General features: G+C 46.4%; 8 protein-coding genes and 5 non-coding genes across 16 annotated transcripts; 5 read left to right on the top strand and 8 right to left on the bottom strand.

Annotated features, from left to right (window-relative positions):
• Nucleotides 1-16,599: 16,599 nt before the first annotated feature.
• Nucleotides 16,600-23,962, top strand: LOC142184333 (uncharacterized protein C8orf48 homolog). 2 transcript variants are annotated; one of them, XM_075259124.1, is made up of 5 exons: nt 16,600-16,696; nt 16,903-17,306; nt 20,100-20,320; nt 22,621-22,773; nt 23,858-23,962. In XM_075259124.1, exons 1-5 carry the CDS (start codon nt 16,689-16,691, stop codon nt 23,960-23,962), a joined length of 891 nt encoding a protein of 296 aa, XP_075115225.1. In that variant the 5' UTR covers nt 16,600-16,688. The 2 variants fall into 2 exon arrangements, with proteins under 2 accessions (XP_075115225.1, XP_075115226.1); XM_075259125.1 differs by lacking the exon at nt 16,600-16,696 and adding an exon at nt 16,734-16,799.
• Nucleotides 23,963-81,735: 57,773 nt separating this feature from the next.
• On the top strand, nt 81,736-91,101 carry LOC142184312 (uncharacterized protein C8orf48 homolog). 2 transcript variants are annotated; one of them, XM_075259093.1, is made up of 6 exons: nt 81,736-81,832; nt 82,039-82,442; nt 84,587-84,807; nt 87,404-87,556; nt 88,435-88,556; nt 91,085-91,101. In XM_075259093.1, exons 1-5 carry the CDS (start codon nt 81,825-81,827, stop codon nt 88,537-88,539), a joined length of 891 nt encoding a protein of 296 aa, XP_075115194.1. In that variant the 5' UTR covers nt 81,736-81,824; the 3' UTR covers nt 88,540-88,556; nt 91,085-91,101. The 2 variants fall into 2 exon arrangements, with proteins under 2 accessions (XP_075115194.1, XP_075115195.1); XM_075259094.1 differs by lacking the exon at nt 81,736-81,832 and adding an exon at nt 81,870-81,935.
• An 8,574-nt stretch (nt 91,102-99,675) lies between these two features.
• On the bottom strand, nt 99,676-108,507 carry SURF2 (surfeit 2). Its single transcript, XM_075259412.1, has 6 exons — nt 108,283-108,507; nt 107,280-107,434; nt 106,569-106,672; nt 104,745-104,924; nt 101,231-101,349; nt 99,676-99,806 (listed from the first exon to the last, which is right to left on the bottom strand). The coding sequence occupies exons 1-6, from the start codon at nt 108,400-108,402 to the stop codon at nt 99,735-99,737; spliced, it is 750 nt and encodes a 249-aa protein (XP_075115513.1). The 5' UTR covers nt 108,403-108,507; the 3' UTR covers nt 99,676-99,734.
• Nucleotides 108,508-116,523, top strand: SURF1 (SURF1 cytochrome c oxidase assembly factor). The gene is made up of 9 exons (XM_075259410.1): nt 108,508-108,614; nt 111,453-111,534; nt 112,045-112,151; nt 114,007-114,089; nt 114,167-114,355; nt 114,912-114,984; nt 115,231-115,393; nt 116,094-116,175; nt 116,399-116,523. The coding sequence occupies exons 1-9, from the start codon at nt 108,561-108,563 to the stop codon at nt 116,460-116,462; spliced, it is 897 nt and encodes a 298-aa protein (XP_075115511.1). The 5' UTR covers nt 108,508-108,560; the 3' UTR covers nt 116,463-116,523.
• A 510-nt stretch (nt 116,524-117,033) lies between these two features.
• On the bottom strand, nt 117,034-121,625 carry LOC142184516 (sulfotransferase 1C4-like). The gene is made up of 7 exons (XM_075259411.1): nt 121,464-121,625; nt 121,026-121,148; nt 119,443-119,540; nt 119,242-119,368; nt 118,850-118,944; nt 118,372-118,552; nt 117,034-117,298 (listed from the first exon to the last, which is right to left on the bottom strand). The coding sequence occupies exons 1-7, from the start codon at nt 121,588-121,590 to the stop codon at nt 117,186-117,188; spliced, it is 864 nt and encodes a 287-aa protein (XP_075115512.1). The 5' UTR covers nt 121,591-121,625; the 3' UTR covers nt 117,034-117,185.
• A 1,552-nt stretch (nt 121,626-123,177) lies between these two features.
• On the bottom strand, nt 123,178-129,706 carry RPL7A (ribosomal protein L7a). Its single transcript, XM_075259822.1, has 7 exons — nt 129,571-129,706; nt 129,342-129,491; nt 125,846-125,986; nt 125,587-125,666; nt 125,070-125,200; nt 124,814-124,883; nt 123,178-123,334 (listed from the first exon to the last, which is right to left on the bottom strand). Exons 1-7 carry the CDS (start codon nt 129,704-129,706, stop codon nt 123,230-123,232), a joined length of 813 nt encoding a protein of 270 aa, XP_075115923.1. The 3' UTR covers nt 123,178-123,229.
• Nucleotides 124,949-125,023, bottom strand: LOC142185772 (small nucleolar RNA SNORD36). The gene has a single exon (XR_012711948.1). It is a non-coding gene; the product is annotated as a small nucleolar RNA SNORD36 (small nucleolar RNA).
• LOC142185771 (small nucleolar RNA SNORD36) lies at nt 125,386-125,458 on the bottom strand. The gene has a single exon (XR_012711947.1). It is a non-coding gene; the product is annotated as a small nucleolar RNA SNORD36 (small nucleolar RNA).
• LOC142185770 (small nucleolar RNA SNORD36) lies at nt 125,728-125,803 on the bottom strand. Its single transcript, XR_012711946.1, has one exon. It is a non-coding gene; the product is annotated as a small nucleolar RNA SNORD36 (small nucleolar RNA).
• LOC142185775 (small nucleolar RNA SNORD24) lies at nt 126,053-126,125 on the bottom strand. The gene has a single exon (XR_012711950.1). It is a non-coding gene; the product is annotated as a small nucleolar RNA SNORD24 (small nucleolar RNA).
• Nucleotides 129,707-129,812: 106 nt separating the features above from the next.
• LOC142185773 (small nucleolar RNA SNORD24) lies at nt 129,813-129,883 on the bottom strand. The gene has a single exon (XR_012711949.1). It is a non-coding gene; the product is annotated as a small nucleolar RNA SNORD24 (small nucleolar RNA).
• Nucleotides 129,884-130,903: 1,020 nt separating this feature from the next.
• On the top strand, nt 130,904-135,641 carry MED22 (mediator complex subunit 22). 2 transcript variants are annotated; one of them, XM_075258942.1, is made up of 5 exons: nt 130,904-130,939; nt 131,035-131,163; nt 131,245-131,325; nt 133,724-133,932; nt 135,090-135,641. In XM_075258942.1, the coding sequence occupies exons 2-5, from the start codon at nt 131,041-131,043 to the stop codon at nt 135,271-135,273; spliced, it is 597 nt and encodes a 198-aa protein (XP_075115043.1). In that variant the 5' UTR covers nt 130,904-130,939; nt 131,035-131,040; the 3' UTR covers nt 135,274-135,641. The 2 variants fall into 2 exon arrangements, with proteins under 2 accessions (XP_075115043.1, XP_075115044.1); XM_075258943.1 differs by having other exon boundaries at nt 133,724-135,226.
• Nucleotides 135,642-139,172: 3,531 nt separating this feature from the next.
• SURF6 (surfeit 6) lies at nt 139,173-141,443 on the top strand. Its single transcript, XM_075260261.1, has 5 exons — nt 139,173-139,300; nt 139,747-139,852; nt 139,932-140,063; nt 140,303-140,382; nt 140,469-141,443. Exons 2-5 carry the CDS (start codon nt 139,759-139,761, stop codon nt 141,147-141,149), a joined length of 987 nt encoding a protein of 328 aa, XP_075116362.1. The 5' UTR covers nt 139,173-139,300; nt 139,747-139,758; the 3' UTR covers nt 141,150-141,443.
• Nucleotides 141,444-144,179: the final 2,736 nt, after the last annotated feature.

The raw sequence follows: 144,179 nt of genomic DNA, 5'->3' as shown, positions 1-144,179 counted from the left end.
CAAAGCAAAAGGTGGCTACTTTGAAGAACCGAGAATATAAAACAGATTATCAGTTGTTTCACACTTTTTTGTTAAGTATATAATTCCACATGTGTTACTTCATAGTTTTGATGCCTTCAGTGTGAATCTACAATTTTTATAGTCATGAAAATACAGCAAACTCTTTGAATGAGAAGGTGCGTCCAAACTTTTGGTCTGTACTGTATATAGCTGCAACACTAAAGTAAGTTTACAAGTCAACAGTCATATTGGGCACTCGGGGACCCCCACTCTTCTGATCAGTCAAGGCCCCAGCGATCGGATCCTCATCTTAATGACTAAACCCATTTAAACTTTAAGGGAAACAAAAAGGTCTATTACAATTTTTGGTTTTGGAATATTGATCTGGAGATTTTTTTCTAAATGCCATATTGGAATTAGGAAGAATTCCTCCTAAAATAACATTTGTCACACATTTTTATATATTTTTTACTCTTTGTAATACACAAAAACTAACTGCACGTTCTAGATCATGACTGAGGCTTTCACATTGGCCACTAGATGGCAGTAGAACCAAGACCAAATCCAGTTTTTTTTTTTTTTTTTTTTTTTTTTAAGCTTTGGGGTATATTCACATCACATGTAGTTTTTCTGTTTCTCTTTTGGCTTTAATTACTTGGCAAGATGTTAAACTCATTTTTGAAACTTCGATATACAGAAAATCCGTATGCAAGTCAGTAAGTGTGTTAAATGTGTGTGCAAATGATTTCTCTGTGGGTCGCGACCCCGGCGGGGGTCAAACAACCAAAACCAAAACAACCGGTCGGTGGGAGGTATGTCCCGGTTTCAACTTATCGGCGCCCGGAACACAAGCGGGAGCCGCGTCACTCTCGGGTCAAAACCCGCCTGCCACAACCATCGCGGTCGCAGCTTTCCCCTCTGTAGCTGGCTCAAATGAATGAGCCGACATCGGATGGTGCTGCTGCTCAGCGCGCCGTGGCTTCTGCCGGAAGAAAAGTCATGTCGCTTCTTTTTTTTTGGTAGCAGAAAAATCTGGTAGCAGAAAAAAAAAAAATGCAATCTACATAGACCACTATTGTAAAGGGGCGGATTTTGAAGCGAAATCTGCTGTCAAAATCCACCCCTTTGTTCACGTGTGAACTAGCCCTAACTTGTCTGGTTTGAAATAGATACAGTCACAGTCACTGGAGACAGCGCCACCTGCTGGATCCATGACCTATAGGGCATCACCTGATTTTTACCCGCTCCATTTTAGCATCCACCATTCGTCCAGAGTTTGCAGGGTGAGGTCTATATGGAGACAGAGGCACCATAGATTGGCACTAGGAAACTCTTCTCTTATCTCTTCCTCATTGTGGGTGGTGTGGAATTAGAGGAAGACTTGATGATAGTTTGGAAGGTTTTATTTTGGGGAGGGGGGGGGGAGATTTTATCTTTCATTAGGAGTGGGGAACAGTGGGGGCAATGCTGCTATCGGTGATGCTGTATGCTGGTGTTTGGTGCTTCTTACAGAGCAAATACACTGTTCAACCCAGCATGCATGTTTATGGGGAAGGTCATGTGAGGTAGCCATCTTATAAGTATTTTATATTGTATATTTTTGTTTTCTGGATTTTGTATTATCTATTGGTGAGGATTAGGGTTGAGTGATCTGGATCACGAAAGATCAGATCCTGATCAGCGATCACGCAAATTTCACGATCGGGATCGGCTGGAAAATGATCGGAAATCGGATTTTAAAATCGATCCTGAAATCTCAAGATCGGCTCAACCTTAGTGAGGATAGTTATGTAGGCAGAGGACATTGAAGTGTCAGGGACTGACTTTGTGAAATCTGTTCTGTATGACTTTAGGTAAATAAGGCCGGGTTCACATCTGTGTCCCGGCCTTCATTGTGAAGGTTTCTGTTTCCTGCCAGAACCTGGACAGGAGATGGAAACCTGCAGGAATTTTTCAAATCCATTCATTTGAACCCTACCCCAGTAGTTCCACCACTGATTTATAGGATGTATACAGTGTCCATAAGTGCTATCTTATGCACCTTGTGCACATTGTTATGGCTTAGAAACTCTAGAACATTTTTTTATTATTATTATTATTGTAATACTTCTTGGATGGTCTCCAGAGCACAGGCACAGTACTTCTCCGCTTCTATCTCAATCTCTTTGTCTTTTGCAAGTTTCTTTGCTTCTTTCAGCAGGAGATCCACAATATCTATAAGCATGCAGTATTTATATAGTGGGGCACGATTTTAGGACAATTTGCAGTAATGGGACCATCTGCCATGTTCCAGATTCTGGTAGTTTTATGGGTATTAACAATGTTGTCAGACACAGGCACATGCTGCTTGTCAGGCACCTTCCCACCAATTTCCTTGCAGCTCACTAGACTATACAGTATTTATTTGGTATGGGTCGGTAGAGCTCTAGGGATTCCACTATGATGCTGGGAGTCTGGGCCTGCAGAAAGGGTTTGGGCCATAAATACAGAAGGATTTTCCAGACTGTATTTAGCCATACGCAGGAGGTCTAGATGCCCCTTCACATTTCTCGCATTCTTACATTTATAGTCTGATACTTCTGAATTTATGGGCACTTCTCTGAAAATGTTCCCCTTGACCGGTTGTTTAGCGTCATCTCTGGATGATCTAGGCCAGGGGTCCTCAAACTTTTTAAACAGTGGGCCGGATGCAGAGCAGGTCGCACAGATATCGGGAGCGGTGCCCTCCAATAGGTAAAGTGAAGTGCGCCCCATGGCCTGGCCCGAGCTCCCCAGGAGCTTCATTACAAATGCGCGCCTGCCGGCGTTGTCGGCGGGGCCAGACAGAAGTGCTTGGTGGGCCGCATGTGGCCCTCGGGCCGCAGTTTGAGGACCCCTGATCTAGGCCATTGACCCAGCATAGAGAACCTGCAATGAGACTTCTTTCTATGAGATCTGTTATTACATTGCGCTGGATGTAGATGGTGAAGAGTAAAGGAAGTGTTTTACTGCAGTTATCCTTATGGATTGTATATTCAATGTCCAGCTGATCTCAGACCGCACTGTTATAGCTTCTGGATATGTAGAGGACACCTCTTGTTGTATGACCGAAAATGAATTGAACAATTGAGCAACTTCTTGGGCGCTTGCCAGCCTATAGCTTTACACTTTGCTCCTACCAAGTCCAATTCATTGTAAGATAATTCTAGCACCGTAAAATGTTACTATTTATTAGTCTATGGAGTGCGGTTTCATTTCTTAAATGGGTATTTGGCAGTGACTACAGCGAAGATCCAGTTTGCGGTCACTTTATTGCCTTCGTAAGGGAATTGCTTAAATAAATATCTCGTTTTAGGGTTTTTTCTTAACTTGTTCAGGACTTAGTGTATTTCCAAATGAAGATAAAAACCAACAACTTAGTAATATATCTTATTAAAGAAAAATACTTTGTTCTATACACTGTCATGGTCGCTTATGAAGGGTCATGTAGTGCAGCTTGTCCATCAGCGGCTCAGTGTTCATTGGAGGACACCGGGGTTATTCAGTGGAGGTACTGATGCAGTGGTCAGGTCATGTGACCCCCCCGCCATATATTGTCCTAATAAGACGTACAAGTATATGTGATAATACTTATATGGATTATTGCTCCTATGCCCTTTGATGCTAACATTGACTCTACATTTTCTTTAAGGATCTGGTTACTTGTATAGGAGAAATCCTTCAGTCTCTACCCAAACCTTCAGAAGAGCGAACTGTGATATGGCAGAGGCTGCACAACAGTGTCACAAAGACGTAACCTCATGTACCTGTCAAGTATGTTCTTGGTTTTGATTTTCTATATATTTAGTGATATTTCAGGAAAATAAATGACTTTTTGGAAAGAAGAACTTCTAAACATTTTCCTGCAAAATGGACACTGGAGAGAACCGTCATATGTCTTTTGCCTTTTATTTCCAAATCTTTCACTGTCTGCAGCAGTACATAGGGTTTAACAGATCCATGAAATGGCCACGTGCAGCGCATAAGATTTATATAGGGCAGCAGAACACAGGCTGAACCATAAGGAGGAATGGGATCCTGTGGACCTTGTTCTAATGATCATTGGACGTTCCAATAGTTGGACCTCCAGTGATCATACACTGACTACCAATAAGTACATTGACAGAGTAGAAAAATAACACTTATTCCTATCCAATAGTTGGTAGACCCCAGCAGACGCTTCCTTACAGATGGGATTGATGGACACAATACTCCCGGATACCTGGTGACCCTCCTGGTGTATGGGAGCCATCGGTTGGGTGCGGTTTCTCTGGCCATCACTCGTCAGTCTCTATCTCCCAGTTTCAGGGATCTGCTGACTCGGGGCACATTCCAACAATCACCGTTCACCTTCCACTTCGTAATCACATAGGCAACTTTCGATTTTAGGTAATTGAGTTCGCTTGCTTTGTCCCTTAAGGATCGACCATTTCTGTGGTCCCCACAATTACCCCTTTCTCGGTATCGGACAACTCTGCACTTCGTGGCATCTTGCATGTGACTAATGCCAACGACAGAAGGTGTGACGTACATCACAATCGCTGATATCTTCATTGGCATAGGTGTCTAAATACTTATGGGTAGACAGTGTACATTTATCTCCTACCCTTGATAGGAGGTAAATGTTTAGTGCAGGATAACTGTAAATTGTATTAACCCCTTAGCGACATCTGCCGTATGTGTCACGTGCAGGGACTGTATGGGCCACTATGCAATTAGAATGCGGAGGCGTTTTTAATTTTTTTTTTCACATATTACTGTTTTTTCTATCTTTCACACGGATGTTTGTTTTTGGGATATGGAAAGCTATGTTTTAAAGAACCATTAAAAGCTAATTTTTAATTGAGCCGAAAGGACTGCGGACCATCTGTTCATTGAATTCACCCATATGGAAATTTTCTCCTGAAGTCTGGAGAGACAGGTCGTACACTCCTAAGGACTCAACTCATGGTGAGTTACAGTGCTCATATACTAAATCTATTGTGTGCATAATATCGGTATACCTAAGTTGGGGGCCCACTTGGACATGTTCACCCCCCCCCCCTTGTGCTTAACCCTCTGATGTAACTCTATGGCTATGTGAAGGGATTTGGAGCTCATTGCCTGAAACACTTCTATGGACCATTAATTTTTGGAAAATAATGACACGACACAAATAATTTTTGGCCAGTTGTAACAATGGTTTATATAAAGGCCAATGAACCTATCAGTATGTTTTGATAATGTGGGAGGAAACCGGAGTGCCCGGAGAAAACCCACGCAAACACGGGGAGAACATACAAACTCCTTGCAGACGATGTTACTGGTTGGAATTGAATGCAAGGCTACAGTGCTAGTCACTGAGCCACCGTGTTGCCCAAAATTGCTCAGAAGACTCTGTTCTGGTGTAAAACAGAGCTGTCACATCTTCCATGTGCTGCCATCATGGCGGGGCCTCTATTCTGACTGGCGATGGATCTTTATGGTCTCTCATGGATGTTTTAAGTTGGAGTTTAGAAGGACCATCTTGTGGGAGCAATGGCCGCATACAAATCTCTCCGTGTCCAGGGAGGCTTTCCAGCGCCCGACTCTAGAATGAGAGAAAAAGCTTATATTAAAGACAAAAGCTAAAAGCACAAACAAAATCAATTCTAGAGCCCCTTAATTCACGGAAACCAGTCTATAGATCCGGTGTTTCCATGGCTTATGTGCTTGATACAAAGCTGGGCCTATATAACAGATCACATCTTACCTGTGTTGGCAACCTGAGCATTCATAAATCACCGGGAAGTTGATCTTAAAGTCGTGATACTGTGTAATAGGTGGGAGCTCAGGATGAGTGGAGGCAGCCGTCTGACAGAAGAATTTCCATCTCCATCCATGGCCAGCATTTGGATCCCCGTCAATGACCCAGCATGCAGCGTGACACATTTCATGGATCAGGGTGTCCCGCACTCGGTCTGAAGACAATAAGAGTTAGACTTACACTCAATATCAGAGAAACATGGAAGATTTCACAACAACAAGTGCACATGATGAGAGGCATACCTGCAGAATCACAGACTTTGTCAGACAAATGGATGATGGCGATTTGCTGGCCGTTCTCCTCGCGGTACCTGGTGACACCCGCGGTTTTATTCAGCCTCTTACTCCAGATGATTTCCATATCTGAAGGGAGCTACAAAAGGAGAAAATATAGAAACGACAGTGATAACCTTTATGATTCTATGAAGTCTAGAGGTATATACGTGTATATACCCAAATCCCAACCCCTAACTGTAGCCCCCTATATCTAGCCCAGCATGTACATGGTTCTGTATTATATTCATATACCTCATTATAAAAGACGGTATCATTGAAGAAGTCAAACAGCGATCTTGCCAGCTCCTCTTTATTCTCATGGAAGTTGGTGACGTACTTCGAACATGAGGATGACAGATCCTTTAGGATGCAGTGGTTGATGGGACGTTCCTGTTTCCTTTCGCTGTAACAAAACATATAAGAAAACATAGGATATATATCGCTAAATAATAGCGCCCCTCAGTGTCCAGGTAACATGAAACAGATAACATAGTTACTATAAGAATACTCTACCTCTCCTCCTCCTGGACGATACTCAGGGTCGGAGAATCGGGATCTAAAAAATACAAGAAGTAATAACATGGACATATCAGTAATTGAGTTTCCTCTACAATAACACGGGCAATTTACTATTTTTACACTAGAAAGGTATCTCTGATCATTCCAGAAGCTCAGGCGGATACCTGTGTCTATGGGTAACTGGTAGCGATCCAGGTCACCCTCCTCATCATCAAGGCTCCTTGGAGACCTTGGAATAGGTGGATGAGACTGGAATAAAGAGACATAAGAAAGAAACAGTTAAAACAAAGCACAATAACCAGTATAGAAGTATAAAGAGCAGACAGAGCCCCTCAGTGCCATAGATAACACTATAGAGAGTCACCACCTACCATTGTCCCATCACTGCCATTGTCCTCGGTGTCGGACTCGGTAATTTGGCGGCTTTTTTTAATGACCGGTAACTATAAAGGAAGAGATTAATAAATGTGTCATTATTTTATCTTTAATTTCCCAGTAGAAATGTTAAGTTACATCTCTCCTCATTGTAAGTAAAACTGAACCTGAATATGGATTATTGTGTAGAGGGACCAGAGGCCTCAGAATCAGTTCTCGTGGGGGCCCAAGTTCTGCTATTGTGACCATAGTATAAGGGATAGGGCGGGCATTGATATATTTAGGGTTATACCCGGGTCACGGTTTGTAAACTACAATATGGCAGAAGGTTTTATATTGTGTCATTGAAATGGCAACTCACCTGGTCATCACCGCCGCTGTGGTCTGTATCAGAACCAATAACAATGCAATATTTGCGCTTTTCAGACATTTTGCCAACAGTAAAGAATAGCAATCTGTCACTCCGCTAACTCTATAACCCTCAGCGGATGTGGCCGGAACACGAACTTTTATCATCGCCTCATGTTGTGACATCATGGAATGTGTATTATTATGTGTATTATACCGTGACATCATGAGTCTGGTGATATCACTGCTGCCATGGTAAATACACATACATGATTATATGTATATGTTATATGTGTATATACGGTATATATAGCGATTATAGTTTTATATATATATACCATAATAAACCAACTTAAACCATATCAGTATGTCTCCTGAGTGGCGGCCTAGTTATATATAATTTCTTTTTTTTTTTTGTTACTGTTATTTTTAGACCTTAGGGTGTCTGATCACCTATGTGATAACCTGCAATATAAATGTATTGCAGTTCATTGAGTATCTATTCCCATCTATAACATTCTGCCGACGACAACCTATAATCAGAGCTTAGTAATGACAGGCATTGAGACCGTCAATAGTCTTCCAGCTTTCATAGAAATGGATTGGCAGCGATCTGGAACATGGTGGTGTCCATGTGCCTCCTCTGATCCGATGCCTGGGTCACATGTGACTCTATGTGCCGCTATGTAATACACTACTGTACTGCAGAGTATTCTGATGTTCAGCCTAATGTTGTCAGATTCAGGGCTCTTGTTGGGGAGTCTGGCTGCATTGGACATCACAATCCTACTATGGTGGAGGGGAGGTGACTGATATAGGAGATTGCACTTTTCGGAGCCCTCTAGGTGCTGCAGTTGCATTTGTCCTGGTCATGTGATGGACACACAGACAGAGATGTAATAATTATATTACTAGGATGCGGCTTACCAGGCTCTTACATGTTCAGCGATCAGGTAGGTGGGTGGTCATCACACAGTATGATGCCCCATAGTGGCCCCTGCACACACAGTATTATGTTCCATAGTGGCCCCTGCACACACAGTATCATGTCCCATAGTGGTCCCTGCACACAGTATTATGCCCCATAGTGGCCCCTGCACACAGCATTATACCCCATAGTGGCCCCTGCACACAGTATTATGTCCCTTAGTGGCCCCTGCACACAGTATTATGTCCCTTAGTGGCCCTGCACACAGTATTATGTCCCATAGTGGCCCCTGCACACAGTATTATGTCCCCTGTACACAGTATTATGCCCCATAGTGTCCCCTGTACACAGTATTATGCCCCATAGTGGTCCCTGCACACAGTATTATGTCCCTTAGTGGCCCTGCACACAGTATTATGTCCCATAGTGGCCCCTGCACACAGTATTATGTCCCCTGTACACAGTATTATCCCCCATAGTGGCCCCTGCACACAGTATTATGCCCCATAGTGGTCCCTGCACACAGTATTATGTCCCATAGTGTCCCCTGTACACAGTATTATGCCCCATAGTGTCCTCTGTACACAGTATAATGCCCCATAGTGGCCCCTGCACACAGTATTATGTCCCTTAGTGGCCCCTGCACACAGTATTATGTCCCTTAGTGTCCCCTGTACACAGTATTATGCCCCATAGTGGTCCCTGCACACAGTATTATGTCCCATAGTGGCCCCTGCACACAGTATTATAGCCCATAGTGGACACCCATAAACAATTACTATACTCTGGGGTCTTTTCAGACCCCAGAGTATAATAATTCAAGACCCGGGGGAATAAAAACATAAAAAATTACTGTTTCTTACCTGTCCCCCGGCTCCTATGCTGTCTTCTCCGCTGCCGTCCTTCTCCTATGACGTCGGATATTACATGACCCGGGAAGCAGGCCGGGTTCATGTGACGTCAGACTTTTAGGAAGGAGGCCTGGCACGATCGTAGAGAGGTAAGTAACAGTGTTTTTTACGTTCCCTTACCTATCCCGGTCCGCCGATCATTAGATCTTATATCATTATATCTTTGCAGACTCCCGAGTATAATGATAGTATTTGTGGGGCCCGCAGTGTCACTTACCGATCCCGGCCCAGCCAGGATCGGCAAGTAAATAGGGCCCATAACGGCCTATTAAAAAACCCAAAAAAAACCCCGCAGTAGTAGCAGCTGTCACCGGGCCCCTAATGGCCCGGGTCGTGTGGCAGCTGCCTCTGCGGTAGTTACGCCACTAGTGGTGTGAGTGCCCTGACTCTGTATACATCATACAGTCACTGCTCCTCCTCTTATATACAGGCTGTGGGTGCCCTGACTATGTATACATCATACAGTCACTGCTCCTCCTCTTATATACAGGCTGTGGGTGCCCTGACTATGTATACATCATACAGTCACTGCTCCTCCTCTTATATACAGGCTGTGAGTGCCCTGACTATGTATACATCATACAGTCACTGCTCCTCCTCCCTTATATACAGGATGTGGGGGCCCTGACTATGTATACATCATACAGTCACTGCTCCTCTTCCCTTATATACAGGCTGTGGGGGCCCTGACTATGTATACATCATACAGTCACTGTTCCTCTTCCCTTATATACAGGCTGTGGGTGCCCTGACTATGTATACATCATACAGTCACTGTTTCTCTTCCCTTATATACAGGCTGTGGGTGCCCTGACTATGTATACATCATACAGTCACTGCTCCTCCCTTATATACAGGCTGTGGGTGCCCTGACTATGTATACATCATACAGTCACTGCTCCTCTTCCCTTATATACAGGCTGTGAGTGCCCTGACTATGTATACATCATACAGTCAGTGCTCCTCTTCCCTTATATACAGACTGTGGGGGCCCTGACTATGTATACATCATACAGTCACTGCTCCTCCTCTTATATACAGACTGTGGGTGCCCTGACTATGTATACATCATACAGTCACTGCTCCTCTTCCCTTATATACAGACTGTGGGTGCCCTGACTATGTATACATCATACAGTCACTGCTCCTCTTCCCTTATATACAGGCTGTGGGTGCCCTGACTATGTATACATCATACAGTCACTGCTCTTCCTCGTATATACAGGCTGTGGGGGCCCTGACTATGTATACATCATACAGTCACTGCTCCTCCTCCCTTATATACAGGCTGTGGGTGCCCTGACTATGTATACATCATACAGTCACTTCTCCTCTTCCCTTATAAACAGGCTGTGGGGGCCCTGACTATGTATACATCATACAGTCACTGCTCCTCCTCCCTTATATACAGGCTGTGGGTGCCCTGACTATGTATACATCATACAGTCACTGCTCCTCCTCCCTTATATACAGGCTGTGGGTGCCCTGACTATGTATACATCATACAGTCACTTCTCCTCTTCCCTTATAAACAGGCTGTGGGTGCCCTGACTATGTATACATCATACAGTCACTGCTCCTCCTCTTATATACAGGCTGTGGGGGCCCTGACTATGTATACATCGTACAGTCACTGCTCTTCCCTTATATACAGGCTGTGGGGGCCCTGACTATGTATACTTCATACAGTCACTGCTCTTCCTCTTATATACAGGCTGTGGGGGCCCTGACTATGTATACATCATACAGTCACTGCTCCTCCCTTATATACAGGCTGTGGGTGCCCTGACTATGTAAACATCATACAGTCACTGCTCTTCCTCTTATATACAGGCTGTGGGTGCCCTGACTATGTATACATCATACAGTCACTGCTCCTCTTCCCTTATATACAGGCTGTGGGTGCCCTGACTATGTAGACATCATACAGTCACTGCTCCTCCTCTTATATACAGGCTGTGGGTGCCCTGACTATGTATACATCATACAGTCACTGCTCCTCCTCCCTTATATACAGGCTGTGGGTGCCCTGACTATGTATACATCATACAGTCACTGCTCCTCTTCCCTTATATACAGGCTGTGGGTGCCCTGACTATGTATACATCATACAGTCACTGCTCCTCTTCCCTTATATACAGGCTGTGGGTGCCCTGACTATGTATACATCATACAGTCACTGCTCCTCCTCTTATATACAGGCTGTGGGTGCCCTGACTATGTATACATCATACAGTCACTGCTCCTCCTCTTATATACAGGCTGTGGGGGCCCTGACTATGTATACATCATACAGTTACTGCTCCTCCTCTTATATACAGGCTGTGGGTGCCCTGACTATGTATACATCATACAGTCACTGCTCCTCTTCCCTTATATACAGGCTGTGGGGGCCCTGACTATGTATACATCATACAGTCACTGCTCCTCCTCTTATATACAGGCTGTGGGTGCCCTGACTATGTATACATCATACAGTCACTGCTCCTCCTCCCTTATATACAGGCTGTGGGTGCCCTGACTATGTATACATCATACAGTCACTGCTCCTCTTCCCTTATATACAGGCTGTGGGTGCCCTGACTATGTATACATCATACAGTCACTGCTCCTCCTCTTATATACAGGCTGTGGGGGCCCTGACTATGTATACATCATACAGTCACTGCTCCTCCCTTATATACAGGCTGTGGGTGCCCTGACTATGTATACATCATACAGTCACTGCTCCTCCTCTTATATACAGGCTGTGGGTGCCCTGACTATGTATACATCATACAGTCACTGCTCCTCCTCCCTTATATACAGGCTGTGGGTGCCCTGACTATGTATACATCATACAGTCACTGCTCCTCTTCCCTTATATACAGGCTGTGGGTGCCCTGACTATGTATACATCATACAGTCACTGCTACTCTTATATACAGGCTGTGGGGGCCCTGACTATGTATACATCATACAGTCACTGCTCCTCTTCCCTTATATACAGGCTGTGGTGCCCTGACTATGTATACATCATACAGTCACTGCTCCTCCTCTTATATACAGGCTGTGGGTGCCCTGACTATGTATACATCATACAGTCACTGCTCCTCCTCTTATATTCAGGCTGTGGGGGCCCTGACTATGTATACATCATACAGTCACTGCTCCTCCTCTTATATACAGGCTGTGGGTGTCCTGACTATGTATACATCATACAGTCACTGCTCCTCCTCCCTTATATACAGGCTGTGGGTGCCCTGACTATGTATACATCATACAGTCACTGCTCCTCCTCCCTTATATACAGGCTGTGGGTGCCCTGACTATGTATACATCATACAGTCACTGCTCCTCCTCTTATATACAGGCTGTGGGGGCCCTGACTATGTATACATCATACAGTCACTGCTCCTCCTCTTATATACAGGCTGTGGGGGCCCTGACTATGTATACATCATACAGTTACTGCTCCTCCCTTATATACAGGCTGTGGGTGCCCTGACTATGTATACATCATACAGTCACTGCTCCTCTTCCCTTATATACAGGCTGTGGGTGCCCTGACTATGTATACATCATACAGTCACTGCTCCTCCTCTTATATACAGGCTGTGGGGGCCCTGACTATGTATACATCATACAGTCACTGCTCCTCCTCTTATATACAGGCTGTGGGTGCCCTGACTATGTATACATCATACAGTCACTGCTCCTCCTCCCTTATATACAGGCTGTGGGTGCCCTGACTATGTATACATCATACAGTCACTGCTCCTCCTCCCTTATATACAGGCTGTGGGTGCCCTGACTATGTATACATCATACAGTCACTGCTCCTCCTCCCTTATATACAGGCTGTGGGTGCCCTGACTATGTATACATCATACAGTCACTGCTCCTCCTCTTATATACAGGCTGTGGGGGCCCTGACTATGTATACATCATACAGTCACTGCTCCTCCTCTTATATACAGGCTGTGGGGGCCCTGACTATGTATACATCATACAGTTACTGCTCCTCCCTTATATACAGGCTGTGGGTGCCCTGACTATGTATACATCATACAGTCACTGCTCCTCTTCCCTTATATACAGGCTGTGGGTGCCCTGACTATGTATACATCATACAGTCACTGCTCCTCCTCTTATATACAGGCTGTGGGGGCCCTGACTATGTATACATCATACAGTCACTGCTCCTCCTCTTATATACAGGCTGTGGGTGCCCTGACTATGTATACATCATACAGTCACTGCTCCTCCTCCCTTATATACAGGCTGTGGGTGCCCTGACTATGTATACATCATACAGTCACTGCTCCTCTTCCCTTATATACAGGCTGTGGGTGCCCTGACTATGTATACATCATACAGTCACTGCTCCTCCCTTATATACAGGCTGTGGGTGCCCTGACTATGTATACATCATACAGTCACTGCTCCTCCTCTTATATACAGGCTGTGGGTGCCCTGACTATGTATACATCATACAGTCACTGCTCCTCCTCCCTTATATACAGGCTGTGGGTGCCCTGACTATGTATACATCATACAGTCACTGCTCCTCTTCCCTTATATACAGGCTGTGGGTGCCCTGACTATGTATACATCATACAGTCACTGCTACTCTTATATACAGGCTGTGGGGGCCCTGACTATGTATACATCATACAGTCACTGCTCCTCTTCCCTTATATACAGGCTGTGGGTGCCCTGACTATGTATACATCATACAGTCACTGCTCCTCCTCTTATATACAGGCTGTGGGTGCCCTGACTATGTATACATCATACAGTCACTGCTCCTCCTCTTATATTCAGGCTGTGGGGGCCCTGACTATGTATACATCATACAGTCACTGCTCCTCCTCTTATATACAGGCTGTGGGTGTCCTGACTATGTATACATCATACAGTCACTGCTCCTCCTCTTATATACAGGCTGTGGGGGCCCTGACTATGTATACATCATACAGTCACTGCTCCTCCTCTTATATACAGGCTGTGGGGGCCCTGACTATGTATACATCATACAGTTACTGCTCCTCCCTTATATACAGGCTGTGGGTGCCCTGACTATGTATACATCATACAGTCACTGCTCCTCTTCCCTTATATACAGGCTGTGGGTGCCCTGACTATGTATACATCATACAGTCACTGCTCCTCCTCTTATATACAGGCTGTGGGGGCCCTGACTATGTATACATCATACAGTCACTGCTCCTCCTCTTATATACAGGCTGTGGGTGCCCTGACTATGTATACATCATACAGTCACTGCTCCTCCTCCCTTATATACAGGCTGTGGGTGCCCTGACTATGTATACATCATACAGTCACTGCTCCTCTTCCCTTATATACAGGCTGTGGGTGCCCTGACTATGTATACATCATACAGTCACTGCTACTCTTATATACAGGCTGTGGGGGCCCTGACTATTTATACATCATACAGTCACTGCTCCTCTTCCCTTATATACAGGCTGTGGGTGCCCTGACTATGTATACATCATACAGTCACTGCTCCTCCTCTTATATACAGGCTGTGGGTGCCCTGACTGTGTATACATCATACAGTCACTGCTCCTCCTCTTATATACAGGCTGTGGGTGCCCTGACTATGTATACATCATACAGTCACTGCTCCTCCTCCCTTATATACAGGCTGTGGGGGCCCTGACTATGTATACATCATACAGTCACTGCTCCTCTTCCCTTATATACAGGCTGTGGGGGCCCTGACTATGTATACATCGTACAGTCACTGCTCCTCTTCCCTTATATACAGGCTGTGGGGGCCCTGACTATGTATACATCATACAGTCACTGCTCCTCCTCCCTTATATACAGGCTGTGGGGGCCCTGACTATGTATACATCATACAGTCACTGCTCCTCCTCCCTTATATACAGGCTGTGGGTGCCCTGACTATGTATACATCATACAGTCACTGCTCCTCTTCCCTTATATACAGGCTGTGGGGGCCCTGACTATGTTTACATTATACAGTCACTGCTCCTCCCTTATATACAGGCTGTGGGTACCCTGACTATGTATACATCATACAGTCACTGCTCCTCCTCTTATATACAGGCTGTGGGGGCCCTGACTATGTATACATCATACAGTCACTGCTCCTCTTCCCTTATATACAGGCTGTGGCTTCCCTGACTATGTATACATCATACAGTCACTGCTCCTCCTCTTATATACAGGCTGTGGGTGCCCTGACTATGTATACATCATACAGTCACTGCTCCTCCTCCCTTATATACAGGCTGTGGGTGCCCTGACTATGTATACATCATACAGTCACTGCTCCTCCTCCCTTATATACAGGCTGTGGGTGCCCTGACTATGTATACATCATACAGTCACTGCTCCTCCTCTCTTATATACAGGCTGTGGGTGCCCTGACTATGTATACATCATACAGTCACTGCTCCTCCTCTTATATACAGGCTGTGGGTGCCCTGACTATGTATACATCATACAGTCACTGCTCCTCCTCCCTTATATACAGGCTGTGGGTGCCCTGACTATGTATACATCATACAGGCACTGCTGCTCCTCTTATATACAGGCTGTGGGGGCCCTGACTATGTATACATCATACAGTCACTGCTCCTCCCTTATATACAGGCTGTGGGGGCCCTGACTATGTATACATCATACAGTCACTGCTCCTCCTCTTATATACAGGCTGTGGGGGCCCTGACTATGTATACATCATACATTCACTGCTCCTCCTCTTATATACAGGCTGTGGGTGCTCTGACTATGTATACATCATACAGTCACTGCTCCTCCTCTTATATACAGGCTGTGGGTGCTCTGACTATGTATACATCATACAGTCACTGCTCCTCCTCTTATATACAGGCTGTGGGTGCCCTGACTATGTATACATCATACAGTCACTGCTCCTCCTCTTATATACAGACTGTGGGGGCCCTGACTATGTATACATCATACAGTCACTGCTCCTCCTCCCTTATATACAGGCTGTGGTGCCCTGACTATGTATACATCATACAGTCACTGCTCCTCCTCCCTTATATACAGGCTGTGGGAGCCCTGACTATGTATACATCATACAGTCACTGCTCCTCCTCTTATATACAGACTGTGGGGGCCCTGACTATGTATACATCATACAGTCACTGCTCCTCCTCTTATATACAGGCTGTGGGGGCCCTGACTATGTATACATCATACAGTCACTGCTCCTCCTCCCTTATATACAGGCTGTGGGGGCCCTGACTATGTATACATCATACAGTCACTGCTCCTCCTCTTATATACAGGCTGTGAGTGCCCTGACTATGTATACATCATACAGTCACTGCTCCTCCTCTTATATACAGGCTGTGGGGGCCCTGACTATGTATACATCATACTTGCTGGGTAGGATACTTTATCACTAGGAACTAGAGTCAGGGGGTGGAGTTTGTGCAGGGGCCTTTGTTCCTGCTGCACAGTGTAACCTAGGAGAGGGGTTGTATGAAGAGGAGAGGAGCTGCCGTCAGACTCGGCCACTTATGTGCAGGTTGTTGTTGCCTCAGTCTATGTGTGGTATAGGGCAGCCATGACATCTCTTCTCGGCCTGTATCACAAGCAGAGCCCTCACAGCTCCCGTCAGCAGCTTCTCTGTTAGTTAGAAATATAATGTGTTTGGAGATGGGATCCCTGTAATATGTCACCTCCCATGTGTCCTGTATGTGTATGAATCTAATATGTGGTTTATTTGTACAGAGCTGAGATGGCGCTATCCCCTGTCACTGAAGAAAGCCCCAACTATGAAGAGGCGCTGCAGCAGCGGGACTCACTGAGCGGCGCACCATCTTATTCCACAGACTCATCTGAATCCATTTCTGATGAATCCAATGGAAGACATCAAAGCGATGCCTGTGACTCCATGACAGACGAACAGTCTGACAAATATCTTAGTGATTCATTTGAGACTTTTGCAGGTGAATCCAGTCGTGAGCAGAAAAGTGATTCCTACAGTTCCATCACTAGTGACTCTCCTAGGAGCTATGGAAGTGAGTCTTTGGAGTCGCTCTCCTCTGGTTTGGATGCTCGTCAGTCATATTCTTCTGAGAAATCATCAATCCAGTCCACTTCAGTAGAGGATGAGCACAAGGAGAATGATCAAGGTATATCGTTTATTTTTCAGGCATTCCAGATATTCAGTATAGATTAGTGCTGTTCATGCTCTAGTCTAGATCATTGCTGACGCCTATTTCCTGCCAGTACCGGATTTGGTCCAAAGCAGAAGCTGCACTAAGGCTGAAGCCCCACGTAGTGGAAACACATCTTCTTTTGTTGCAGATTTTGCTGCATTTTTTTGAGCCAAACCTAGGAGTGGCTAAAAAAGGAATGGTAAGTATATAAGCTCTTACACTTCTGCCATCTGCTCAGTCCAATCCTGACTTTGGCTAAAAAAAAAAAAAAAAAAAAAAAAAAAGCAACACAATCTGCAACAAAAAAAAAAAAAAGCTATGTTCCCGCTACATGGGGCTTCAGCCTAATAATGCCAGCCTTGTATTATCAGTGCAGTGTTCCTGGCTAGAAAAGCTGAAGGACTTGTGATGGTTTCACATCCGAGAGTCCACAGGTCATCTGGTGATAAGTGTAGAATTGAGTGGTATAAATCACTATCTCAGGTCTTGGAGTGTTAGACTTGGTTCACATCTGCGTACAGGTTTCCATTTGGAGGGTAGACTTGGGGACCCCCCCCCCCCTTCCCAAACGGAAACCTAATCTGCATAAAAATGTAGTTACCTTAGGAGACCCATGAACCCCATAGACTATGAGGTCCGTGTATTTCCGTCTGGTTTCCGCCCGAAAAGGACGAAAAATGCAGAGAGGGGAATGGAATCCCCATACAGGGACCGGGTGCAGATGTGAACCGAACCTCAGCTATGCGGTCTGGGCATTTTGGGTGTTGCGTCAGTGAAGTAGACACGCTATGTCGCTCCTATATGCAAACCTTCCTCTAAGGGCTCGTTCACACGGGGGCAGTGGGGGCAGATTTTGACACAGAGAGTGACGTGGGAGCCGCGTCACTCTCGGGTCAAAACCCGCCTGCCACAACTATTGCGGTCGCGGCTTTCCCCTTCGTAGCCGGCTCCAATGAATGAGCCGACATAGGAGGGTGCTGCTAGGCGGAAGCCGCGGCTCATCGCGCCGCGGCTTCCATCTGAAGAAAGGTCACGTCGCTTCTTTTTTTCTGCTAGCAGAAAAAAAAATGCAATCTATATAGACCACTATTGTAAAGGGGCGGATTTTGAAGCGAAATCCGCTGTCAAAATCCGCCCCTTTGTTCACGTGTGAACTAGCCCTAAGGGCTAGTTCACACGTGGGCAAAGGGGAGGTTTTTGACAGCGGAATTCGCTTCAAAAACCTCTCCTTTAACATGGTGGTCTATGTAGACCACTAGCTTTTTTTTTCCTCCTAGCGTTTTCCGCCTGAAGAAGCGACATGACCTTTCTTCAGGCGGAAAACGCCTGAAGAATTGCATAGAAGTGAATGGGAGGCGAAAACCGCGCGGTAAAAAACCGCGCGGTTTTTTGCACACAAAACCGCGCGGTTTTTTGCAAAAAAACGCGCGGTTTTCGCCTGCAGTTTCTATAGCACATATAGGAAAAAAAAACCCTAGCGAAAACCGCTAGCGAAAACCGCGTCAAAAACCTCGTCAAAAACCGCGTGGAATGCAAAAAACAGCGTCAAAAAAACTCCTCGAGGTTTTTTACCTCGCACAAATAAGCTAGGCGGTTTTCACGTGTGAACTGACCCTAACTTGTCTGGTTTGAAATAGATACAGTCACTGGAGACAGCGCCACCTGCTGGATCCACGAGCTATAGAGCATCACCTGATTTTTTTTCCCGCTCCATTTTAGCATCTACCATTCATCCAGAGTTTGCAGGGTGAGGTCTATATGGAGACAGAGGCACCATAGATTGGCACTAGGAAACTCTTCTCTTATCTCTTCCTCCATGTGGGTTAAAATCGATCCTGAAATCTCAAGATCGGCTCAACCTTAGTGAGGATAGCTATGTAGGCAGAGGACATTGAAGTGTCAGGGACTGTCTTTGTGAAATCTGTTCTGTATGACTCTAGGTAAATAAGGCCGGGTTCACATCTGTGTCTCGGCCTTTGTTGTGCAGGTTTCCATTTCCTGCCAGAACCTGGATAGAAGATGGAAACCTGCAGGAATTTTTCAAACCCATTCATTTGAACCCTACCCCAGTAGTTCCACCACTGATTTATAGGATGTATACAGTGTCCATAAGTGCTATCTTATGCACCTTGTGCACATTGTGATGGCTTAGAAACTCTAGAACATTTTTTATTATTATTATTATTATTATTATTATTATTGTAATACTTCTTGGATGGTCTCCAGAGCACAGGCACAGTACTTCTCTGCTTCTATCTCAATCTCTTTGTCTTTTGCAAGTTTCTTTGCTTCTTTCAGCAGGAGATCCACAATATCTATAAGCATGCAGTATTTATATAGTGGGGCACGATTTTAGGACAATTTGCAGTAATGGGACCATCTGCCATGTTCCAGATTCTGGTAGTTTTATGGGTATTAACAACGTTGTCAGACACAGGCACATGCTGCTTGTCAGGCACCTTCCCACCAATTTCCTTGCAGCTCACTAGACTATACAGTATGTATTTGGTATGGGTCGGTAGAGCTCTAGGGATTCCACTATGATGCTGGGAGTCTGGGCCTGCAGAAAGGGTTTGGGCCATAAATACAGAAGGATTTTCCAGACTGTATTTAGCCATACGCAGGAGGTCTAGATGCCCCTTTACATTTCTCGCCCCAGCAACTGTGTTTGGGAGCGGATATTGCTCAGAAATGTTATTATTGCAGATTATTGGTACTGTACGGGGCTGAACAAATACCACTTTTTTTTTTTTCTTCCTCATACAGGTGTTCACCAAGAGTCTTCAGGGAGCGAGCACAAGGCACTGCAGTCTTACTGCTCCTTAAAGATACAACATTTGAGCCAACCACCAAAAAGGCACAGGCCAAAAAACAGGCAGCAGCCAGCACTACCTAGCGGAGCAGAAATCGCACAACAGTCAAGTCCCGTTCCCCGTGAACTAATGAACAGACTTGAATTACAACGAATCAAGGAAAGCATCAACCAGGTACAGTAACTATTCACATTTAACAAATATTGTTATGCCTAAGTCACCAGGAATATTCCTTCTGTAAATTAATAGATGGCATGAACAAGAATACAAGTGTTACTCTGCGACAGTCTGGCCTAGATTTAGTAATTCTGCCTAATTTTAAGCAGGATCTGCGGCGATTGTGAAGCTAGCCTTAGACGTTGTTGTCTAGATTATACAACTGATTTGTTTAAATTAAAAATCTGTGTACCAAAAATTTTAGATCATTCTCTAATAATAATAATATTACTGTATATTATGTGCTACTTATATAGCGCCCAGGGGCAGCAGTAGCAGCTGTCACAGGGCCCGGAACATTAAGGGGCCCAGTGACAGCCACTACCGCTGCATTTTTTGTTTTTCAAATAGGCCGCTACCGGCTGGAGTTACTCTAGCTGGTAACAGGCCCTATTTACTTACTGATCCTGGTAGGGGCCCGGACTGGTAAGTGATGCCACAGACCTCTTTTCAGACCCCCAAGTATAATGGTCAGAGGCCCAGCAGACGTAAGGGAGCATAAAAAAGACAGTGTTACTTACCCCTCCGGGCAGGCTTCGGGCCTACTTATGTGACGTCCCTAACGTCACATTACCGGGGCCTGCGTCCTTATGCGTTGTGACACAGGCCCCCCTGTGTCACGTGACATCCTGGATGTCATTAAAGATGGCCGCCATCAGCGGGGAGTGCAGCGGAGCCAGGGATAGGTAAATAACAGTGTTTTTTTTAATGTTTGTATCCCTCCTGGGTCTCCAATTATTATACTCTGGGGTCTGGAAAGATTATACAATGGGGCATAATAACGTGTGCAAGAGCCACTATGGGGCATAATACTGGGTGCAGGGGCCACTAATGGACATAATACTATGTGCAGGGGCCACTATGGGGCATAATACTGGGTGAAGGGGCCACTATGGGACATAATACTGTGTGCATGTGCCACTAATGGACATAATACTATGTGCAGGGGCCACTAATGGACATAATACTGGGTGCAGGGGCCACTATAGGACATAATACTGTGTGCAGGGGCCACTATGGGGCATAATACTGGGTGCAGGGGCCACTATAGGACATAATACTGTGTGCAAGGGCCACTAATGGACATAATACTGTGCAGGGGCCACTATGGGACATAATACTGTGTGCAGGGGCCACTATGGACATAATACTGTGTGCAGGGGCCACTAATGGACATAATACTGTGTGCAGGGGCCACTATGGGGTATAATACTGTGTGCAGGGGCCACTATGGTAATAATACTGTGTGCAGGGGCCACTATGGACATAATACTGTGTGCAGGGGCCACTATGGACATAATACTGTGTGCAGGGGCCACTATTGGGACATAATTCTGTGTGCAGGGGCCACTAAGGGGCATAATACTGTTTGCAGGGGCCACTATGGGGCATAATACTGTGTGCAGGGGCCACTAAGGGGCATAATACTGTTTGCAGGGGCCACTATGGGGCATAATACTGTGTACAGGGGACACTAAGGGACATAATACTGTGTGCAGGGGCCACTATGGACATAATACTGTGTGCAGGGGCCACTATGGGGACATAATTCTGTGTGCAGGGGCCACTATGGGACATAATATTGTGTGCAGGGGCCACTATGGGACATAATACTGTTTGCAGGGGCCACTATGGGGCATAATACTGTGTGCAGGGGACACTATGGGGGATAATACTGTGCACAGGGGCCAATAATTGTGCGAGCAGGAATGTGGGGGAGGTTGGTCAGTCAGGGTTTTCGCCGTCTGTTGGCGGGGGGGGGGGGGGGGGGGGCCATGTCAAAAGTTTGCTACAAGGCCCCGCCATTACTAGTTACTCACTGATAGTGCTGACATATTCCACAGAACTGTACAATTAATAGGGTTCTAGTACAGACAAAAAAGATCCATTACTAAGAAATAGTTAATTCACACAATGGACTGAGGGCCCTGCTCATAAGAGCTTACACTCTATCTCTACTTCGATCTGCTTCACTTTTTACACCAGAATCATGGATCTCTCTATATAAGAGACAAAAAGCAGGTCAGGTCCACAATCTAGAGATATTGAGATTGTTGGAAGAACTCCTGAACAATAAATGTGTCTAAGGTTAGATGAGCCAGAATTTTTGTGCAAACTCTGTATTGGCGTCTAGTTAGGGCTGATCCTTGTTGGCTAGTCACTGATTTGTACAGTTATAGATGATGATGATGATGATGATTGTTGTCACCATTAATAGTAATAACAGCTGTAGATCAGTCACTATTTCTTCTTTTTAGGTAATAAGCACCGAGATCCACGACCCTGCCTCCTGTCCAGACTGCTGCAATAAACAGGCCGAACTGGCAAAATGTCATTTTATTAGGATGAAGAAGTCAAAATTAGAATCCGATTTGCTGCATAAGAAAATGGAAGAATACGCGTATAGCAAGGTATAGTCTGATCCTTCTGAATTTATGGGCACTTCTCTGAAAATGTTCACCTTGACTGGTTGTTTAGCGTCATCTCTGGATGATCTAGGCCAGGGGTCCTCAAACTTTTTAAACAGTGGGCCGGATGCAGAGCAGGTCGCACAGACATCGGGAGCGGTGCCCTCCAATAGGTAAAGTGAAGTGCGCCCCATGGCCTGGCCCGAGCTCCCCAGGAGCTTCATTATAAATGCACGCCTACCGGCGTTGTCGGCGGGGCCAGACAGAAGTGCTTGGTGGGCCGCATGTGGCCCTCGGGCCGCAGTTTGAGGACCCCTGATCTAGGCCATTGACCCAGCATAGAGAACCTGCAATGAGACTTCTTTCTATGAGATCTATTATTACATTGCGCTGGATGTAGATGGTGAAGAGTAAAGGAAGTGTTTTACTGCAGTTATCCTTATGGATTGTATATTCAATGTCCAGCTGATCTCAGACCGCACTGTTATAGCTTCTGGATATGTAGAGGACACCTCTTGTTGTATGACCGAAAATGAATTGAACAATTAAGCAACTTCTTGGGCGCTTGCCAGCCTATAGCTTTACACTTTGCTCCTACCAAGTCCAATTCATTGTAAGATAATTCTAGCACCGTAAAATGTTACTATTTATTAGTCTATGGAGTGCAGTTTCATTTCTTAAATGGGTATTTGGCAGTGACTACAGCGAAGATCCAGTTTGCAGTCACTTTATTGCCTTCGTAAGGGAATTGCTTAAATAAATATCTCGTTTTAGGGGTTTTTCTTAACTTGTTCAGGATTTAAAGTGTATTTCCAAATGAAGATTAAAAAAAACAACAACGCTTTGTTCTATATACTGTCATGGTCGCTTATGAAGGGTCATGTAGTGCAGCTTGTCCATCAGCGGCTCAGTGTTCATTGGAGGACACCGGGGTTATTCAGTGGAGGTACTGATGGAGTGGTCAGGTCATGTGACCCCCCCGCCATATATTGTCCTAATAAGACGTACAAGTATATGTGATAATACTTATATGGATTATTGCTCCTATGCCCTTTGATGCTAACATTGACTCTACATTTTCTTTAAGGATCTGGTTACTTGTATAGGAGAAATCCTTCAGTCTCTACCCAAACCTTCAGAAGAGCGAAGTGTGATATGGCAGAGGCTGCACAACAGTGTCACAAAGACGTAACCTCATGTACCTGTCAAGTATGTTCTTGGTTTTGATTTTCTATATATTTAGTGATTTTTCAGGAAAATAAATGACTTTTTGGAAAGAAGAACTTCTAAACATTTTCTGCAAAATGGACACTGGAGAGAGCCGTCATATGTCTTTTGCCTTTTATTTCCAAATCTTTCACTGTCTGCAGCAGTACATAGGGTTTACCAGATCCATGAAATGGCCAAGTGCAGCGCATAAGATTTATATAGGGCAGCAGAACAGGCTGAACCATAAGGAGGAATAGGATCCTGTGGACCTTGTACTAATGATCATTGGACGTTCCAATAGATGGACCTCCAGTGATCATACACTGACTACCAATAAGTACATGGACAGAGTAGAAAAATAACACTTATTCCTATCCAATAGTTGGTAGACCCCAGCAGACGCTTCCTTACAGATGGGATTGAGCGACACAATACTCCCGGATACCTGGTGACCCTCCTGGTGTATGGGAGCCATCGGTTGGGTGCGGTTTCTCTGGCCATCACTCGTCAGTCTCTATCTCCCAGTTTCAGGGATCTGCTGACTCGGGGCACATTCCAACAATCACCGTTCACCTTCCACTTCGTAATCACATAGGCAACTTTCGATTTTAGGTAATTGAGTTCGCTTGCTATGTCCCTTAAGGATCGACCATTTCTGTGGTCCCCACAATTACCCCTTTCTCGGTATCGGACAACTCTGCACTTCGTGGCATCTTACATGTGACTAATGCCAACGGCAGAAGGTGTGACGTACATCACAATCGCTGATATCTTCATTGGCATAGGTGTCTAAATACTTATGGGTAGACAGTGTACATTTATCTCCTACCCTTGATAGGAGGTAAATGTTTAGTGCAGGATAACTGTAAATTGTATTAACCCCTTAGCGACATCTGCCGTATGTGTCACGTGCAGGGACTGTATGGGCCACTATGCAATTAGAGTGCGGAGGCGTTTTTAATCTTTTTTTCACATATTACTGTTTTTTCTATCTTTCACACGGATGTTTGTTTTTGGGATATGGAAAACTATGTTTTAAAGAACCATTAAAAGCTAATTTTTAATTGAGCCGAAAGGACTGCGGACCATCTGTTCATTGAATTCACCCATATGGAAATTTTCTCCTGAAGTCTGGAGAGACAGGTCGTACACTCCTAAGGACTCAACTCATGGTGAGTTACAGTGCTCATATACTAAATCTATTGTGTGCATAATATCGGTATACCTAAGTTGGGGGCCCACTTGGACATGTTCACCCCCCCCCTTGTGCTTAACCCTCTGATGTAACTCTATGGCTATGTGAAGGGATTTGGAGCTCATTGCCTGAAACACTTCTATGGACCATTAATTTTTGGAAAATAATGACACAACACAAATAATTTTTGGCCAGTTGTAACAATGGTTTATATAAAGGCCAATGAACCTATCAGTATGTTTTATAATGTGGGAGGAAACCGGAGTGCCCGGAGAAAACCCACGCAAACACGGGGAGAACATACAAACTCCTTGCAGACGATGTTACTGTTTGGAATTGAATGCAAGGCTACAGTGCTAGTCACTGAGCCACCGTGTTGCCCAAAATTGCTCAGAAGACTCTGTTCTGGTGTAAAACAGAGCTGTCACGTCTTCCATGTGCTGTCATCCTGCTGGGCCTTTATTCTGACTGGAGATGGATCTTTATGGTCTCTCATGGATGTTTTAAGTTGGAGTTTAGAAGGACCATCTTGTGGGAGCAATGGCCGCATACAAATCTGTCCGTGTCCAGGGAGGCTTTCCAGCGCCCGACTCTAGAGTGAGAGAAAAAGCTTATATTAAAGACAAAAGCTAAAAGCACAAACAAAATCAATTCTAGAGCCCCTTAATTCACGGAAACCAGTCTATAGATCCGGTGTTTCCATGGCTTATGTGCTTGATACAAAGCTGGGCCTATATAACAGATCACATCTTACCTGTGTTGGCAACCTGAGCATTCATAAATCACCGGGAAGTTGATCTTAAAGTCGTGATATTGGGTGATAGGTGGGAGCTCAGGATGAGTGGAGGCAGCCGTCTGACAGAAGAATTTCCATCTCCATCCATGGCCAGCATTTGGATCCCCGTCAATGACCCAGCATGCAGCGTGACACATTTCATGGATCAGGGTGTCCCGCACTCGGTCTGAAGACAATAAGAGTTAGACTTACACTCAATATCAAAGACACATGGAAGATTTCACAACAACAAGTGCACATGATGAGAGACATACCTGCAGAATCACAGACTTTCTCAGACAAATTGATGATGGCGATTTGCTGGCCGTTCTCCTCGCGGTACCTGGTGACACCCGCGGTTTTATTCATCCTCTTACTCCAGATGATTTCCATATCTGAAGGGAGCTACAAAAGGAGAAAATATAGAAACGACAGTGATAACCTTTATGATTCTATGAAGTCTAGAGGTATATACGTGTATATACCCAAATCCCAACCCCTAACTGTAGCCCCCTATATCTAGCCCAGCATGTACATGGTTCTGTATTATATTCATATACCTCATTATAAAAGACGGTATCATTAAAGAAATCAAACAGCGATCTTGCCAGCTCCTCTTTATTCTCATGGAAGTTGGTGACGTACTTCGAACATGAGGATGACAGATCCTTTAGGATGCAGTGGTTGATGGGACGTTCCTGTTTCCTTTCGCTGTAACAAAACATATAAGAAAACATAGGATATATATCGCTAAATAATAGCGCCCCTCAGTGTCCAGGTAACATGAAACAGATAACATAGTTACTATAAGAATACTCTACCTCTCCTCCTCCTGGACGATACTCAGGGTCGGAGAATCAGGATCTAAAAAATACAAGAAGTAATAACATGGACATATCAGTAATTGAGTTTCCTCTACAATAACACGGGCAATTTACTATTTTTACACTAGAAAGGTATCTCTGATCATTCCAGAAGCTCAGGCGGATACCTGTGTCTATGGGTAACTGGTAGCGATCTAGGTCACCCTCCTCATCATCAAGGCTCCTTGGAGACCTTGGAATAGGTGGATGAGACTGGAATAAAGAGACATAAGAAAGAAACAGTTAAAACAAAGCACAATAACCAGTATAGAAGTATAAAGAGCAGACAGAGCCCCTCAGTGCCATAGATAACACTATAGAGAGTCACCACCTACCATTGTCCCATCACTGCCATTGTCCTCGGTGTCGGACTCGGTAATTTGGCGGCTTTTTTTAATGACCGGTAACTATAAAGGAAGAGATTAATAAATGTGTCATTATTTTATCTTTAATTTCCCAGTAGAAATATGAAGTTACATCTCTCCTCATTGTAAGTAAAACTGAACCTGAATATGGATTATTGTGTAGAGGGACCAGAGGCCTCAGAATCAGTTCTCGTGGGGGCCCAAGTTCTGCTATTGTGACCATAGTATAAGGGATAGGGCGGGCATTGATATATTTAGGGTTATACCCGGGTCACGGTTTGTAAACTACAATATGGCGGAAGGTTTTATATTGTGTCATTGAAATGGCAACTCACCTGGTCATCACCGCCGCTGTGGTCTGTATCAGAACCAATAACAATGCAATATTTGCGCTTTTCAGACATTTTGCCAACAGTAAAGAATAGCAATCTGTCACTCCGCTAACTCTATAACCCTCAGGGGATGTGGCCGGAACACGAACTTTTATCATCGCTTCATGTTGTGACATCATGGAATGTGTATTATTATGTGTATTATACCGTGACATCATGAGTCTGGTGATATCACTGTTGCCATGGTAAATACACATACATGATTATATGTATATGTTATATATGTATATACGGTATATATAGTGATTATAGTGTATATATATATATATATATATATATATATATATATATACCATAATAAACCAACTTATACCATATCAGTATGTCTCCTGAGTGGCGGCCTAGTTATATATAATTTCTTTTTTTTTTTTGTTACTGTTATTTTTAGACCTTAGGGTGTCTGATCACCTATGTGATAACCTGCAATATAAATGTATTGCAGTTCATTGAGTATCTATTCCCATCTATAACATTCTGCCGACGACAACCTATAATCAGAGCTTAGTAATGACAGGCATTGAGACCGTCAATAGTCTTCCAGCTTTCATAGAAATGGATTGGCAGCGATCTGGAACATGGTGGTGTCCATGTGCCTCCTCTGATCCGATGCCTGGGTCACATGTGACTCTATGTGCCGCTATGTAATACACTACTGTACTGCAGAGTATTCTGATGTTCAGCCTAATGTTGTCAGATTCAGGGCTCTTGTTGGGGAGTCTGGCTGCATTGGACATCACAATCCTGCTATGGTGGAGGGGAGGTGACTGATATCGGAGATTGCACTTTTCGGAGCCCTCTAGATGCTGCAGTTGCATTTGTCCTGGTCATGTGATGGACACACAGACAGAGATGTAATAATTATATTACTAGGATGCGGCTTACCAGGCTCTTACATGTTCAGTGATCAGGTAGTTGGGTGGTCATCTCATGTGTATGATATCATCTGCTTATTTATTACACCTCTCATTGGTCAGTTATGGTCATCCTATATGCGAGGTAGCTCCCCTAGGAAGAAGCCTGTAAGACAAAACATATTGGGGCCTGGATCCATTGGTTTTTGTGCAATTACTTATGTGGTGTGCAGTGGCGTAACTAGGATTGGCGGAGCCCCGTGGCAAACTTTTGACATGGGGCCCCCCCCCAAAACCGACCCCCTCCTCCACACTTTATTATGTTCCTTAGTAAGCCCTGCACACAGTATTATGTCCCATAGTGGCCCCTGTACACAGTATTATGTCCCTTAGTGGCCCCTGCACACAGTATTATACCCCATAGTGGCCCCTGCACACAGTATTATACCCCATAGTGGCCCCTGCACACAGTATTATCCCCCATAGTGACCCCTGCACACAGTATTATGTCCCATAGTGGCCCCTGAACACAGTATTATGTCCCTTAGTGGCCCCTGCACACAGTATTATGTCCCATAGTGGCCCCTGCACACAGTATTATGTCCCATAGTGGCCCCTGCACACAGTATTATACCCCATAGTGGCCCCTGCACACAGTGTTATGTCCCATAGTGGCCCCTGCACACAGTATTATGTCCCTTAGTGGCCCCTGAACACAGTATTATGTCCCTTAGTGGCCCCTGAACACAGTATTATGTCCCATAGTGGCCCCTGCACACAGCATTATACCCCATAGTGGCCCCTGCACACAGTATTATGTCCCCTGTACACAGTATTATGCCCCATAGTGTCCCCTGTACACAGTATTATGTCCCATAGTGGCCCCTGCACACAGTATTATGTCCCATAGTGGCCCCTGCACACAGTATTATCCCCCATAGTGGCCCCTGTACACAGTATTATGCCCCATAGTGTCCCCTGCACACAGTATTATGCCCCATAGTGGTCCCTGCACACAGTATTATGTCCCATAGTGTCCCCTGTACACAGTATTATGCCCCATAGTGTCCTCTGTACACAGTATTATGTCCCTTAGTGGCCCCTGCACACAGTATTATGTCCCTTAGTGTCCCCTGTACACAGTATTATGCCCCATAGTGGCCCCTGCACACTGTATTATGTCCCTTAGTGGCCCCTGCACACAGTATTATGTCCCTTAGTGTCCCCTGTACACAGTATTATGCCCCATAGTGGCCCCTGCACACAGTATTATGCCCCATAGTGGCCCCTGCACACAGTATTATCCCCCATAGTGGCCCCTGTACACAGTATTATGCCCCATAGTGTCCTCTGTACACAGTATAATGCCCCATAGTGGCCCCTGCACACAGTATTATGTCCCTTAGTGGCCCCTGCACACAGTATTATGTCCCTTAGTGTCCCCTGTACACAGTATTATGCCCCATAGTGGTCCCTGCACACAGTATTATGTCCCATAGTGGCCCCTGCACACAGTATTATAGCCCATAGTGGACACCCATAAACAATTACTATACTCTGGGGTCTTTTCAGACCCCAGAGTATAATAATTCAAGACCCGGGGGAATAAAAACATAAAAATTACTGTTTCTTACCTGTCCCCCGGCTCCTATGCTGTCTTCTCCGCTGCCGTCCTTCTCCTATGACGTCGGATATTACATGACCCGGGAAGCAGGCCGGGTTCATGTGACGTCAGACTTTTAGGAAGGAGGCCTGGCAGGATCGTAGAGAGGTAAGTAACAGTGTTTTTTACGTTCCCTTACCTATCCCGGTCCGCCGATCATTAGATCTTATATCATTATATCTTTGCAGACTCCCGAGTATAATGATAGTATTTGTGGGGCCCGCAGTGTCACTTACCGATCCCGGCCCAGCCAGGATCGGCAAGTAAATAGGGCCCATAACGGCCTATTAAAAAATAACCCAAAAAACCCCGCAGTAGTAGCAGCTGTCACCGGGCCCCTAATGGCCCAGGCCGTGTGGCAGCTGCCTCTGCGGTAGTTACGCCACTAGTGGTGTGAGTGCCCTGACTCTGTATACATCATACAGTCACTGCTCCTCCTCTTATATACAGGCTGTGGGGGCCCTGACTATGTATACATCATACAGTCACTGCTCCTCCTCCTCTTATATACAGGATGTGGGGGCCCTGACTATGTATACATCATACAGTCACTGCTCCTCTTCCCTTATATACAGGCTGTGGGGGCCCTGACTATGTATACATCATACAGTCACTGCTCCTCTTCCCTTATATACAGGCTGTGAGTGCCCTGACTATATATACATCATACAGTCACTGCTCCTCCTCTTATATACAGACTGTGGGTGCCCTGACTATGTATACATCATACAGTCACTGCTCCTCTTCCCTTATATACAGACTGTGGGTGCCCTGACTATGTATACATCATACAGTCACTGCCCCTCCTCTTATATGCAGGCTGTGGGGGCCCTGACTATGTATACATCATACAGTCACTGCTCCTCCTCCCTTATATACAGGCTGTGGGGGCCCTGACTATGTATACATCATACAGTCACTGCTCCTCCTCCCTTATATACAGGCTGTGGGGGCCCTGACTATGTATACTTCATACAGTCACTGCTCCTCTTCCCTTATATACAGGCTGTGGGTGCCCTGACTATGTATACATCATACAGTCACTGCTCCTCCTCCCTTATATACAGGCTGTGGGTTCCCTGACTATGTATACATCATACAGTCACTGCTCCTCCCTTATATACAGGCTGTGGGGGCCCTGACTATGTATACATCATACAGTCACTGCTCCTCCTCCCTTATATACAGGATGTGGGGGCCCTGACTATGTATACATCATACAGTCACTGCTCCTCCTCCCTTATATACAGGCTGTGGGTGCCCTGACTATGTATACATCATACAGTCACTGCTCCTCTTCCCTTATATACAGGCTGTGGGTGCCCTGACTATGTATACATCATACAGTCACTGCCCCTCCTCTTATATACAGGCTGTGGGTGCCCTGACTATGTATACATCATACAGTCACTGCTCCTCCTCCTCTTATATACAGGCTGTGGGGGCCCTGACTATGTATACATCATACAGTCACTGCTCCTCTTCCCTTATATACAGGCTGTGGGTGCCCTGACTATGTATACATCATACAGTCACTGCTCCTCCCTTATATACAGGCTGTGGGTGCCCTGACTATGTATACATCATACAGTCACTGTTCCTCTTCCCTTATATACAGGCTGTGGGTGCCCTGACTATGTATACATCATACAGTCACTGCTCCTCCCTTATATACAGGCTGTGGGTGCCCTGACTATGTATACATCATACAGTCACTGCTCCTCCTCTTATATACAGACTGTGGGTGCCCTTACTATGTATACATCATACAGTCACTGCTCCTCTTCCCTTATATACAGACTGTGGGTGCCCTGACTATGTATATATCATACAGTCACTGCTCCTCCTCTTATATGCAGGCTGTGGGGCCCCTGACTATGTATACATCATACAGTCACTGCTCCTCTTCCCTTATATACAGGCTGTGGGGGCCCTGACTATGTATACATCATACAGTCACTGCTCCTCTTCCCTTATATACAGGCTGTGGGTGCCCTGACTATGTATACATCATACAGTCACTGCTCTTCCTCGTATATACAGGCTGTGGGTGCCCTGACTATGTATACATCATACAGTCTCTGCTCCTACTCTTATATACAGGCTGTGGGTGCCCTGACTATGTATACATCATACAGTCACTTCTCCTCTTCCCATATATACAGGCTGTGGGTGCCCTGACTATGTATACATCATACAGTCACTGCTCCTCCTCTTATATACAGGCTGTGGGTGCCCTGACTATGTATACATCATACAGTCACTGCTCCTCCTCTTATATACAGGCTGTGGGTGCCCTGACTATGTATACATCATACAGTCACTGCTCCTCCTCTTAAATACAGGCTGTGGGGGCCCTGACTATGTATACATCATACAGTCACTGCTCCTCCTCTTATATACAGGCTGTGGGTGCCCTGACTATGTATACATCATACAGTCACTGCTCCTCCTCCCTTATATACAGGCTGTGGGTGCCCTGACTATGTATACATCATACAGTCACTGCTACTCTTATATACAGGCTGTGGGGGCCCTGACTATGTATACATCATACAGTCACTGCTCCTCTTCCCTTATATACAGGCTGTGGGTGCCCTGACTATGTATACATCATACAGTCACTGCTCCTCCTCTTATATACAGGCTGTGGGTTCCCTGACTATGTATACATCATACAGTCACTGCTCCTCCTCTTATATACAGGATGTGGGGGCCCTGACTATGTATACATCATACAGTCACTGCTCCTCTTCCCTTATATACAGGCTGTGGGGGCCCTGACTATGTATACATCATACAGTCACTGCTCCTCTTCCCTTATATACAGGCTGTGAGTGCCCTGACTATATATACATCATACAGTCACTGCTCCTCCTCTTATATACAGACTGTGGGTGCCCTGACTATGTATACATCATACAGTCACTGCTCCTCTTCCCTTATATACAGACTGTGGGTGCCCTGACTATGTATACATCATACAGTCACTGCTCCTCCTCCCTTATATACAGGCTGTGGGGGCCCTGACTATGTATACATCATACAGTCACTGCTCCTCCTCCCTTATATACAGGCTGTGGGGGCCCTGACTATGTATACTTCATACAGTCACTGCTCCTCTTCCCTTATATACAGGCTGTGGGTGCCCTGACTATGTATACATCATACAGTCACTGCTCCTCCTCCCTTATATACAGGCTGTGGGTTCCCTGACTATGTATACATCATACAGTCACTGCTCCTCCCTTATATACAGGCTGTGGGGGCCCTGACTATGTATACATCATACAGTCACTGCTCCTCCTCCCTTATATACAGGCTGTGGGGGCCCTGACTATGTATACATCATACAGTCACTGCTCCTCCTCCCTTATATACAGGCTGTGGGTGCCCTGACTATGTATACATCATACAGTCACTGCTCCTCTTCCCTTATATACAGGCTGTGGGTGCCCTGACTATGTATACATCATACAGTCACTGCCCCTCCTCTTATATACAGGCTGTGGGTGCCCTGACTATGTATACATCATACAGTCACTGCTCCTCCTCCTCTTATATACAGGCTGTGGGGGCCCTGACTATGTATACATCATACAGTCACTGCTCCTCTTCCCTTATATACAGGCTGTGGGTGCCCTGACTATGTATACATCATACAGTCACTGTTCCTCTTCCCTTATATACAGGCTGTGGGTGCCCTGACTATGTATACATCATACAGTCACTGCTCCTCCCTTATATACAGGCTGTGGGTGCCCTGACTATGTATACATCATACAGTCACTGCTCCTCCTCTTATATACAGACTGTGGGTGCCCTTACTATGTATACATCATACAGTCACTGCTCCTCTTCCCTTATATACAGACTGTGGGTGCCCTGACTATGTATATATCATACAGTCACTGCTCCTCCTCTTATATGCAGGCTGTGGGGCCCCTGACTATGTATACATCATACAGTCACTGCTCCTCTTCCCTTATATACAGGCTGTGGGGGCCCTGACTATGTATACATCATACAGTCACTGCTCCTCTTCCCTTATATACAGGCTGTGGGTGCCCTGACTATGTATACATCATACAGTCACTGCTCTTCCTCGTATATACAGGCTGTGGGTGCCCTGACTATGTATACATCATACAGTCTCTGCTCCTACTCTTATATACAGGCTGTGGGTGCCCTGACTATGTATACATCATACAGTCACTTCTCCTCTTCCCATATATACAGGCTGTGGGTGCCCTGACTATGTATACATCATACAGTCACTGCTCCTCCTCTTATATACAGGCTGTGGGGGCCCTGACTATGTATACATCATACAGTCACTGCTCCTCCTCTTATATACAGGCTGTGGGTGCCCTGACTATGTATACATCATACAGTCACTGCTCCTCCTCCCTTATATACAGGCTGTGGGTGCCCTGACTATGTATACATCATACAGTCACTGCTACTCTTATATACAGGCTGTGGGGGCCCTGACTATGTATACATCATACAGTCACTGCTCCTCTTCCCTTATATACAGGCTGTGGGTGCCCTGACTATGTATACATCATACAGTCACTGCTCCTCCTCTTATATACAGGCTGTGGGTGCCCTGACTATATATACATCATACAGTCACTGCTCCTCCTCTTATATACAGGCTGTGGGGGCCCTGACTATCTATACATCATACAGTCACTGCTCCTCTTCCCTTATATATAGGCTGTGGGTTCCCTGACTATGTATACATCATACAGTCACTGCTCCTCCTCCCTTATATACAGGCTGTGGGTGCCCTGACTATGTATACATCATACAGTCACTGCTCCTCCTCTTATATACAGGCTGTGGGTGCCCTGAATATGTATACATCATACAGTCACTGCTCCTCCTCTTATATACAGGCTGTGGGTGCCCTGAATATGTATACATCATACAGTCACTGCTCCTCCTCTTATATACAGGCTGTGGGGGCCCTGACTATGTATACATCATACAGTCACTGCTCCTCCTCCCTTATATACAGGCTGTGGGTGCCCTGACTATGTATACATCATACAGTCACTGCTCCTCCTCTTATATACAGGCTGTGGGTGCCCTGAATATGTATACATCATACAGTCACTGCTCCTCCTCTCTTATATACAGGCTGTGGGTGCCCTGACTATGTATACATCATACAGTCACTGCTCCTCCTCTTATATACAGGCTGTGGGTGCCCTGACTATGTATACATCATACAGTCTCTGCTCCTCCTCCCTTATATACAGGCTGTGGGTGCCCTGACTATGTATACATCATACAGTCACTGCTCCTCCTCTTATATGCAGGCTGTGGGTGTCCTGACTATGTATACATCATACAGTCACTACTCCTCCTCTTATATACAGGCTGTGGGTGCCCTGACTATGTATACATCATACAGTCACTGCTCCTCCTCTTATATATATAGGCTGTGGGTGCCCTGACTATGTATACATCATACAGTCACTGCTCCTCTTCCCTTATATACAGGCTGTGGGTGCCCTGACTATGTATACATCATACAGTCACTGCTCCTCTTCCCTTATATACAGGCTGTGGGTGCCCTGACTATGTATACATCATACAGTCACTGCTCTTCCTCGTATATACAGGCTGTGGGTGCCCTGACTATGTATACATCATACAGTCTCTGCTCCTACTCTTATATACAGGCTGTGGGTGCCCTGACTATGTATACATCATACAGTCACTTCTCCTCTTCCCTTATATACAGGCTGTTGGGGCCCTGACTATGTATACATCATACAGTCACTGCTCCTCTTATATACATGCTGTGGGGGCCCTGACTATGTATACATCGTACAGTCACTGCTCTTCCCTTATATACAGGCTGTGGGGGCCCTGACTATGTATACATCATACAGTCACTGCTCCTCCTCTTATATACAGGCTGTGGGGGCCCTGACTATTTATACATCATACAGTCACTGCTCCTCCTCCCTTATATACAGGCTGTGGGTGCCCTGACTATGTATACATCATACAGTCACTGCTCCTCCTCTTATATACAGGCTGTGGGGGCCCTGACTATGTATACATCATACAGTCACTGCTCCTCTTCCCTTATATATAGGCTGTGGGTTCCCTGACTATGTATACATCATACAGTCACTGCTCCTCCTCTTATATACAGGCTGTGGGTGCCCTGACTATGTATACATCATACAGTCACTGCTCCTCTTCCCTTATATACAGGCTGTGGGGGCCCTGACTATGTATACATCATACAGTCACTGCTCCTCCTCCCTTATATACAGGCTGTGGGTGCCCTGACTATGTATACATCATACAGTCACTGCTCCTCCTCTTATATACAGGCTGTGGGTGCCCTGACTATGTATACATCATACAGTCACTGCTTCTCCTCTTATATACAGGCTGTGGGTGCCCTGACTATGTATACATCATACAGTCACTGCTTCTCCTCTTATATACAGGCTGTGGGTGCCCTGACTATGTATACATCATACAGTCACTGCTCCTCTTCCCTTATATACAGGCTGTGGGTGCCCTGACTATGTATACATCATACAGTCACTGCTCCTCCTCTTATATACAGGCTGTGGGGGCCCTGACTATGTATACATCGTACAGTCACTACTCTTCCCTTATATACAGGCTGTGGGGGCTCTGACTATGTATACTTCATACAGTCACTGCTCTTCCTCTTATATTCAGGCTGTGGGTGCCCTGACTATGTATACATCATACAGTCACTGCTCCTCTTCCCTTATATACAGGCTGTGGGGGCCCTGACTATGTATACATCATACAGTCACTGCTCCTCTTCCCTTATATACAGGCTGTGGGTGCCCTGACTATGTAGACATCATACAGTCACTGCTCCTCCTCTTATATACAGGCTGTGGGTGCCCTGACTATGTATACATCATACAGTCACTGCTCCTCCTCCCTTATATACAGGCTGTGGGTGCCCTGACTATGTATACATCATACAGTCACTGCTCCTCCTCCCTTATATACAGGCTGTGGGTGCCCTGACTATGTATACATCATACAGTCACTGCTACTCTTATATACAGGTTGTGGGGGCCCTGACTATGTATACATCATACAGTCACTGCTCCTCTTCCCTTATATACAGGCTGTGGGTGCCCTGACTATGAATACATCATACAGTCACTGCTCCTCCTCTTATATACAGGCTGTGGGTGCCCTGACTATGTATACATCATACAGTCACTGCTCCTCCTCTTATATACAGGCTGTGGGGGCCCTGACTATGTATACATCATACAGTCACTGCTCCTCCTCTTATATACAGGCTGTGGGGGCCCTGACTATGTATACATCATACAGTCTCTGCTCCTCCCTTATATACAGGCTGTGGGTGCCCTGACTATATATACATCATACAGTCACTGCTCCTCCAACCTTATATACAGGCTGTGGGTGCCCTGACTATGTATACATCATACAGTCACTGCTCCTCCTCTTATATACAGGCTGTGGGGGCCCTGACTATGTATACATCATACAGTCACTGCTCCTCCCTTATATACAGGCTGTGGGTGCCCTGACTATGTATACATCATACAGTCACTGCTCCTCCTCTTATATACAGGCTGTGGGGGCCCTGACTATGTATACATCATACAGTCACTGCTCCTCCTCTTATATACAGGCTGTGGGTGCCCTGACTATGTATACATCATACAGTCACTGCTCCTCCTCCCTTATATACAGGCTGTGGGTGCCCTGACTATGTATACATCATACAGTCACTGCTTCTCTTATATACAGGCTGTGGGGGCCCTGACTATGTATACATCATACAGTCACTGCTCCTCTTCCCTTATATACAGGCTGTGGGTGCCCTGACTATGTATACATCATACAGTCACTGCTCCTCCTCTTATATACAGGCTGTGGGTGCCCTGACTATATATACATCATACAGTCACTGCTCCTCCTCTTATATACAGGCTGTGGGGGCCCTGACTATGTATACATCATACAGTCACTGCTCCTCCTCTTATATACAGGCTGTGGGTGCCGTGACTATGTATACATCATACAGTCACTGCTCCTCCTCTTATATACAGACTGTGGGGGCCCTGACTATGTATACATCATACACTCACTGCTCCTCCTCTTATATACAGGCTGTGGGTGCCCTGACTATGTATACATCATACAGTCACTGCTCCTCCTCTTATATACAGGCTGTGGGGGCCCTGACTATGTATACATCATACAGTCACTGCTCCTCCTCTTATATACTGGCTGTGGGGGCCCTGACTATGTATACATCATACAGTCACTGCTCCTCCTCTTATATACAGGCTGTGGGTGCCCTGACTATGTATACATCATACAGTCACTGCTCCTCCTCCCTTATATACAGGCTGTGGGTGCCCTGACTATGTATACATCATACAGTCTCTGCTCCTCCTCCCTTATATACAGGCTGTGGGTGCCCTGACTATGTATACATCATACAGTCACTGCTCCTCCTCTTATATACAGGCTGTGGGTGCCCTGACTATGTATACATCATACAGTCACTGCTCCTCCTCCCTTATATACAGGCTGTGGGTGCCCTGACTATGTATACATCATACAGTCACTGCTACTCTTATATACAGGCTGTGGGGGCCCTGACTATGTATACATCATACAGTCACTGCTCCTCTTCCCTTATATACAGGCTGTGGGTGCCCTGACTATGTATACATCATACAGTCACTGCTCCTCCTCTTATATACAGGCTGTGGGGGCCCTGACTATGTATACATCATACAGTCACTGCTCCTCCTCTTATATACAGGCTGTGGGTGCCCTGACTATGTATACATCATACAGTCACTGCTCCTCCTCCCTTATATACAGGCTATGGGTGCCCTGACTATATATACATCATACAGTCACTGCTCCTCTTCCCTTATATACAGGCTGTGGGTGCCCTGACTATGTATACATCATACAGTCACTGCTCCTCTTCCCTTATATACAGGCTGTGGGGGCCCTGACTATGTATACATCGTACAGTCACTGCTCCTCTTCCCTTATATACAGGCTGTGGGGGCCCTGACTATGTATACATCATACAGTCACTGCTCCTCTTCCCTTATATACAGGCTGTGGGTGCCCTGACTATGTATACATCATACAGTCACTGCTCCTCCTCTTATATACAGGCTGTGGGGGCCCTGACTATGTATACATCATACAGTCACTGCTCCTCCTCTTATATACAGGTTGTGGGTGCCCTGACTATGTATACATCATACAGTCACTGCTCCTCCTCCCTTATATACAGGCTGTGGGTGCCCTGACTATATATACATCATACAGTCACTGCTCCTCTTCCCTTATATACAGGCTGTGGGTGCCCTGACTATGTATACATCATACAGTCACTGCTCCTCCTCTTATATACAGGCTGTGGGTGCCCTGACTATGTATACATCATACAGTCACTCCTCCTCCCTTATATACAGGCTGTGGGTGCCCTGACTATGTATACATCATACAGTCACTCCTCCTCCCTTATATACAGGCTGTGGGTGCCCTGACTATGTATACATCATACAGTCACTGCTCCTCCCTTATATACAGGCTGTGGGTGCCCTGACTATGTATACATCATACAGTCACTGCTCCTCCTCTTATATACAGGCTGTGGGTGCCCTGACTATGTATACATCATACAGTCACTGCTCCTCTTCCCTTATATACAGGCTGTGGGGGCCCTGACTATGTATACATCATACAGTCACTGCTCCTCCCTTATATACAGACTGTGGGTGCCCTGACTATGTATACATCATACAGTCACTGCTCCTCCTCTTATATACAGGCTGTGGGGGCCCTGACTATGTATACATTATACAGTCACTCCTCCTCCCTTATATACAGGCTGTGGGTGCCCTGACTATGTATACATCATACAGTCACTGCTACTCCCTTATATACAGGCTGTGGGTGCCCTGACTATGTATACATCATACAGTCACTGCTCCTCCTCTTATATACAGGCTGTGGGTGCCCTGACTATGTATACATCATACAGTCACTGCTCCTCCTCTTATATACAGGCTGTGGGTGCCCTGACTATGTATACATCATACAGTCACTGCTCCTCCTCCCTTATATACAGGCTGTGGGTGCCCTGACTATGTATATATCATACAGTCACTGCTCCTCCTCTCTTATATACAGGCTGTGGGTGCCCTGACTATGTATACATCATACAGTCACTGCTCCTCTTCCCTTATATACAGGCTGTGGGTGCCCTGACTATGTATACATCATACAGTCACTGCTACTCTTATATACAGGCTGTGGGGGCCCAGACTATGTATACATCATACAGTCACTGCTCCTCCTCTCTTATATACAGGCTGTGGGTGCCCTGACTATGTATACATCATACAGTCACTGCTCCTCCTCTTATATACAGGCTGTGGGGGCCCTGACTATGTATAAATCATACAGTCACTGCTCCTCCCTTATATACAGGCTGTGGGGGCCCTGACTATGTATACATCATACAGTCACTGCTCCTCCTCTTATATACAGGCTGTGGGTGCCCTGACTATGTATACATCATACAGTCACTGCTCCTCCTCCCTTATATACAGTCTGTGGGTGCCCTGACTATGTATACATCATACAGTCACTGCTCCTCTTCCCTTATATACAGGCTGTGGGTGCCCTGACTATGTATACATTATACAGGCACTGCTCCTCCTCTTAAATACAGGCTGTGGGGGCCCTGACTATGTATACATCATACAGTCACTGCTCCTCCTCTTATATACAGGCTGTGGGGGCCCTGACTATGTATACATCATACAGTCACTGCTCCTCCTCCTCTTATATACAGGCTGTGGGTGCCCTGACTATGTATACATCATACATTCACTGCTCCTCCTCTTATATACAGGCTGTGGGGGCCCTGACTATGTATACATCATACAGTCACTGCTCCTCCTCTTATATACAGGCTGTGGGTGCCCTGACTATGTATACATCATACAGTCACTGCTCCTCCTCTTATATACAGACTGTGGGGGCCCTGACTATGTATACATCATACACTCACTGCTCCTCCTCTTATATACAGACTGTGGGGGCCCTGACTATGTATACATCATACACTCACTGCTCCTCCTCTTATATACAGACTGTGGGGTCCCTGACTATGTATACATCATACAGTCACTGCTCCTCCTCTTATATACAGACTGTGGGGGCCCTGACTATGTATACATCATACAGTCACTGCTCCTCCTCTTATATACAGGCTGTGGGAGCCCTGACTATGTATACATCATACAGTCACTGCTCCTCCTCTTATATACAGGCTGTGCGGGCCCTGACTATGTATACATCATACAGTCACTGCTCCTCCTCTTATATACAGGCTGTGGGTGCCCTGACTATGTATACATCATACAGTCACTGCTACTCCTCCCTTATATACAGGCTGTGGGTGCCCGGACTATGTATACATCATACAGTCACTGCTACTCTTATATACAGGCTGTGGGTGCCCTGACTATGTATACATCATACAGTCACTGCTCCTCCTCTCTTATATACAGGCTGTGGGTGCCCTGACTATGTATACATCATACAGTCACTGCTCCTCCTCTTATATACAGGCTGTGGGTGCCCTGACTATGTATACATCATACAGTCACTGCTCCTCCTCCTCTCATATACAGGCTGTGGGTGCCCTGACTATGTATACATCATACAGTCACTGCTCCTCCTCCCTTATATACAGGCTGTGGGTGCCCTGACTATGTATACATCATACAGTCACTGCTCCTCTTCCCTTATATACAGGCTGTGGGTGCCCTGACTATGTATACATCATACAGTCACTGCTCCTCCTCTTATATACAGGCTGTGGGTGCCCTGACTATGTATACATCATACAGTCACTGCTCCTCCTCTTATATACAGGCTGTGGGGGCCCTGACTTTGTATACATCATACAGTCACTGCTCCTCCTCCCTTATATACAGGCTGTGGGTGCCCTGACTTTGTATACATCATACAGTCACTGCTCCTCTTCCCTTATATACAGGCTGTGGGTGCCCTGACTATGTATACATCATACAGTCACTGCTCCTCCTCTTATATACAGGCTGTGGGGGCCCTGACTATGTATACATCATACAGTCACTGCTCCTCCCTTATATACAGGCTGTGGGTGCCCTGACTATGTATACATCATACAGTCACTGCTCCTCTTCCCTTATATATAGGCTGTGGGTGCCCTGACTATGTATACATCATACAGTCACTGCTCCTCCTCTTATATACAGGCTGTGGGGGCCCTGACTATGTATACATCATACAGTCACTGCTCCTCCTCTTATATACAGGCTGTGGGTGCCCTGACTATGTATACATCATACAGTCACTGCTCCTCCTCCCTTATATACAGGCTGTGGGTGCCCTTACTATGTATACATCATACAGTCACTGCTCCTCCTCTTATATACAGGCTGTGGGGGCCCTGACTATGTATACATCATACAGTCACTGCTCCTCCCTTATATACAGGCTGTGGGTGCCCTGACTATGTATACATCATACAGTCACTGCTCCTCCTCTTATATACAGGCTGTGGGGGCCCTGACTATGTATACATCATACAGTCACTGCTCCTCCTTTTATATACAGGCTGTGGGTGCCCTGACTATGTATACATCATACAGTCACTGCTCCTCCTCCCTTATATACAGGCTGTGGGTGCCCTGACTATGTATACATCATACAGTCACTGCTCCTCTTCCCTTATATACAGGCTGTGGGTGCCCTGACTATGTATACATCATACAGTCACTGCTACTCTTATATACAGGCTGTGGGTGCCCTGACTATTTATACATCATACAGTCACTGCTCCTCTTCCCTTATAAACAGGCTGTGGGTGCCCTGACTATGTATACATCATACAGTCACTGCTCCTCCTCTTATATACAGGCTGTGGGTGCCCTGACTATGTATACATCATACAGTCACTGCTCCTCCTCTTATATACAGGCTGTGGGTGCCCTGACTATGTATACATCATACAGTCACTGCTCCTCTTCCCTTATATACAGGCTGTGGGTGCCCTGACTATGTATACTTCATACAGTCACTGCTCCTCCTCTTATATACAGGCTGTGGGGGCCCTGACTATGTATACATCATACAGTCACTGCTCCTCTTCCCTTATATACAGGCTGTGGGTGCCCTGACTATGTATACATCATACAGTCACTGCTCCTCTTCCCTTATATACAGGCTGTGGGGGCCCTGACTATGTATACTTCATACAGTCACTGCTCCTCCTCTTATATACAGGCTGTGGGGGCCCTGACTATGTATACATCATACAGTCACTGCTCCTCTTCCCTTATATACAGGCTGTGGGTGCCCTGACTATGTATACATCATACAGTCACTGCTCCTCTTCCCTTATATACAGGCTGTGGGTGCCCTGACTATGTATACTTCATACAGTCACTGCTCCTCCTCTTATATACAGGCTGTGGGGGCCCTGACTATGTATACATCATACAGTCACTGCTCCTCTTCCCTTATATACAGGCTGTGGGTGCCCTGACTATGTATACATCATACAGTCACTGCTCCTCTTCCCTTATATACAGGCTGTGGGTGCCCTGACTATGTATACATCATACAGTCACTGCTCCTCCTCTTATATACAGGCTGTGGGGGCCCTGACTATGTATACATCATACAGTCACTGCTCCTCCTCTTATATACAGGCTGTGGGTGCCCTGACTATGTATACATCATACAGTCACTGCTCCTCCTCCCTTATATACAGGCTGTGGGTGCCCTTACTATGTATACATCATACAGTCACTGCTCCTCCTCTTATATACAGGCTGTGGGGGCCCTGACTATGTATACATCATACAGTCACTGCTCCTCCCTTATATACAGGCTGTGGGTGCCCTGACTATGTATACATCATACAGTCACTGCTCCTCCTCTTATATACAGGCTGTGGGTGCCCTGACTATGTATACATCATACAGTCACTGCTCCTCTTCCCGTATATACAGGCTGTGGGGGCCCTGACTATGTATACATCATACAGTCACTGCTCCTCTTCCCGTATATACAGGCTGTGGGGGCCCTGACTATGTATACATCATACAGTCACTGCTCCTCTTCCCGTATATACAGGCTGTGGGGGCCCTGACTATGTATACATCATACAGTCACTGCTCCTCCTCCCTTATATACAGGCTGTGGGGGCCCTGACTATGTATACATCATACAGTCACTGCTCCTCCTCTTATATACAGGCTTTGGGTGCCCTGACTATGTATACATCATACAGTCACTGCTCCTACTCCCTTATATACAGGCTGTGGGTGCCCTGACTATGTATACATCATACAGTCACTGCTCCTCTTCCCTTATATACAGGCTGTGGGTGCCCTGACTATGTATACATCATACAGTCACTGCTACTCTTATATACAGGCTGTGGGGGCCCTGACTATTTATACATCATACAGTCACTGCTCCTCCTCCCTTATATACAGGCTGTGGGTGCCCTGACTATGTATACATCATACAGTCACTGCTCCTCTTCCCTTATATACAGGCTGTGGGTGCCCTGACTATGTATACATCATACAGTCACTGCTACTCTTATATACAGGCTGTGGGGGCCCCGACTATTTATACATCATACAGTCACTGCTCCTCTTCCCTTATATACAGGCTGTGGGTGCCCTGACTATGTATACATCATACAGTCACTGCTCCTCCTCTTATATACAGGCTGTGGGTGCCCTGACTATGTATACATCATACAGTCACTGCTCCTCCTCTTATATACAGGCTGTGGGTGCCCTGTCTATGTATACATCATACAGTCACTGCTCCTCTTCCCTTATATACAGGCTGTGGGTGCCCTGACTATGTATACTTCATACAGTCACTGCTCCTCCTCTTATATACAGGCTGTGGGTGCCCTGACTATGTATACATCATACAGTCACTGCTCCTCTTCCCTTATATACAGGCTGTGGGGGCCCTGACTATGTATACATCGTACAGTCACTGCTCCTCTTCCCTTATATACAGGCTGTGGGGGCCCTGACTATGTATACATCATACAGTCACTGCTCCTCTTCCCTTATATACAGGCTGTGGGTGCCCTGACTATGTATACATCATACAGTCACTGCTCCTCCTCTTATATACAGGCTGTGGGGGCCCTGACTATGTATACATCATACAGTCACTGCTCCTCCTCTTATATACAGGTTGTGGGTGCCCTGACTATGTATACATCATACAGTCACTGCTCCTCCTCCCTTATATACAGGCTGTGGGTGCCCTGACTATATATACATCATACAGTCACTGCTCCTCTTCCCTTATATACAGGCTGTGGGTGCCCTGACTATGTATACATCATACAGTCACTGCTCCTCCTCTTATATACAGGCTGTGGGTGCCCTGACTATGTATACATCATACAGTCACTCCTCCTCCCTTATATACAGGCTGTGGGTGCCCTGACTATGTATACATCATACAGTCACTCCTCCTCCCTTATATACAGGCTGTGGGTGCCCTGACTATGTATACATCATACAGTCACTGCTCCTCCCTTATATACAGGCTGTGGGTGCCCTGACTATGTATACATCATACAGTCACTGCTCCTCCTCTTATATACAGGCTGTGGGTGCCCTGACTATGTATACATCATACAGTCACTGCTCCTCTTCCCTTATATACAGGCTGTGGGGGCCCTGACTATGTATACATCATACAGTCACTGCTCCTCCCTTATATACAGACTGTGGGTGCCCTGACTATGTATACATCATACAGTCACTGCTCCTCCTCTTATATACAGGCTGTGGGGGCCCTGACTATGTATACATTATACAGTCACTCCTCCTCCCTTATATACAGGCTGTGGGTGCCCTGACTATGTATACATCATACAGTCACTGCTACTCCCTTATATACAGGCTGTGGGTGCCCTGACTATGTATACATCATACAGTCACTGCTCCTCCTCTTATATACAGGCTGTGGGTGCCCTGACTATGTATACATCATACAGTCACTGCTCCTCCTCTTATATACAGGCTGTGGGTGCCCTGACTATGTATACATCATACAGTCACTGCTCCTCCTCCCTTATATACAGGCTGTGGGTGCCCTGACTATGTATATATCATACAGTCACTGCTCCTCCTCTCTTATATACAGGCTGTGGGTGCCCTGACTATGTATACATCATACAGTCACTGCTCCTCTTCCCTTATATACAGGCTGTGGGTGCCCTGACTATGTATACATCATACAGTCACTGCTACTCTTATATACAGGCTGTGGGGGCCCTGACTATGTATACATCATACAGTCACTGCTCCTCCTCTCTTATATACAGGCTGTGGGTGCCCTGACTATGTATACATCATACAGTCACTGCTCCTCCTCTTATATACAGGCTGTGGGGGCCCTGACTATGTATAAATCATACAGTCACTGCTCCTCCCTTATATACAGGCTGTGGGGGCCCTGACTATGTATACATCATACAGTCACTGCTCCTCCTCTTATATACAGGCTGTGGGTGCCCTGACTATGTATACATCATACAGTCACTGCTCCTCCTCCCTTATATACAGTCTGTGGGTGCCCTGACTATGTATACATCATACAGTCACTGCTCCTCTTCCCTTATATACAGGCTGTGGGTGCCCTGACTATGTATACATTATACAGGCACTGCTCCTCCTCTTAAATACAGGCTGTGGGGGCCCTGACTATGTATACATCATACAGTCACTGCTCCTCCTCTTATATACAGGCTGTGGGGGCCCTGACTATGTATACATCATACAGTCACTGCTCCTCCTCCTCTTATATACAGGCTGTGGGTGCCCTGACTATGTATACATCATACATTCACTGCTCCTCCTCTTATATACAGGCTGTGGGGGCCCTGACTATGTATACATCATACAGTCACTGCTCCTCCTCTTATATACAGGCTGTGGGTGCCCTGACTATGTATACATCATACAGTCACTGCTCCTCCTCTTATATACAGACTGTGGGGGCCCTGACTATGTATACATCATACACTCACTGCTCCTCCTCTTATATACAGACTGTGGGGGCCCTGACTATGTATACATCATACACTCACTGCTCCTCCTCTTATATACAGACTGTGGGGTCCCTGACTATGTATACATCATACAGTCACTGCTCCTCCTCTTATATACAGACTGTGGGGGCCCTGACTATGTATACATCATACAGTCACTGCTCCTCCTCTTATATACAGGCTGTGGGAGCCCTGACTATGTATACATCATACAGTCACTGCTCCTCCTCTTATATACAGGCTGTGCGGGCCCTGACTATGTATACATCATACAGTCACTGCTCCTCCTCTTATATACAGGCTGTGGGTGCCCTGACTATGTATACATCATACAGTCACTGCTACTCCTCCCTTATATACAGGCTGTGGGTGCCCGGACTATGTATACATCATACAGTCACTGCTACTCTTATATACAGGCTGTGGGTGCCCTGACTATGTATACATCATACAGTCACTGCTCCTCCTCTCTTATATACAGGCTGTGGGTGCCCTGACTATGTATACATCATACAGTCACTGCTCCTCCTCTTATATACAGGCTGTGGGTGCCCTGACTATGTATACATCATACAGTCACTGCTCCTCCTCCTCTCATATACAGGCTGTGGGTGCCCTGACTATGTATACATCATACAGTCACTGCTCCTCCTCCCTTATATACAGGCTGTGGGTGCCCTGACTATGTATACATCATACAGTCACTGCTCCTCTTCCCTTATATACAGGCTGTGGGTGCCCTGACTATGTATACATCATACAGTCACTGCTCCTCCTCTTATATACAGGCTGTGGGTGCCCTGACTATGTATACATCATACAGTCACTGCTCCTCCTCTTATATACAGGCTGTGGGGGCCCTGACTTTGTATACATCATACAGTCACTGCTCCTCCTCCCTTATATACAGGCTGTGGGTGCCCTGACTTTGTATACATCATACAGTCACTGCTCCTCTTCCCTTATATACAGGCTGTGGGTGCCCTGACTATGTATACATCATACAGTCACTGCTCCTCCTCTTATATACAGGCTGTGGGGGCCCTGACTATGTATACATCATACAGTCACTGCTCCTCCCTTATATACAGGCTGTGGGTGCCCTGACTATGTATACATCATACAGTCACTGCTCCTCTTCCCTTATATATAGGCTGTGGGTGCCCTGACTATGTATACATCATACAGTCACTGCTCCTCCTCTTATATACAGGCTGTGGGGGCCCTGACTATGTATACATCATACAGTCACTGCTCCTCCTCTTATATACAGGCTGTGGGTGCCCTGACTATGTATACATCATACAGTCACTGCTCCTCCTCCCTTATATACAGGCTGTGGGTGCCCTTACTATGTATACATCATACAGTCACTGCTCCTCCTCTTATATACAGGCTGTGGGGGCCCTGACTATGTATACATCATACAGTCACTGCTCCTCCCTTATATACAGGCTGTGGGTGCCCTGACTATGTATACATCATACAGTCACTGCTCCTCCTCTTATATACAGGCTGTGGGGGCCCTGACTATGTATACATCATACAGTCACTGCTCCTCCTTTTATATACAGGCTGTGGGTGCCCTGACTATGTATACATCATACAGTCACTGCTCCTCCTCCCTTATATACAGGCTGTGGGTGCCCTGACTATGTATACATCATACAGTCACTGCTCCTCTTCCCTTATATACAGGCTGTGGGTGCCCTGACTATGTATACATCATACAGTCACTGCTACTCTTATATACAGGCTGTGGGTGCCCTGACTATTTATACATCATACAGTCACTGCTCCTCTTCCCTTATAAACAGGCTGTGGGTGCCCTGACTATGTATACATCATACAGTCACTGCTCCTCCTCTTATATACAGGCTGTGGGTGCCCTGACTATGTATACATCATACAGTCACTGCTCCTCCTCTTATATACAGGCTGTGGGTGCCCTGACTATGTATACATCATACAGTCACTGCTCCTCTTCCCTTATATACAGGCTGTGGGTGCCCTGACTATGTATACTTCATACAGTCACTGCTCCTCCTCTTATATACAGGCTGTGGGGGCCCTGACTATGTATACATCATACAGTCACTGCTCCTCTTCCCTTATATACAGGCTGTGGGTGCCCTGACTATGTATACATCATACAGTCACTGCTCCTCTTCCCTTATATACAGGCTGTGGGGGCCCTGACTATGTATACTTCATACAGTCACTGCTCCTCCTCTTATATACAGGCTGTGGGGGCCCTGACTATGTATACATCATACAGTCACTGCTCCTCTTCCCTTATATACAGGCTGTGGGTGCCCTGACTATGTATACATCATACAGTCACTGCTCCTCTTCCCTTATATACAGGCTGTGGGTGCCCTGACTATGTATACTTCATACAGTCACTGCTCCTCCTCTTATATACAGGCTGTGGGGGCCCTGACTATGTATACATCATACAGTCACTGCTCCTCTTCCCTTATATACAGGCTGTGGGTGCCCTGACTATGTATACATCATACAGTCACTGCTCCTCTTCCCTTATATACAGGCTGTGGGTGCCCTGACTATGTATACATCATACAGTCACTGCTCCTCCTCTTATATACAGGCTGTGGGGGCCCTGACTATGTATACATCATACAGTCACTGCTCCTCCTCTTATATACAGGCTGTGGGTGCCCTGACTATGTATACATCATACAGTCACTGCTCCTCCTCCCTTATATACAGGCTGTGGGTGCCCTTACTATGTATACATCATACAGTCACTGCTCCTCCTCTTATATACAGGCTGTGGGGGCCCTGACTATGTATACATCATACAGTCACTGCTCCTCCCTTATATACAGGCTGTGGGTGCCCTGACTATGTATACATCATACAGTCACTGCTCCTCCTCTTATATACAGGCTGTGGGTGCCCTGACTATGTATACATCATACAGTCACTGCTCCTCTTCCCGTATATACAGGCTGTGGGGGCCCTGACTATGTATACATCATACAGTCACTGCTCCTCTTCCCGTATATACAGGCTGTGGGGGCCCTGACTATGTATACATCATACAGTCACTGCTCCTCTTCCCGTATATACAGGCTGTGGGGGCCCTGACTATGTATACATCATACAGTCACTGCTCCTCCTCCCTTATATACAGGCTGTGGGGGCCCTGACTATGTATACATCATACAGTCACTGCTCCTCCTCTTATATACAGGCTTTGGGTGCCCTGACTATGTATACATCATACAGTCACTGCTCCTACTCCCTTATATACAGGCTGTGGGTGCCCTGACTATGTATACATCATACAGTCACTGCTCCTCTTCCCTTATATACAGGCTGTGGGTGCCCTGACTATGTATACATCATACAGTCACTGCTACTCTTATATACAGGCTGTGGGGGCCCTGACTATTTATACATCATACAGTCACTGCTCCTCCTCCCTTATATACAGGCTGTGGGTGCCCTGACTATGTATACATCATACAGTCACTGCTCCTCTTCCCTTATATACAGGCTGTGGGTGCCCTGACTATGTATACATCATACAGTCACTGCTACTCTTATATACAGGCTGTGGGGGCCCCGACTATTTATACATCATACAGTCACTGCTCCTCTTCCCTTATATACAGGCTGTGGGTGCCCTGACTATGTATACATCATACAGTCACTGCTCCTCCTCTTATATACAGGCTGTGGGTGCCCTGACTATGTATACATCATACAGTCACTGCTCCTCCTCTTATATACAGGCTGTGGGTGCCCTGTCTATGTATACATCATACAGTCACTGCTCCTCTTCCCTTATATACAGGCTGTGGGTGCCCTGACTATGTATACTTCATACAGTCACTGCTCCTCCTCTTATATACAGGCTGTGGGGGCCCTGACTATGTATACATCATACAGTCACTGCTCCTCCCTTATATACAGGCTGTGGGTGCCCTGTCTATGTATACATCATACAGTCACTGCTCCTCTTCCCTTATATACAGGCTGTGGGGGCCCTGACTATGTATACATCGTACAGTCACTGCTCCTCTTCCCTTATATACAGGCTGTGGGGGCCCTGACTATGTATACATCATACAGTCACTGCTCCTCTTCCCTTATATACAGGCTGTGGGTGCCCTGACTATGTATACATCATACAGTCACTGCTCCTCCTCTTATATACAGGCTGTGGGGGCCCTGACTATGTATACATCATACAGTCACTGCTCCTCCTCTTATATACAGGCTGTGGGTGCCCTGACTATGTATACATCATACAGTCACTGCTCCTCCTCCCTTATATACAGGCTGTGGGTGCCCTGACTATATATACATCATACAGTCACTGCTCCTCTTCCCTTATATACAGGCTGTGGGTGCCCTGACTATGTATACATCATACAGTCACTGCTCCTCCTCTTATATACAGGCTGTGGGGGCCCTGACTATGTATACATCATACAGTCACTCCTCCTCCCTTATATACAGGCTGTGGGTGCCCTGACTATGTATACATCATACAGTCACTGCTCCTCCCTTATATACAGGCTGTGGGTGCCCTGACTATGTATACATCATACAGTCACTGCTCCTCCTCTTATATACAGGCTGTGGGTGCCCTGACTATGTATACATCATACAGTCACTGCTCCTCTTCCCTTATATACAGGCTGTGGGGGCCCTGACTATGTATACATCATACAGTCACTGCTCCTCCCTTATATACAGACTGTGGGTGCCCTGACTATGTATACATCATACAGTCACTGCTCCTCCTCTTATATACAGGCTGTGGGTGCCCTGACTATGTATACATCATACAGTCACTGCTCCTCCTCTTATATACAGGCTGTGGGTGCCCTGACTATGTATACATCATACAGTCACTGCTCCTCCTCCCTTATATACAGGCTGTGGGTGCCCTGACTATGTATACATCATACAGTTACTGCTCCTCTTCCCTTATATACAGGCTGTGGGTGCCCTGACTATGTATACATCATACAGTCACTGCTCCTCCTCTTATATACAGGCTGTGGGTGCCCTGACTATGTATACATCATACAGTCACTGCTCCTCCTCTTATATACAGGCTGTGGGTGCCCTGACTATGTATACATCATACAGTCACTGCTCCTCCTCCCTTATATACAGGCTGTGGGTGCCCTGACTATGTATACATCATACAGTCACTGCTCCTCCTCTCTTATATACAGGCTGTGGGTGCCCTGACTATGTATACATCATACAGTCACTGCTCCTCTTCCCTTATATACAGGCTGTGGGTGCCCTGACTATGTATACATCATACAGTCACTGCTACTCTTATATACAGGCTGTGGGGGCCCTGACTATGTATACATCATACAGTCACTGCTCCTCCTCTCTTATATACAGGCTGTGGGTGCCCTGACTATGTATACATCATACAGTCACTGCTCCTCCTCTTATATACAGGCTGTGGGGGCCCTGACTATGTATACATAATACAGTCACTGCTCCTCCCTTATATACAGGCTGTGGGGGCCCTGACTATGTATACATCATACAGTCACTGCTCCTCCTCTTATATACAGGCTGTGGGTGCCCTGACTATGTATACATCATACAGTCACTGCTCCTCCTCCCTTATATACAGGCTGTGGGTGCCCTGACTATGTATACATCATACAGTCACTGCTCCTCTTCCCTTATATACAGGCTGTGGGTGCCCTGACTATGTATACATCATACAGGCACTGCTCCTCCTCTTATATACAGGCTGTGGGGGCCCTGACTATGTATACATCATACAGTCACTGCTCCTCCTCTTATATACAGGCTGTGGGGGCCCTGACTATGTATACATCATACATTCACTGCTCCTCCTCTTATATACAGGCTGTGGGGGCCCTGACTATGTATACATCATACAGTCACTGCCCCTCCTCTTATATACAGGCTGTGGGGGCTCTGACTATGTATACATCATACAGTCACTGCTCCTCCTCGTATATACAGGCTGTGGGTGCCCTGACTATGTATACATCATACAGTCACTGCTCCTCCTCTTATATACAGACTGTGGGGGCCCTGACTATGTATACATCATACACTCACTGCTCCTCCTCTTATATACAGACTGTGGGGGCCCTGACTATGTATACATCATACACTCACTGCTCCTCCTCTTATATACAGACTGTGGGGTCCCTGACTATGTATACATCATACAGTCACTGCTCCTCCTCTTATATACAGACTGTGGGGGCCCTGACTATGTATACATCATACAGTCACTGCTCCTCCTCTTATATACAGGCTGTGGGAGCCCTGACTATGTATACATCATACAGTCACTGCTCCTCCTCTTATATACAGGCTGTGGGGGCCCTGACTATGTATACATCATACAGTCACTGCTCCTCCTTTTATATACAGGCTGTGGGTGCCCTGACTATGTATACATCATACAGTCACTGCTCCTCCTCCCTTATATACAGGCTGTGGGTGCCCGGACTATGTATACATCATACAGTCACTGCTACTCTTATATACAGGCTGTGGGTGCCCTGACTATGTATACATCATACAGTCACTGCTCCTCCTCTCTTATATACAGGCTGTGGGTGCCCTGACTATGTATACATCATACAGTCACTGCTCCTCCTCTTATATACAGGCTGTGGGTGCCCTGACTATGTATACATCATACAGTCACTGCTCCTCCTCCTCTTATATACAGGCTGTGGGTGCCCTGACTATGTATACATCATACAGTCACTGCTCCTCCTCCCTTATATACAGGCTGTGGGTGCCCTGACTATGTATACATCATACAGTCACTGCTCCTCTTCCCTTATATACAGGCTGTGGGTGTCCTGACTATGTATACATCATACAGTCACTGCTCCTCCTCTTATATACAGGCTGTGGGTGCCCTGACTATGTATACATCATACAGTCACTGCTCCTCCTCTTATATACAGGCTGTGGGGGCCCTGACTATGTATACATCATACAGTCACTGCTCCTCCTCCCTTATATACAGGCTGTGGGTGCCCTGACTATGTATACATCATACAGTCACTGCTCCTCCTCCCTTATATACAGGCTGTGGGTGCCCTGACTTTGTATACATCATACAGTCACTGCTCCTCTTCCCTTATATACAGGCTGTGGGTGCCCTGACTATGTATACATCATACAGTCACTGCTCCTCCTCTTATATACAGGCTGTGGGGGCCCTGACTATGTATACATCATACAGTCACTGCTCCTCCCTTATATACAGGCTGTGGGTGCCCTGACTATGTATACATCATACAGTCACTGCTCCTCTTCCCTTATATATAGGCTGTGGGTGCCCTGACTATGTATACATCATACAGTCACTGCTCCTCCTCTTATATACAGGCTGTGGGGGCCCTGACTATGTATACATCATACAGTCACTGCTCCTCCTCTTATATACAGGCTGTGGGTTCCCTGACTATGTATACATCATACAGTCACTGCTCCTCCTCCCTTATATACAGGCTGTGGGTGCCCTTACTATGTATACATCATACAGTCACTGCTCCTCCTCTTATATACAGGCTGTGGGGGCCCTGACTATGTATACATCATACAGTCACTGCTCTTCCCTTATATACAGGCTGTGGGTGCCCTGACTATGTATACATCATACAGTCACTGCTCCTCCTCTCTTATATACAGGCTGTGGGTGCCCTGACTATGTATACATCATACAGTCACTGCTCCTCTTCCCTTATATACAGGCTGTGGGTGCCCTGACTATGTATACATCATACAGTCACTGCTACTCTTATATACAGGCTGTGGGGGCCCTGACTATGTATACATCATACAGTCACTGCTCCTCCTCTCTTATATACAGGCTGTGGGTGCCCTGACTATGTATACATCATACAGTCACTGCTCCTCCTCTTATATACAGGCTGTGGGGGCCCTGACTATGTATACATAATACAGTCACTGCTCCTCCCTTATATACAGGCTGTGGGGGCCCTGACTATGTATACATCATACAGTCACTGCTCCTCCTCTTATATACAGGCTGTGGGTGCCCTGACTATGTATACATCATACAGTCACTGCTCCTCCTCCCTTATATACAGGCTGTGGGTGCCCTGACTATGTATACATCATACAGTCACTGCTCCTCTTCCCTTATATACAGGCTGTGGGTGCCCTGACTATGTATACATCATACAGGCACTGCTCCTCCTCTTATATACAGGCTGTGGGGGCCCTGACTATGTATACATCATACAGTCACTGCTCCTCCTCTTATATACAGGCTGTGGGGGCCCTGACTATGTATACATCATACATTCACTGCTCCTCCTCTTATATACAGGCTGTGGGGGCCCTGACTATGTATACATCATACAGTCACTGCCCCTCCTCTTATATACAGGCTGTGGGGGCTCTGACTATGTATACATCATACAGTCACTGCTCCTCCTCGTATATACAGGCTGTGGGTGCCCTGACTATGTATACATCATACAGTCACTGCTCCTCCTCTTATATACAGACTGTGGGGGCCCTGACTATGTATACATCATACACTCACTGCTCCTCCTCTTATATACAGACTGTGGGGGCCCTGACTATGTATACATCATACACTCACTGCTCCTCCTCTTATATACAGACTGTGGGGTCCCTGACTATGTATACATCATACAGTCACTGCTCCTCCTCTTATATACAGACTGTGGGGGCCCTGACTATGTATACATCATACAGTCACTGCTCCTCCTCTTATATACAGGCTGTGGGAGCCCTGACTATGTATACATCATACAGTCACTGCTCCTCCTCTTATATACAGGCTGTGGGGGCCCTGACTATGTATACATCATACAGTCACTGCTCCTCCTTTTATATACAGGCTGTGGGTGCCCTGACTATGTATACATCATACAGTCACTGCTCCTCCTCCCTTATATACAGGCTGTGGGTGCCCGAACTATGTATACATCATACAGTCACTGCTACTCTTATATACAGGCTGTGGGTGCCCTGACTATGTATACATCATACAGTCACTGCTCCTCCTCTCTTATATACAGGCTGTGGGTGCCCTGACTATGTATACATCATACAGTCACTGCTCCTCCTCTTATATACAGGCTGTGGGTGCCCTGACTATGTATACATCATACAGTCACTGCTCCTCCTCCTCTTATATACAGGCTGTGGGTGCCCTGACTATGTATACATCATACAGTCACTGCTCCTCCTCCCTTATATACAGGCTGTGGGTGCCCTGACTATGTATACATCATACAGTCACTGCTCCTCTTCCCTTATATACAGGCTGTGGGTGTCCTGACTATGTATACATCATACAGTCACTGCTCCTCCTCTTATATACAGGCTGTGGGTGCCCTGACTATGTATACATCATACAGTCACTGCTCCTCCTCTTATATACAGGCTGTGGGGGCCCTGACTATGTATACATCATACAGTCACTCCTCCTCCCTTATATACAGGCTGTGGGTGCCCTGACTATGTATACATCATACAGTCACTCCTCCTCCCTTATATACAGGCTGTGGGTGCCCTGACTATGTATACATCATACAGTCACTGCTCCTCCCTTATATACAGGCTGTGGGTGCCCTGACTATGTATACATCATACAGTCACTGCTCCTCCTCTTATATACAGGCTGTGGGTGCCCTGACTATGTATACATCATACAGTCACTGCTCCTCTTCCCTTATATACAGGCTGTGGGGGCCCTGACTATGTATACATCATACAGTCACTGCTCCTCCCTTATATACAGACTGTGGGTGCCCTGACTATGTATACATCATACAGTCACTGCTCCTCCTCTTATATACAGGCTGTGGGGGCCCTGACTATGTATACATTATACAGTCACTCCTCCTCCCTTATATACAGGCTGTGGGTGCCCTGACTATGTATACATCATACAGTCACTGCTACTCCCTTATATACAGGCTGTGGGTGCCCTGACTATGTATACATCATACAGTCACTGCTCCTCCTCTTATATACAGGCTGTGGGTGCCCTGACTATGTATACATCATACAGTCACTGCTCCTCCTCTTATATACAGGCTGTGGGTGCCCTGACTATGTATACATCATACAGTCACTGCTCCTCCTCCCTTATATACAGGCTGTGGGTGCCCTGACTATGTATATATCATACAGTCACTGCTCCTCCTCTCTTATATACAGGCTGTGGGTGCCCTGACTATGTATACATCATACAGTCACTGCTCCTCTTATATACAGGCTGTGGGGGCCCTGACTATGTATACATCATACAGTCACTGCTCCTCCTCTCTTATATACAGGCTGTGGGTGCCCTGACTATGTATACATCATACAGTCACTGCTCCTCCTCTTATATACAGGCTGTGGGGGCCCTGACTATGTATAAATCATACAGTCACTGCTCCTCCCTTATATACAGGCTGTGGGGGCCCTGACTATGTATACATCATACAGTCACTGCTCCTCCTCTTATATACAGGCTGTGGGTGCCCTGACTATGTATACATCATACAGTCACTGCTCCTCCTCCCTTATATACAGTCTGTGGGTGCCCTGACTATGTATACATCATACAGTCACTGCTCCTCTTCCCTTATATACAGGCTGTGGGTGCCCTGACTATGTATACATTATACAGGCACTGCTCCTCCTCTTAAATACAGGCTGTGGGGGCCCTGACTATGTATACATCATACAGTCACTGCTCCTCCTCTTATATACAGGCTGTGGGGGCCCTGACTATGTATACATCATACAGTCACTGCTCCTCCTCCTCTTATATACAGGCTGTGGGTGCCCTGACTATGTATACATCATACATTCACTGCTCCTCCTCTTATATACAGGCTGTGGGGGCCCTGACTATGTATACATCATACAGTCACTGCTCCTCCTCTTATATACAGACTGTGGGTGCCCTGACTATGTATACATCATACAGTCACTGCTCCTCCTCTTATATACAGACTGTGGGGGCCCTGACTATGTATACATCATACACTCACTGCTCCTCCTCTTATATACAGACTGTGGGGGCCCTGACTATGTATACATCATACACTCACTGCTCCTCCTCTTATATACAGACTGTGGGGTCCCTGACTATGTATACATCATACAGTCACTGCTCCTCCTCTTATATACAGACTGTGGGGGCCCTGACTATGTATACATCATACAGTCACTGCTCCTCCTCTTATATACAGGCTGTGGGAGCCCTGACTATGTATACATCATACAGTCACTGCTCCTCCTCTTATATACAGGCTGTGCGGGCCCTGACTATGTATACATCATACAGTCACTGCTCCTCCTCTTATATACAGGCTGTGGGTGCCCTGACTATGTATACATCATACAGTCACTGCTCCTCCTCCCTTATATACAGGCTGTGGGTGCCCGGACTATGTATACATCATACAGTCACTGCTACTCTTATATACAGGCTGTGGGTGCCCTGACTATGTATACATCATACAGTCACTGCTCCTCCTCTCTTATATACAGGCTGTGGGTGCCCTGACTATGTATACATCATACAGTCACTGCTCCTCCTCTTATATACAGGCTGTGGGTGCCCTGACTATGTATACATCATACAGTCACTGCTCCTCCTCCTCTCATATACAGGCTGTGGGTGCCCTGACTATGTATACATCATACAGTCACTGCTCCTCCTCCCTTATATACAGGCTGTGGGTGCCCTGACTATGTATACATCATACAGTCACTGCTCCTCTTCCCTTATATACAGGCTGTGGGTGCCCTGACTATGTATACATCATACAGTCACTGCTCCTCCTCTTATATACAGGCTGTGGGTGCCCTGACTATGTATACATCATACAGTCACTGCTCCTCCTCTTATATACAGGCTGTGGGGGCCCTGACTTTGTATACATCATACAGTCATTGCTCCTCCTCCCTTATATACAGGCTGTGGGTGCCCTGACTTTGTATACATCATACAGTCACTGCTCCTCTTCCCTTATATACAGGCTGTGGGTGCCCTGACTATGTATACATCATACAGTCACTGCTCCTCCTCTTATATACAGGCTGTGGGGGCCCTGACTATGTATACATCATACAGTCACTGCTCCTCCCTTATATACAGGCTGTGGGTGCCCTGACTATGTATACATCATACAGTCACTGCTCCTCTTCCCTTATATATAGGCTGTGGGTGCCCTGACTATGTATACATCATACAGTCACTGCTCCTCCTCTTATATACAGGCTGTGGGGGCCCTGACTATGTATACATCATACAGTCACTGCTCCTCCTCTTATATACAGGCTGTGGGTGCCCTGACTATGTATACATCATACAGTCACTGCTCCTCCTCCCTTATATACAGGCTGTGGGTGCCCTTACTATGTATACATCATACAGTCACTGCTCCTCCTCTTATATACAGGCTGTGGGGGCCCTGACTATGTATACATCATACAGTCACTGCTCCTCCCTTATATACAGGCTGTGGGTGCCCTGACTATGTATACATCATACAGTCACTGCTCCTCCTCTTATATACAGGCTGTGGGGGCCCTGACTATGTATACATCATACAGTCACTGCTCCTCCTCTTATATACAGGCTGTGGGTGCCCTGACTATGTATACATCATACAGTCACTGCTCCTCCTCCCTTATATACAGGCTGTGGGTGCCCTGACTATGTATACATCATACAGTCACTGCTCCTCTTCCCTTATATACAGGCTGTGGGTGCCCTGACTATGTATACATCATACAGTCACTGCTACTCTTATATACAGGCTGTGGGTGCCCTGACTATTTATACATCATACAGTCACTGCTCCTCTTCCCTTATAAACAGGCTGTGGGTGCCCTGACTATGTATACATCATACAGTCACTGCTCCTCCTCTTATATACAGGCTGTGGGTGCCCTGACTATGTATACATCATACAGTCACTGCTCCTCCTCTTATATACAGGCTGTGGGTGCCCTGACTATGTATACATCATACAGTCACTGCTCCTCTTCCCTTATATACAGGCTGTGGGTGCCCTGACTATGTATACTTCATACAGTCACTGCTCCTCCTCTTATATACAGGCTGTGGGGGCCCTGACTATGTATACATCATACAGTCACTGCTCCTCTTCCCTTATATACAGGCTGTGGGTGCCCTGACTATGTATACATCATACAGTCACTGCTCCTCTTCCCTTATATACAGGCTGTGGGTGCCCTGACTATGTATACTTCATACAGTCACTGCTCCTCCTCTTATATACAGGCTGTGGGGGCCCTGACTATGTATACATCATACAGTCACTGCTCCTCTTCCCTTATATACAGGCTGTGGGTGCCCTGACTATGTATACATCATACAGTCACTGCTCCTCTTCCCTTATATACAGGCTGTGGGTGCCCTGACTATGTATACATCATACAGTCACTGCTCCTCCTCTTATATACAGGCTGTGGGGGCCCTGACTATGTATACATCATACAGTCACTGCTCCTCCTCTTATATACAGGCTGTGGGTGCCCTGACTATGTATACATCATACAGTCACTGCTCCTCCTCCCTTATATACAGGCTGTGGGTGCCCTTACTATGTATACATCATACAGTCACTGCTCCTCCTCTTATATACAGGCTGTGGGGGCCCTGACTATGTATACATCATACAGTCACTGCTCCTCCCTTATATACAGGCTGTGGGTGCCCTGACTATGTATACATCATACAGTCACTGCTCCTCCTCTTATATACAGGCTGTGGGTGCCCTGACTATGTATACATCATACAGTCACTGCTCCTCTTCCCGTATATACAGGCTGTGGGGGCCCTGACTATGTATACATCATACAGTCACTGCTCCTCTTCCCGTATATACAGGCTGTGGGGGCCCTGACTATGTATACATCATACAGTCACTGCTCCTCTTCCCGTATATACAGGCTGTGGGGGCCCTGACTATGTATACATCATACAGTCACTGCTCCTCCTCCCTTATATACAGGCTGTGGGGGCCCTGACTATGTATACATCATACAGTCACTGCTCCTCCTCTTATATACAGGCTTTGGGTGCCCTGACTATGTATACATCATACAGTCACTGCTCCTACTCCCTTATATACAGGCTGTGGGTGCCCTGACTATGTATACATCATACAGTCACTGCTCCTCTTCCCTTATATACAGGCTGTGGGTGCCCTGACTATGTATACATCATACAGTCACTGCTACTCTTATATACAGGCTGTGGGGGCCCTGACTATTTATACATCATACAGTCACTGCTCCTCCTCCCTTATATACAGGCTGTGGGTGCCCTGACTATGTATACATCATACAGTCACTGCTCCTCTTCCCTTATATACAGGCTGTGGGTGCCCTGACTATGTATACATCATACAGTCACTGCTACTCTTATATACAGGCTGTGGGGGCCCCGACTATTTATACATCATACAGTCACTGCTCCTCTTCCCTTATATACAGGCTGTGGGTGCCCTGACTATACATCATACAGTCACTGCTCCTCCTCTTATATACAGGCTGTGGGTGCCCTGACTATGTATACATCATACAGTCACTGCTCCTCCTCTTATATACAGGCTGTGGGTGCCCTGTCTATGTATACATCATACAGTCACTGCTCCTCTTCCCTTATATACAGGCTGTGGGTGCCCTGACTATGTATACTTCATACAGTCACTGCTCCTCCTCTTATATACAGGCTGTGGGGGCCCTGACTATGTATACATCATACAGTCACTGCTCCTCCCTTATATACAGGCTGTGGGTGCCCTGTCTATGTATACATCATACAGTCACTGCTCCTCTTCCCTTATATACAGGCTGTGGGGGCCCTGACTATGTATACATCGTACAGTCACTGCTCCTCTTCCCTTATATACAGGCTGTGGGGGCCCTGACTATGTATACATCATACAGTCACTGCTCCTCTTCCCTTATATACAGGCTGTGGGTGCCCTGACTATGTATACATCATACAGTCACTGCTCCTCCTCTTATATACAGGCTGTGGGGGCCCTGACTATGTATACATCATACAGTCACTGCTCCTCCTCTTATATACAGGCTGTGGGTGCCCTGACTATGTATACATCATACAGTCACTGCTCCTCCTCCCTTATATACAGGCTGTGGGTGCCCTGACTATATATACATCATACAGTCACTGCTCCTCTTCCCTTATATACAGGCTGTGGGTGCCCTGACTATGTATACATCATACAGTCACTGCTCCTCCTCTTATATACAGGCTGTGGGGGCCCTGACTATGTATACATCATACAGTCACTCCTCCTCCCTTATATACAGGCTGTGGGTGCCCTGACTATGTATACATCATACAGTCACTGCTCCTCCCTTATATACAGGCTGTGGGTGCCCTGACTATGTATACATCATACAGTCACTGCTCCTCCTCTTATATACAGGCTGTGGGTGCCCTGACTATGTATACATCATACAGTCACTGCTCCTCTTCCCTTATATACAGGCTGTGGGGGCCCTGACTATGTATACATCATACAGTCACTGCTCCTCCCTTATATACAGACTGTGGGTGCCCTGACTATGTATACATCATACAGTCACTGCTCCTCCTCTTATATACAGGCTGTGGGTGCCCTGACTATGTATACATCATACAGTCACTGCTCCTCCTCTTATATACAGGCTGTGCGTGCCCTGACTATGTATACATCATACAGTCACTGCTCCTCCTCCCTTATATACAGGCTGTGGGTGCCCTGACTATGTATACATCATACAGTTACTGCTCCTCTTCCCTTATATACAGGCTGTGGGTGCCCTGACTATGTATACATCATACAGTCACTGCTCCTCCTCTTATATACAGGCTGTGGGTGCCCTGACTATGTATACATCATACAGTCACTGCTCCTCCTCTTATATACAGGCTGTGGGTGCCCTGACTATGTATACATCATACAGTCACTGCTCCTCCTCCCTTATATACAGGCTGTGGGTGCCCTGACTATGTATACATCATACAGTCACTGCTCCTCCTCTCTTATATACAGGCTGTGGGTGCCCTGACTATGTATACATCATACAGTCACTGCTCCTCTTCCCTTATATACAGGCTGTGGGTTCCCTGACTATGTATACATCATACAGTCACTGCTACTCTTATATACAGGCTGTGGGGGCCCTGACTATGTATACATCATACAGTCACTGCTCCTCCTCTCTTATATACAGGCTGTGGGTGCCCTGACTATGTATACATCATACAGTCACTGCTCCTCCTCTTATATACAGGCTGTGGGGGCCCTGACTATGTATACATAATACAGTCACTGCTCCTCCCTTATATACAGGCTGTGGGGGCCCTGACTATGTATACATCATACAGTCACTGCTCCTCCTCTTATATACAGGCTGTGGGTGCCCTGACTATGTATACATCATACAGTCACTGCTCCTCCTCCCTTATATACAGGCTGTGGGTGCCCTGACTATGTATACATCATACAGTCACTGCTCCTCTTCCCTTATATACAGGCTGTGGGTGCCCTGACTATGTATACATCATACAGGCACTGCTCCTCCTCTTATATACAGGCTGTGGGGGCCCTGACTATGTATACATCATACAGTCACTGCTCCTCCTCTTATATACAGGCTGTGGGGGCCCTGACTATGTATACATCATACATTCACTGCTCCTCCTCTTATATACAGGCTGTGGGGGCCCTGACTATGTATACATCATACAGTCACTGCCCCTCCTCTTATATACAGGCTGTGGGGGCTCTGACTATGTATACATCATACAGTCACTGCTCCTCCTCGTATATACAGGCTGTGGGTGCCCTGACTATGTATACATCATACAGTCACTGCTCCTCCTCTTATATACAGACTGTGGGGGCCCTGACTATGTATACATCATACACTCACTGCTCCTCCTCTTATATACAGACTGTGGGGGCCCTGACTATGTATACATCATACACTCACTGCTCCTCCTCTTATATACAGACTGTGGGGTCCCTGACTATGTATACATCATACAGTCACTGCTCCTCCTCTTATATACAGACTGTGGGGGCCCTGACTATGTATACATCATACAGTCACTGCTCCTCCTCTTATATACAGGCTGTGGGAGCCCTGACTATGTATACATCATACAGTCACTGCTCCTCCTCTTATATACAGGCTGTGGGGGCCCTGACTATGTATACATCATACAGTCACTGCTCCTCCTTTTATATACAGGCTGTGGGTGCCCTGACTATGTATACATCATACAGTCACTGCTCCTCCTCCCTTATATACAGGCTGTGGGTGCCCGGACTATGTATACATCATACAGTCACTGCTACTCTTATATACAGGCTGTGGGTGCCCTGACTATGTATACATCATACAGTCACTGCTCCTCCTCTCTTATATACAGGCTGTGGGTGCCCTGACTATGTATACATCATACAGTCACTGCTCCTCCTCTTATATACAGGCTGTGGGTGCCCTGACTATGTATACATCATACAGTCACTGCTCCTCCTCCTCTTATATACAGGCTGTGGGTGCCCTGACTATGTATACATCATACAGTCACTGCTCCTCCTCCCTTATATACAGGCTGTGGGTGCCCTGACTATGTATACATCATACAGTCACTGCTCCTCCTCTTATATACAGGCTGTGGGTGCCCTGACTATGTATACATCATACAGTCACTGCTCCTCCTCTTATATACAGGCTGTGGGGGCCCTGACTATGTATACATCATACAGTCACTGCTCCTCCTCCCTTATATACAGGCTGTGGGTGCCCTGACTATGTATACATCATACAGTCACTGCTCCTCCTCCCTTATATACAGGCTGTGGGTGCCCTGACTTTGTATACATCATACAGTCACTGCTCCTCTTCCCTTATATACAGGCTGTGGGTGCCCTGACTATGTATACATCATACAGTCACTGCTCCTCCTCTTATATACAGGCTGTGGGGGCCCTGACTATGTATACATCATACAGTCACTGCTCCTCCCTTATATACAGGCTGTGGGTGCCCTGACTATGTATACATCATACAGTCACTGCTCCTCTTCCCTTATATATAGGCTGTGGGTGCCCTGACTATGTATACATCATACAGTCACTGCTCCTCCTCTTATATACAGGCTGTGGGGGCCCTGACTATGTATACATCATACAGTCACTGCTCCTCCTCTTATATACAGGCTGTGGGTTCCCTGACTATGTATACATCATACAGTCACTGCTCCTCCTCCCTTATATACAGGCTGTGGGTGCCCTTACTATGTATACATCATACAGTCACTGCTCCTCCTCTTATATACAGGCTGTGGGGGCCCTGACTATGTATACATCATACAGTCACTGCTCTTCCCTTATATACAGGCTGTGGGTGCCCTGACTATGTATACATCATACAGTCACTGCTCCTCCTCTCTTATATACAGGCTGTGGGTGCCCTGACTATGTATACATCATACAGTCACTGCTCCTCTTCCCTTATATACAGGCTGTGGGTGCCCTGACTATGTATACATCATACAGTCACTGCTACTCTTATATACAGGCTGTGGGGGCCCTGACTATGTATACATCATACAGTCACTGCTCCTCCTCTCTTATATACAGGCTGTGGGTGCCCTGACTATGTATACATCATACAGTCACTGCTCCTCCTCTTATATACAGGCTGTGGGGGCCCTGACTATGTATACATAATACAGTCACTGCTCCTCCCTTATATACAGGCTGTTGGGGCCCTGACTATGTATACATCATACAGTCACTGCTCCTCCTCTTATATACAGGCTGTGGGTGCCCTGACTATGTATACATCATACAGTCACTGCTCCTCCTCCCTTATATACAGGCTGTGGGTGCCCTGACTATGTATACATCATACAGTCACTGCTCCTCTTCCCTTATATACAGGCTGTGGGTGCCCTGACTATGTATACATCATACAGGCACTGCTCCTCCTCTTATATACAGGCTGTGGGGGCCCTGACTATGTATACATCATACAGTCACTGCTCCTCCTCTTATATACAGGCTGTGGGGGCCCTGACTATGTATACATCATACATTCACTGCTCCTCCTCTTATATACAGGCTGTGGGGGCCCTGACTATGTATACATCATACAGTCACTGCCCCTCCTCTTATATACAGGCTGTGGGGGCTCTGACTATGTATACATCATACAGTCACTGCTCCTCCTCGTATATACAGGCTGTGGGTGCCCTGACTATGTATACATCATACAGTCACTGCTCCTCCTCTTATATACAGACTGTGGGGGCCCTGACTATGTATACATCATACACTCACTGCTCCTCCTCTTATATACAGACTGTGGGGGCCCTGACTATGTATACATCATACACTCACTGCTCCTCCTCTTATATACAGACTGTGGGGTCCCTGACTATGTATACATCATACAGTCACTGCTCCTCCTCTTATATACAGACTGTGGGGGCCCTGACTATGTATACATCATACAGTCACTGCTCCTCCTCTTATATACAGGCTGTGGGAGCCCTGACTATGTATACATCATACAGTCACTGCTCCTCCTCTTATATACAGGCTGTGGGGGCCCTGACTATGTATACATCATACAGTCACTGCTCCTCCTTTTATATACAGGCTGTGGGTGCCCTGACTATGTATACATCATACAGTCACTGCTCCTCCTCCCTTATATACAGGCTGTGGGTGCCCGAACTATGTATACATCATACAGTCACTGCTACTCTTATATACAGGCTGTGGGTGCCCTGACTATGTATACATCATACAGTCACTGCTCCTCCTCTCTTATATACAGGCTGTGGGTGCCCTGACTATGTATACATCATACAGTCACTGCTCCTCCTCTTATATACAGGCTGTGGGTGCCCTGACTATGTATACATCATACAGTCACTGCTCCTCCTCCTCTTATATACAGGCTGTGGGTGCCCTGACTATGTATACATCATACAGTCACTGCTCCTCCTCCCTTATATACAGGCTGTGGGTGCCCTGACTATGTATACATCATACAGTCACTGCTCCTCTTCCCTTATATACAGGCTGTGGGTGTCCTGACTATGTATACATCATACAGTCACTGCTCCTCCTCTTATATACAGGCTGTGGGTGCCCTGACTATGTATACATCATACAGTCACTGCTCCTCCTCTTATATACAGGCTGTGGGGGCCCTGACTATGTATACATCATACAGTCACTGCTCCTCCTCCCTTATATACAGGCTGTGGGTGCCCTGACTATGTATACATCATACAGTCACTGCTCCTCCTCCCTTATATACAGGCTGTGGGTGCCCTGACTTTGTATACATCATACAGTCACTGCTCCTCTTCCCTTATATACAGGCTGTGGGTGCCCTGACTATGTATACATCATACAGTCACTGCTCCTCCTCTTATATACAGGCTGTGGGGGCCCTGACTATGTATACATCATACAGTCACTGCTCCTCCCTTATATACAGGCTGTGGGTGCCCTGACTATGTATACATCATACAGTCACTGCTCCTCTTCCCTTATATATAGGCTGTGGGTGCCCTGACTATGTATACATCATACAGTCACTGCTCCTCCTCTTATATACAGGCTGTGGGGGCCCTGACTATGTATACATCATACAGTCACTGCTCCTCCTCTTATATACAGGCTGTGGGTTCCCTGACTATGTATACATCATACAGTCACTGCTCCTCCTCCCTTATATACAGGCTGTGGGTGCCCTTACTATGTATACATCATACAGTCACTGCTCCTCCTCTTATATACAGGCTGTGGGGGCCCTGACTATGTATACATCATACAGTCACTGCTCCTCCCTTATATACAGGCTGTGGGTGCCCTGACTATGTATACATCATACAGTCACTGCTCCTCCTCTTATATACAGGCTGTGGGGGCCCTGACTATGTATACATCATACAGTCACTGCTCCTCCTCTTATATACAGGCTGTGGGTGCCCTGACTATGTATACATCATACAGTCACTGCTCCTCCTCCCTTATATACAGTCTGTGGGTGCCCTGACTATGTATACATCATACAGTCACTGCTCCTCCTCCCTTATATACAGTCTGTGGGTGCCCTGACTATGTATACATCATACAGTCACTGCTCCTCCTCCCTTATATACAGTCTGTGGGTGCCCTGACTATGTATACATCATACAGTCACTGCTCCTCTTCCCTTATATACAGGCTGTGGGTGCCCTGACTATGTATACATCATACAGTCACTGCTACTCTTATATACAGGCTGTGGGGGCCCTGACTATTTATACATCATACAGTCACTGCTCCTCTTCCCTTATATACAGGCTGTGGGTGCCCTGACTATGTATACTTCATACAGTCACTGCTCCTCCTCTTATATACAGGCTGTGGGGGCCCTGACTATGTATACATCATACAGTCACTGCTCCTCTTCCCTTATATACAGGCTGTGGGTGCCCTGACTATGTATACATCATACAGTCACTGCTCCTCTTCCCTTATATACAGGCTGTGGGGGCCCTGACTATGTATACATCATACAGTCACTGCTCCTCTTCCCTTATATACAGGCTGTGGGGGCCCTGACTATGTATACATCATACAGTCACTGCTCCTCTTCCCGTATATACAGGCTGTGGGGGCCCTGACTATGTATACATCATACAGTCACTGCTCCTCCTCCCTTATATACAGGCTGTGGGGGCCCTGACTATGTATACATCATACAGTCACTGCTCCTCCTCCCTTATATACAGGCTGTGGGTGCCCTGACTATGTATACATCATACAGTCACTGCTCCTCTTCCCTTATATACAGGCTGTGGGGGCCCTGACTATGTATACATTATACAGTCACTGCTCCTCCCTTATATACAGGCTGTGGGTGCCCTGACTATGTATACATCATACAGTCACTGCTCCTCCTCCCTTATATACAGGCTGTGGGTGCCCTGACTATGTATACATCATACAGTCACTGCTCCTCCTCCCTTATATACAGGCTGTGGGGCCCTGACTATGTATACATCATACAGTCACTGCTCCTCCTCTCTTATATACAGGCTGTGGTTGCCCTGACTATGTATACATCATACAGTCACTGCTCCTCCTCTTATATACAGGCTGTGGGTGCCCTGACTATGTATACATCATACAGTCACTGCTCCTCCTCCCTTATATACAGGCTGTGGGTGCCCTGACTATGTATACATCATACAGTCACTGCTCCTCCTCTTATATATATAGGCTGTGGGTGCCCTGACTATGTATACATCATACAGTCACTGCTCCTCTTCCCTTATATACAGGCTGTGGGTGCCCTGACTATGTATACATCATAAAGGCACTGCTCCTCCTCTTATATACAGGCTGTGGGGCCCTGACTATGTATACATCATACAGTCACTGCTCCTCCCTTATATACAGGCTGTGGGGGCCCTGACTATGTATACATCATACAGTCACTGCTCCTCCTCCCTTATATACAGGCTGTGGGGCCCTGACTATGTATACATCATACAGTCACTGCTCCTCCCTTATATACAGGCTGTGGGGGCCCTGACTATGTATACATCATACAGTCACTGCTCCTCCTCCCTTATATACAGGCTGTGGGGGCCCTGACTATGTATACATCATACAGTCACTGCTCCTCCCTTATATACAGGCTGTGGGGGCCCTGACTATGTATACATCATACATTCACTGCTCCTCCTCCCTTATATACAGGCTGTGGGGGCCCTGACTATGTATACATCATACATTCACTGCTCCTCCTCTTATATACAGGCTGTGGGGGCCCTGACTATGTATACATCATACAGTCACTGCTCCTCCTCTTATATACAGGCTGTGGGGGCCCTGACTATGTATACATCATACAGTCACTGCTCCTCCTCCTCTTATATACAGGCTGTGGGGGCCCTGACTATGTATACATCATACAGTCACTGCTCCTCCTCTTATATACAGGCTGTGGGTGCCCTGACTATGTATACATCATACATTCACTGCTCCTCCTCTTATATACAGGCTGTGGGGGCCCTGACTATGTATACATCATACAGTCACTGCTCCTCCTCTTATATACAGGCTGTGGGGGCCCTGACTATGTATACATCATACAGTCACTGCTCCTCCTCTTATATACAGACTGTGGGGGCCCTGACTATGTATACATCATACACTCACTGCTCCTCCTCTTATATACAGACTGTGGGGTCCCTGACTATGTATACATCATACAGTCACTGCTCCTCCCTTATATACAGGCTGTGGGGGCCCTGACTATGTATACATCATACAGTCACTGCTCCTCCTCCTCTTATATACAGGCTGTGGGGGCCCTGACTATGTATACATCATACAGTCACTGCTCCTCCTCTTATATACAGGCTGTGGGTGCCCTGACTATGTATACATCATACAGTCACTGCTCCTCCTCCCTTATATACAGGCTGTGGGTGCCCTGACTATGTATACATCATACAGTCACTGCTCCTCTTCCCTTATATACAGGCTGTGGGTGCCCTGACTATGTATACATCATACAGTCACTGCTCCTCCTCCCTTATATACAGGCTGTGGGGGCCCTGACTATGTATACATCATACAGTCACTGCTCCTCCTCCCTTATATACAGGCTGTGGGGGCCCTGACTATGTATACATCATACATTCACTGCTCCTCCTCTTATATACAGGCTGTGGGGGCCCTGACTATGTATACATCATACAGTCACTGCTCCTCCTCTTATATACAGGCTGTGGGGGCCCTGACTATGTATACATCATACAGTCACTGCTCCTCCTCCTCTTATATACAGGCTGTGGGGGCCCTGACTATGTATACATCATACAGTCACTGCTCCTCCTCTTATATACAGGCTGTGGGTGCCCTGACTATGTATACATCATACATTCACTGCTCCTCCTCTTATATACAGGCTGTGGGGGCCCTGACTATGTATACATCATACAGTCACTGCTCCTCCTCTTATATACAGGCTGTGGGGGCCCTGACTATGTATACATCATACAGTCACTGCTCCTCCTCTTATATACAGACTGTGGGGGCCCTGACTATGTATTCATCATACACTCACTGCTCCTCCTCTTATATACAGACTGTGGGGTCCCTGACTATGTATGCATCATACAGTCACTGCTCCTCCTCTTATATACAGGCTGTGGGTGCCCTGACTATGTATACATCATACAGTCACTGCTCCTCCTCTTATATACAGGCTGTGGGGGCCCTGACTATGTATACATCATACAGTCACTGCTCCTCCTCTTATATACAGGCTGTGGGGGCCCTGACTATGTATACATCATACAGTCACTGCTCCTCCCTTATATACAGGCTGTGGGTGCCCTGACTATGTATACATCATACAGTCACTGCTCCTCCTCCCTTATATACAGGCTGTGGGGGCCCTGACTATGTATACATCATACAGTCACTGCTCCGCCTCTTATATACAGGCTGTGGGTGCCCTGACTATGTATACATCATACAGTCACTGCTCCTCCTCTTATATACAGACTGTGGGGGCCCTGACTATGTATACATCATACACTCACTGCTCCTCCTCTTTTATACAGACTGTGGGGTCCCTGACTATGTATGCATCATACAGTCACTGCTCCTCCCTTATATACAGGCTGTGGGTGCCCTGACTATGTATACATCATACAGTCACTGCTCCTCCTCCTCTTATATACAGGCTGTGGGGGCCCTGACTATGTATACATCATACAGTCACTGCTCCTCCTCTTATATACAGGCTGTGGGAGCCCTGACTATGTATACATCATACAGTCACTGCTCCTCCTCTTATATACAGGCTGTGGGGGCCCTGACTATGTATACATCATACAGTCACTGCTCCTCCTCTTATATACAGGCTGTGGGAGCCCTGACTATGTATACATCATACAGTCACTGCTCCTCCTCTTATATACAGGCTGTGGGGGCCCTGACTATGTATACATCATACAGTCACTGCTCCTCCTCCTCTTATATACAGGCTGTGGGTGCCCTGACTATGTATACATCATACATTCACTGCTCCTCCTCTTATATACAGGCTGTGGGGGCCCTGACTATGTATACATCATACAGTCACTGCCCCTCCTCTTATATACAGGCTGTGGGGGCTCTGACTATGTATACATCATACAGTCACTGCTCCTCCTCGTATATACAGGCTGTGGGTGCCCTGACTATGTATACATCATACAGTCACTGCTCCTCCTCTTATATACAGACTGTGGGGGCCCTGACTATGTATACGTCATACACTCACTGCTCCTCCTCTTATATACAGACTGTGGGGGCCCTGACTATGTATACATCATACACTCACTGCTCCTCCTCTTATATACAGACTGTGGGGTCCCTGACTATGTATACATCATACAGTCACTGCTCCTCCTCTTATATACAGACTGTGGGGGCCCTGACTATGTATACATCATACAGTCACTGCTCCTCCTCTTATATACAGGCTGTGGGAGCCCTGACTATGTATACATCATACAGTCACTGCTCCTCCTCTTATATACAGGCTGTGGGGGCCCTGACTATGTATACATCATACAGTCACTGCTCCTCCTCTTATATACAGGCTGTGGGTGCCCTGACTATGTATACATCATACAGTCACTGCTCCTCCTCCCTTATATACAGGCTGTGGGTGCCCGGACTATGTATACATCATACAGTCACTGCTCCTCCTCTTATATACAGGCTGTGGGGGCCCTGACTATGTATACATCATACAGTCACTGCTCCTCCTCTTATATACAGACTGTGGGGGCCCTGACTATGTATTCATCATACACTCACTGCTCCTCCTCTTATATACAGACTGTGGGGTCCCTGACTATGTATGCATCATACAGTCACTGCTCCTCCTCTTATATACAGGCTGTGGGTGCCCTGACTATGTATACATCATACAGTCACTGCTCCTCCTCTTATATACAGGCTGTGGGGGCCCTGACTATGTATACATCATACAGTCACTGCTCCTCCTCTTATATACAGGCTGTGGGGGCCCTGACTATGTATACATCATACAGTCACTGCTCCTCCCTTATATACAGGCTGTGGGTGCCCTGACTATGTATACATCATACAGTCACTGCTCCTCCTCCCTTATATACAGGCTGTGGGGGCCCTGACTATGTATACATCATACAGTCACTGCTCCGCCTCTTATATACAGGCTGTGGGTGCCCTGACTATGTATACATCATACAGTCACTGCTCCTCCTCTTATATACAGACTGTGGGGGCCCTGACTATGTATACATCATACACTCACTGCTCCTCCTCTTATATACAGACTGTGGGGTCCCTGACTATGTATGCATCATACAGTCACTGCTCCTCCCTTATATACAGGCTGTGGGTGCCCTGACTATGTATACATCATACAGTTACTGCTCCTCCTCCTCTTATATACAGGCTGTGGGGGCCCTGACTATGTATACATCATACAGTCACTGCTCCTCCTCCTCTTATATACAGGCTGTGGGGGCCCTGACTAGGTATACATCATACAGTCACTGCTCCTCCTCTTATATACAGGCTGTGGGAGCCCTGACTATGTATACATCATACAGTCACTGCTCCTCCTCTTATATACAGGCTGTGGGGGCCCTGACTATGTATACATCATACAGTCACTGCTCCTCCTCTTATATACAGGCTGTGGGAGCCCTGACTATGTATACATCATACAGTCACTGCTCCTCCTCTTATATACAGGCTGTGGGGGCCCTGACTATGTATACATCATACAGTCACTGCTCCTCCTCCTCTTATATACAGGCTGTGGGTGCCCTGACTATGTATACATCATACATTCACTGCTCCTCCTCTTATATACAGGCTGTGGGGGCCCTGACTATGTATACATCATACAGTCACTGCCCCTCCTCTTATATACAGGCTGTGGGGGCTCTGACTATGTATACATCATACAGTCACTGCTCCTCCTCGTATATACAGGCTGTGGGTGCCCTGACTATGTATACATCATACAGTCACTGCTCCTCCTCTTATATACAGACTGTGGGGGCCCTGACTATGTATACATCATACACTCACTGCTCCTCCTCTTATATACAGACTGTGGGGGCCCTGACTATGTATACATCATACACTCACTGCTCCTCCTCTTATATACAGACTGTGGGGTCCCTGACTATGTATACATCATACAGTCACTGCTCCTCCTCTTATATACAGACTGTGGGGGCCCTGACTATGTATACATCATACAGTCACTGCTCCTCCTCTTATATACAGGCTGTGGGAGCCCTGACTATGTATACATCATACAGTCACTGCTCCTCCTCTTATATACAGGCTGTGGGGGCCCTGACTATGTATACATCATACAGTCACTGCTCCTCCTCTTATATACAGGCTGTGGGTGCCCTGACTATGTATACATCATACAGTCACTGCTCCTCCTCCCTTATATACAGGCTGTGGGTGCCCGGACTATGTATACATCATACAGTCACTGCTACTCTTATATACAGGCTGTGGGTGCCCTGACTATGTATACATCATACAGTCACTGCTCCTCCTCTCTTATATACAGGCTGTGGGTGCCCTGACTATGTATACATCATACAGTCACTGCTCCTCCTCTTATATACAGGCTGTGGGTGCCCTGACTATGTATACATCATACAGTCACTGCTCCTCCTCCTCTTATATACAGGCTGTGGGTGCCCTGACTATGTATACATCATACAGTCACTGCTCCTCCTCCCTTATATACAGGCTGTGGGTGCCCTGACTATGTATACATCATACAGTCACTGCTCCTCTTCCCTTATATACAGGCTGTGGGTGCCCTGACTATGTATACATCATACAGTCACTGCTCCTCCTCTTACATACAGGCTGTGGGTGCCCTGACTATGTATACATCATACAGTCACTGCTCCTCCTCTTATATACAGGCTGTGGGGGCCCTGACTATGTATACATCATACAGTCACTGCTCCTCCTCATATACAGGCTGTGGGTGCCCTGACTATGTATACATCATACAGTCACTGCTCCTCCTCCCTTATATACAGGCTGTGGGTGCCCTGACTTTGTATACATCATACAGTCACTGCTCCTCTTCCCTTATATACAGGCTGTGGGTGCCCTGACTATGTATACATCATACAGTCACTGCTCCTCCTCTTATATACAGGCTGTGGGGGCCCTGACTATGTATACATCATACAGTCACTGCTCCTCCCTTATATACAGGCTGTGGGTGCCCTGACTATGTATACATCATACAGTCACTGCTCCTCTTCCCTTATATATAGGCTGTGGGTGCCCTGACTATGTATACATCATACAGTCACTGCTCCTCCTCTTATATACAGGCTGTGGGGGCCCTGACTATGTATACATCATACAGTCACTGCTCCTCCTCTTATATACAGGCTGTGGGTGCCCTGACTATGTATACATCATACAGTCACTGCTCCTCCTCCCTTATATACAGGCTGTGGGTGCCCTTACTATGTATACATCATACAGTCACTGCTCCTCCTCTTATATACAGGCTGTGGGGGCCCTGACTATGTATACATCATACAGTCACTGCTCCTCCCTTATATACAGGCTGTGGGTGCCCTGACTATGTATACATCATACAGTCACTGCTCCTCCTCTTATATACAGGCTGTGGGGGCCCTGACTATGTATACATCATACAGTCACTGCTCCTCCTCTTATATACAGGCTGTGGGTGCCCTGACTATGTATACATCATACAGTCACTGCTCCTCCTCCCTTATATACAGTCTGTGGGTGCCCTGACTATGTATACATCATACAGTCACTGCTCCTCTTCCCTTATATACAGGCTGTGGGTGCCCTGACTATGTATACATCATACAGTCACTGCTACTCTTATATACAGGCTGTGGGGGCCCTGACTATTTATACATCATACAGTCACTGCTCCTCTTCCCTTATATACAGGCTGTGGGTGCCCTGACTATGTATACTTCATACAGTCACTGCTCCTCCTCTTATATACAGGCTGTGGGGGCCCTGACTATGTATACATCATACAGTCACTGCTCCTCTTCCCTTATATACAGGCTGTGGGTGCCCTGACTATGTATACATCATACAGTCACTGCTCCTCTTCCCTTATATACAGGCTGTGGGGGCCCTGACTATGTATACATCATACAGTCACTGCTCCTCTTCCCTTATATACAGGCTGTGGGGGCCCTGACTATGTATACATCATACAGTCACTGCTCCTCTTCCCGTATATACAGGCTGTGGGGGCCCTGACTATGTATACATCATACAGTCACTGCTCCTCCTCCCTTATATACAGGCTGTGGGGGCCCTGACTATGTATACATCATACAGTCACTGCTCCTCCTCCCTTATATACAGGCTGTGGGGGCCCTGACTATGTATACATCATACAGTCACTGCTCCTCCTCCCTTATATACAGGCTGTGGGTGCCCTGACTATGTATACATCATACAGTCACTGCTCCTCTTCCCTTATATACAGGCTGTGGGGGCCCTGACTATGTATACATTATACAGTCACTGCTCCTCCCTTATATACATTCTGTGGGTGCCCTGACTATGTATACATCATACAGTCACTGCTCCTCCTCCCTTATATACAGGCTGTGGGTGCCCTGACTATGTATACATCATACAGTCACTGCTCCTCCTCCCTTATATACAGGCTGTGGGTGCCCTGACTATGTATACATCATACAGTCACTGCTCCTCCTCTCTTATATACAGGCTGTGGTTGCCCTGACTATGTATACATCATACAGTCACTGCTCCTCCTCTTATATACAGGCTGTGGGTGCCCTGACTATGTATACATCATACAGTCACTGCTCCTCCTCCCTTATATACAGGCTGTGGGTGCCCTGACTATGTATACATCATACAGTCACTGCTCCTCTTCCCTTATATACAGGCTGTGGGTGCCCTGACTATGTATACATCATAAAGGCACTGCTCCTCCTCTTATATACAGGCTGTGGGGCCCTGACTATGTATACATCATACAGTCACTGCTCCTCCCTTATATACAGGCTGTGGGGGCCCTGACTATGTATACATCATACAGTCACTGCTCCTCCTCCCTTATATACAGGCTGTGGGGGCCCTGACTATGTATACATCATACAGTCACTGCTCCTCCCTTATATACAGGCTGTGGGGGCCCTGACTATGTATACATCATACATTCACTGCTCCTCCTCCCTTATATACAGGCTGTGGGGGCCCTGACTATGTATATATCATACATTCACTGCTCCTCCTCTTATATACAGGCTGTGGGGGCCCTAACTATGTATACATCATACAGTCACTGCTCCTCCTCTTATATACAGGCTGTGGGGGCCCTGACTATGTATACATCATACAGTCACTGCTCCTCCTCCTCTTATATACAGGCTGTGGGGGCCCTGACTATGTATACATCATACAGTCACTGCTCCTCCTCTTATATACAGGCTGTGGGTGCACTGACTATGTATACATCATACATTCACTGCTCCTCCTCTTATATACAGGCTGTGGGGGCCCTGACTATGTATACATTATACAGTCACTGCTCCTCCTCTTATATACAGGCTGTGGGGGCCCAGACTATGTATACATCATACAGTCACTGCTCCTCCTCTTATATACAGACTGTGGGGTCCCTGACTATGTATACATCATACAGTCACTGCTCCTCCCTTATATACAGGCTGTGGGGGCCCTGACTATGTATACATCATACAGTCACTGCTCCTCCTCCTCTTATATACAGGCTGTGGGGGCCCTGACTATGTATACATCATACAGTCACTGCTCCTCCTCTTATATACAGGCTGTGGGTGCCCTGACTATGTATACATCATACAGTCACTGCTCCTCCTCCCTTATATACAGGCTGTGGGTGCCCTGACTATGTATACATCATACAGTCACTGCTCCTCTTCCCTTATATACAGGCTGTGGGTGCCCTGACTATGTATACATCATACAGTCACTGCTCCTCCTCCCTTATATACAGGCTGTGGGGGCCCTGACTATGTATACATCATACAGTCACTGCTCCTCCTCCCTTATATACAGGCTGTGGGGGCCCTGACTATGTATACATCATACATTCACTGCTCCTCCTCTTATATACAGGCTGTGGGGGCCCTGACTATGTATACATCATACAGTCACTGCTCCTCCTCTTATATACAGGCTGTGGGGGCCCTGACTATGTATACATCATACAGTCACTGCTCCTCCTCCTCTTATATACAGGCTGTGGGGGCCCTGACTATGTATACATCATACAGTCACTGCTCCTCCTCTTATATACAGGCTGTGGGTGCCCTGACTATGTATACATCATACAGTCACTGCTCCTCCCTTATATACAGGCTGTGGGTGCCCTGACTATGTATACATCATACAGTCACTGCTCCTCCTCCCTTATATACAGGCTGTGGGTGCCCTGACTATGTATACATCATACAGTCACTGCTCCTCTTCCCTTATATACAGGCTGTGGGTGCCCTGACTATGTATACATCATAAAGGCACTGCTCCTCCTCTTATATACAGGCTGTGGGGCCCTGACTATGTATACATCATACAGTCACTGCTCCTCCCTTATATACAGGCTGTGGGGGCCCTGACTATGTATACATCATACAGTCACTGCTCCTCCTCCCTTATATACAGGCTGTGGGGGCCCTGACTATGTATACATCATACAGTCACTGCTCCTCCCTTATATACAGGCTGTGGGGGCCCTGACTATGTATACATCATACATTCACTGCTCCTCCTCCCTTATATACAGGCTGTGGGGGCCCTGACTATGTATACATCATACATTCACTGCTCCTCCTCTTATATACAGGCTGTGGGGGCCCTGACTATGTATACATCATACAGTCACTGCTCCTCCTCTTATATACAGGCTGTGGGGGCCCTGACTATGTATACATCATACAGTCACTGCTCCTCCTCCTCTTATATACAGGCTGTGGGGGCCCTGACTATGTATACATCATACAGTCACTGCTCCTCCTCTTATATACAGGCTGTGGGTGCCCTGACTATGTATACATCATACATTCACTGCTCCTCCTCTTATATACAGGCTGTGGGGGCCCTGACTATGTATACATCATACAGTCACTGCTCCTCCTCTTATATACAGGCTGTGGGGGCCCTGACTATGTATACATCATACAGTCACTGCTCCTCCTCTTATATACAGACTGTGGGGGCCCTGACTATGTATACATCATACACTCACTGCTCCTCCTCTTATATACAGACTGTGGGGTCCCTGACTATGTATACATCATACAGTCACTGCTCCTCCCTTATATACAGGCTGTGGGGGCCCTGACTATGTATACATCATACAGTCACTGCTCCTCCTCTTATATACAGGCTGTGGGTGCCCTGACTATGTATACATCATACAGTCACTGCTCCTCCTCCCTTATATACAGGCTGTGGGTGCCCTGACTATGTATACATCATACAGTCACTGCTCCTCTTCCCTTATATACAGGCTGTGGGTGCCCTGACTATGTATACATCATACAGTCACTGCTCCTCCTCCCTTATATACAGGCTGTGGGGGCCCGGACTATGTATACATCATACAGTCACTGCTCCTCCTCCCTTATATACAGGCTGTGGGGGCCCTGACTATGTATACATCATACATTCACTGCTCCTCCTCTTATATACAGGCTGTGGGGGCCCTGACTATGTATACATCATACAGTCACTGCTCCTCCTCTTATATACAGGCTGTGGGGGCCCTGACTATGTATACATCATACAGTCACTGCTCCTCCTCCTCTTATATACAGGCTGTGGGGGCCCTGACTATGTATACATCATACAGTCACTGCTCCTCCTCTTATATACAGGCTGTGGGTGCCCTGACTATGTATACATCATACATTCACTGCTCCTCCTCTTATATACAGGCTGTGGGGGCCCTGACTATGTATACATCATACAGTCACTGCTCCTCCTCTTATATACAGGCTGTGGGGGCCCTGACTATGTATACATCATACAGTCACTGCTCCTCCTCTTATATACAGGCTGTGGGGGCCCTGACTATGTATACATCATACAGTCACTGCTCCTCCCTTATATACAGGCTGTGGGTGCCCTGACTATGTATACATCATACAGTCACTGCTCCTCCTCCCTTATATACAGGCTGTGGGGGCCCTGACTATGTATACATCATACAGTCACTGCTCCTCCTCTTATATACAGGCTGTGGGTGCCCTGACTATGTATACATCATACAGTCACTGCTCCTCCTCTTATATACAGACTGTGGGGGCCCTGACTATGTATACATCATACACTCACTGCTCCTCCTCTTATATACAGACTGTGGGGTCCCTGACTATGTATACATCATACAGTCACTGCTCCTCCCTTATATACAGGCTGTGGGTGCCCTGACTATGTATACATCATACAGTCACTGCTCCTCCTCCTCTTATATACAGGCTGTGGGTGCCCTGACTATGTATACATCATACAGTCACTGCTCCTCCTCCTCTTATATACAGGCTGTGGGGGCCCTGACTATGTATGCATCATACAGTCACTGCTCCTCCCTTATATACAGGCTGTGGGTGCCCTGACTATGTATACATCATACAGTCACTGCTCCTCCTCCTCTTATATACAGGCTGTGGGGGCCCTGACTATTTATACATCATACAGTCACTGCTCCTCCTCCTCTTATATACAGGCTGTGGGGGCCCTGACTATGTATACATCATACAGTCACTGCTCCTCCTCTTATATACAGGCTGTGGGAGCCCTGACTATGTATACATCATACAGTCACTGCTCCTCCTCTTATATACAGGCTGTGGGGGCCCTGACTATGTATACATCATACAGTCACTGCTCCTCCTCTTATATACAGGCTGTGGGAGCCCTGACTATGTATACATCATACAGTCACTGCTACTCCTCTTATATACAGGCTGTGGGGGCCCTGACTATGTATACATCATACAGTCACTGCTCCTCCTCCCTTATATACAGGCTGTGGGGGCCCTGACTATGTATACATCATACAGTCACTGCTCCTCCTCTTATATACAGGCTGTGAGTGCCCTGACTATGTATACATCATACAGTCACTGCTCCTCCTCTTATATACAGGCTGTGGGGGCCCTGACTATGTATACATCATACTTGCTGGGTAGGATACTTTATCACTAGGAACTAGAGTCAGGGGGTGGAGTTTGTGCAGGGGCCTTTGTTCCTGCTGCACAGTGTAACCTAGGAGAGGGGTTGTATGAAGAGGAGAGGAGCTGCCGTCAGACTCGGCCACTTATGTGCAGGTTGTTGTTGCCTCAGTCTATGTGTGGTATAGGGCAGCCATGACATCTCTTCTCGGCCTGTATCACAAGCAGAGCCCTCACAGCTCCCGTCAGCAGCTTCTCTGTTAGTTAGAAATATAATGTGTTTGGAGATGGGATCCCTGTAATATGTCACCTCCCATGTGTCCTGTATGTGTATGAATCTAATATGTGGTTTATTTGTACAGAGCTGAGATGGCGCTATCCCCTGTCACTGAAGAAAGCCCCAACTATGAAGAGGCGCTGCAGCAGCGGGACTCACTGAGCGGCGCACCATCTTATTCCACAGACTCATCTGAATCCATTTCTGATGAATCCAATGGAAGACATCAAAGCGATGCCTGTGACTCCATGACAGACGAACAGTCTGACAAATATCTTAGTGATTCATTTGAGACTTTTGCAGGTGAATCCAGTCGTGAGCAGAAAAGTGATTCCTACAGTTCCATCACTAGTGACTCTCCTAGGAGCTATGGAAGTGAGTCTTTGGAGTCGCTCTCCTCTGGTTTGGATGCTCGTCAGTCATATTCTTCTGAGAAATCATCAATCCAGTCCACTTCAGTAGAAGATGAGCACAAGGAGAATGATCAAGGTATATCGTTTATTTTTCAGGCATTCCAGATATTCAGTATAGATTAGTGCTGTTCATGCTCTAGTCTAGATCATTGCTGACGCCTATTTCCTGCCAGTACCGGATTTGGTCCAAAGCAGAAGCTGCACTAAGGCTGAAGCCCCACGTAGTGGAAACACATCTTCTTTTGTTGCAGATTTTGCTGCAGTTTTTTGAGCCAAACCTAGGAGTGGCTAAAAAAGGAATGGTAAGTATATAAGAAGCTCTTACACTTCTGCCATCTGCTCAGTCCACTCCCGACTTTGGCTAAAAAAAAACCGCAACAAAAAAAAGCTATGTTCCCGCTACATGGGGCTTCAGCCTAATAATGCCAGCCTTGTATTATCAGTCCAGTGTTCCTGGCTAGAAAAGCTGAAGGACTTGTGATGGTTTCACATCCGAGAGTCCACAGGTCATCTGGTGATAAGTGTAGAATTGAGTGGTATAAATCACTATCTCAGGTCTTGGAGTGTTAGACTCGGTTCACATCTGCGTACAGGTTTCCATTTGGAGGGTAGACTTGGGGACCCCCCCCCCCTTCCCAAACGGAAACCTAATCTGCATAAAAATGTAGTTACCTTAGGAGACCCATGGACCCCATAGACTATGAGGTCCGTGTAGTTTCCGTCTGGTTTCCGCTCGAAAAGGACGAAAAATGTAGAGAGGGGAATGGAATCCCCATATGGAGACCGGGTGCACGGGAGCGGATTTTGACACAAAGAGTGACGCGGGAGCCGCGTCACTCTTGGGTCAAAACCTGCCTGTCACAACCATCGCGGTCGCGGCTTTCCCCTCCGTACCGGCTCAAATGAATGAGCCGACATCAGAGGGTGACAGGTCATGTCATTTCTTTTTCACAAAAATTTTTTCACAAAAATGCAATCTATATAGACCACTATTGTAAAGGGGCGGATTTTGAAGCGAAATCCGCTGTCAAAATCCGCCCCTTTGTTCACGTGTGAACTAGCCCTAACTTGTCTGGTTTGAAATAGATACAGTCACAGTCACTGGAGACAGCGCCACCTGCTGGATCCACGAGCTATAGAGCATCACCTGATTTTTTTTTTTCCTGCTCCATTTTAGCATCTACCATTCATCCAGAGTTTGCAGGGTGAGGTCTATATGGAGACAGAGGCACCATAGATTGGCACTAGGAAACTCTTCTCTTATCTCTTCCTCCATGTGGGTTAAAATCGATCCTGAAATCTCAAGATCGGCTCAACCTTAGTGAGGATAGCTATGTAGGCAGAGGACATTGAAGTGTCAGGGAGTGTCTTTGTGAAATCTGTTCTGTATGACTCTAGGTAAATAAGGCCGGGTTCACATCTGTGTCTCGGCCTTTGTTGTGCAGGTTTCCATTTCCTGCCAGAACCTGGATAGAAGATGGAAACCTGCAGGAATTTTTCAAACCCATTCATTTGAACCCTACCCCAGTAGTTCCACCACTGATTTATAGGATGTATACAGTGTCCATAAGTGCTATCTTATGCACCTTGTGCACATTGTGATGGCTTAGAAACTCTAGAACATTTTTTATTATTATTATTATTATTATTATTATTATTGTAATACTTCTTGGATGGTCTCCAGAGCACAGGCACAGTACTTCTCTGCTTCTATCTCAATCTCTTTGTCTTTTGCAAGTTTCTTTGCTTCTTTCAGCAGGAGATCCACAATATCTATAAGCATGCAGTATTTATATAGTGGGGCACGATTTTAGGACAATTTGCAGTAATGGGACCATCTGCCATGTTCCAGATTCTGGTAGTTTTATGGGTATTAACAACGTTGTCAGACACAGGCACATGCTGCTTGTCAGGCACCTTCCCACCAATTTCCTTGCAGCTCACTAGACTATACAGTATTTATTTGGTATGGGTAGAGCTCTAGGGATTCCACTATGATGCTGGGAGTCTGGGCCTGCAGAAAGGGTTTGGGCCATAAATACAGAAGGATTTTCCAGACTGTATTTAGCCATACGCAGGAGGTCTAGATGCCCCTTTACATTTCTCGCCGCAGCAACTGTGTTTGGGAGCGGATATTGCTCAGAAATGTTATTATTGCAGATTATTGGTACTGTACGGGGCTGAACAAATACCACTTTTTTTTTTTTCTTCCTCATACAGGTGTTCACCAAGAGTCTTCAGGGAGCGAGCACAAGGCACTGCAGTCTTACTGCTCCTTAAAGATACAACATTTGCACCAACGACCAAAAAGGCACAGGCCAAAAAACAGACAGCAGCCAGCACTACCTAGCGGAGCAGAAATCGCACAACAGTCAAGTCCCGTTCCCCGTGAACTAATGAACAGACTTGAATTACAACGAATCAAGGAAAGCATCAACCAGGTACAGTAACTATTCACATTTAACAAATATTGTTATGCCTAAGTCACCAGGAATATTCCTTCTGTAAATTAATAGATGGCATGAACAAGAATACATCTTTAAGTTTAGCAAAGATACAAGTGTTACTCTGCGACAGTCTGGCCTAGATTTAGTAATTCAGACTGTCTAATGCTGGCTGATAAATCTGGGCCATCTTTACACTAGGTTCACACTAGGATTCGTCTGTTCACATCCACATGGAGACCTGAACAACAGAGATCCTGTCCACGTAATAAGAGGTGGCCCATGGACCCCATAGACTATAATAGGGTCCACGGGTTTCTGCTGGTTTTATACTGAAACCGAGGGAAAAGTCCTCTGATTTTAAGCAGGATCTGCGGCGATTGTGAATCTAGCCTTAGACTTTGTTGTCTAGATTATACAACTGATTTGTTTAAATTAAAAATCTGTGTACCAAAAATTTTAGATCATTCTCTAATAATAATAATAATAATAATAATATTATATTATGTGCTACTTATATAGTGCCCAGGGGCAGCAGTAGCAGCTGTCACAGGGCCCGGGACATTAAGGGGCCCAGTGACAGCCGCTACCGCTGCGTTTTTTGCTTTTTAAATAGGCCGTTACCGGCAGGAGTTACTCCAGCTTGTAACAGGCCCTATTTACTTACTGATCCTGGTAGGGACCCGGACTGGTAAGTGATGCCGCGGACCCCTTTTCAGACTCCCGAGTATAATGGTCAGAGGCCCAGCAGAGGTAAGGGAACATAAAAAAGACAATGTTACTTACCGCTCCAGGCAGGCTTCGGGCCTACTTATGTGACGTCCCTAACGTCACATGACCGGGGCCTGAGTCCTTATGCGTTGACACAGGCCCCCCTGGGTCACGTGACATCCTGGATGTCATTAAAGATGGCCGCCATCAGCGGGGAGTGCAGCGGAGCCAGGGATAGGTAAATAACAGTGGTTTTTTATGTTTGTATCCCTCCTTGGTCTCTGATTATTATACTCTGGGGTCTGAAAAGATTATACAATGGGGCATAATACTGTGTGCAAGAGCCACTATGGGGCATAATACTGTGTGCAGGGGCCACTATGGGACATAATACTGTGTGCAGGGGCCACTATGGGACATAATACTGTGTGCAGGGGCCACTATGAGACATAATACTGTGTGCAGGGGCCACTATGGGGCATAATACTGTGTGCAGGGGCCACTAATGGACATAATACTGTGTGCAGGGGTCACTAATGGACATAATACTGTGTGCAGGGGCCACTATGGGACATAATACTGTGTGCAGGGGCCACTAATGGACATAATACTGTGTGCAGGGGCCACTATGGGGGATAATACTGTGTGCAGGGGCCACTAATAGACATAATACTGTGTGCAGGGGCCACTAATGGACATAATACTGTGTGCAGGGGCCACAATGGGACATAATACTGTGTGCAGGGGCCACTATGGGACATAATACTGTGTGCAGGGGCCACTAATGGACATAATACTGTGTGCAGGGGCCACTATGGGGGATAATACTGTGTGCAGGGGCCACTAATAGACATAATACTGTGTGCAGGGGCCACTAATGGACATAATACTGTGTGCAGGGGCCACTAATGGACATAATACTGTGTGCAGGGGCCACTAATGGACATAATACTGTGTGCAGGGGCCACTAATGGACATAATACTGTGTGCAGGGGCCACTAATGGACATAATACTGTGTGCAGGGGCCACTAATGGACATAATACTGTGTGCAGGGGCCACTAATGGACATAATACTGTGTGCAGGGGCCACTAATGGACATAATACTGTGTGCAGGGGCCACTAATGGACGTAATACTATGTGCAGGGGCCACTATGGGGGATAATACTGTGTGCAGGGGCCACTAATGAACATAATACTGTGTGCAGGGGCCACTATAGGGGATAATACAGTGTGCAGGGGCCACTATGGAGTATAATAGTGTGTGCAGGGGCCACTATGGAGTATAATACTGTGTGCGGGGGTCACTATGGGGTATAATAGTGTGTGCAGGGGCCACTATGGAGTATAATACTGTGTGCGGGGGTCACTATGGGGTATAATAGTGTGTGCAGGGGCCACTCAAAAGTTTGCTACAAGGCCCCGCCATTACTAGTTACTCACTGATAGTGCTGACATATTCCACAGAACTGTACAATTAATAGGGTTCTAGTACAGACAAAAAAGATCCATTACTAAGAAATAGTTAATTCACACAATGGACTGAGGGCCCTGCTCATAAGAGCTTACACTCTATCTCTACTTCGATCTGCTTCACTTTTTACACCAGAATTATGGATCTCTCTATATAAGAGACAAAAAGCAGGTCAGGTCCACAATCTAGAGATATTGAGATTGTTGGAAGAACTCCTGAACAATAAATGTGTCTAAGGATAGATGAGCCAGAATTTTTGTGCAAACTCTGTATTGGCGTCTAGTTAGGGCTGATCCTTGTTGGCTAGTCACTGATTTGTACAGTTATAGATGATGATGATGATGATGATTGTTGTCACCATTAATAGTAATAACAGCTGTAGATCAGTCACTATTTCTTCTTTTTAGGTAATAAGCACCGAGATCCACGACCCTGCCTCCTGTCCAGACTGCTGCAATAAACAGGCCGAACTGGCAAAATGTCATTTTATTAGGATGAAGAAGTCAAAATTAGAATCCGATTTGCTGCATAAGAAAATGGAAGAATACACGTATAGCAAGGTATAGTCTGATCCTTCTGAATTTATGGGCACTTCTCTGAAAATGTTCACCTTGACCGGTTGTTTAGCGTCATCTCTGGGTGATCTAGGCCATTGACCCAGCATAGAGAACCTGCAATGAGACTTCTTTCTATGAGATCTATTATTACATTGCGCTGGATGTAGATGGTGAAGAGTAAAGGAAGTGTTTTACTGCAGTTATCCTTATGGATTGTATATTCAATGTCCAGCTGATCTCAGACCGCACTGTTATAGCTTCTGGATATGTAGAGGACACCTCTTGTTGTATGACCGAAAATGAATTGAACAATTGAGCAACTTCTTGGGCGCTTGCCAGCCTATAGCTTTACACTTTGCTCCTACCAAGTCCAATTCATTGTAAGATAATTCTAGCACCGTAAAATGTTACTATTTATTAGTCTATGGAGTGCAGTTTCATTTCTTAAATGGGTATTTGGCAGTGACTACAGCGAAGATCCAGTTTGCGGTCACTTTATTGCCTTCGTAAGGGAATTGCTTAAATAAATATCTAGTTTTAGGGTTTTTTCTTAACTTGTTCAGGACTTAGTGTATTTCCAAATGAAGATAAAAAAAACAACAACTTAGTAATATATCTTATTAAAGAAAAGTGCTTTGTTCTATATACTGTCATGGTGGCTTATGAAGGGTCATGTGGTCCAGCTTGTCCATCAGCGGCTCAGTGTTCATTGGAGGACACCGGGGTTATTCAGTGGAGGTACTGATGGAGTGGTCAGGTCATGTGACACCCCCCCGCCATATATTGTCCTAATAAGACCTACAAGTATATGTGATAATACTTATATGGATTATTGCTCCTATGCCCTTTTATGCTAACATTGACTCTACATTTTCTTTAAGGATCTGGTTACTTGTATAGGAGAAATCCTTCAGTCTCTACCCAAACCTTCAGAAGAGCGAACTGTGATATGGCAGAGGCTGCACAACAGTGTCACAAAGACGTAACCTCATGTACCTGTCAAGTATGTTCTTGGTTTTGATGTTCTATATATTTAGTGATATTTCAGGAAAATAAATGACTTTTTGGAAAGAAGAGCTTCTAAACATTTTCTGCAAAATGGACACTGGAGAGATCCGTCATGCTTTCTCTTTCTATTTCTAAGTCTTTCACTGTCTGCAGCAGTACATAGGGTTTACCAGATCCATGAAATGGCCAAGTGCAGCGCATAAGATTTATATAGGGCAGCAGAACAGGCTGAACCATAAGGAGGAATGGGATCCTGTGGACCTTGTACTAATGATCATTGGACGTTCCAATAGTTGGACCTCCAGTGATCATACACTGACTACCAATAAGTACATGGACAGAGTAGAAAAATAACACTTATTCCTATACAATAGTTGGTAGACCCCAGCAGACGCTTCCTTACAGATGGGATTGAGCGACACAATACTCCCGGATACCTGGTGACCCTCCTGGTGTATGGGAGCCATCGGTTGGGTGCGGTTTCTCTGGCCATCACTCGTCATTGGTCTCTATCTCCCAGTTCTGGGATCTGCTGACTCGGGGCACATTCCAACAATCACCGTTCACCTTCCACTTTGTAATCACATAGGCCACTGTCAATTTTAGGTTTTGCGTTTTGCATCCGCAGCGTTTATCTAGTAGAACAGATATCCAGGTATTATATTATAGATGTGTGGCGGATTGTTCCCAATATGCAACCTGGTATATTAAATGCTACAAATAGGACCTTTCACTAGAATTATAGACAACTGCTTGTTATATATAAACCTATACACGTCCCTGTTCCCATTCACCTCTTACATGTGTGAGAAGCAATCTGCTTTCCCAGCTGCGACCAAATAAAACTTTTTTCTTCTCCATTATAAATTCAGGACAATGTTAAATAATGTGTGACAACCAGGTTAGCAGAACATGGAGGAATAGTTTAATATTCTCCTTTCTCCCGATCTCGTCTTCCACAGGCTACAATTGATATATTGAGTTTATTGTGTCCACATTTTTATAAGAGACTTTTGCGTTATCTCTTGTGTTGTGTGCAGGAAAGCGAACAAATGTGATTTTCTATGTTTACAGCCCCATCTGTTCCATAGCGTGGACATTGATATTTGCTGTTTTCAATGAATGAGGGGTATGTGGAAGTTTCTCACTTTAGCTGAGGGGCGCAATCCTAAATATTGTAATCCATCGTTCTAGTCAGGAACACGTTAGATGAACCATATTGTACATGGCACCTACTGGTAGCTGAGGTTTGTCTCTGTAAGTAAACCTATACCTTTTACTAATCTCTCCACAGCAATGATAAACCTATTGTGCCCAGGGAAATATTTCTGGACTGTAATGGATTATATATATATATATATTATATCATTATTGGCACTAAGTGGTAAAGCCATTCTGGTTTCTCTGCACTGTTTGCCTTGACAACCTTGTCATTTCATGTACGGGATCAGTAATTATCTGCAGTACTTATGGAAGGCTAAGCTTTTGTTATACATTCAGTGCATTAGTATAACTTCTTTTTTACATTTCGTTCAGTGTTATGAGGGTTTAAGCTTTGCTGGACAAATTGTACTTTGTAGTGATACCATTTCTGACTAAAAAAAATGCCGGAGCAGGCGGATCATCAAACCGTCGACGGCAGCAATTTGCTGAATATAGACGGATCATCCAATCCAACAACCCGCAAACGAAGTCGCAGGCAGAGGCTAGTATTTTATAACTGGGGCTAGCATTAGAATGGGTGCGCAGGTGAGGACAATGTGCGTGAGGTGCCTGGAAAAGTGAGGAGCCAAAGATGTGATGGAGCAAATGGAGTAAAATCCAGAACCAAGGAGGATCCACAGATGAGAAGGTATGTATAACATGTAACTTTTATTCACATAAATAAAAAAGTTACAGAGTAATTTAGTGAAAAACGTGTCTCAGGTCATATCTAAATGCGACGTGTTTCAGGGCATCCTGCCCCTTCCTCATGGCCATGGACTTTGTTTTCCATGCACCTTACCTTTATATCCAGATATGATGAGCTAAATGTGACTGCGCTGTATTGTATTCACCTAAATCATCTGCAGATCCTGTATAGAGCCGATATCTACCACTACATGGTCACTGTATAGTGATAATATCGGCATACCTAAGTTGGGGGCCCACTTGGACATGTTCACCCCCTCCCCTGTGCTTAACCCTCTGATGTAACTCTATGGCTATGTGAAGGGATTTGGAGCTCATTGCCTGAAACACTTCTATGGACCATTAATTTTTGGAAAATGATGACGCAACACAAATAATTTTTGGCCAATAGTAACAATGGTTTATATAAAGGCCAATGAACCTATCAGTATGTTTTGATAATGTGGGAGGAAACCGGAGTGCCCGGAGAAAACCCACGCAAACACGGGGAGAACATACAAACTCCTTGCAGACGATGTTATAGGTTGGAACTGAATGCAAGGCTACAGTGCTAGTCACTGAGCCACCGTGTTGCCCAAAATTGCTCATAAGACTCTGTTCTGGTGTTTTCAGATGGAATGTAGAAGGACCATCTTGTGGGAGCAATGGCCGCATACAAATCTGTCCGTGTCCAGGGAGGCTTTCCAGCGCCCGACTCTAGAATGAGAGAAAAAGCTTATATTAAAGACAAAAGCTAAAAGCACAAACAAAATCAATTCTAGAGCCCCTTAATCCACGGAAACCAGTCTATAGATCCGGTGTTTCCATGGCTTATGTGCTTGATACAAAGCTGGGCCTATATAACAGATCACATCTTACCTGTGTTGGCAACCTGAGCATTCATAAATCACCGGGAAGTTGATCTTAAAGTCGTGATATTGGGTGATAGGTGGGAGCTCAGGGTGAGTGGAGGCAGCCGTCTGACAGAAGAATTTCCATCTCCATCCATGGCCAGCATTTGGATCCCCGTCAATGACCCAGCATGCAGCGTGACACATTTCGTGGATCAGCGTGTCCCGCACTCGGTCTGAAGACAATAAGAGTTAGACTTACACTCAATATCAAAGACACATGGAAGATTTCACAACAACAAGTGCACATGATGAGAGACATACCTGCAGAATCACAGACTTTGTCAGACAAATTGATGATGGCGATTTGCTGGCCGTTCTCCTCGCGGTACCTGGTGACACCCGCGGTTTTATTCAGCCTCTTACTCCAGATGATTTCCATATCTGAAGGAAGCTACAAAAGGAGAAAATATAGAAACGACAGTGATAACCTTTATGATTCTATGAAGTCTAGAGGTATATACGTGTATATACCCAAATCCCAACCCCTAACTGTAGCCCCCTATATCTAGCCCAGCATGTACATGGTTCTGTATTATATTCATATACCTCATTATAAAAGACGGTATCATTAAAGAAATCAAACAGCGATCTTGCCAGCTCCTCTTTATGCTCATGGAAGTTGGTGACGTACTTCGAACATGAGGATGACAGATCCTTTAGGATGCAGTGGTTGATGGGATGTTCCTGTTTCCTTTCGCTGTAACAAAACATATAAGAAAACATAGGATATATATCGCTAAATAATAGCGCCCCTCAGTGTCCAGGTAACATGAAACAGATAACATAGTTACTATAAGAATACTCTACCTCTCCTCCTCCTGGACGATACTCAGGGTCGGAGAATCGGGATCTAAAAAATACAAGAAGTAATAACATGGACATATCAGTAATTGAGTTTCCTCTACAATAACACGGGCAATTTACTATTTTTACACTAGAAAGGTATCTCTGATCATTCCAGAAGCTCAGGCGGATACCTGTGTCTATGGGTAACTGGTAGCGATCCAGGTCACCCTCCTCATCATCAAGGCTCCTTGGAGACCTTGGAATAGGTGGATGAGACTGGAATAAAGAGACATAAGAAAGAAACAGTTAAAACAAAGCACAATAACCAGTATAGAAGTATAAAGAGCAGACAGAGCCCCTCAGTGCCATAGATAACACTATAGAGAGTCACCACCTACCATTGTCCCATCACTGCCATTGTCCTCGGTGTCGGACTCGGTAATTTGGCGGCTTTTTTTAATGACCGGTAACTATAAAGGAAGATATTAATAAATGTGTCATTATTTTATCTTTAATTTCCCAGTAGAAATATGAAGTTACATCTCTCCTCATTGTAAGTAAAACTGAACCTGAATATGGATTATTGTGTAGAGGGACCAGAGGCCTCAGAATCAGTTCTCGTGGGGGCCCAAGTTCTGCTATTGTGACCATAGTATAAGGGATAGGGCGGGCATTGATATATTTAGGGTTATACCCGGGTCACGGTTTGTAAACTACAATATGGCGGAAGGTTTTATATTGTGTCATTGAAATGGCAACTCACCTGGTCATCACCGCCGCTGTGGTCTGTATCAGAACCAATAACAATGCAATATTTGCGCTTTTCAGACATTTTGCCAACAGTAAAATAATAGCAAACTGTCACTCCGCTAACTCTATAACCCTCAGCGGATGTGGCCGGAACACGAACTTTTATCATCGCTTCATGTTGTGACATCATGGAATGTGTATTATTATGTGTATTATACCGTGACATCATGAGTCTGGTGATATCACTGCTGCCATGGTAAATACACATACATGATTCTATGGATATGTTATATGTGTATATACGGTATATATAGCGATTATAGTATATATATATATATATATCATAATAAACCAACTTATACCATATCAGTATGTCTCCTGAGTGGCGGCCTAGTTATATATAATTTCTTTTTTTTTTTTGTTACTGTTATTTTTAGACCTTAGGGGGTCTGATCACCTATGGGATAAACTGCAATATAAATGTATTGCAGTTCATTGAGTATCTATTCCCATCTATAACATTATGCTGGCGACAACCTATAATCAGAGCTTAGTAATGACAGGCATTGAGACCGTCAATAGTCTTCCAGCTTTCATAGAAATGGATTGGCAGCGATCTGGAACATGGTGGTGTCCATGTGCCTCCTCTGATCCGATGCCTGGGTCACATGTGACTCTATGTGCCGCTATGTAATACACTACTGTACTGCAGAGTATTCTGATGTTCAGCCTAATGTTGTCAGATTCAGGGCTCTTGTTGGGGAGTCTGGCTGCATTGGACATCACAATCCTGCTATGGTGGAGGGGAGGTGACTGATCTACGGTGTTTCCCCGAAAATAGGACGTACCCCGAAAGTAAGACATGGCAGACATTTTGCTGCCTTGCCTAATATAAGGCGCTCCCCCAAAAGTAAGACGTAGTGAATATGCCGCCATAGCCGCCTGGTGTCTGCTGGTGTCAGCAGACATCCAGCGCTAATGCCTCCGGTCGGTGCCCACACCTCTCCCGGTCCGCCGATCATTATATCTTATATCATTATATCTTTGCAGACCCCTGAGTATAATGATAGTATTTGTGGGCCTGCGGTGTCACTTACCGATCCCGGCCCAGCCAGGATCGGCAAGTAAATAGGGCCCGTAACGGCCTATTAAAAAAATCAAAACGCAGCGGTAGCGGCTGTCACCGGGCCCCTAATGGCCCGGGCCCTGTGGCAGTCGCCTCCAATGCCTCTGCGGTAGTTACGCCACTGGTGGTGTGTTTTTGGTTTTTTACTTACCGTATAAGATATTGCGTTTTAATATCTAATAAACGTTTTTTACAATCTTTTGTATAGGTTTATAACATTTCTATATGTAGGGTATATTGTTGGAGCATTATTGATATATACATACAGACCTAATTTGGATCTGATCTGGTACCTTGTGTCTTTGATAGGTAATACTGCTTATTTTATGGTCTTGCTTTTTAGTAACCTACCGTATATACTCAAGTATAAGCCGAGTTTTTCAGCACAGTTTTTGTGCTGAAAAAGTCCGTCTCGGCTTATATTCGAGTCATTACGGTAATTCAGCAATAATTATAGTTACAGACCCGGCATACAGACACCGGGGCGGGTGCCGGGCCGCAGCATCGCCACACTCATAGCAGGAGCGTGGCGAAGCTGCTCATTTCAAACTGTCGAAGTACAGTACCTCCCCCCCCACTCCATCACACGCTGGGTGACGTGGCCACGTAACCTCAGGCCCGCACCCAGCGCGTATCTGCTTTCTGGGCCTGCTAGCAGAAGTAACATAAGTACTTCTGCAGATTGAAATGAGCAGCATCGCCATGCTCATAGTAGGAGCGTGGCGATGCTGCGGCCCGGCACCCGCCCCAGTGTCTGTATGCCGGATCCGGATGCCAGATCTGTAACTATAATGGCGCCGCTCTGCTCCAGAATGTTCGCCATACCAACCAGCACCTCTGCTGTAACTTTTACAGCGGTAATGCCGGAGCTCCCTGCAATCAGAGTTTGCAGGCATGAGTTCTGACATCTCTGCTGTAAGTGTTACAGCGGAGATGCACTCCGATGATGTCCCGGTCAAAGGGGAACCAGCAGGCGCCGCCATGCTGCTGGAGGGAGCGGGCGCGACAACTCTCTCAAGGGCGATCCTGAAGATAGGAACTGCGTCCGGCCACTGGCAGAAACACTTCTGCTGGGGTTTCCCCTCAGCGCTCCTGCCGGCTGCATTTCCTTTTCAGATCCGCCAGGGATTCCCCCCAGCGCTCCTGCCAGAGATTCCCCTCAGCGCCTCTGTAAAGGCTCCCGACCAGCATTGCTTCTGTTTTGCAGGCTGCTCTATGCAGCCTGCAAAAGAAATGACAATTTTTGCAATGTATTGCAATGCATTAGCATTGCAATGCATTGCATTAGTGATCAGACCCCCTGGGGTTCAAGACCCCTAGGGGGTCTAATAAATGCAAAAAAAAAAAAAAAAAATTAAAAAAAGTAAAAATAAATAATTATACCGTATTTAATAAGGATGTTAAGATTTTTCATGTTTGTCCCTGCGCATTGTTCTTTGGGCTCTTTGATCATCCAATGACTGGGCCAGGGTTATATTCCTTGGAAGTAAACCGATGAAAGATTCAATTCAGTGACTACGGCTGCAATGTAAGAGGGTAAGAGCCAAGATTTACTAATAGTTACACCGTGTAAATGTGAGCAGTCTGAAAATCCACCAGATTTATCACCGTGCCTGCTGCTGGTTGTTATCTGGCATTTCTTTAGACTGTCTAGCATAAGTTTATACCACATCTTAAACCGGAATTTTATCACGCTGTATTGGCACATTTAAACCACACACCCTTTCCCTAAGAAGCCCCTCCCACATGTCTAGCAAGTTGGAATTTGAGTTCAAATGAGATGCACCACATTTACAACAGTTGGATCTAGAAGTAGCCACAATACCTGGACCTGGGTTTTGCAATATGCATAAATTGACAACTGGGTGTCACCCCTCGGTGCTGTGCCCCTAGACTAACAAACTGCCCAGCTGTGCTGTACCAAATTATTTATAGAGACCCCTATTTGTCAAGGGCAACAGTAACACCCAGTTGTCAAGTCAAAACTGAAAGTAATGACAATTGAGCAGCACATGGGGGCATTATGTGGAAAGGTGCTCCCAAATTATTTCATGGAGAATAACATCTTTTTTTTACTAAGACAGGTAAGCCAACAGGTCCAAAGGGGGATGGGGGTTCCAGGCTAAAATATTGGCAAGCCCCCATTTGCTGTTCATAGCAGCTGATGCATAGAGAATGGAGCAGGAAGCAGGCAGCTCCGTTCTCTATATAATGGCAGATCTTGCATTTAAGTGAATAGGAGCTGATCTGTAGCAGTACCTGGTCTGAGAACTACACAGAGCTGTCTGCTTCCTGCTCCATCTTCTATGTATCAGTCCAATGTCAGACCCTCACAGATCTGATATCAATGACCTTAGCATAGGTCACCAATATTTTTAGCCAGGAAGACCCCTTTAAGGTAACACTACCATGGCACGTTTAAGCCAGAAGGAATCCTTACTCATTAAGCCTCTTAGAGATGGTGTTTATTAAAGCAGACTACGTGACCAATCGCTCTTAGGACAAGTGTCCAATAATAAATATAATATGTATGTCATTACATTGTGGGGATTGTACAAGTAATCATTATTACATTATTGTTTCTTAAGTGTAGCACAGAAAATGTTCCAGTCTAATCCCATTTCAATACAGGACAGTTCAACTACAGCCAAGTATCCCACTCCTCCATATGAGTGGGGGTCTAGTGAGCTGGACTACTCAGAGGTACCGGTTGTCGATCCGTTTCCCGGACCTCTGTGAGTGTAACATTAGGGCAGATGAGAGATCTTGGAGTTAACTCAAGTCGTGCATGTGTAGGATTTAGATAAAAGCACCTCATGTAACTATTACCGTATATACTCGAGTATAAGCCGACCCGAATATAAGCCGAGACCCCTAATTTTACTGCAAAAAAATGGGAAAACTTGTTGACTCGAGTATAAGCCGAGGGGGGGAAATGCAGCAGCTACTGGAAAATTTCAAAAATTAAAATGGTTGGGGTTTTTGGGTGCAGTAGATGCTGGGGAAGGGGGGGGGGGTGTTTTGGTTGTCTGTCGGCCCCTTCCCTGAGCTTGAGGACTGAGATTTTTTCCCCCACTTGGAATTCAGCCTGGCTGTATATAGAGGATCTGCAGTGCTCCTATTAACCCCTGCAGATCCCCTATATTCAGTAGACCGGGCACTGTCAGACACAGGGAGACCTAATGTGTTTGTGTTTCACAGTCATTTTGTAATTTTCTATGTATTCTAGGGAGAGGAGGGATTTACAACTTTTATTTTATTTTTTCTACTTTCTTTTAAGCTTTTTTTTTTCACTATTTTATGGGAGATCCTATACATTACTATTGCGGCTGGTCATAGATCCCCCCCCCCCCCAAAAAAAAACAAAACAACAAAAACCCAAATAAATAAATTATTTTTGTTTGACTCGAGTATAAGCTGAGGGGGGCTTTTTCAGCACAAAAACTATGCTGAAAAACTAGGCTTATACTCGAGGATATACGGAAGGCAATATGAACAACTGTAATCTTTGAGTCATTGTAGTCTCTTTATTTTCCACTAAATAATAAGATAAATTGAAGGTTGGGCTCACAACGCGCCTTTCAGCGAACCTGCCTGTGAAGAACAAAAGCATTAGCATAATTACTAAGAGCCGTATTTATTCATACACCGTGTAATATCCTGACACTACAATGTGAGCGGCTTATTATTTTCTCGCCGACTTGTTAAAACATTCATGTTAATGGCCTTCTTTATGTTTGACTTACCGTGTCGGTACAGACGTGAACGGGGAAAAATTGGCTTTTCAGAGAATAGCTAGGAATGTACTATTTTTTTTGGATGTAGTAACACCTACAGTTAGGATTCAGCAATCTAAGTATTATTATCCATACAACCCCCTCAGAGCAATCCTGTGTGTGGTACATAAGAAATGGGTATTCTCATCAGTGCTGTTCTTTCATGTGAAAACTGATTGTTTCAGACATAAATGCTGGAATAGGAATATGGGCATATATGCAGAATGCTTTGTATGTTACATTGACGGGGGGCTGGGTACATTTAGGCTCATATATCAGCCTGTCTATGCTGTAATAGGCAACACAGCATCAGAAAGTATGGCACGTGACATGTAAGCCCAATGTATTGATGAGTGTGCCAATTTTCAATCTATTTTAGTTACTAGGTGGTATGGCAGTCACTTTATTATATCCAGTGGCGTAACTACCAAGGTAACAGCGATAGTTACTACCACAAGGCCCGGGACATTAGGGGTTTTTTTTTTGTTCATTTTTCTTCGTATTTTCTTACCGAGTCTTGCAAAGGTGGCTGCAATCAGGAGCGGGCAACGGCAAGTTAGGCCGCGGGCCCGCAAAACACTATCATTATACTCTGGGGTCTTTTCAGTCCCCAGAATATAATGATTGGAGGCCCAGGGAAGGTGAGAAACATTTAAAAACACTGTTACTCACCTCTCCTGCACTCCAGCAGGCTTTGGGCCCAGGCCAGAGTAATTATGTGCCGCAACGCCAGCTTGAGTCAGGTAATGTCTGGTCTAACATTGATGAGATCCGCGGTGACTGCGCCAGAGCACAGGAGAGATAAGTTACAGGGTTTTTTATGTTTGTATCGTCCCCTGAGTCTCCGATTATTACACTATGGGGTCTGAAAAGACCCCAGAGTATAATAATTGTTCTGTGTGCTACTATGGGGCATAATAGTGTGTATATGAATGCAGTTTGTGCAGGGGGGTCCCCCCCATGTCAAATGTTCGCCTTGGGGCCCCTCCCTTTCTAGTTACACCACTGATTATATCTTATTTATAATACCCTTACAAACGCAGGCAGAACAGATTGGAGACCAAGGCAAACCGGCCTGAGCTCACCTTGCCAAAAATCTACTAACACTCATCCCAGAAAACTGGCATGAATTATGCAAGAAATGTACACTAGTCTCTGTGTGTCGTAGATTTCAATTCTGGCACATGCGAATGCGCAAGATTATTATAGATAGCCTCTTATTAACGCGAGCATCTTGTGCCTTTGGGTGAATTGAAAAGACTGGAGTAGAAAATCAAAATAAATTGTCCACACAGTGTCATTGGACCTGGATTCCAAGAGTGGTGACAACATAAACACCTCCATCCTCCTACCTCACCCACCAAACTATTCCTCCACCAGAGTGTCAAATATGTCAAGATGAATGTGCAATACACAAGTAAATAAATAAATCATAGCATTTCATAGCCAAATAATGCTAGATAAAAGGTCATATAATACTATGTTGATATGCTGGTACTGGTGACACTAACCTATCTATCTGCAGGGCTGGGGTGATATGCTGGTTCTGGTGACAGTAACCTATCTATCTGCAGGGCTGGGGTGATATGCTGGCTCTGGTGACAGTAACCTATCTATCTGCAGGGCGGGGGTGATATGCTGGTTCTGGTGACAGTAACCTATCTATCTGCAGGGCGGGGGTGATATGCTGGTTCTGGTGACACACTCCCTTTAAAGCCAATCTGTCCAGAAGATTTTCAGTTCACATTTCAGAAGTGTATTGGCCTTGGCTTGGGGAATGGATCAGTGTCCTGGAGCAAATCCATAAAAAAATTTTTAACCCCAGGCAGGACTTGTTATTTTATGTAGTGAACAGAATAATTGGTTCTCAGCGGCTTGCATCAAGAATCTAAAGCTTTATTTGTCACACACAGGTAGGAGTGGAAGGAACCCTAGAGCTTCTTATTTGTCTTCGATTTCTTATGATGAGACTTGAATTTCTTCCGGAAAGATCCATTTTGTTTCTGTAGAGAGAGTTTTACATTTATTGATATTTAGAAGGAAGGTCATTCACGTGTATTGTGCTGCAGAGCATTGCAGATTTTTAGACTCAATTCATCCAAAACCTGAAAATCAGTTCTACATATGAAGAGGAGCCAAACTCGCCCACACTGCACCAATCCGGCACATGAAATATTGGTAAATGACCCAGGGCAGCGCTTAGCACTGGGGCTCGATATTGATTACTTGAACTGCAGTTCACTATAATCTGTCGTCTCAAACCAATGGTTACAGATCACAAACACAGACAACAGTGACCTGATCGGTTGGGGGCTAAAGGAACTATCCAGTACATTCCCTGTTCTGGTTAAGCTTTAGTACTAATATACACCATATACCTTTGGAACCCCAATGTTACCTGTGCCGAGGGCAGCTAGGGAGGCAAGAACTCCGGTACCTCACGGACGCTCTGACTTTCAGTCACATGACCAACTCCCCTCTACTCACTGAGCCTGTGGCCCAACTGAAGGAGACTTGGTGAAGTCAGTGAGAGTCAGAGCAGCTGCAGAGGAATGAGAGTCCCGACCGTCCCACCTACCTTCTGCACATGTAGCTCTGCTATTCCAGGAGACCGGGCTGTATATTGGGAAGAAAAAGCTTAAACCGTGCAGGGAATGTACTGGTGAGCTCTGCTACTCGCTGGGACCCCACGTTACAGAAATACAGCTTTTTTTTAGTTGCAGATTTGGTTGTGTTTTTTTGAGCCAAAGTCAAGAGTGGATTGAACTATAAGAACTTCCTATAGATTTCCCAGTCCTTTTGTAGCCATTCTTAACTTTGGGGCAAAAAACAACAAAATCTGCACCAAAAAAGATGGGATTTTTGTACTCGCCATAAAATCCTTTTCTTGATGTATTCACTTGGGGACACAGCACCTTGGGTATAGACCTGGCCACTAGGAGGTGACACTAGGGAAAAGAAAAGCTCTTGGCTCCGCCTCCAGGCTAGACCCTGCCCCACGCTGTGCATCAATTCAGTTTTACGGTGATTACAAAAATCCCAATTTCTGGCTTATTTCACTGGGGAACACAGCACCATGGGATGTCCTATAGCAGACCCAGGGGGAGGGAATAACACGGCCATGCGATCCCTTAGCGCTCAGCCACTTGCAGAAACTTATAATACAAACCAGTTTGGGGATGAGGGAAGGAGCAAAGGCTCCACGCCCGTAGCAAAGCCTTAAACGAGAAGAAAACGAAGACCTTGCACCAGACCCGTCCGGAGAAGATCTACTGAGAATAGTCCCTCTCACAATGGCGGACGTAAGCCTTGCACATGCGAGGGCAGAAATTTCAGGTCTTGAGTATGGTCGGTATAGCAAACTTCAAATAAAAAAACATGACATCTCACACCTCAGATTCAACAGCCAAGGAGACTGTAAACCCACCTGAGGCCTCTTCCTCTGATTGCTGTTCGTGGGTTCTTCTACTTCCATATCCTCATCGCTGCCAGACTCTAAGCCGTCATTCTCCTCATCCGCCTGGCTTTGCTTTGAAAACATATGAGCTGCACAAGAAGAGAATAATTACTGCGTGGTGGTCCTTGTCCTTCACAGGCCACAGTGCTGTATACTGGAAGCCCCCCATCATTCCTGCCCTGCAATAAAACTACCTGTAATATTGACTAAGAATAAAACACTGAGGCCCCTGCTGAATCAGTGCCGATGCCCAGCGGTCTCCTGCCACAGTCCGTATTACAGCCACAAATCCCTGCTTGACCAATTCCTATGGTGCTGCAAGGTCAGGTCCTTAGACCCGCAGCAGGGATTAGATTTGTGGCCACAACATGTACTGTACAAGTCGGAAGTATGCAAAGAACTAAGGCAACTGTGTAATGGATAAGATTATTTATGAAATATATGTAGGTCCCCCATCACCTCCATCCTTGGGGCTGCAGAGTGCAGCAGGGGACCTCTGTCTCCCCTCCCAATGGTCACATATATACCTCCCAATCATACCGAATTCAGCAAAACAGTCCTGGATCCAGGTCCTGTCCTGATGTACTGGTCTGCAGGAGGTATGTCCTGTCTTCAATTCATCTTTGACCTCTCTGCACATTGATGAGTTAAATACAGTGGTGAATCAGGAGCCGTCCATGGACAACCCCTGCCTCACCGATGTGCTCCAGCACTGGGAGCTGTAGGCGCGGTGTGATGACATCACTCACATCACGCCTGCAGCTCCCTACACACTCTGGAGAGGGAGATATCAGACAGAGCAGCAGAGGAACAAGAAGGGGGGAGGAGCAGGGGAGCGAGGGGAGGTGTTTTTTATGTGGGTTACCAGCAGAAAGATCTTAAACTGTGGGGGCATTAAACTGGAGGGCCAGATAAGGGGGACAATACACTGGGGGGAGAGATGAAGAGGGACAGTAAACTGAGGGAAGTAAAAGATGGACAATAAACTGGAGGGCTAGAAGAGGAGGACATTAATCTGGGAGGGGGTGCAGATAAGAAAGACAAACTTTGGGGGCAGATAACGTGATGTCCTGGGTCCCTTCCTAAAGCCACTGATTGGTCTCAGCAGTCACGTGAGGTAGCAGGGCGTGATATAGGAAGAAGCAGGGGTGGCATCGGAGGTAGCAGGGGGAGACACAAGAGGTAGCAAGGGGTGACATAGGAGGTAGCAAAGGGGTGACATAGGAGGTAGCAGGGGCGGCATTGCTTATACAGAGGTCAGACAATTCTGTAATAGAGGTGACTGTCATTACACAGACATAAAACTGTATGAGCCGTCACCAGTCAGGTCCTTTAACATGTGGATGGTGCCTGGACATATAAAGTTATCCTGAAATGGCATCATATCATGTGGGGTAATGTGGGAGTGGGAACAGAGGAGGGTTTGCTTTAGGGATTCTAATTACGGTACAGAAGGGTTTACATTAGGACATGTGATCGGCCGGTCTGATAAGATGTGTCTTTAGTTTTCACTTGAAACTGTAGAAATTGAGAGTTAATCTGATTGTCCGGGATAGAACATTCCAGAGAAGTGGTGCAGCTCAGGAGAAGTCTTATAAGATACGGGAGTGGGAAGTTCTGATAATAGAGGATATAAGTCTTAGGTCATTGAGTGAGCGAAGAGCAGGGGATGTGTGATAGAGATGAGGGAGGAAATGTAGGGAGGTGCGGCATTATGGGGAGCCTTGTAGATGAGAGTAATAACTTTATATTTTATTCTATAATGAATAGGCAGCCAATGTAGCGACTGGCACAGACCGGAGGCATCGCTGTAGCGTCTAGCCTGATAGATGAGCCTGGCCGCTGCATTCAGAATAGATTGTAGAGGGGAGAGTTTAGTGAGGGGAAGACCGATTAGTAAGGAGTTACAGTAGTCAAGGCGAGAATGAATCAGAGAGACAATAAGTGTCTTTAGTGTATCTCTGGTGAGGAAAGGGCGTACTCTGGAGATGTTTTTGAGGTGGAGGTGACATGAACGTGTGAGTGATTGGATATAGGGGGTGAAGGAAAGGTCTGCGTCACAACCCCGTCACAAAGGACACAACACAACCCGGAGGCAGCGGGCCTACTGCCTAGGAGTTATAGTAAGGCCTGAGACTGCAATGGATATATCAGGGACAGATCTATCAGATGGTGGAAACAGCAGTAGTTCAGTCTTCAGTTCAGATTCAGTTTCAGATAGAGTGAGGACATGATATTAGAGACAGCAGAGAGACAGTCACTGGTGATCTGTATTAGTGCAGGGGTGACGTCACAGGAAGATGTGTATAATTGGGTGTCATCAGCATAAAGATGGTACCTGAAGCCAAATCTGGTGATGGTTTGTCCAATGGGGGCTGTGTAGAGAGAAAAGAGCAGGGGGCCTAGGACCGAGCCCTGAGGAACCCCAACAGCAAGGGAAAGAGGGGAAGAAACAGAGCCCGCAAATGATAGACTGAAAGTACGGTCTGAGAGATAAGAGGAGAACCAGGAGAGCGCAGTGTCCATGAGGCCGACTGAGCGGAGCATAGTGAGGAGGAGATGATGGTCAACAGAGTCCAATGCTGCAGAGTTTTACCGGACCTTTGGAGGGGCTTCCAGGACTGAGTTAGACTGATCATAACATGAAAAACCAAGAAACTGAATGAATGTTTATTAACTATGAGAAATTATCCATAAATGAACAGCCAGAAATACATACAGACTGACCAGTAAGACATTAACCCTGTCATATCCAGTCAATACGACGGTCTGGTCTTGTGGACATGTCCTATTACACCCCCCCACCGCTGTTAGAGCCGGAAGCTATATACAGTGTATAGTGTAGTGGTGGCACTGGGAAACTGCAACTCGGCCCCGATTCTCTTCAATAGGCACAGAATTGCTTTTGGCCATACACCATGTTTATAGCTTCCAGAAGCCAAATTTGCTGATCAGTGCAGGTTCCGGGTGTTGGATCCGCATTGCTCTAATACTGATGACCTAGCCTATGAATAGATCATCATTATCCATTACACAAAGGTCTTGGACAACACCTTTCATGTTGGTTGAATGCGACCTCCACTATGAAAACAAAGTGTCTGTCACGGTGAAGAACAAAGCCCTTAGTCTGATGAAACTATGTCTAGCTGCGCTGCTCTACTCCAGGACGTTCCAGAAAGCAACGCTCAGTGCATCACTGTATGATAGAAGTCCAAAGTGCAGAACAGGGGTCATCAACCTACAGCACTCCAGCTGCTGTGACACTACAACTCCCAGCATGCTCCATTCACTTCCACAAGAGTTCCAAGAACAGCAGAGTAAGTATTGCATGCTGGGAGTTGTAGTTTTACAACAGCTGGAGAGTCGAACGTTGCCTACCCCTGGTGCAGAAAATCATTACCTCTCCCCCCACCAAGAAAAGTCTATACATGCAGTAATGATGTCATAGAAAGAGGCATTATAGGCTGTGAGATCACGCTCATACCTGGGTACAGGTCACTCATACTGTCCCCAGAGTCACTGTCCTCAGAATGACTGTCCTTGGGCTCCCATGTGTCTCCTCCTTCACTTGTCCTCTTTCGCTCATCCTCCGAGTGGCGCTGTTTCTTTTTGTTCTGCAAACAAGCAGGGACATACTCCACCCCTTGTTTTTTGCATTCCTCATCTGTAGAAGAAGTCACATTTAGGGCCTGTTAGTTCTGGTGACTAGATATAGAGCAGTTACTCGCTGTGCATCTATTTGCGGTACTGCTGGGTTAGGGTTCCCTTTACTTAGTATGCATGCTTTTACTAGACTACAACAAAAGAAAGACGACAAATCAAGAAACAACTCGGAGTGGCCAGAAAGAGGCTTCTATAACATCATACGAGGGCTGATGCCAGCAATGCGATGTGCTACAGAGAGCAGACCTAAGAAGTCACTTTTCTGGACGATCCCTGCCATTTGCATTCATCATGAATTGACAATTTGGAGACTTTCCGGATTCATGCATCATGGGCAGGGGGTTCTGCACCCACAGATACCCCGACTCCTCTTCCACCATTCCTCCCAAAATTTTATCTAAGGCTTCTTTGTGGTGCAGCTTGTACATTACCATTTCTATCCAGTCACTAACCCTGTAACTTGTGCTTTCAGGAAAGTAAAGAGTTAAACACACTGGTCAGCAAGCCCAGTAAGGCCGTAGTCACACAGTGTGGTCAAATCACAGTCCCTGCAGCAAATAAAGGGTTTTCTGTGTCTTGCGTATGGATGACCTGCCCTTATGATCGATCCTCAGTATATTATGGATGGAGGTTGTGGTCTCCCACGAGCCCTATCAGCTATTTGACATCATGTTCATTGGTCACATGGTGCAGCATTAAAGGGTACACAAGGTTTTGATGGAACTTACGAAGCATGCTGCGCGCCAGACGCATCACAAGTGCTCATTTATTCTTTTTTCTGGGGATAATCCACCCCGTTTTACTTGCACCTTGATCTGCAGTTCTTTCATAGCAGGTGGCAATGATATAGTGTAAGAAACACTCCACATGAGGTAAGTGCACAAAACCTCGTGTAACTGTCTATGTATTTTATACTTCCATGCTGGTTATGGCTCTATATCTTATATATGTGCTGTATATACTACATAACAGAGCATAAGAGATGGACAGTGCTGTGCGTAATATTCAGTGAGGAGGCTGCAGTGCTCCCCCACATGTCACAAGCTGATTTGGGGAGTGCCGAGCGTGAACACGGCTAACCACGTTATAACAACCAATCCTTATGGTAGGGCGATAATCTGCAAGTCTCAGAAAACCTTCACTGAGAAGATTCTGCTGTATCTTATAGCTTATAATGTAAGAAACATGTAGTAATGTATTTGCATCTACTTATATAGCTGCTGATCATAGACAGATTTATTTTACCCTGTGCCAGGTACCTTTCTTTCTAGCTGCATCATAACCTGTATTTGCAGTTCAGTGTCCGTGGATCTTCCAGATTAAGATCACTTGGACTTTGCTCAGCTATTTTACAGTTAATCCTGACAGAACTACATGTAAAGAAACAAGTATTAGCAATGATGAATAACGGGGACGGGGAACACCGTACATGCCAATAGTTAGAGAGCGAAAAGTGAAATGTGCTGCAGCTATAATGGGGACAGTATCAGCAGAAAAAAATAATAGGACACCATGTATGGAGCTTATGCAGTCAGAGAAAAGACTGACCAGCAGGAGCCTGCAGGTAGCTCCATTTTTCCCCCCAACTCTTCTGTGTAGTCTTTAGCGTTAGGATTCAGGACCAGCAGAGAATGCCACTACTTACACCTGTGAAGGGCCCGGAGGTAGCGCTTCCCCTGGACGTGGCGTTGAACATGTTCTGGGATCTTGTTGATGTGACGAAGGGTTAATTTGCAGAACAGTTGTTGTCTAAAGAAGAATGAAAATGATTACTAAAGATCAGTGAGAAGCTGACTGTGCCCAGAGCCCTCTCCTCCGCGCCCAGAGCCCTCTCCTCCGCGCGCCCACAGCCCTCTCCTCCGTGCCCAGAGCCCTCTCCTCCGTGCCCAGAGCCCTCTCCTCCGTGCCCAGAGCCCTCTCCTCCGCGCGCCCACAGCCCTCTCCTCCGCGCGCCCACAGCCCTCTCCTCCGTGCCCAGAGCCCTCTCCTCCGTGCCCAGAGCCCTCTCCTCCGTGCCCAGAGCCCTCTCCTCCGCGCGCCCACAGCCCTCTCCTCCGTGCCCAGAGCCCTCTCCTCCGTGCCCAGAGCCCTCTCCTCCGTGCCCAGAGCCCTCTCCTCCGTGCCCAGAGCCCTCTCCTCCGCGCGCCCACAGCCCTCTCCTCCGCGCGCCCACAGCCCTCTCCTCCGCGCGCCCACAGCCCTCTCCTCCGCGCGCCCACAGCCCTCTCCTCCGCGCGCCCACAGCCCTCTCCTCCGCGCGCCCACAGCCCTCTCCTCCGCGCGCCCACAGCCCTCTCCTCCGCGCGCCCACAGCCCTCTCCTCCGTGCCCTGCCCCAATATTCCTCCCTTACTTACCCATTTTTGATGCTGGGCACAATATGGGGCTCATAAGTGCTGTAGTCAGAGGCCGGTGGATGGCTCCGGAGCCGCTGGTATTTCTTGCCTTCTGTGAAGCTCCGCAGGTCTGGTAGGCGACAAGGTAGCTCATGTCCGGTCACTGTAAAGCGCACCTGCAAAAGATGGCGGGGTCCAGTGAGAGGGGGCAAAGGTGAATTAGGGGGCTGGGCTGGAGGAGCAACATGAGTAAATGGCGACAGGGAGGAGGGAGTTCACCATTTTGGGGGCTTCCGGTAGATGGACAGCAGGTTGGGGAGGGGGTGTCCTAGTAAAGAGGGGACGGGGCAGAAGGACAGAGTAGGGGGGCCATTATCTAACACACCAGTGGGGCGGGGCCATCTACATGGGGGTGACACTATCTGCAGCCACTATGGGGGTGACACTATCTGCAGCCACTATGGGGGTGACACTATCTGCAGCCACTATGGGGGTGACACTATCTGCAGCCACTATGGGGGTGACACTATCTGCAGCCACTATGGGGGTGACACTATCTGCAGCCATTATGGGGGTGACACTATCTGCAGCCACTATGGGGGTGACACTATCTGCAGCCATTATGGGGGTGACACTATCTGCAGCCACTATGGGGGTGACACTATCTGTAGCCACTATGGGGGTGACACTATCTGCAGCCATTATGGGGGTGACACTATCTGCAGCCACTATGGGGGTGACACTATCTGCAGCCACTATGGGGGTGACACTATCTGCAGCCACTATGGGGGTGACACTATCTGCAGCCACTATGGGGGTGACACTATCTGCAGCCACTATGGGGGTGACACTATCTGCAGCCACTATGGGGGTGACACTATCTGCAGCCACTATGGGGGTGACACTATCTGCAGCCACTATTAGGGGCCCCATTGCTATGTCGGGCCATGTGGCATATTTGGGGTGAAATAGCTGCGGACAGGGAGTGACACGTAACACCCGCACACCACGCCCGGGCAGGCACCTTGTTCCCGGGGATCAGCTCCAGGGCCGGGTGCTGCAGCAGGAACCGCCGCAAATCCTCAGGCAGCTCATCCATGTTCACACCACGTGCAACAGCCGCCACTATCCCGGAACCAATCATGGAGAAGTTCAATGGGCGCCGCCATTTTCCCAGCGATTTGCAAAGAAAGCTTGAGCCTTCCAGGTCGCCATCCAAGAAGCCGGCACGTTCCCTTGGTTACCAGAACACTTTAACCCGGAAGTTCTGCAGGTGAAACCCAAGACTCGGCCTGAACCAAGATGTCCGGAGTCAGCCTGTTACTTAGGGGCCCCGGACTGAGAGCCACAGGTCAGGTGAGGAAGCAGCGACCTCTACATTACACAGCGACCCTAGGGCCCTATGTATAAGATCAGCGACATCTGCTGGCCAAACTGGGTATAGAGGTGACTATAATAACAGCGACATCTGCTGGCCACACTGGGTATAGCGGCGACTATAATAACAGCGACATCTGCTGGCCACACTGGGTATAGCAGCGACTATAATAACGGCGACATCTGCTGGCCACACTGGGTATAGCGGCGACTATAATAACAGCAACATCTGCTGGCCACACTGGGTATAGCAGCGACTATAATAACAGCGACATCTGCTGGCCACACTGGGTATAGCAGCGACTATAATAACAGCGACATCTGCTGGCCACACTGGGTATAGCGGCGACTATAATAACAGCGACATCTGCTGGCCACACTGGGTATAGCGGCGACTATAATAACGGCGACATCTGCTGGCCACACTGGGTATAGCGGCGACTATAATAACAGCAACATCTGCTGGCCACACTGGGTATAGCGGCGACTATAATAACAGCGACATCTGCTGGCCACACTGGGTATAGCAGCGACTATAATAACAGCGACATCTGCTGGCCACACTGGGTATAGCGGCGACTATAATAACAGCGACATCTGCTGGCCACACTGGGTATAGCGGCGACTATAATAACAGCGACATCTGCTGGCCACACTGGGTATAGCGGCGACTATAATAACGGCGACATCTGCTGGCCACACTGGGTATAGCGGCGACTATAATAACAGCGACATCTGCTGGCCACACTGGGTATAGCGGCGACTATAATAACAGCGACATCTGCTGGCCACACTGGGTATAGCGGCGACTATAATAACAGCGACATCTGCTGGCCACACTGGGTATAGCGGCGACTATAATAACAGCGACATCTGCTGGCCACACTGGGTATAGCGGCGACTATAATAACAGCGACATCTGCTGGCCACACTGGGTATAGAGGTGACCGTAATGACAGCGACATCTGCTGGCAACACTGGGTATAGCGGCGACTATAATAACAGCGACATCTGCTGGCCACACTGGGTATAGCGGCGACTATAATAACAGCGACATCTGCTGGCCACACTGGGTATAGCGGCGACTATAATAACAGCGACATCTGCTGGCCACACTGGGTATAGCGGCGACTATAATAACAGCGACATCTGCTGGCCACACTGGGTATAGCGGCAACTATAATAACAGCGACATCTGCTGGCCACACTGGGTATAGCAGCGACTATAATAACGGCGACATCTGCTGGCCACACTGGGTATAGCGGCGACTATAATAACGGCGACATCTGCTGGCCACACTGGGTATAGCGGCGACTATAATAACAGCGACATCTGCTGGCCACACTGGGTATAGCGGCGACTATAATAACAGCGACATCTGCTGGCCACACTGGGTATAGCAGCGACTATAATAACGGCGACATCTGCTGGCCACACTGGGTATAGCGGCGACTATAATAACAGCGACATCTGCTGGCCACACTGGGTATAGCGGCGACTATAATAACAGCAACATCTGCTGGCCACACTGGGTATAGAGGTGACTATAATAACAGCGACATCTGCTGGTCACACTGGGTATAGCAGCGACTATAATAACGGCGACATCTGCTGGCAACACTGGGTATAGCGGCGACTATAATAACAGCGACATCTGCTGGCCACACTGGGTATAGTGGCGACTATAATAACAGCGACATCTGCTGGCCACACTGGGTATAGCAGCGACTATAATAACGGCGACATCTGCTGGCAACACTGGGTATAGCGGCGACTATAATAACAGCGACATCTGCTGGCCACACTGGGTATAGCGGCGACTATAATAACAGCGACATCTGCTGGCCACACTGGGTATAGTGGCGACTATAATAACAGCGACATCTGCTGGTCACACTGGGTATAGCAGCGACTATAATAACGGCGACATCTGCTGGCAACACTGGGTATAGCGGCGACTATAATAACAGCGACATCTGCTGGCCACACTGGGTATAGTGGCGACTATAATAACAGCGACATCTGCTGGTCACACTGGGTATAGCAGCGACTATAATAACGGCGACATCTGCTGGCAACACTGGGTATAGCGGCGACTATAATAACAGCGACATCTGCTGGCCACACTGGGTATAGTGGCGACTATAATAACAGCGACATCTGCTGGCCACACTGGGTATAGCGGCGACTATAATAATGGCGACATCTGCTGGCCACACTGGGTATAGCGGCGACTATAATAATGGCGACATCTGCTGGCCACACTGGATAACCAGCCATGATGTCCTTCTTGTGGTCAGGTTATCTTCTCATACATGTAGTGTCCTCCTGTTCAAAATAAGGACATCATGACTGGATTTCTGACACGAGCCATATCATAGAAAGTACCTGTGTTCTTAGTCGTATCCATTGGCAACCGATCAAGACAAAACAATGTCACAACTACAATTTACAGAGAAAATTTTCACAAATTCTAAAAATTTTGTAATTATTTATATTTGAATTGAAAAAATGTTTAAATTTTAATTGTTTTCAAATCGAAATCTGGTTCGGTTTGTGTAAATAACCCTTTAATAGAACAACTGAGTGTTCTACTTATCCCAGTCAGCACTTTTGGACTCGGCACTTGGCAGGTAACATGGCCGCTGCTCGCGTCTGTTGTCTCCTTCCTTATACTGCGGGATGACTGGAGTTCTGTCCTTTGCCTGAATTCGGCGGTCCTTGATCAGCGATTGATGTCTGATGTCACAATGATGGCTACTCTGGTGCTTCTGTGTAAATCACTGACTGACCACTCTCCCTTGCTTGCTTTCCAGTTTGCCCGCTGCCCCATTCGCAAGCCTGGCTTAACTCCTTCCTGCCTGCGTTCCAGATCACACCCATGGAGCCTTCAGAGCTGTAAGTAACTGCAGCCTGTTTACTTATCTAGATGAAGGATTTATTAGCAGTTTCAGACCTTTGCTTGCTGTGAATGAGAACCTGCAGGCGAGATCCCCTCTTGATCTGCTACGTGTCATAGCTGAGGGTTTGCTACAATGTATTTATGTCTTCAGACACTGGAAGTGTTCACAGCCCAGAGCAAAACACAATTGTGATCAAATCTAAATGAAATCTCCCAGTGCACGGACAATGGCTTCTCTGCTTGAGGCAAAAAGCTGAATTATATGACAAAAACAATGACTATGACTAAGAAGTTGTTAGCTCTGAATTGTGTAACCTGCAGTCTCTGTATGTGGCGTCTTGTTTTGTCTTGTTTGTTTTTATGGACTATATTGTTTTACTGCTCCATCTTCACTAACTTGTTGGACTGCACAGAAAATGGATCATGAAAGTTTTCTATAAAGTTCCTGCATGGCGCCGGATTTTTATTGTTTTTGTCATACAGTTCAGCTATTTATGTCTTCCCAGATCAAAGCCCGAGATCCTTCGCATCAGCAGAGTCCAGGAAGGATCCCTTGGTGAAATGGCTTCTCTTACTTATCCCAGTCAGCACTTTTGGACTCGGCACTTGGCAGGTAACATGGCCGCTGCTGGTGTCTGTTGTGGTGCGGATACATGTGTCCACCTCCCAGCTACACACACACATTAGATCACTTTGTACAGTTAGGGCCAGAAATATTTGGACAGTGACACAAGTTTTGTTATTTTAGCTGTTTACTAAAACATGTTCAGAAATACAATTATATATATAATATGGGCTGAAAGTGCACACTCCCAGCTGCAATATGAGAGTTTCCATATCCAAATCGGACAAAAGGGTTTAGGAATCATAGCTCTGTAATTCATAGCCTCCTCTTTTTCAAGGGACCAAAAGTAATTGGACAATGGACTCTAAGGGCTGCAATTAACTCTGAAGGCATCTCCCTAGTAAACCTGTAATCAATGAAGTAGTTAAAAGGTCTGGGGTTGATTCCAGGTGTGTGGTTTTGCATTTGGAAGCTGTTGCTGTGACCAGACAACATGCAGTCAAAGGAACTCTCAATTGAGGTGAAGCAGAACATCCTGAGGCTGAAAAAAAAAGAAAAAATCCATCAGAGAGATAGCAGACATGCTTGGAGTAGCAAAATCAACAGTCGGGTACATTCTAAGAAAAAAGGAATTGACTGGTGAGCTTGGGAACTCAAAAAGGCCTGGGCGTCCACGGATGACAACAGTGGTGGATGATCGCCGCATACTTTCTTTGGTCAAGAAGAACCCGTTCACAACATCAACTGAAGTCCAGAACACACTCAGTGAAGTAGGTGTATCTGTCTCTAAGTCAACAGTAAAGAGAAGACTCCATGAAAGTAAATACAAAGGGTTCACATCTAGATGCAAACCATTCATCAATTCCAAAAATAGACAGGCCAGAGTTACATTTGCTGAAAAACACCTCAAGAAGCCAGCTCAGTTCTGGAAAAGTATTCTATGGACAGATGAGACAAAGATCAACCTGTACCAGAATGATGGGAAGAAAAAAGTTTGGAGAAGAAAGGGAACGGCACATGATCCAAGGCACAGCACATCCTCTGTAAAACATGGTGGAGGCAACGTGATGGCATGGGCATGCATGGCTTTCAATGGCACTGGGTCACTTGTGTTTATTGATGACATAACAGCAGACAAGAGTAGCCGGATGAATTCTGAAGTGTACCGGGATATACTTTCAGCCCAGATTCAGCCAAATGCTGCCAAGTTGATCGGACGGTGCTTCATAGTACAGATGGACAATGACCCCAAGCATACAGCCAAGGCTACCCAGGAGTTCATGAGTGCAAAAAAGTGGAACATTCTGCAATGGCCAAGTCAATCACCAGATCTTAACCCAATTGAGCATGCATTTCACTTGCTCAAATCCAGACTTAAGGCGGAAAGACCCACAAACAAGCAAGACCTGAAGGCTGCGGCTGTAAAGGCCTGGCAAAGCATTAAGAAGGAGGAAACCCAGCGTTTGGTGATGTCCATGGGTTCCAGACTTAAGGCAGTGATTGCCTCCAAAGGATTCGCAACAAAATATTGAAAATAAAAATATTTTGTTTGGGTTATGTTTATTTGTCCAATTACTTTTGAGCTCCTAAAATGTGGAGTGTTTGTAAAGAAATGTGTACAATTCCTACATTTTCTATCAGATATTTTTGTTCAACCCTTCAAATTAAACGTTACAATCTGCACTTGAATTCTGTTGTAGAGGTTTCATTTCAAAACCAATGTGGTGGCATGCAGAGCCCAACTCGCGAAAATTGTGTCACTGTCCAAATATTTCTGGCCCTAACTGTAGATCTGCTCAGTAGAGGATGATGGGGAGATGATCCCTTGGACAGATTCCATGCTGACTGCAGATCCTGACTCTGCGGACGGCCCAGCATTGCTGCCAGTTGTTGTCTCTTTCAGATTCAGAGACGGAAGTGGAAACTGAACCTCATCCAGCAGCTGAAGACGCAGTTCTCGTCCAGCCCGGTACCGCTTCCCGCAGAGTAAGTCGCCTTCAGCTGTGGCTTTATTTCAGGGATCCCTATTTAGTGAACAGCTGATCTCATGGTCTACTCTTCAGGCTCACAGATCTTCAGACGTTGGAGTTTCATCCCGTAAAGGTCAGAGGCCATTTTGATCACTCAAAGGAGATTTACCTCAAGCCCCGCACACTGGTAAAGCCAGGAAGAGAGTCTCAAGAAAGCGGTGGGATGGGACCTCAGGAAATCGGGGCCCACGTCATCACCCCCTTCTACTGTACTGACCTTGGGTATGTGTCTTACCACCTGTATACTGTATAGAATAGATAGATATTTATATAGGGACCGATCATGTGGGGCACATTTTATACCGATCCTCCCTTTGCAGAGTGGCTATGGCCCTAGATGGGATGATGTCATGAAGAGGCGGAGATTTAGGTGCAGTGATTGTCAGGGAGGGGGTGGGCACTATGTGTGGGGGAGGGGCTCTAGATGTGATGATGTCATGAAGAGGCGGAGATTTAGGTGTAGTGATCATGTCAGGGAGGGGGAGGGCACTATGTGTGGGGGAGGGGCTCTAGATGTGATGATGTCATGAAGAGGCGTAGATTTAGGTGTAGTGATTATGTCAGGGAGGGGGTGGGCACTATGTGTGGGGAAGGGGCTCTAGCTGTAATGATGTCATGAAGAGGCGGAGATTTAGGTGTAGTGATTATGTCAGGGAGGGGGTGGGCACTGTGTGGGGGAGGGGCTCCAGTTGTAATAATGATGCGACGGATGGGGTGATGTCATGGACGCCATAGGTATACTCTTCTGTTGTCTAAAAATATAATAATTTACCTACAGATTCTCCATCTTGGTAAACAGAGGCTTTGTCGCTAACAAGAAGCTGAATCCACAGACAAGACTGGAGGGTCAGGTGAGGCGCTAATAAGAAGAGTGACCTGGGCCGTCTGCACCTTGAGCCCAGGGCCACGTTACATGCAGATTTGCCTTCTTATCCCAGCATAAGATGGTGCTCGAGCCTCTCACATAGACTATGGCCGGACATGTCAGGAGGTTTCCCACCATATACCGGTGACAGGGAGATAACGCCTAATATTGGGATTGGCTCCTTGGCTCCTCTTCAGACATACCTAGAGCTTATCAGTTTGTTTCTCTCTAGATTGATGGCGATCTGAATCTGGTGGGAGTCGTGAGACTTACGGAAACTCGACAGCGGTTTGCTCCAGAGAATGATGTGCAGAACAATGTGTGGTATTACCGGGACCTGGAGGCCATGGCAAAGCAGACCGGGGCTCAACCCATATATATTGAAGCTGATTTAGGTAAGACATGACCGGACCGTCATGAGGAAACGATGCCGGACTCTTCTCCATTACACTGGGGGTGCGTGATGTTACAAACACATCTATGTGGTGCCCAACACTCGTCTTATGTACCAGAACACTGCCACCAGTTATACTTGAAATTTACCCCAATTCCTGAAGGCCGTACATGTGAATGATCAAAGGGTTAACCTGAGACCCCGGGGTCATGGATACTAATGGGGGATATAGAAGTCAGAGAGGCCATCAGTATCCAGGACTCTTGGTCTCAGACAACCCCAAAACAAGGTCATAGTCTCTTAATAACTCGCACACATCTCATGCCAGGGGGAGTAAAGATGCCCTTCCTAATAAATTCCCCCAATTGTATTTGGGTTTTTGTTGGCAGTGCAAGCCTCTTAGACAGGGTAGCATTATATGGCAGCACATGGAGTTCCGGCAAGGAATCAGCCTCCGACGTTGTCCACCATACAGTGTATATCTCCATTGTACAGCATTCAATAGAAGAGCTCATATTGCATATGTCTCTGTAGGAAAAAGGAGGTCCAGTGAGTGAAACCACAATATGGCCGTGAGCGTGATCATTATAGCACAGGATACAATGGAGGAGACGCATCGAAACAGACAAGGAGGCAAACAGTCAGGCTAGGATCATGTGGTGGAGGTGCGGGCTGTAACTAATGGACCTTCTCTACCACAGACAGTAGCGTTCCTGGAGGACCCATTGGTGGACAGACCCGTGTGGCGCTGAGAAATGACCACCTGCAGTACAGCGTCACCTGGTGAGTGGCAATTACACAAATTGGGGGGAATTCATTAACCTGTCTCCTGCTCCTGTGGATGTGACTAGAACCTGCACACCCTGCATTCAGTGCTGCACAAAGGTATATCAGGGGTAGAATGGGGAGCCCCCACTGACCTATAGGGATATAGACATATACTGTACCATGCAGTGGCGGCCGCCCCAGGAGACCGATGTCACGTCTTACCTTCTCTCATTTACAGGTTCTCACTCTCTGCGATCACTTCTTTCCTCTGGTTCCAGAAATTCATCCGGAAAGCCCATTAGTGTGTTCTGTGGCCGCGGTCCGGACTTTGGGCTACTTGGGGGTCTGTGGCTTCATTTAATAAAGGGGTTTCTTTTTTTGCTAATAACAAATAGTTTTGTGAGTTTTCTGTGTGATCAGACCCCAAACCTCTGGCGACAAAGGAGCAAAATTTTGCAGCATAAAAAACCCCAAAAACCTGACAATTTCTACAAGTCTCTAGGATGAAGCCCCCGCAGAAAAGCAGCGAAAACGGGTTTCCATAATGAAGTAACACACCGCGCTTCATGAGATGAAATAAAATCATATTCACTCTTGTGGGCCAATTCCAGCGCACTTCAGCAACGTGCGGCCGAAATCTCAGGAGCAGCCCCTCACCCTTCGGCCCTCACCCTGCAGACCTCACCCATCAGACCTCACCCACTTCATGATTAGAAATTGACATTGGTAGCTGCAGCTTTTGGCACAAATGGTTAATAATGGCGTCCCCGGGATCTCCGGACAGTGACTCGCACCAGTTTTCTGACACTACAAATAAACATCGGTGGTTCGGGGGGTTTTTTGCTAATTTTTTAGATCTTTATTCTGTCAAAAAAATTTTTTTAAAAAGTAGTTGGTTCTGAAGAGGAGGAAAAAAAATGTACTGTAATTTACAGCCAAGACCACTGTAAATATAAGTAATACAAGGTCTACTCCTAATCGTCCCCTTCATTTCCAGGGTCACAGGTCGGTTTCCCCGTAGGTTTTTATTTAGGGTCTGGGAATTTGAGCGAGCAGCCGGCCATCTGTCTGCCATAATCCTCCTCAAACTGCTCATTCTGCAGGACGGTGAACTTGGTCTTCCAGTCTCCAACCTTCCCTGCCAGACAGAAGACAAGATGTGAGTGGCTGAAGATACTGCCTGACAGACTCCATATCCATGTGACCTCCTGTGACTGTCCTTTAGGCACCGCCCATATCCACGTGACCTCCTATGACTGACTGTTTTAGGCACCGCCCATATCCACGTGACTGTGCTTTAGGCACCACCCATGTCCACGTGACCTCCTGTGACTGACTGTTTTAGGCACCGCCCATATCCACGTGACTGTGCTTTAGGCACCACCCATATCCACGTGACCTCCTATGACTGACTGTTTTAGGCACCGCCCATATCCACGTGACTGTGCTTTAGGCACCACCCATGTCCACGTGACCTCCTGTGACTGACTGTTTTAGGCACCGCCCATATCCACGTGACCTCCTATGACTGACTGTTTTAGGCACCGCCCATATCCACGTGACTGTGCTTTAGGCACCACCCATGTCCACGTGACCTCCTGTGACTGACTTTTAGGCACCGTCCATGTCCACGTGGCCCCCATGACTGTTGGCATTGATCTCAGTAAGTAAGAGACGTCACACTCAGCAATGCAAGGGCAGGCCATTTCTATCCCCCTCCATACAAGGCCATATATCACAGTAGCTATGGATTGTAAAGGACGTTTTGGGTCAATAGACTTTCATCAGACTTGTATATGCGGATTCACGTCCTACGAATACAGCGCCATCTGATCTCCCTCCTAGGTACACAGTCTGCTGAAGGTCTATAGACTTCTCTCTCTACAATCCCTATGTACTCAGTTCGGATTTGTACCTATGTTATACGGATGGGCCATTTCTAGACACTTCTATGGTGATGAAATCCACGACCGTTGCACTGCTGAGTGTGAAGTCTCTCCGTGGGATGGACGGCTTGGACCCTATGTCACTACTCTTACGTACTAATGTGCCACCTCCACGTCCTTGTGACCTCCTGTCACTATTAGTACCGGCCCCTGCGTCCATGTCACCTCCTATGACTATTAGTCAGGTCCCGCCTGTGTCCCCATAATCTTGTAGGATCAGTTATGGGATGATGGTTAGGCTGGGGGTAGATGGGGCTGCCCTCACCTTTCCTCATGAACTTCGCCATGGATTGGTCAAGAATCTCCTTGGGAAAGGACGAATAATTGGCCATGGGGTTCTGTCTCATGTTTTGGAAAGAGGTAAGTCTTACAATCTTGCTGACTGTTTCCTCATGGAGATCTTTCCCCAGAAAGCGCGCCACCTTGACGATCTCTTGTGCAGGCGTCTGCAGATGGAGCAAAGTTAATAACCTTAGATATATGGTGGAACAGTAGCAGCAGAATGAATCATGAGAGTCGTGCAGAGCGGTGTGCGGCCCGGTGCTGGAGGCGACTGACTGGTACCTATAGGGGCGCAGACAATTGGGAAGGGGGGGGTCTTGTAGTCTGTCATTATTCACCCAGCACACATTACATTCTCATTACAGAGATCTGGACACCATTTTGCTTAGATGCTCAATGTAAAAGTTGTCTCCACTCCACCAGCAGTAACACATATTCATCAATATTCATCATCCTCTTACCTTCTTCAGATCCTCAAAAAATACATATAAGATATTGCGCTTCTCCTTCTGCTCCCAGAAACCTTTCACATGGTCGTACCAGGAGCCCCAGCCCACTGCGGGAAGAGAAGAATCAGAGCGGGGACAGAAGTCTAATAGGAACATCATCATATCTAACAACAATCAGCCATCACACACATATATCATCATCATCATTCATAAGTCATCACACTTCTATAACCTCAAATAAAATCATGAATGACACTTCTTGCTCTGAGATGTTGCACCTCCCCCCGTGACCCCACATCGCAGCGGAGCTCCTCCCCCCTGACCTCATAAGTGCACATCGCAGCGGAGCCCCTCCCCCCGTGACCTCACAAGTGCACATCGCAGCGGAGCCCCTCCCCCCTCACCATCTCCCTTCATAAATCGCTCCAGGTAGTCTTCCCAAGAGCCTGTCTCAGGATGGAACTGCAGCATTTGGTCGAAATGATAGTAGGAGATGGCGGTATCTCGGGGGTTGCGTGCCACATAGATAACCTGCAGACAGATACATGGTAGTCAGTTCTGGTGCATGTGTACAGTCACCTATAACATATAGGAAGGCTCCTAACCTTGCAATTGTGTTCCCAGAAAGATGGCGGCACCAGGTGCACAGGAAGGTGGCTCTTCAGGACCCTGGGGGACGGCATCAGATTCACCTCCTCTATTCCTGTAAAAAGGACATTACATATCACACAGGGAGGCTAATGTGGAGCGGAGGACCTGGCGGCCCGGACACGGCTGCCCGCCCTATACTCGCCCTATCCAACCCTTAGCTCAGCTCAAGTGCTTTTGGACATGCACAGGTTAATAGATCTGCTGAGATTTATGTAATGATCTTCCCAGAACACAACAAGCAAGAAAAGAAATCTCATCAACTCCACAGGTCACCAGATATCTGCCAAGATGCCTTCTCCGTGCCAAGGAGTTGTCAGGCAGGAACGCTTTACAGCCCACAGATCATTAACCTCAAAATACCCTGAACTATATTGTCTCATGCCAAGTCCGGCCAAGGGTCTGACTGAACCCACCTACTCCTATCTCTGGAGGTATAAGCAGGCCGCAGATTAGATCTTCATTGCCTTAAGTGGCTCCGATCCGGTGGAATCTGAATAATCATCCGTAATCTACTGTGTATGGCCAAGCTAACCCCATGGCGAAGCTGTAGGCCAGAAATGGATTAGGCATCAGGATCCCTCGCCTATCCCTCGTCTCATCTCAGGGCCAGCCATGACATGGAACGTAACTGAATCCTAAGCCTAACCCTCCCCCACCCCTGCTTAACGTAGGGACACCCCGGAGCTGGAGTCTGAGCCTATGTCACTCCTGGTGCTACCTGGTTAGCGTTCAGAAATACCAGGCCCAATTCAGGAGGTAACAGCCTGGCAGACTGCCCGCACCAGATCCCCAAACACGGGTTAAAGGGTGAATACATGTTGTCTACTTATACAAGGCCCCTAGGCGAGGCCATAGCCAAACCGGTTTATAATCCACATGATGTATTAAAGTGCCGCAAGTGCTCCCTACTCTGCAACACATTACATTGTATAGAATAGACCACTCCCTACTCTGCAACACATTACATTGTATAGAATAGACCGCTCCCTACTCTGGCACACATTGTATTGTATAGAATAGACCGCTCCCTACTCTGGTACACATTTTATTGTATAGAATAGACCACTCCCTACTCTGCAACACGTTGTACAGAATAGACCACTCCCTACTCTGCAACACATTGCATTGTATAGAATAGACCGCTCCCTACTCTGGTACACATTGTATTGTATAGAATAGACCGCTCCCTACTCTGGCACACATTGTATTGTATAGAATAGACCGCTCCCTACTCTGGTACACATTGTATTGTATAGAATAGACCACTCCCTACTCTGCAACACATTACATTGTATAGAATAGACCGCTCCCTACTCTGCAACACATTGCATTCTATAGAATAGACCGCTCCCTACTCTGCAACACATTGCATTCTATAGAATAGACTGCTCCCTACTCTGCAACACATTGCATTCTATAGAATAGACCGCTCCCTACTCTGGTACATGGTGTATTCTGTACACATAGGCACCATATCACACTGATCCCTACCCTAGCAGGTGGCATATATCCCTATTTTTGAGTTTCCCCTCCTCACCTGGTTGCATTAAGTGAAGCAGCTCGATGAAAGGGATCCGTTGATGGATTGGGGCTCTTCTGCAAATCTGCTCGTCTCCATTGTGCATTATTAGATCTATTATCTCCTGCATCCAGGTGGTGCCTAAATTCAGGAGAAGACCTCATTATTTCTGAAAAACGGGGAAAAAGATCATAAACTCTGAACCCCAAAAGTTTGCAAGAGATGCAGGAACAGAGAATAATTAAAAGCAAAGTTTTCTCTGCCAGAGTTGTGGGTGATGAAGCCGAGCACTCAGCCCTCCACATCCTAGCTGCAACGTATCTAAGCTAAGCCCCTCTACACAGATCACCCAGCAGACGCTGCCTAATATACCCACAGTAAGAGGACAGAGCAAGTACCCCAGAATATGCAGAGTTCCCCTGGAGTAGAGGAGCTATAGCACCTTGCAGGACTCACCGGATTTCGGGTAGGTATCAAGTAAAATATCCCCCTCTCTTGCTTGGAAATTCTGAATCTGCTCCCAGTTTCGGGCGACATCCTGCGCCAGGGCCATGCCCTCCACCACGGACAGCTTTCTCTGCATCTTGCCTCCGTCCTACTACAGGTACTGACTGAGCTTACCTCATATGCACTGCTTGTACAGACACCAGGCGGAGCCAGAAAACTACTCAGCAGCAAGTTCCAGGTCTGGGTGACCCGGGGCACAGCACAAATCCAGCCGCCCCCAAAAAACATGCCCACACACAAATACACAGCACCAAACCCCACAGGGAACACAGCCCCACTCCCTCTTCCCCAGCACTGTCTAAACGGCTTTGCATAAACTTAATATTTTGAGTTGCAAAGGGGAGGAACGGCTGACTGAACCCAGCAGTGTGCACGATGGCCAAGGGCTGATCAGGAAATGAACAGGCTCACGTCCAGATAACATGCAAGTTCCAGCGGTTGCAGACATCTTCACACCCGTAGAGCTCTGCCATGATAACTCAACAGCAACTCTTAGGAAGAGCCCAGCATAGGAAGTTAAACAGAATGATTGGTACCGGCCAGAACAGCCATCAATCATTGCCCAAACTGCTGCAAAACTGATTACAGAGATTTGCCATATCACATAAACACTCCCAGTATTGCAGAGGATGCAGCTTACACGTCCTTTAGTTTGGATTCTTTGCAGAGCCATGCTTGTAGACGTCTTAGATTCTTCTTTGTTCGGTCCAGATAGCTCCCTCCCCCCCCCCCAGTAGCCATAATGGGATATGGTTCCTATTGTGCCTTATCTGATATCCATGTGCCATAGCTATGTTACAACCCACCAGGTTCTGCTAATTCTACTAGTCCAAACTGGTCATTGACAATAGATTTGAACCAGAACCCCCTAGAGACACAATAGGGCTTTGTCCTGCTCCGATCCCACATGTAATAATCTGGACCCCGATAAGCGGATCGCACTCCCAGGACCCAGATCATTCACACGTCTTCCTTCTCAGAAAACACAAGGTGCAATATCACCGACAGTTCTTTGTCCTTCACATAAAGAGGTTTTCTGGCACTTCAGTCATCAATGTGATTATCAGGGGCCCCCACTGATCAGCTGTTTAACAAGTGTGACCTCTTCAACATACCTGTGACATCATATTTATTGGTCACATGGTACAGCTGAGGCACAGGCCTATGGCGCTGTATTCAGCAAAGAGGTGGAGGTCACCTGAACACTACAACCTTGTTAACCAGCTGATGTGTAAGGGCCCCAGGATTCAGGACCCCCCCCCCCCCCAAATACTGATGCTACTTATTCATACATTGGCTCAATATACAAACCCCAGTGTTTGTTCTGTGCATCAAATAAACAAAGTTTTCTAGATTCATTATGATGCAGAATTCTTTGTGCACTAGATATATACAGGCCCTCACGTCTGCTATATCGCGGGATCTCCACCAGTCTATTCACCTATAGCTGCTGCTTATTATTCACGATTCTTGTACCACGAGATGCCCCAACTTTACTTGTAGGATTGTTTTGAACTAAACTATTTCTATCCTCCCCACGGGTGTTGTGTAATCCTAGAAATCATGTACAGACAGCGGGGCCGGAGCGAGGAGGGGCTCAGACTAGGGCTGGGACTGACACTTGGCTGCCGCTTGCAACAATAAAGAAACTTTGCCAGACAAATTCAGGGATTTTCTTTATTATGTACAGAACACACAGGAGACGCCCAGTACATTTAACCAAGTTTTGTAGCCAGTTCCTTGGCCTTTGCTTTTTCCAGCTTGGCAATTCTGGCCACGGATTTGGGGCCCAAAATACCGCCTCCCCAGTGACGACGGATCTGTGAAAGAGAAATCAAAGGGTTACACAACAGCAATGACAGAAAGTTACCAAGATACAAGGTGGAAGCAGGCACAATTCAGAGAATGCACATAGTATGGAGAATCCCCCTCCCCAATATACCACTCAGACAGAAGGGATCAAGATCAAGGGACCTGGTGTCAGAACCAGCCCAAAGGGTTAGAGAAGATCCGACAAGTGCGACATTCTGCAGTCAAGTGGCCTGCTGCAATACCAGGCACAACCACTAGATGCGTCATTCACCTGAACTCTGCAGCCTGGGGGTGGGGCTTCACAATCACATGATCAATTCAATTAACCTAAGCAGAGGTAAATCTAACGGGGCTCCATCAGCAAAATTATTCTGTCTGAGCCCCACATATGCCTGAATAAGCTTTAAAAACTCCATTCTGGCACTGCTAATCTGATAACGTGTGGCTTATTTTGGCACTGGAAAAAAAAGCTTCCTAATTAGGAATCTTTTTTTGGAGCTTTTTTTGTAAAAACGGATAAAAAAAAAAAAAAGCCAGGCTGTTTTCCCCTCTTGTAAAGTGAATGGGCTGAAGAAACAGTGTTGCGTTTTTTCCGCAAGGTTTTTAAGAGTCGCTTATTTTTGCAAAAAAAAAAAAAAAAAAAAAAAAAGTGTGGTTTTCGCCTCCCATTCACTTCTATTGCTTTCTTCAGGCGGAAAACTCCTGAAGAAAGGTCATGTCGCTTCTTTTTCTCTGCTAGCAGACTACATAGACTAACGTTGTATGGAGAAGGATTATGACGTGGATTCCGCTGTCACAATCCTCCTCCATGTCCCCGTGTGAACTAACCCTTTAAGTACTAGTCACTGAAAGGGGTAATCAGGGCAGTCACACTTTAAAGGTGGGGCTCACACCGGTCCTAAAACTTTCCCTTACTCTAACCTATCAAGAGAACCACATATTGCAAAAAACCTCTCCATGTTTCCTCCACACACTTCCAGGGAGGGGGGAGAACCACACAAAGCCCCATGCACCTGTCCCTGCCGCTCACAACATGGAGTCCTGTCCTGCTGCCTGTGACACTGAGCAGCCTCAGAGAGACCCCGGAAAGTCACAGGTAGTGACATCACAGGCCCTTCATGAGGTCACTGGCCTCAGTGGTCACATGTGGCGAGAACTTCCACCAGAAGACAACAATGGACCGGACCACACTAGGAGGCACCGAAACAAGGAGAGCAATTTTTTTCTCACCACCCCCAGAGTAACTTTTTGACCTGGACACCCCCCCCTTTAACCACATTAAATTGTATAGAAACCACAACTAAGGTTTTTGGCAAGCAAATTTCTATTTGTCAATGGCATTATTTTGGGGTGATCGCCTTATTTAACCAAGACTAACTCCCCATTATTAGCAATACCCACTTTATATCGGTTACGGGTTGTTTGCCATTGCACCATAATCTGAGCTAGTTTAGAGGAACCATCTAGCGACCCCTTCCCCATCTCACCTCATCGTGTCTGTCGTTGTAGTTGGTCTTTACAGCCTCCACCAGTTTGGAGAGGGCGCCCTTATCCTCTCTACAAAAGAAAACAAGGGTTAGCTAAGTCAGGAACCTTCAGTCCAATTGTACAGCAGACGCTCCGCAGCTCAGGGTTAAAAAGCTCTTGACAGCCACACGGTGACATTCAGGTGAAGAAATTCTTAGACATCATGGCCGAGAAGCCAAAAAAGCTCAGAAAGAGGAAACAGTAAAGCGGACTTACGGATTGACTTGTGTGAAGGCGATGCTGGTGCAGGTCTTCCTGTGGACGAGGCGGCCCAGTCTGGCCTTGCCCTTGATAATGCAGTAGGGGACTCCCATCTTCCGGCACAGAGCAGGCAAGAAAACAACCAGCTGAAAGACAAGAAGAGCGTAAGCCAGGAATAGAGAGCGCGGCGCTAAGGCTGGTGCCACAAACAGGCCACAAGGGTAAAGCCCAGGGGATAAACGGGGTAGCCATAAGAACACAGGTCAAGGCAATGAGCGCAGACCAAGGGTTTGGGCTACAGGAAGTAAAGGCCACAAAAGCAGAACTGGGAATTGCTCAGGGTTAAAAAGCTCGGATTTAATCTTCATAGTGAGTCAGGTGAAGAAATTCACACATCATTGCAATTCACAGACCCTGCCTGGAAACAGAGTGGCCTTCCACAGCCCAAATCCAGCCACCCCTTAGGAACTCTAGTATTCCATCCATTATCTAACCATCACCCCTCCAAATAGTCAGCACATTGTTCACGCACCTCAATAGGATCCACATCGTGAGCAATGACAACCAGCTGGGCCTTCTTGTTCTCCACCAGGGTAGTGACCGTGTTCACACCTGAAAGAGAAACTCATCAGCTCTGCTCATCTCAGCCACGCGCTCCGCTCTGGACAGCGCCATTGCTCAGGGTTAAAAAGCTCGTGTTTTGTTCCACACAATCAGCTTCAGGTGAAGAAATTCTGACATCATTGCAATCTGTAGCCGGCCACCCCTCAGCCCCATGTTCCCCCACATACCTGCTCTGACCACTGGAGGTCTCTTGGTTGGGACATCTCCTTTGCCAGCTGCCTTCTGCTCAGCCCGGGCCAGCAGCCTTTTCTTCTTCTCCTGCTTGGTCTCTGGTCGGTACTTGTGGGCCAGTTTGAAGAGCTGAGTGGCTGAAGAGACAATGTGTAGTCAGTGGGGGAGGGGGGAGGTGAGAGGAGAGAAGAGAACAAACTCTGTGCATCAGAGATCTTGGTGGAAGATTGTAATCACAGCGTCTCAGATAGCAAATATTAGACATCATCATGTGCACAGAACCTCAAGGAGAGACCCCTCTGCTCCGGGGCGGCTTAAACCCATTGGTGGGCCCAGTGCAGGAATTTCAGACGCGGCCACCCCTCCCACCATGGGGACCCCAAAAGAAAACCTAATCCACATTAAAAAAAAAAAAATGGTAACCCCACAGACTATAATGAAGTTTGCTGGGTTTCTTCCCGAAAAGGGCTAAAAATATATAATACAATATACAGGCCCTGCACGTATACACCTGTCCTGCTCACAGCTAATCGTTATAAGGGGGGGTAAGACTGCAGACTTATAAATAATGTCCCCTCATAACTAATAGCCTTTAACTTTTACGTGGAACTATTATTTACAAGGGAGAACTAGGAGGGGAAAACTTATTTTTTAAAGGGGTTGTTTATAATATTCCCCCATTGTAATAATAGTTCATCCCTTATAATAGCCCTCCTTAAAAATAATAGTCCCCCCCACTATAGATGTCAGCGGATTAACCCGATGTGACCTCTGACACCAATTCCATAGATTTGCATCCCTGCCAGACCGATCGGAGGCATTAACTCTTCCGGCGCCGCCATTTTGCCAGTGATCGCTGGTGCCTGGAGCAAGCTGGACCAGCTGGCCGGTCTGCAATCTCTTTCTTTTGCAGGCTGGTCTATGCAGCCTGCAAAAGAAATGATTTTTTTGCAATGAATTAGCACTGTAATGCATTGCATTAGTGATCAGACCCCCTGGGGTTCAACACCCCTAGGGGGTCTAACAAAAAAAAAAATATAATTATTTTTTGCATTTAAGTATTAAAAATTCAAATCACCCCCCTTTCCCTAGAACACATAAAAGTAGTTAAATACTGTGAAACACATACGTTAGGTATCCCTGTGTCAGAAATCGCCCGCTCTACAAAGCTATACAAATATTTTTCCTGTATGGTAAACCCCGTAGCGGGAAACATAATCAAAAGTGCTAAACAGTCATTTTTTCCACTGTTTTCATTCTGATAAAAATGTGAATAAAAAGTGATCACAGCAAAAGCATTTCCCGAAAATGGTAGAACTAAAAAGTACACCCGGCCCCGCAAAAAAAGACGCCCTATGAATCCCCGTACACGGACGTATAAAAAAAAGTTACGGCTGTCACACTTAGAAAAATATATTTTTTTAACACAGTTTTGGATATTTTTTTTTTTTTTAAGGGGTTCTTCAGGAACGGCCTCTTCCTGAGTCTTCTTCTGGCACGGGCGGTCAAACTTCTAGGCCTTGGGCAGAGCCGACTGCGCATGCCCACACGAAAATGGCCGCTTACTTACTGTGTAAGTAGCCATTTTTCTTGTGGCCTGTGGGCAAGCGCAGTCGGCTTTGCCCAAGGCCTAGAAGTTTGACCGCCCGTGCCAGAAGAAGACGCGTGAAGAGGCTGTTCCTGAAGAAGATGGAGGCAGCGCTGGAGAGTTCTCTGGCAGCATTGGGGACGCCCCGAGTCCTGCGAGAGAATTCATTTGCATACCAATGAAAAAAGATTTCTACTGAACGGCGGCGCGGGGAAGATATCTAATGGTAGGAAAAGAAGAGGCTTTCTTAAGGCTATTCCTACATACCAATGAGAAAAAAAAAAAAATAAATTCGATTTTAGTGGTAGAATCCCTTTAAACTGAGTCTGTCATTTGAAAAACTCATTTTCAACTAAAGGCCCATTGGAATAGTCCTTAAAAGACCTTTCTACCGCTCCCGTTACTTCTCCCCGCAGTTTCCTCAGGGTAATTAGGATCACTGAGCACGGAGGATGTTCCCCCAATGCTCTGAGCACCCCATGCATCATACCCATTCACCATCTTGCACAGGCCTCACACCAGCGTTCGGGTCCCCGTACTTAGGTTTCCGTCTTCTGCCAGCAGAAGATGGAAACCTATCAGACATTGTCCAACTGTGAGTGCTTTATGTTCTCCACGGCGAAACAGGGTTTTTTTTTTTTTTTAAAAAAACCGGACACAAAGTCCTGCACGTCTGACTGTGTTCGGTAAAAAAATAAATAAATAAATAAAAAGATGTTTTCGCCGCAGAGAGCATAAGATGCTCATGGCCGGACACTTTCCAAAGGGTTTGAAACATGACTGCAGGTTTCCGTCTCCTGCCCAGTTTCAGACACCCCGGGCGCAGATGTGAACTAGCCCTGACACTGTGCTGTACCCATCTAAAATCTTGAGCCAACTGCACACGGCCAAGCGGCCATTTTGTGGTAGTCTGCTGCACAAGCGTACTTGTGCTCATATGCTCAGCTCTCCAGACCACCACAAAATGGCCGCTCAGGTACGCACAGCCAGCTCTGCCCAAACCCGGAGTGGCAGAGCCAATTGCGCATACATGAGGTTTTAGATAGGTACAGGTAGGACGCTGGGGAACACCCCCGCTTCTTCGTGACCCTCGTTAGCATACCAGAAGAAACAGCAGAGAGAATTGAAGAAGTAAAGGGAGGACTAGAAGGGCCTTACAAGGACTAGTCCAATGTGCATTTAGTTGAAAATGAGTTTTTGCAAATGTTAAGACTCCTTTTAAGCTCCTAAGTTGGCACAAGTGCGTGTCCTCCCCCAATTTCACAGAATATAGCATGGCATCATTATAAAGTACAATTATGTCCTGCAAACAATAAGCCGTCATGTGACACTGAACTGAAAAAGTGGATAGATTAAGGCTCTTGGAATGTGGGAGGGGAAACAAAATGTGGCTTGGTCCTGATGGGGTTAAAGGGTAAGAGGTAGATTGTTCTTCAGCCACATTGGGCCCAGTGTGAGCTTTGTTGTCTCACTACAATGTCACCACTACTTGTACATTGGGCTGCACACATTCACTTAGACCCCCTTTGATCCCGGGACAATATACTGCCACACCTCCACGCCTTGTACTAGCTCGTGTATGTCTATTAGGCCCAATTGTCCGGTTTCCCAGTGATCAGAGGACGGGAACCTAAAGCCTCCCTGTGATTGGAGCGCCGGTGCGACCAGGGGGTGATAGTTCTGACAACCCCATAATATTAGCCATGGCGCCGGTCACTCGAGAGCACCAGCTCCACATTCACAAGGCAGCTTTAGTCAGTATTTTGGGCCCGTCCTCCTGATCACTGGAGGACCCAGCGAGCGACACTTACCCCTTGCCCTGTGGAGAGGGGCTAAGTGCCCATAACAGGACAACCCCTATAAACCGTGCGGTGAGAAGTTACTGCGGCCCCTCCTGCACTCACCTGTCTGACGATCCAGGGCCTGCGCGAACTGGTTGATTGCAGGCGGCACTTTGAGACGCTTGTACAGAATGGACCTCTGACGCTGCAGCCGGATGTAGCGCGGCCATTTCACAAAGCGGGTGAGGTCTCTCTTGGGTTGGATGTCCTGACCTGCATAAGGTTAAAGAGGGGTTACTCTGGAAACGCATGCCCACCACAGCTGGGATTGTCTATGGGCAGTGCCACTCACCAATGCCAAAGTTCTTCGGCCTCTTCTCAAAGAGCGGGTTCACCACCTTCTTGGCCTCAGCCTTCTTGACAACAGAAGGGGCCGGAGCCACCTTCTTCCCCTTGGCCTTCTTTCCTTTAGGCTGTGGAGACAACATACATGACCTTAGCACACAAAATCACCCCAACAACACACGTGACAACACACATGACCTTAGCACACAGCAAATCACCCCAGCAACACACGTGACGGGGCAGCGGACGAGCATCAGCGATCTTGGTGGTCAAGGCTAATCATGAAGTCAGATAGCAAATATTCAGTCACATCATCTGCTCGTCTTAAATCAACACCGACCCACCGGGACCGCACCGGCCATCACCCACCGGCACCGCACCGGCCATCACCCACCGGCACCGCACCGGCCATCACCCACCGGCACCGCACCGGCCATCACCCACCGGGACGGGCAAACTGCCTCTATACCACCCCAGGACCAGGTCAGTAGAGACCCCACCAGATACCAGGATAGTGCCCACCACCTCCACCCCCAGGTCAGTACAGTGCCAGGCAATAGGTGAGGAGGTGCAAACACACCGGCACATTCTAGAGCCCGTCAGCACCAGGACATACCACCATACAGGAGCCAGCAGATTATACCAGCGGAGAGCCAATCACCCCCCGGGCTCCATGCACCGATAACTCTCCACAACTCCCGGCCTCCTCTCCGGCTCATAGGCAGCGCAGAGTAGACAAGACCCGGAGCGGGCCCGCGCAGACAGGAGCCCGGGGCCATCACCCGCCTCGGCGCAGGAACATGCGGGGACAAACGGCCCCAACGCCGCGCTCAGCATCTACAGGCCGGGGAGAAGCCTGAACCCCAAGGCGGTAGGAAAAACCAGCGGAGCCCAGAAACCAAAAATATCCCCGGGGCCAGAGCCGGCCAACTGCTGCGGTGATACTGCGGGGGTCAGCGGGGCACAGAGAGGCCGCGCACCGGAGGATGGAGTCAGATAGGACCAGCAGCAGAAGCTGCAGCGCTCACTCACCATGGTGGACGGGGGCAGAGAAAGGAAGAAGGAGGCATTGTGGGTAATATTTGTATACGCTCCGAAAGCTCGCGACACCCGAGACAGGAAACGGGATTTACTGTGTGCAAAGCGAGCAGCGCCACCTGGAGGCTCCGACTGGTACTAACTATAGAGTCCAGAGCGAGCAGCGCCCTCTGGAGGCTCCCAGCGTTTATAATAACCGGTTTCCTGGTCACGTGGGGAAATGATAGACGTTTGTTGCATCCAATCAGACATTAGCAGGGGCAAGTTGCAGCCAATCACTGCGGCTCTTTAGCTTTCGGTGAGTGAGGAGGCGGAGCCCCGGGAAGTGACTGGCGCCGGTGAGAGCTGTGTACGGGGAGGGGGCGCGGGGGCAGCTACGGGGGATGTGACTGGATTTTGCCCGGACTGAATGGCTCTTCTACTTCCCTTCTAGTCAGTCATGGCGCAGCAGCGAGTGTTACCTCAGAGCAAGGAGACATTGCTGCAGTCCTACAATAAGAGACTAAAGGACGACGTCAAATCCATCATGGACAACTTCACCGAGATCATCAAAACCGCCAGGGTTAGTGGTAGTGTGTGGCGCTGCGGCCGCGCTGCTGCTGCTCCGGTTGGGTCCACCATTAATGGGTTTCCTTTTGTTTAGATTGAAGAAGAACATCAAGTGAGTCGCTCCACGCAGGGGGAACAGGACAACTACGAGATGCACGTGCGCGCCGCCAATATAGTGAGTGCAGAGCCGCCGCCATATCCGTCACCTCCATAATCAGCATGTACAAGGGGGAAATCTAATTGGAGCCTACAAAGGGCGACTCTTGATGGACGTCGTTATCCTTCATGATTCGATCATGACGTATCGGCACATCTCTAAGACGAGCCGTTCCTGTAGGGGGCCCCGTCATTGGGGTAGATATAATGCAGTCTTCACACTTGTGCCCTGACCTGTCCGCCATGATACCGCCTAAATCCCCAGATATACGGCACAGGGACGACTTGCCGCCAGTCAGTTTATAAATCCATTCATGTCAATGGGATTGTAAAGTAACCGCCAGATACAGTCGGACGTGCAGGACTTTGTGTCGCGGCGGAGAGGCTGCACACTGTTTGCTTACACAATCCTATTGACATGAATGGGTTTTTACACTTGACTGTCAGCGAGCCGTCCCTGTGCAGTGTTTCTGGGGATTTAGGTGCAATCACGGCTCAAGGCACAAGTGTGAACGCGGCGACTTTCAGCCGCCATTATAATTATCTTACTAACAATGTCTTTTTCAGTTCTTGCTACATTTTCTACCTTTATCATATGTTGATGTAGCAATTGCTTTACGGCTCACGACGTTCATGAACTTAATAACAGATCTTACTGATGGTGTGTATATATATATATATATATATATATATATAATCTCCCATCGTGTGCGTGCACAGTGATAGCACGGGCTGAGCCCCTGACAGTAGTATGGACATGTGCTCGCTTATATTGCACTAGCTGTGCTATTAAGTCCATGGTTGCGCACATTGCACGGACGCTTCTATTTCTGGATTTTGGCAGGTAATGACCCGCAATCCCTTATTGTCTATATCCATCACCCGACATCAATTTCATTGGCTAAGGAAGGGTTTGAGAACCAAAGTAATCAGGTCAGTCCTGTATAAGGACTAAAATTGTGAGCTGCGGCATCTTATACAAGGTTCACACCTGTGTTTGGGTTTTCATCTGGGGGTCTCTGGAAGAAAAAACCAAAGCGGTTACCTGTGGACTCCATAGACTATAATGGGATCTGCCGGATTTCTGCTGAAAAGGGTGACAAATACAGAGAGAAAAGCAATGATTGCAGAACTTTTCTCTCTGCATTTTTCAAGTGGAATGAGGAACAGAATTCCCCAGCAGGTGCAGGTGTGAACGTAGCCTTATCCCATAGCCCTGATGATACCTGTTTGGGGGTGAAACATGTTTGGGGCGTGATAGCTGTTGGTCTTTTTACGTTCAGCACTGTGACTCCGTGTTAGAGAGTCATTTTGTAACCCTGTGGTGATACTGCAGAACACCTCCGGTTATGTTAGGACATTCAGGATTTCATTCGTAGCCTATGGCTTTTGGCCATTTTTAGGGTTGATAACACACATTGTCAGTCACTGTCCCATATAGGGCTCACAATGTACACTGCTCAGAAAACTACAGGGCCCCCCCAATAACACCTCCTGGATCTGGAGGAATGAAATCTTCGCATTATTTGTTCTGTACAAAGCTGAATGTGATGACAGCAAAATCCCACAAAAATCATGAATGGAAATCCCATTTATTAACCAATGGAGGCCTGGATTAGGATTCCCCCCCTCCCACTACAGGCTGATCCAAGTGTGATGTAATGTCCATATAACCTGTCAGTATGAGGCTGAGTAGTGAGTGTGGCCTCCACGGGCCTGTATGACCTCCCTACAACGCCTGGGCATGCTCCTGATGAGGTTGTGGATGGTCTCCTGAGGGATCTCCTCGCAGACCTGGACTAAAGCATCTGACAACTCCTGGACAGTCTGTGGATGGAGCGAGTCATGATGTCCCAGATGTGCCCCATCGGATTCAGGTCTGGGGAACGGGCAGGCCAGTCCATAGCTTCAATGCCTTCATCTTGCTGGAACTGCTGACACACTCCAGCCACATGAGGTCTGGCATTGTCCTGCATTAGGAGGAACCCAGGGCCAACCACACCAGCATATGGTCTCACAAGGGGTCTGAGGATCTCATCTCGGTACCTAATGGCAGTCAGGCTACCTCTGGCGAGCACATGGAGGGCTGTGCGGCCCCAAACCATTACTGACCCACTGCTGGTCATACTGAAGGATGTTGCAGACAGCGGATCTGTGGAGACCATCCACAACCTCACCTCAACCTTTGGGGTGTGGGATGAATCCCATGCAGCTGATACAACCACAGGGATTGCAGAACTCTCCAGTTTCCTGTGCCTAGTGTAGCAGTTTGGGGTCACTTGTGGATTGCAGTGTCACCCTATTGTCTTCTCATTATGCTGAGATGTGTTCTAGTGTAAGTGTGATCTTTGTTCACGTGATGGATGTCCCAACCAAACTGGCGATATCTGACTGATTGTGTCCCCCATGTTTTCCAGGTTCGGGCCGGAGAGTCTCTCATGAGGCTGGTGTCAGATTTAAAGCAGTATCTTATCTTGAATGACTTCCCCTCAGTGAACGAGGCCATTAACCAGCGTAACCAGCAGCTCCGTGCCTTGCAGGATGAGTGCGACAAGAAGCTGATCTCGCTGCGAGACGAAATTGCTATAGACCTCTATGAACTTGAAGAGGAATATTACTCCTCCAGGTATAAATAGGCTGTGGTCGGACCGTGTCTGGAGGCTAACGTTTGTGCCTTTATCTCCTGGCAGGGAAGGGGTTAACCCTTTGCGCCACGTCCAGGTTTGCAGCAGGGAGGTTTATAACTCTGAGCTCGGTTTCCATTGTCATCTTGTAGGTGACTGATTTTTATATTTCATCGCTTTCTTATGATTGGATTTAGCAAGTAGCAAACTATTGTTCTCAGTTATCAGCCAGTTCTCGCATTCATATCCTTGTATACGTTCAGGGGTGAACTTGTCATTTTGAGGCTCTCATAAAATTGTTAGGCCATTAGCCATCGCGTTCCCTGGTCCCCACACAGTATCTTGTCCCCTTTTGTGGCCCCACTCAGTAACACATTAGGTCGCCCCCTACTCGCCAGTCCCTGCTCCTTTTCAGTGTCCAGACATGGGGTATTGTGAAGGTGGGCCGGATAGGAGCGGGAATTGGTGAGTAAGTATCAGTCAGTAATCCCCCTACTGCTGCGCGGCCTCCTCATCATTTTGGGTCCCTATAAATTGGATGAGTTTTCTTCACAGCTGCCTACCTGTAGGGTTAGTGTCGGGGTTCCTGCGGTTCGGGTTCCTCCTGACGATATCGTTGCCTGTTCCATCGCTTTTCTTTATGTTGCAGGTCAAACAACTCAGTGTAAAAACAATAAAGTGATTTGTGCATTAACCCTTCATAGTTGTGCAGTCACCATGGGTGGGGGCTGGAGGTCCTGATGGTGAATCTGTATTTAGCCCACGGTATCTAAGCCACCCATTGCCTTCTATGCTGTGTATGCCACAGATGTGAAGTGTTGGTCCAGGCGAGCCCTGGCAGTATCTGGCTCATATGTCTGCCGCAGCTCTAGCCTTCTTCCTGCTCATTGTTGTCTTGTCTCTTCCTGTCACTCCTCCTCTGCTGCATTGTGTGCGGGTGCAGCATGTTCCTAGTGTAGATATAGGGTGGGTGCTGGCCCTGTATATACTGTCCTGACTGTCCCTGCTCCTCATATATCTCATTTGTACATGATGATTTGCTGCTCTTGAGGTCTTAACGCTTTGCTTCTGTCTTGCTTTTCTCTCTTACTTTCTCGCCATCTTCTTCTTGCTGGCCGGACGTTGTCTCCTGCTTTACCTGTTGTGTTGTAAGCTACAGTGTGTGTGAGCCGAGCGATCTCCCGCTGTGTGAAGCATACTGGATCAGAGACAGTCTTGACTCCTCACCTCAGGATTCCTCCTCGCCGATGTCGGTAACACCTGAGAACTCTTCCATCCCCACTCAGATCCATGCGTCGCCACACGTGAATGGACATGGAGTGGGCATGTCTGAGCACACCTGAGAGTACGGACTGCATGTAGCCCAGGTCATTTACACTTGGGCCTGTTCCTTTAAGGCTTAAAGGGCCAGTGTGATTATCATCAGCAGAGACCTCTATGGGTTAAGCTGAGGACTTGGGATTTGAGGCCTGATTTTAGTTGCCCCTGAAGTGTGTTGGCCTGGAGGCAAGTGCAGAATCTATTACTAGTCAGACTAAGTGCAAGCTGTAGTGGCAACAACCTCCAGCACACGCATGAGAGGACTGGGGGGAGGGGGGTGTCTTCCATCAGTCTTATCCCCTTTCCACAACTCTGTCCATGTGACATCTTATATCCCTGTAGAAGATGGAGGCGATTCCACCCGTCTTGTAACCCTGAAATAAAAGCTTTTGTCTTGTTTTTTTTGTCACTTTTGTGTCTTCAATGGCGTTCTGTTCCTTTTCTGAGAAGTCGTCACCATCACGCTCTGTAGGGGCTGAATACATTAAAGGGGGCTCAGGCCTAGTAACTGATGACTTATCCTGTAGGACTGGGCATCAATTAAAGATGGGGGGGGGGGGGGTCGAAGACCCCAGACCCTGCTGATTGGCTATTGAAGAGATTGCAATGTTCAGGTGCAATCTGGGGCTATTTCACAAAAATCCAAGTGCGGTGCTGTACTTTATATAGGGTCGGTCCCTGGTTTTACAGTTCAGTCCATGAATGTCACATGACCTGTGAAGAGGAAGCAGTGGTGCTGATCTGTAGGGTTCCCTGGAGCGACACCTGGACACCTGCAGAACAAAGAGAGAGACCCCACTCACTATTGCAGTGTTTAGGATTGTGCAAGGAAACATGGTGAAGTATTAAAGTATGTCACACCTGTATACACTGTATATAGTCACAAGGCTCACAGATGGTATACAGCACACTGTGTACACCATGTTCTGTAGATGTCACCACCTGTATATACTGTATATAGTCACAAGGCTCACAGATGGTATACAGCGCACTGTATACACCATGTTCTGTAGATGTCACCACCTGTATACACTGTATGTAGTCACAAGGCTCACAGATGGTATACAGCGCACTGTATACACCATGTTCTGTAGATGTCACCACCTGTATACACTGTATATAGTCACAAGGCTCACAGATGGTATACAGCACACTGTGTACACCATGTTCTGTAGATGTCACCACCTGTATATACTGTATATAGTCACAAGGCTCACAGATGGTATACAGCACACTGTATACACCATGTTCTGTAGATCTCACACCTGTATACACTGTATATAGTCACAAGGCTCACAGATGGTAAACAGCGCACTGTATACGAGGGTCATTCCATAGCAAGTGATCCAAATAGGAATATTTTTTTTACCTGACGTCTTTGGATTTTTTTTATTTTTTATGAAGTACAACTTAAGTTAATTACAAATAAAAAGTTTCGAATTTTTTTCTTCATCAGTTAATTTTTTATAGACTTCTAAAGTTTTGAAAAAGTGTGAATTTTGGCCTGGTATGGCTTTACATTTTTTAACATATCTTGGGCTAGAATTAAGATAAATAGGTGGGAGAGGCATCATTTTTCTCAGAGCGATACAGGCTTTCATTTGATATGTCACAAGATGATGTTTCTTTATATTCTGTTTTAGAGAAATCAAATTCAAAATTTTGATGCGCAATTGTGAAAAAAAACGTATGTTTTAAAATTGTGAAAAAATGCATTTGTGTTACTTGTGTTCTTGGTTATATTTGTACAGGTTTTCATCTTGGGACCAAATTGGGATCAATTTTTTTTTTTTTTTAAGCCTTGAATCATCTGATTTTATGTTTTTGTGAGCTTCTTCCTTTTTTCTTTTCAAATTACAACTTGCTGAATTCAACATTTATATGCAACAATAAAAAACATAAAAAACAAATACTGTAAGTGCCAGAACAAATACATCTTATCATCAGAACACAGCTTGTTCAGCATTTTCAACCTGAATGCATTGAACAAACCGAAAGAAAAAAGCTGCTCATATCCTCAAGTGCGATTTTCTAAATAGTCTCATCCGAATTATATGTTAACAAGAGTACAAGAACCAATATTTATAACACCTATTTCTACATGTAACAATTGTTTTTTATTATATCACTAAACATGTAATTTATTAAAAAGATAGTCCAGTAGATAAATCCTCATTCTATAAAATATGAACTAATCAAACAATTAATAGGACATTTTTAAACTACTGGCCTTTTATCATCAACATAATAAAATGATACAGTGATATCTAAAAATCATGGATTATTTGGTAATTATATGTTGCACACCTAATGAGTTGACACTGGTGTGGTTGGGGGGGGGGGGGGGGTTATATTCTTTATTAACATTCATCTGTAATAATAAGGGACATGCATCAAACATGAAGATTGGAACCTCCCTTCTTGTGGTTATCTGAGGTGCACTACAATAAGTGTCCTACCAGAAACACACCTCTGAGAGAGATGGTCCCACTCTAGTGTCATATTACAGGACCTGTATACTGCTAGTCTGACACTAGGTAACATTAAAATTTTGTGAGGTGGCTCATTCTCTGTACATATCTCACATATAGACCCCACACTTTTAGACCACAGGCTTAACAGATCTGAATTGAAGATTTTCAGAATGACACTGTAATAGTTATATTTTAAAATATTATCCCATCGCGATCCCAACTTGAATTTTGGTACAGATGTGGCTAAGGGCCTAGCAGGCCCATGTGCATTTTTTTAAAATTTTTAAATAAAACGTTTTTTTCGGAAATGCGTTTTAAAATTTTGCGTTTGCGTTCACATGGGTAAAATATTAACAAAGATACTCTTGTGACATATTTAGTGAAAGGCTGTATAGTTCTGAGTAGAATGGCGTTTATTTTGTTTCTCTATCTTTTTTCTAGCCTAAGTTATGAGGAGAAATGTAAAGGCAGGCAACACAGAAATTCGCACTTTTTCTGAACTTTGAAAATCAATTAAAAATCAAAAAAAAATTCTAGAATTTTTTTTTTCTTCACATTTTGCATTCTCTGACACACTATTACCAAATAACAAAATCTCAAAAGAATTAAAAATATAGAGGGAAAAATCATTGGTTCACTTGACACGGAATGACCCACACCATGTTCTGTAGATCTCACACCTGTATACACTGTATGTAGTCACAAGGCTCACAGATGGTATACAGCACACTGTATACACCATGTTCTGTAGATCTCACACCTGTATACACTGTATGTAGTCACAAGGCTCACAGATGGTATACAGCGCACTGTATACACCATGTTCTGTAGATGTCACACCTGTATACACTGTATATAGTCACAAGGCTCACAGGTGGTATACAGCGCACTGTATACACCATGTTCTGCAGATGTCACCACCTGTATACACTGTATGTAGTCACAAGGCTCACAGGTGGTATACAGCGCACTGTATACACCATGTTCTGCAGATGTCACCACCTGTATACACTGTATGTAGTCACAAGGCTCACAGATGGTATACAGCGCACTGTATACACCATGTTCTGTAGATGTCACCACCTGTATACACTGTATGTAGTCACAAGGCTCACAGGTGATATACAGTGTAATATAGGGGTACTATTTATTGGAGGAGCATTATATACAGTATTTTTTTTTTTTTTTTACATAGCACTGTACAGGAGGAGCCCGATATACGTTATATATAGCATATACAAGCAGCAGTATACATATACAAGGTGCAGTACACATTGTATAAACGGGGGGGGGGGCAGTATATAGTATATACAGGGACAGTGCACACAGTATATACATGGGCAGTACACATTGTATACACTGAGTTGCCGGTTGCTGAGCTCCTCCCCCTCTCTCTCGCATTCCCGTCATGCTCCGCTTTCTATCACGTGCCTGTACATAATCGAGTGACGAGTGAGCATGCTCTGTGTACAGGATGTAATGAAGAGGCTTCGGATGAATGGTTTCTATGTGCGGCTAGTTAGGTCTGAGGCTCCATGTGTTACCTGTATGGGGAGAAGCTCGTGTTGAACCTAAAGTAAGTCCTGCGTGCACCCCTAACCCTTCACCTCCCAGTGCCCCCCTAACCTTTCACCTCCCACCCTTCCAGTGACCCCCCCATCCACCTTCCATTTAACCCTTCTCTTCCCAGTGCCTCCTAACCCTTCACCTCCCAGTGCTCCCCCTAACCCTTCACCTCCCATCTAACCCTTCACCTCCCACCTAAGCCTTCCCTTCCAGTGACCCCCCCATCCACCTTCCATTTAACCCTTCACTTCCCAGTGCCTCCTAACCCTTCATCTCCCATCTAACCCTTCGCCCCTCAGTGCCTCCCTCCAACCCTTCACCTCCCAGTGCCCCCCCACACACACACTTCACCTCTAACCCCTCACCTCCTGGTGTTCCCCCAACTTCACCTCCCCTCTAATTCTTCACCTCTCGGCCCCCTCTCTAATCCTTTCCCCTGATGTTTGGTTTATCTAGTTTCAGGGGTTGATGGCATCTTTGGCGAGTAAAGACTCGTATCTGCAGAGCCTGGGTAGAAAGGTTTGTGCGCAGCCGAGCAAAGGAATACTAAAACGTAAACCAGGTGAGTGTGCTGTTATTCCTCCTCAGGCGTCCATCTTTCATCCAGCAGTCCACTTTACTCGCTGTGTTTCTTCCTCCAGACTCCAGAAGCCAAAATGAAAGTGAGCCCAGCGGCTCCAAGAAGAAGAGGAAGAGGAAACCATGGTCAGAGCGAGGTGCTCAGGGAACCGGCCACAAGCCACCACTGGTAATCCCAGCACCACAGAGGACAGGTAACTGGTGTAGAATGGTGACTGTGGGGAGGAGGGCAGCGCCCATGTGCCAAATCTTCCACCGGTCTGGGATCGTCTCATTTCATACAGTAGAGTTACTATGGGTGGAACTCCATTATATATGGCAGGGTAGAGAGTGAGCCCCATAATATATGGGAGGAGGGGGGTGAACTGTGTTATATATGAGGTGGAGGTTCCCATTCTTTTTAGCTCATCGCCCTCTTGTGTTACTTTTACAGAGTCGGCTATGAGCTCTTTCTCCACTGTTGACTTACTAAGGACACGTCTGCATGAGAAGATCGAGGCGTCTCGGGGTCAGGTGAGATAAGTCCGGAACTTTTAAGTAAAGTGTAAGTGAGTGAGGGGCCAAGGCTAATGAATGCTTCTTTTTTCTTCTGGACTCAGGTTTCCAACAAATCTCTCTCCACCGAAGAGATCGAGAAAAGGCGACAAAAGAGGAAACAAGAGCGAGAACGGAAAAAGAGGAAAAGGAAGGAGCTGAAGATGAAGGCCACAGAAGAGATACCCGAAGTGGAAACCTCCTCAGAGGAGACGAGAACAGAGAATCTGACAAAGGACACAGCTCAGTCTCTGCTAGTCTTCAATAAGGTGGAGGTCCACGATGAACCTCTTAATAAGGTCATGAAGAAGAAAGAGAAGAAGAAAAGTGTGAAGGGCAATATAACACCCATGACGGGAAAGAACTACAAACAGCTGCTGAGCCGCCTGGATGCCCGGAAGAGCAAACTGGAGGCACTGAGGGTCAAAGACCAAGAGAAAGCCAAGGACTTTGAGAACAAGATAAAATGGACTAATGTGCTGTACAAAGCTGAGGGTCTGAAGATCAAAGATGACGAAGTGATGCTGAAAGCCGCTCTGAAGAGGAAGGAGAAGCAGAAGGAGCAGAGGAAGAGGCGCTGGGACAAGAGACTACAGAATACAGCCGAGAAGATGCAGCAGAGACAAGACAAGAGGAGCCGGAATATCAAGAAGAAGAAGATGGCCAAATTAGAGAAGAAGAAGAACAGGGCTCGTAAGCGTGGCCGTGTCATGCCTGAGGATTTGGCCAAAGCCAATGTGAAGTGAAGCAAAAGTTAGGGTGAGTGACTGTATCCAGAAGAATAACATTTTGCTTATGAGTACCAAAAATCTTCTGGGGGTAGATCAGGAGGACGGGTCACATTGGTGACTTTGTTCTGAGGATTTGGTTGGCTGTTTGTCTTATGGTCCTCAGGTGTCATTGTTCAGTCTGATCGAGCCATCAGCGTTGTCTGGTTGATGGAATCTAGAAAGGCAAATACTGGATGCTTGTACATGAGAAATGCTGACGCCATTTTAGAGGCAGGAAGACGTGTCTCATGGAAGAGATGTCTTCTGTAGAGCAGATGAATAAATAAAATGACTCGCTCTTTCTTTGTAAAGTGTCTTTCTTACAATATCCAGGCCGCAGATGAAAACAGAAGTAATGTATGGATTAGTTTTACCTCTTCGGTGGTTCTTGATGGTCGGCCTGTCTTCCGCTTGGTCAGCCATGGTCTAATCCTGCACAAGTTGCGATTTTCTATGAGAAGGAAGAAGATGAAATGGTTTGTCCCACAAAGGACGTTGTATTACCTACAGTATCTAAATGTCTGGTTACTCATCAAAAACTAGAAAGGGAACCACAAGCTTATTACTGCAGAAGTGAACAGCGAAGCTTGAAAGTTTGTGAACCTTTCCTGTTCTAAATGTTTGCCTAATTTTGATCTAAAGCTACATCAGGTTTTCACACAAATCGTAAAAGTAGATAGAGACACAAATCCAAGGAATGAGTAAAACAAGTCAGACCTGGTGATTCATAGAGGAAAATGATCTAATATCCTATATCCCAGGGGTCGGTAACCTTCGGCTCTCCAGCTGTTGTAAAACTACATCTCCCAGCATGCAATACTGACTCTGCAGTTCTTGGAGCTCCCATGGAAGTGACCGGAGCATGATGGGAGTTGGAGTTTCACAGCAGCTGGAGAGCTGAAGGTTTGCGACCCTCTTTACCCTCTTTTCTTATTCTAACCGTCTCCATCCATCCCTCTAGCTGAGATGTCCAGACACATTTGTATTGTGCATATGTAGAGCTGAAGCATTTACCAGATTGGGGGGGGGTGTCACGTCACATGGCTGTGGTTATAGTTTTATATAATTAAAATGACATACATGCCATATGGTAATATAGAGGTTAAAAAAAACATGCACGGTTCCGAAGAAGTCAACTAAATAACTAAATACTAGGGGGCACCCGTGGAAAAATTGGCAACATAAGGTAAAACAAAAATTCCAAACCCACTTCTCTTTAAGAGAGCCAATTTCCCCGTGATTGCAGTGAGACCTAGAGGGGTTTCCCATACTGTCTATATGGCACAGCAGGAGATCCAGTCTCAAGTCCATGGTAAGCCTAATCTTCAACCACGCTCACTCCTCATCAGGACAAATACTAACGCGTTTCTGCTATATAAGAGCTCATCAGAGGTAAAGGTAAATTGGTTATGCTTAATTGGATTTTTAGATTCCTTGCATAAGCCCCCGCCACCAGTATATAGCTGTGGAGTGCGGGCGTCAGTGCTGGGTATGTAACCCAGTAACCAATGCAGCGGCCGAGCAGGTAAGTAAAGAAGCACAGACTGAATTAACACAGCGAGACGTTGCTGAAAGCTATTAATACCGCAACAAATCATCAAAATCTGATGTTAATGTCACTGCTCATATTAGGGCCCGTGCACACAGAGTTAATGCGAGCGCATATTAGCATAATACACGTGTTAAAATAACACTCCCATTGACTTCAATGAATTTTTTACACGTGTATAAAACACTCCAAAAAACGTGTGATGTCAAAGTGCGAGACCAGCCATGTCAGCACATCTGTAGTGAAACAAAACAAGTTACTGTACAATCTCTTTACACCCCAGCATGGTAATCCTTTTACATCAGAGTACAATAGATTCCGCATTACAGGGGCAACACAGTGGCTCAGTGGCCAGCACGGCAGCCTTGCAGCGCTGGAGTCCTGGGCTCGAATGCGGAACAACATCTGCAAGGAGTTTGTATGTTCTCCCCGTGTTTGTGTGGATTTCCATCCCATAAACATCGCTATTTCATATTCCCTATTTAGGCCTGATGGTTCCAATGTCTGTAGTCTGTGGATCCAAAAGGCCTCCCTCTTTTTGAGCAACCAGGCCCTATCACCGCCCCTCCTTGGTGCGTGTATTCATTCAAGGACCTGGTATCTTAGTTGTGCAATTGTGTGCGCTGGGATAGGCAGTTGTGTGTTTGACATCTAATGTTGGATTTTTGTTGCTTTATGTGGTCTCGCACACGCTGGGTGGTTTCCCCAACATGTGCGAGAGCGCACGGGCATGTGATAAGGTAGACGACATGATTGCTCTCACATGTAAAGAACCCCTTAACTTTGTAATTCTGCCCCGTGTGTGCGTCGTAGATGTTCTCCCCTTTCAAAACATTGGAACATTGCAGGGAACCTGGGCAGGGGAAAGTTCCCTTTCTAGGTGTATCCAGGAACGATTGGCGTGGCACCTTTATTGCTGAGCCAATGTCGGCCCTAACTAGGGAGTCCCTTACGTTTTTGGATCTTCTATAACATGACATGAAGTTACTCTGGAATCCATTGACATTAGGGAGGGACGGCTGTAGTACCCCCCAATGTTTCCGTATAATGCGATATACCCTGTATGCGAATGGGTGATATGTATGGATAAAAGGAAAGCGTTTGGTATCGTTTCTGCTCTGTGTTATGTGCTATGGTCATGTCCTCTTTGTTTTCCTATGTACATTGTCCAGGTAACCCCTTGATCTAAATTTGGATCCCATCTCCTTGAGCCTCACCTTCCTTAGTGTTTGGCTTGTCCACTATACGTCTTACCCTCGTGTATTGCGATTTAGGAAGTGATTTCTTGGTTGCTGGGGGATGGAAGCTATGAAAGTGCAATAAGCTGTTTCTATCCGTGTCCTTTACATAGAGATCAGAGCTCAGATTCATCTCCGGATCCTTGATGACATCTGTGTCCAAGAAATTGATCTTGGTGTTGTCATGGTTGAGGATGAAACTGAGCTCTGGCCATACCC

This window comes from Leptodactylus fuscus, chromosome 11 (genome assembly GCF_031893055.1).
Source record: "Leptodactylus fuscus isolate aLepFus1 chromosome 11, aLepFus1.hap2, whole genome shotgun sequence".
In the NCBI taxonomy this organism is placed as follows: domain Eukaryota; kingdom Metazoa; phylum Chordata; class Amphibia; order Anura; family Leptodactylidae; genus Leptodactylus; species Leptodactylus fuscus.
This window is presented reverse-complemented; position numbering and strand designations above follow the sequence as displayed.

What these genes read in the sequence shown, in the direction of transcription:
- LOC142184333 (XM_075259124.1), top strand. An exon ending in TCAAGGAAAGCATCAACCAG is followed by an intron (nt 20,321 to 22,620) that starts GTACAGTAACTA and finishes TCTTCTTTTTAG; the next exon opens with GTAATAAGCACCGAGATCCA. An exon ending in AAGAATACGCGTATAGCAAG is followed by an intron (nt 22,774 to 23,857) that starts GTATAGTCTGAT and finishes ATTTTCTTTAAG; the next exon opens with GATCTGGTTACTTGTATAGG.
- LOC142184312 (XM_075259093.1), top strand. An exon ending in GCACAAGGAGAATGATCAAG is followed by an intron (nt 82,443 to 84,586) that starts GTATATCGTTTA and finishes TTCCTCATACAG; the next exon opens with GTGTTCACCAAGAGTCTTCA. An exon ending in TCAAGGAAAGCATCAACCAG is followed by an intron (nt 84,808 to 87,403) that starts GTACAGTAACTA and finishes TCTTCTTTTTAG; the next exon opens with GTAATAAGCACCGAGATCCA.
- SURF2 (XM_075259412.1), bottom strand. Translation starts at nt 108,402, where the DNA reads ATGATTGGTTCCGGGATAGTGGCGGCTGTTGCACGTGGTGTGAACATG. An exon ending in AGCTGATCCCCGGGAACAAG is followed by an intron (nt 107,435 to 108,282) that starts GTGCCTGCCCGG and finishes CATCTTTTGCAG; the next exon opens with GTGCGCTTTACAGTGACCGG. An exon ending in ATCAGAGGAAGAGGCCTCAG is followed by an intron (nt 99,807 to 101,230) that starts GTGGGTTTACAG and finishes CTCTCTCTACAG; the next exon opens with AAACAAAATGGATCTTTCCG.
- SURF1 (XM_075259410.1), top strand. Translation starts at nt 108,561, where the DNA reads ATGTCCGGAGTCAGCCTGTTACTTAGGGGCCCCGGACTGAGAGCCACA. An exon ending in CCCATGGAGCCTTCAGAGCT is followed by an intron (nt 111,535 to 112,044) that starts GTAAGTAACTGC and finishes ATGTCTTCCCAG; the next exon opens with ATCAAAGCCCGAGATCCTTC. An exon ending in TTCTACTGTACTGACCTTGG is followed by an intron (nt 114,356 to 114,911) that starts GTATGTGTCTTA and finishes ATTTACCTACAG; the next exon opens with ATTCTCCATCTTGGTAAACA.
- LOC142184516 (XM_075259411.1), bottom strand. Translation starts at nt 121,590, where the DNA reads ATGCAGAGAAAGCTGTCCGTGGTGGAGGGCATGGCCCTGGCGCAGGAT. An exon ending in TGATACCTACCCGAAATCCG is followed by an intron (nt 121,149 to 121,463) that starts GTGAGTCCTGCA and finishes TCCTGAATTTAG; the next exon opens with GCACCACCTGGATGCAGGAG. An exon ending in TCTGGGAACACAATTGCAAG is followed by an intron (nt 119,369 to 119,442) that starts GTTAGGAGCCTT and finishes ATCTGTCTGCAG; the next exon opens with GTTATCTATGTGGCACGCAA.
- RPL7A (XM_075259822.1), bottom strand. Translation starts at nt 129,706, where the DNA reads ATGTTGTCTCCACAGCCTAAAGGAAAGAAGGCCAAGGGGAAGAAGGTG. An exon ending in GCCGAAGAACTTTGGCATTG is followed by an intron (nt 129,492 to 129,570) that starts GTGAGTGGCACT and finishes AACCTTATGCAG; the next exon opens with GTCAGGACATCCAACCCAAG. An exon ending in ACCTCCAGTGGTCAGAGCAG is followed by an intron (nt 125,667 to 125,845) that starts GTATGTGGGGGA and finishes TTTCTCTTTCAG; the next exon opens with GTGTGAACACGGTCACTACC.
- MED22 (XM_075258942.1), top strand. Translation starts at nt 131,041, where the DNA reads ATGGCGCAGCAGCGAGTGTTACCTCAGAGCAAGGAGACATTGCTGCAG. An exon ending in AGATCATCAAAACCGCCAGG is followed by an intron (nt 131,164 to 131,244) that starts GTTAGTGGTAGT and finishes CCTTTTGTTTAG; the next exon opens with ATTGAAGAAGAACATCAAGT. An exon ending in ACGTGCGCGCCGCCAATATA is followed by an intron (nt 131,326 to 133,723) that starts GTGAGTGCAGAG and finishes CATGTTTTCCAG; the next exon opens with GTTCGGGCCGGAGAGTCTCT.
- SURF6 (XM_075260261.1), top strand. Translation starts at nt 139,759, where the DNA reads ATGGCATCTTTGGCGAGTAAAGACTCGTATCTGCAGAGCCTGGGTAGA. An exon ending in CCCAGCACCACAGAGGACAG is followed by an intron (nt 140,064 to 140,302) that starts GTAACTGGTGTA and finishes TTACTTTTACAG; the next exon opens with AGTCGGCTATGAGCTCTTTC. An exon ending in TCGAGGCGTCTCGGGGTCAG is followed by an intron (nt 140,383 to 140,468) that starts GTGAGATAAGTC and finishes TTCTGGACTCAG; the next exon opens with GTTTCCAACAAATCTCTCTC.